We start from the raw sequence: 144,179 nt of genomic DNA on the forward strand, positions 1-144,179 counted from the left end.
GCTCAGATTATCTTTTCATAGGGATCAACTATCTCAACATTGGCATGGCAGCTGCTGGATGCTGTATAATTTCCATGTGTTTTATTTCTCCAGTAACCTTCATATTCTTCGGGAGATGGATTCCAATACTCTCAGAAGAGCAAGGAAGACACACAAAAGTGACTGTCAGTGGCTAAATAAGTAGACTGAATAGCAAGCCAAACAATTGATGTGCACATTATGTGTCCAAGACTATGAAATCCTACATGAAGCTCATAGCTGGAATTCTGAGGGTATTAGTTTTGCATTAATAAATAACCAGCATTTCAACAGGTGAGTAAACTCAGTATTGTGGAGCATGGTGTTGGTTTTTCACTGAAGGTAATATGCAGCCCTAAAATAGACACAGTTCCTAATTCAGACTACCTGCTTCCTGGTGATCAAGTTCAAGTTTCCACAGAACGTGTCTGGTGCCCAGCCCCAGCCCTGCTGAGGTGGGCCACATGCTCACCGAGCCCTTTCTCTAAAAGGAGACTAACAGGCAAACCACTGCCCTCTTTCACAGCCAGGAAGGAGTGACTTCTAAGGGAAAGAAGGGCTTTGCATCCTAGCCGAAAAGCAGTAATGATAAAATGCAAGAAGCAGAGGGCAAGTTTGGGTGACTGCATCATTAGATGGGCCTTGTCTCCAAAGCAGTCATGCGGCCACACTCCCTCTGCTCCCTCATCTATGAGGGGTGTTTTGGAAACAGTCAGACCATGTGAAACAGGTTGAAGATGTTCCAGTGTCCCACACTCAGAAGATGCAAGCCTCTAGCCAGAATGTGCTGTTTTAGGCTATAAACTTCCACAGGGCAGAGCCTATATTTGACTTATGATACATCTTAAGATGAGGAAAGGATGGGGAACAGGTGACCCTATTTCATCCCACCACCATCACCCCATTTACATAGAGTCCTCTCTGTGGAATATGAAGAGGTTTTTCTCTCTCTTAACGGTCTCCTTGGCAGTACATCCTTCAAACTTATCCAATATGCCCACTTCAGGGCCCTTCTAGGCTCATGGGAAGAGAAAAAGTTTTCTCTAAGTGGAAAGGAGAGTTGAGTCTAAGTGAGAAAGTTCAGCACAGAGGTCTCAGAGACTCACTCACTCGGACCGTGGACCAGACTCTTAGGAGACCCCAATCCCAGAGTTATTCCCAAGAGGTCTTTTGAGAGTGGAGCTGATGACATAGGAGTCCAGGCAAGGACCTGGTGAGATGTGGCCTCCAGCCGTCCTCAGGGCAAGCAGGCGGGCTGTGGGGAAGGCATCTGCCAGCAGATATTCTTCCCTCTTGATGCTGAATCAGAAGTGGCAAAATTGAGGGTTCTTTCCTGGACCCACATCAGTCTTCTTGTCTTAAAAAAGTGTCCTTGGAAATTTTGTTTGAGTCTATTATTACTTAGAGATAGCTTTCTACGCTGCCCTTCTTCCCCACGTGAGGGCAAGGCCAATACAGCATTGAACAAATTAGACAGACTTGCTTCAGTTCCCAGCTCTGCTGCATTGAAACTTAAATTTCAGTCCATAAAACAGGTAGAGTAGCACTTGATCCAAAAAGTCAATTTAAGATTTAAAGGAGATGATGTGTACAAAATGCTTGGTGCAGTGCCTGACAGAAAACAAACGGTATTTGTTGCTTATTAATGGTAGTTATTGTTATGATGCTGATGATGATGCCAATCAAGGATCCAGAATGATCCAGGAAGTGGTGGCCCTTGGCAGGCCTAGGAGGACAGCCATCAGTAAAGGGGAGAAGAGAGAATAGTAAAGGAGGTCAAAGTGCCAACTTTGACCGGCTGCCAGGTTTGCTTGAGGGCAACCCTGCTCTCCATCCTGCTACCTGAATCCCCCTTTCCTCTTTTACAGCCCTGCCCCCTCACCCCATCTCCGATTGTGTGCCCTGTGCTCTCAGGTGGCCAGCGCCTCTGCACCGCGCATTCCTTGGTGACATCCCCTACTCTAATCTACCCCTCCACCGGCAGCACAACTTCTCGGGCCCAGCTCTCATTCTTTCACTAGGCACCCCTCTGCTAGAAATCAGATAACTAATATAAAGAGGGTATTAATGATTAATGGAGGCTTCATGGTAGTCTCCCAATAATATCATATTCGTGGTTAATATCCCAAAGGCTCCTGGTAGAGATTTCTTAATCTATTATGGGTCTGAAAGGGAGATAGTTTTAATCAGAGCTGTTCTCAGGATTCTTTAAATCAAGCCCTCAAGCACTTACCTTCTTTACCTATGTATAGAGTCAACCCTCAAAGCAAGTTGAGAGTACCCCATATATTAGGGAAGTCTCAAACTCTGTGGATTTGTTCATGACTAAGCTACTGTTATATTGAGTTATATATTTTGGCTCAGTTTTCTCCACCTGAAAAATGGGTATATAACACAAATCCATTCTATCTTTTAGGCATCTCTTATCCTAAATGAGTGGACATATGATTAACTAGAACGTAGGGAGGACAGAGAATGTAGCTGTGTTGACTGGAGATGGGAGAGGGGTACAGGTAGATTTAATATTATCGTTACTCATGACTTGAGCCAAACTTAGCAGTTTTAGAACCATATTTAACAATCCTGCCTGCATATTAGAATTAACTGGGAAGTTTTTTTGAGAAAAAAATTCTTAGGCTCCATCTCCCAAGATTCTGATTCAATTGATATGGGGGGGATCTGAGCATCCAAACTTTTTTAAATACTCTTTAAGGTGATCCTATTGTGCAGACTAAGAACCACTGTCTTGGAACAGCATCGGTAAGACAAAGTAGGTGGAAAACGGCATCCTATTGAGTGGATCTTGGTTGCAACCAAAAGCTGAGCCCAGCTCTACATTCTGGAAGCACTCAGCAACTAATGTTCAGTGGGTTTCACATCATGGTTGTGGTCTGGGGGAAAGAACTCTTGGATAGAAGCCAAGAATCACAAGAATTGGAACAGTGGGGTAAAGGATCCCTTAAAAATCACCTGACTTGAATCCTCTTCCTCATCGCCGTGCGAGCACTGGCGGTTCAGCTTACGTCTGTCTCTGGGCTTCCGCTTCTCTAGCCAGTGAATGAACAGGTAAGAGCAGATAAGCTTAGGGTGTCTTTCAGTGCTCTTATCCTAGGACCTAAGATACTTTTCAAGCATCAGAGGAAAGAGAAGCTGACATTGCTCCTCTGTGTTGGTATTCTCTGCTCATTCTTTGTCTGAAATCACCCTGGGAAGCCTTCTGAGCCATAGGCCCTGTAGCTCCAGCTCTCTCTGCTGCCAGCCTGGGCTCCTCGAGCGGCAGCTGATCTCCATCCTCGGGGCCTCCCTCCACCCAGCCTTCTCCGGCAGGATGAAAGCTGTTGTGCAATTCCTGTAAGGCAGCCCATTTGAATGGCAGGAGCGGCCTCTAAGTGATCTTTCTGCTCCCCAGCAAGCACATGATGACCACTGATGGTATCTGCAGAGGAAGTGGTGGAATGTGGAAGTTTACACCATGTCAGTGCACGCACATCCTCCTGTCTTGAGCTGGGGAGCACAGCCAACGGCTGTGTGCTGTGATGCTCCTTGTCCTCCCATTCTCTGCAGCTTTGGGCTGCCTCAGAGTCTCCTGCTTCACGTTTTTCTGAGAGGATGGGCCTCTGAGCAAGGTTTAAAGAATTGGCCAGAACAACAACAAAAACGTTTATTGCTTACATCCTCTGCAGCAGGCACTGTACCAGTGATGTCACACTCCATCTCTCCAGGCCTCAGATTCTGACCAAAATCCACTGGAAGGAAATTGCCATAGTCTGAGTCTTTGTGCTCCCTCCCCAAATTCATATGTAGAAATCCTAATTCCCAAAGATGATGGTATTAGGAGGTGGGGCCTTTGGGAGGTGCATAATCATAAGGGTGGAGCCCTCATGAATGGGATTAATGACTTATAAGAGACCCCACAGAGATCCCTAGCCCCTTCTGCCATGTGAAGATACAATGAGACGCCTTCAGCCTGGAAGAGGGCCCTCACCCAGCCCTGATCTCAGACTTCCAGCCTCCAGAACTGTGAAAAATAAATACCACCCAGTCCGTGGTATTTTGTCAGAGCAGCAAGAAGGGACGAAGATGGGAATCATCCCAGGCAATCCCCTAATACAAAGTATCCCATCCAGTGCACAAACTTACTGGAAAACCATCAGATCTGCTTCAAACTCAAGAGAAAATTGCCCTGTTATGTGCCACGCTTGAGGCTATAAGTGAAATGAAGAATTTTGGTATGGAAGAGGGCAAGGAGTTTTAAAGTGCATATTGCAGAACTTTTTAGGTTCTCAGTATCTGTGTAGGTAGAAGAGGGGTAAGGTGAAGGATGGCTGGAAAAAGGCAGATTTAGCAGATTCTGCCCATGGAAGGGCTTTAAAAGTAAAGGTGGGAGCTCCAGGGTCCAACCGAGCACCGATGACATAGGTTGTTCTCTGGGTTCTGCCTTCCAGAAACTGGCTCCTAGGTCCAGTTGAGGTCTGGAGCTACTCTGTCACACACCTCATGTGTAGCCTTTTGGGACATGGAGGACAGTGGCATCAGACCCCAGATCTTCTTCCCTCGCCCTTTTTTGGATTCATGAGGACCTAGGGTTCTGGAAAAACTCACTGTCGTGTTCTCCTTATATGTAGGGTGGCACAGGAGTGAATAGTGGCAACTTAAGCAAGCCAGGTTCCCCTCTTGATTGTGGAGGGGAATTGGCACTCCAGCTTTGAAGCTGGGATGGCCATTCTGTCACCTCATAGTACTGGTGGAAGGAAGAACGAGAGGCATCGCCTGACCAGGAGGGCTTGGGTTTCAAACGTGGGCCTTCCATTCAGCCTGAGCCCTCACTCCCACACCCAGCAAAGTCCTATAACACAGACCTCCAAACAGACTTTGGGGCACCCTCTTTGCACCTTCAAACAAATGCTCCCTCTGGAATTGTGAAGCTGGCTACTTCCATACTCAAGTCCACATTAGCACCTAAATAGCGAGTGTGAGGAAGCTACAGGAGAACCCGGGGACATGCTCCTGGTGGAGCTGCAGACACTTATCAATGTAAATTAGGTGTTCAATAAGTGTTTCCATGTCTGTTACCCTCCAATTAAAAAAACAAGTAAACCCCAGGAAATCAAGCATTTTATTGCTCTACTTAACCATGTTCCAAATCACTTCCCCTCACTCCCTAATCATCTGCAAGCAGGCCTCTGAGAGAATGCTCTAGGTATTGTCCCTACCTTCCATCAGTCTGGTCCTTAGGTGCCAGGGTCAAGGGAGTAGGGCCTGAGGAGTAGGACTGAGAAACACTGACCCTCCCTCTGTACCTTTCACTCTGCAAGTAATACGTCATGGCCACAGGCAGGGGAAAAATAACCAGGGAAGAAAATAGAGAGAGGAGAAAAAGTGAGAGAATGAAGGAAGAAAAAGGAATAACGGAGGAGACACACGTGCTGGGGAAGGCTAAACTCTCACCATGGTAACCATATCTGTCAAACCACTGCTTAAGCCATGTGGCTTCAAGAGTTCAAGTAAATTTATGGGAGCATTGGGATGACATCTGTAAAACGCGTGCAGGAATGAATCCCTGCTGGGAAATTGGGCCAGTGGCCTCCAGAGCTGAAAGCACATTTGAGAACATCTATTTATATTTGTTTTTATCTTATCAGTATTCAATTTCTGTCCTGTGCATGTTTGATAATATACATAATATAGCAATACAGTAGTTTTGTTGTTAGTGCCGTGGAGTCTATTCTGACTCCTAGTGACCCTGTGGACAGCAGAGCGGAACCCTGCCCAATCTTTTTGCGCCATCCTCTCACCTTCTGGCGCTGTATCAGACAATGCTCCACTGCTATTCATAGGGTTTTCATGGCCAACTTTTTTGGAAGTGGGTGGCCAGGTCTTTCTTCCTAGTCTGTCTTAGTCTAGAAACTCTGCTGAAACCTATCCACCATGGGTGACCCTGCTGGTATTTGAAATACCAGTGGCATAGCTTTCAGCATCACAGCAAACACGCAGCTGCCACAGTGTGACAACTGATAGACGGGTGGTGTGGTTTCCTGACCTGGAAATGAAGCCGGGCCACAGCGGTGAGCACACCAAATCTTAACCACTAGACCACCAGGGCTGGCTAATACAGTAGTACATATAATTTATAAATAAATAAATATACTTATATTAGGGCGTATATACTCATATTTTCTACTGTTGGGGTACACAGTCAAAAGAGCGTGGAGATCACCTAACTAGAACAATGACAAAAACCATGAAAGACTCCATTAAAGCCTGGGGCCTCACCAGTGGCCTCTGCCAGGCTGGCTTAATATAGAAGGTGAAGTCAGCTGTCTGCTGGGAAAACTCCCCTCCCAGCTCATCTCTAGTGCCTCATGTCCCTTTAAAGGGTGAAATCACTTGCATTTTGGTCAAACAGAAAAAATATTATTATCATGACTGTTATATCTAAACCCCCAATCAGCCTCTAAGGAAGTCACATCATAGTGGGAAACCTTTGCTCCCAGGCCCACCGTACACAACTGCGGCCCCTGAAAGGCAAGCGGGGACTGGAGTCCAGCCCATGGCCTGCTCACCACACCATGTGCCCAGAGAGGGGTGCATCTGCCCCAAGGAAGGGTGTCTCACTAACTCTCACATTGTATGCATTACCAACAGCCCTGCCTTTTTTTTCCGCTTTATTTGAATATAATTTTCTCATTGATTTTGCTGTCATAAATACAGTTTATTGCTTGTTTTGTCTTAGTCTAATAATAATTTTGAGTTTCCAACCCCTGGAGAGTATGCATTGTGGTGGGGGTGGCAGAATGGGGCTCTGGCTTCAGCAGGTGCAGCCCCCCCCCCCAAAACACAGCATGCCACGGACGAACATTCAAAAGCTGCATATCATTTTCCGCCCCTGTGTCTCAGAGACGCCTTGAGGCCATCTGATGAAGCGAGTTGTTCCACCCAGCAAACAAAGAACTAACACTCAGTCCAGCCTTGGTTGGGAGCAGCCTGTTGCCTGGGTCCTGGGAGGTGGCCTGCCTCAAATGTCTCCACTGGATATAGGGATTCAGCCATGGAAGGTTCCATTTCACTGGGCCTGAGACCACAGTGGAATAATGCAATCCTTTTGAATATAGCCACAGGGGGTCTCAGATGTCCACACGTCTCTGCTCACTGTTATCTTCCTGAAAACTCCACTGACTTGTTTACTAGGAAATGTGATGTTTCCCCCAAAATGTTTTCTCCCTCTTCGGGAGTAATTTTGCTTCCCGCACATCAGGTAGCAGCAAGAAAGGGAGCAGCGTTGGGTCTCTGGGGGCTGGCTCTGCAGTACTCCTGGGACCCTCACGCATCAGTCTTGGGCTCCTTCATCAATCTGACAAATTCCTTGACTTCTTCTTCCAAGACCTTGTTCCTCTTCTCAACATCCTCCCGGGAGCGCTCCACATTGCGAAGGCTGATTTCCAAGGCTGCAAACTTCTTCTTCTCCTTTTCCAGTTCTTCATTGAGCCTTACCACCTTAGCCCAGACGTCGTAATTTTCCTTCTCAAGGCTATGAGGAAGGAAAGAACAGAATGAGAGAATAGAGTATGACCTCTAAACTCTCCCTTCACCCTTGCCCACAACCTTCTCTGTCCATTTTTCTTTCCACATCACGAGATTCACATCGAACCTGTATCTCTTATTTATGTCCCGCCCCCCAATGTGAGGACTTCCCAGGAAACTTGTTTTCCCAGAGCATGTTGAGCCCCTTTTGTCATTTAGCACCGTCTTGTGACATTTCTCGTGTTGGTGTTCATGTCGTTTTACGCTTTTTATCTTCCATCAGATAATAAAGTCTTTTTTTTTTTTTTGGTGAGGAAGATTGGCCCTGAGCTACCATCTGTGCCAATCTTCCTCTATTTTGTATGTGGGATGCCACCACAGCGTGGTTTGATGTGTGGTGTGTAGGTCTGCGCCTGGGATCCGAACCTATGAACCCCGGGCTGCTGAAGCAGAGTGCGCGAACTTAACCACTACGCCACCGGGCTGGCCCCAGTAAAGTCTTTGAAAGAGGAGACCACCTGTAATATATGCATATGTTCACCCCCACAGCACCTTGCATCTGTCCTGCTCAATAGAAATCTTGATTGACTGCTGAAGCCCCATCCAGATTCCCAACACCTTTGTACACGAGAGTGCCTTCTTATCCTGCTTTAATGGAGAGGACAGACCAGTGCCTTCTCTTATTAAGGCCTCCTGGGGATCAAGATTTGGAAAAGTACAGGGAACTGCTCATTGAGGGGCAGTGTTCCTGGCAGTCCCACCCTCATTTCTGGATCGTGCTCCAGGTAAAGGATTTGTTGGATTCCTGAATTCCCAGGATTTTCATGGTTACTGGCCAAAATCTTAGTCTAGTTGCAGGTGCCCCTCTGCCAGGCTGTGCTGAAGTAACTCTTAGGAGTTACTTCATATGCCATTTTTAAGCCAAAAGAGGGAATTTCAGGCCTGTGGGAGATTATGTGATTGGAAATTTGCTTCAGAATTTCATCCTGTGAGGTGCTGCCTCCCTGCTCCCCCAACAGCCTGCCCATTTTCATATGGAGACTTGAGCTCCATTTGAGCCCATGCCTGGCTTCTGTCTCCAAGGGCCTTGGAGAGGCCATTCTGCATGTAACAGCACCACTTCAGAGCTTTGCCTACCGTAGCTTACCTCTTCTTTTTTGTGTGTGTGTGTGAGGACCAGCCCTGAGCTAACATCCAATGCCAATCCTCCTCTTTTTTGCTGAGGAAGACTGGCCCTGGGCTAACATCCATGCCCACCTTCCTCCACTTTACATGGGACGCCGCCACAGCATGGCTTAACAAGTGGTGCATCGGTGAGCGCCTGTGATCCGAACCGGCGAACCCGGGGCCGCCGCAGCGGAGCACACATACTTTACTGGGCCGGCTCCCGCCTATCTCTTCTTAAAGCTAAATTAGTTTCATTTCTTTTGGCACTCCCATTACAAATCTAGTGTTCTTCTCCAAATTCTCCATCTCCCCCTTGCTCTGGAGGGAATCTCAAATGAGATACTGTGCTAGATCTTAATGTCCACTGATTCCAGTGGAGAGGCAGGATCTGAGTGGGCTCAGGAGCCTGGCTGACAGAGGTTCAAATCCCAGCCCCACCAAGGACTAGTTGTACAACCTTCAGAAATCTGTTTATACTTGCTGGGCCCCCATCTCTTCTGTAAAATGGGGATATTACCTATTTCACAGGATTGCTGTGGGGATTACATGAGAAGGTGTGTCTGAAGCATGAAGCTTAGATGCTGCAGACTGTTAATTCTCCTCCCCCTGCTGAGGATGAGAGGTCCCCCTGATGGTGGATTCAGAGGACTTGGTTCCCTTCAGGAGGAGAGGTTGCCTCTGTGGCAGCCAGTTCTTTCCCTACTTTGTCAGCAACACTCATGTTAGAGTGCAGGGGGAGCCTCCTCTGGGGCTGTTTTGGTTACTGTCAAGATGTCACCCAAGTCTTGTACTTCTACAGATGATTGATTTCAGGTTCTTAGACAAAGGAGTGATACTTTGCTTCCGGATGGGCTGCCCTCTTTATAGAACAAAGGATGATGTCTCACAAAAGTCTTCCTTTCGTGTACCTGAGTCTTCATGTACCTTCCTTTCATGTACCTTCAGTCTTAAGATTGAACAGTATCCGTAATTTGAAAAACGCACTAGTTCACATTTCACTACCTCATGATTAGTGTTAATATGGGCTAAGCTGGATTGACGCTTCCTCTCATGAAAAATCAGTGGTGTGAAAAAGATTTCAAGAAAATAGTTTTTCCACCAAAGAGAGCAAATTATGTCCAAGTGACTTAGGGATTTGCATGAACCTGTGGCAACAGCCGCCTCACTGGCCTCCTGCTTCCATCTGTCCTCCGCAGCCAGAGCCCAGTGGGAATCACTGATCCAGGGAAGCTTCAGTCAGCTAGAGCCTTCCGGAAGCTCTGCCTCACTCAGACTTTAAGGTGGTTGGCAAGGCCTCCTGTGCTCTGCCTCCTGCACTTCTCCGCCTTCTCTCCTATCAGTTACTCCCCATGCCCCAGCCTACCACCGCTCTTCCTGCGCAGAACACACCAGACCTACTCCCTTCCCACGGCCTCTGCACCTTTGGTTCTCTCCACCAGGCATGCTCTTCCCCACTACATGGACCTGACTTGTTTCCTCATCTCCTTCAGGCCTTTACTTAAGTGACACCTTCTCAATGAGGCCTTCGTGACCACCCTATTTCACACTAGAACCCCCTTCTTGAATTCTCTATCCTCCTGCCCCACTTTATTTCTCTCCATAGCGTTTTCCACCATCTGACAGAGCATAATAGCATACAAATTACTTATCTGTATTGTCTGTCTGTTCCTGCTAGAAGGAAAGTTCTATAAGCGCAGGGACTTTGGTCTGTTTTGTTCAGTGCTATTCCCCCCAGCTCGGATGGTGCCTGGCATGCAGTAGGTGCTCAATAACTATTTTCAGAATGGATGAATCACATTAATATGAAAAAATTTTTAGTTCTTCTTAATTCATTAAAACACATTGATCCTTCAAGAACCACTATTTGGAAATAGTTAATTAAGCTACTTAAGCTACATACTTAACTTTTCATGAATTTAATCTAAAGCTTAGAGTTTTCGCTAATTTAGTCATCTCACCACTCCCTTTCCCCTTTTTCTTATTAGGCCCAACTACTCTTGATCACTGTATTCTCTAAATCGAAGGTTTACAATGTCACTTCTTTGGCAGACAATAACAATCCGTCTTGCTTCTAAAGATGGAAGCCAAGCGGCTGCCCAGGGCCCCTCTGCATGTGACTTACTTCTTAATCTGTTCCTCATACATTTGCTTCTGTGTTTCTATTTCTTTTCGCAGCTCATGGACCACGCTCTGCAAAGATTCAAGTTCCTCTTCTCCAGAGTTCTTTTTTCCAGGCCCGGTTGCAGAGGTTGGGCTGGCAAGAGTGTCTCTCCTGGGGTCACAGGCATGGGAAGAGAGCACATCTGCTTCGTCCCTGGGGGACCCGGGCAGGGCAGGGACGTTATCGTAGGTGGAAGTCCGCTGGGAGTCAGAAAATTGCGGCACACCTTGAGACATCGTTCTCCTGTGCCCTTCCCCTGCCTTCCCCTCTGAAGATGACCAGAACTCATTTTTAAAGATCTCCACTTTGCTGCTATTGGCACCTTGAAAAGCTGATGTCAAGAAGCATTTCCGGTTAGGGAGTGTCTGAGTCCTTTTTCGAGATTGCAACTTCCAATCTCCTGGCTTTTCCCTGGGGTCTCTGCTGCTGTCTTCTAGACACTCATCACTCGGCCGTTGTCCAGTGGGGCTGGTTGTGTCTGAGTCGCTGGTCTAGAAAAAAATGGCCATGAATGTTACATGGGTCTTTCTCACATAGGTGATGCTCCCAAGGTAAGGATTAGAGACTTGAAAGAGAGTATATCCCAGCTGCACCTCTATGAAACTCTTAATTAGAAGACTATCTCTTAATTTGTCACATTAGTTGATTATCTGTGTGGAATTTTTTCAAAAGGATATTGCACTTGAAGGAACTCATGCTCTAGAGGGAAGTCATGACTAAAATCAATTGTTTGTTTCCGGTAAAAGAGTCCTAAATGATGATTCTTATATAATCTTAGAATGGAGAGGCCTTTCTAACTATGATTCAAAATCCAGAAGTTATAAAATGAAAGTTTGATAAATCCAACCTACATAGGTTTCCATGACCCACCAAAATGAAAAAAGAACAAAAATAAAACAAAGAAATCACCACATGCTAAATCAAAAAAGAAATGACAAACTGGCAGAAAAATTTGCAATATCACAAACAACAGGCTACTCTCCCTAATACATAAAGTTCATAAAAATTGAGAAGAAAAAGACCAACAACCAATATAAATATGGGAAAAAGACAAGATAAGACAGTTCAGAGAGGAACAATGTAACTGGCTCTTACATCTAAGAAAAGATGTGCAGCCTCTCTCATAAAATGAGAAACTCAAATTAATATTAAAATTACTGAAATATGGGCTGGCCCAGTGGCTAAGTGGTTAAGTGTGCGCGCTCTGCTTTGGCAGCCCAGGGTGTGTAGGTTTGGATCCCGGGCGCAGACAGACACACAGCTTGTCAAGCTGTGCTGTGGAGGCATCCCATATAAAGTAGAGGAAGACAGGCACAGATGTTAGCCCAGGGCCAACCTTCCTCAGTAAAAAGAGGAGGATTGGCAAAGGATGTTAGCTCAGGGCTAATCTTCCTCACACACACACACAAAAAGCTTACTGAAATATCAGTTCTCACCTGTCAGATGAGCAACCTCCCCCAAATTTGACAACACACTCCACTGGTAAAACTGTAGGGAAACAGGTTCTTTCATGCATTGCTGGTGGAAGTACAAAATGGCACAATCTCTATTTAACTATTTTAATCAAAATTACACATTACAAATCTATTTACCCTGTGACTCAGGAATCCCACTGCTGGGAATTTATCCCCGAAATACATCTGCCTGAATACAAAATGAAGCATGGTCAAGGTTATTCATTGCAGTCTTGTTTATAACACAAAGGACTGAAAATAACCTGCTCATCTATAGGGGCTGATTAAGGGGCTGATTAAGTAGATTACATGCACAGAATGGGACACTATACATCTGCCAAAAATATGACGCCATAGGAGATAGCTGTCTATGTACCAATGTGAAAAAGTCTCCAGGACATACTGTTAAGTAGAAAAATGCAAGATACAGGGTATTGTGTGTGTGTGTGTATGTGTGTGTGTGTGTGTGTGTAGAGAGAGAGAGAGAGAATCAGAGATTATGTTACATTTTGTGTAAAAAGGGAGGTGAATAACAATGTACAATCATATCTGCTTATATTTGCATAATGGAACACTGGAAGGATAAATAAGAAACTAATAAAGGCAGGGAAGGATGGGGGGCGGGGAGATAGCAGAGGGAGCAGGACTTCTCATGTATATCTTTTTCTATCTTTTTGAACCATGTGTATATATTATATATTTTTAAATCAAATTAAAAAGAAAAAGAATGAGCCCTAAACATAAACTTAGAAAATCAGGGCTTAAGGTCTCCTTCTAACCCTTCTAGCTAATCCCCTGCTTCTGCAACCCCATCCGGGTTGGTTGTCAGAAGTTCCTGGGCCTTGAGGTGAGAACCAGATCTAAATCTCATTCCTTCTAGGGCTGCCACCTTGGGCCAGCTCGTCAACCCCTCTGAGACTCAGCTCCTCAGCCATAAAATGTGGATGACGAATTCTGCCCTACAGAGTTAGAGTGAGGACTCCAAAGGTGATCCATTTAAATTTCACAACACAGGGCCTGTCATAGCTGCCCATACTGTTACAATAAATAGCAGAAACCTCTCACCTGAGCATAGCAATGGCTCCTGTCAAGGACTGCGAGGGTTATTTCATTATATGAAGTACAAGCATTTCTAAATATTAATTTAATTTTAGAGTGTTAGTAAGATGCATTGTGTCCAGACAGACATCGCCTAAGAAGAATCACAATCACTACCAGTATCTATCTTTTTCTCAGTACTTTCTTGATCATCCTCAGGATTAACAGTGCTATAGGCAACTTACGTTATTTGGTCAGCCAGAAATTTTAAATCTATTTCTTGGTCACACATAAAGAATCAAGCTGCTATATAAAGTTCACATGTTCTCTTAAAAAAATATTTGTCTCTATAAATATGTAAAAATATTTGAGCTTTGTAAATTATTGTCCTCAAAGAGTCTAAATTTCAGATTCTGCAGAGTTTTTTGACTTTGAGAACGTGAACCCCAATCCTTCAGGACAAATGAGGGGGTTGACATTGCTCAGACTGCTTATCAGGGAATGAGAAATATAACACGAACACATCACATACTCTGAGAAAGGAATCACGTTTCATGGGTTAGCAGTAAACCAGTTCCCTTCGGACTTTCACCCAGAATTTTCAACAACACTCACTAAAACATTTACAACATGGTATATAATTTCCCCATTGAACTGTGTTCGAAAGGGTTTCCCTTTTAGAGTGGGCTTCAGTGAGGACTCCCATTGCTCAGTCATTGGGCGACTGGCACACACGTCACTAACCCCACCCCCAGGATGCCAACAGAGACTAGATTTTGAAACAGGGCAGGCTTTCAAGATGCATTCAAATGGCTCTGTATCAGCTGTGCCCACAGCCACAGCATCCTCCAAAACTCCCCAATTGCCACCCCAGAGCAGCTCCTACATGGAATGACCTAGACTGAAGCAAGAGTTGGAGGGAAGGAGGAAGTCTCTCTGCACCTTACCGTGTTACTGAAGCTGTCTGTCCTAGAAATTGAGGGGTCTTCAGTGGCATCCCAGCCCACAGAGCTTCGAGCCACTGGAGGTTTTCTGGGGTCATTTTTCTGGGCAGGTGGTGACAGGGGTGCATCTTTGGACTTGGGGAAGAGGACTTCATGGTCTCTGATCATCATGGTCATTACTCTTTGGATTTGAGGAGCCCCTGGAAGAAAGAAGAAAGAGATCTGTTATGCTGGACCACGGGGCAGGAGGCAGGTAGTCCTCAAGAATCTCCACCCGTGCGATGTCTCTAAACTTGGCTCTAAAACCACAGGGCCCAAAAGGACCAAATTTTGCTCCTCACAGGACCCTTCTTATTGCTTGGGGTAGGGGATTGTGGTGAAAGGGATGGGATAGAAGAAGGATATAGGAGTGGGGTGAAAGAGAGTTATTTTCAGTCTACACCCCACTGGCTCAGTCTTTTTTTTTTTTTTTTTAAATCTAAGGTTTTTTTTTTTTTTTAAGATTTTACTTATTTATTTATTTTCCCCCCAAAGCCCCAGTAGACAGTTGTATGTCATAGCTGCACATCCTTCTAGTTGCTCTATGTGGGACGCGGCCTCAGCATGGCCGGAGAAGCAGTGTGTCGGTGCGCGCCCGGGATCCGAAGCCGGGCTGCCAGTAGCGGAGCACACGCACTTAACCGCTAAGCCACGGGGCCGGCCCTGGATCAGCCTTTGATCAGGAAAATAGGCAATACAACAGGAGAGAAAATGAAGACATCTTTCTCTCCCGATGTGGTCCTCGATATATCTGATTTCTTACGGCACATAGTGAAAACATGCCAGGCATACTGTCTCCCCAAATCCATGGCAGACATCAGTACTTTATGCCAGGACTTCTGCTCACCGAACTAAGACACAGCCTCAGAAGTCTTTTCAACACAGCTTTCAAGTAGCCTTTTTGAGAGGCGGCTTATAAAATGAAAACTATTTGTTTTCTCCTGCTAAGGATATTTCAAAGTAATACAAGACTAAGAAACACTAGCTAACTGTTTTCATGCTAGCCTATTGTACTGTGTGACCATTGGGTAAATCCTTAACCTCTCTGCTCTGCTGTGATCTGGAAAATGGACATAATTCTTGCCCTGCCTACTTCACAGGGCTACTTTGCAACTCAGACAAGATAATCAGCTGAAAATGCTTGGCAACTTGCAGAGCAATGCACAAACATAAGGGGTAGTGTTGTAATTGTTACTTCCTCCGCACCTGCCTTCACCATAGGACCAGCCATACCTCGCATGATCACAGCAGGGTCTTCCACCTTCGACCTGATGAGATTCACACCAATCACAGTAGCCAGATTGTCCACGCTCATCTTGTTAACACTACAGTTCAGCTGGATTTCATGTAGGAACCTGCGGGCAGCCAGGAAATCCCAGAGTAGGAAATAGGAAGTTGCCAGAAGGAAGCACATCCAGGTACCAGTGAGATCTCAGAGATGGATCCCAACTCTTTCCTCCTGCTCTCAAGAATGGAATCAGCCTGCTTTGCCCACAAGAGTTAAGCTTTTCCCTGAAGGATTCAAGACTAAGGAAGAAGAGAAACCAGAAGGGGCCTGCTTGGCAGCTGGTGGTGGCACTGGGCCGGGGTGGGGGAGTCACACTAGCGGGAGGCAGGATCCAGTTCAGGGAGCTAAGAGGAGCTTAGAAGGACTAAAATGGCTACCTGACTGCCGCCTTGTCCTGACTTGATAGGCTTATCTCCCAGGCTCTCAGCACCCATCTGACCCAAATCTCCAGAGAAGAAAATTTTATCATGAGACGATCTCAGAGACTGGAATCTCTGATGCCTCCTTGCTCTCATCCTCCGATTACAGGATCAAGCATCTCGAAGTCTCAGCCGGTGCTCAATAACTAACAATGAATTTTTACTATAATTCCACCCATTTGAGGCATGAAGCTCTCAGATTCACTCAAAAAAACCTGAACAGATCAGCAAGGGAATTTCTAAATACTCTCTCTAAAAACTTTTTTAAAATGGCTAGACTGAAGCAACATAAAATTCCAAATACAGAGAAATGATGAAATAAATGTTGGTGTGTTCAAATGAGGAAACATTCTGGAATATTATGGAGTCATTTATAATCCTATTGTGTGACATAGGGAAATGCTCACAGTATAACATTAAGCCAAAAGAAGCAGACATAAATATATATATATATAAAATTCAAATTTCATATAAAAAATTGTTCCCCTATATTTATATTGATGTGTGTAAAGATCTATCATAGAGAAAAAAATCCAGAAGGAAACACATGCAAGTGTTAATAGTGATTTTGCTGGGTGGGGGAATTGTGGGTAATTTTTATTTCTTATTTACAGTACGTTGTATTTTCCTGGTTTCCAAATTAAGCATGTATCTATTTTTTTTTTTTTTTTTTGGTGAGGAAGATTAGCCCTGAGCTAACATCCATTGCCAATCCTCCTCTTTTTGCTGAGGAAGATTGGCCCTGAGCTAATATCTGTGCCCATCTCTCTCTATTTTGTATATGGGATACCACCACAGCATGGCTTAATGAGCAGTACATAGGTCCGTGCCCAGGATCCGAACCTGTGAACCCTGGGCCGCCGAAGCGGAGCACATGAACTTAACCACTATGCCACCAGGCTGGCCCTGCATGTATCGTTTTTAGAATCTGGAAACCACAACAATTTTTTTTTTTTTTTTTTTTTTGGCTGAGTAAGATTCACCCTGAGCCAACATCTGTGCCAGTCTTCCTCCACTTTCTATGTGGGTCGCCATGGCCGCTGACAAGTGGTGTAGGTACGTGTCTGGGAACCGAACCCAGGCCAACAAAGCAGAGAGTGCCAAACTTAACCACTAGGCAACAGCACTGGCCCAACAAATTATTTTTTAAAAAATAAAGATAAATTTCAGCTCTGTCTGACATGGAGATCCAGGCTCCCAACTCAGCTAGATCTGGGTCAATCCACATGCTACATGTTTCCACAGAGATGGCACACAGCAGGTCCTCAGAAAGGGAGATAAAAAGGGTGGCTTGGAATGAATGTCTCTAGGGTGCTAAGCTATGGCCCAGAATCAGGAAGATGGGAGATAATTCTAGAAACATTATAAGGATTCTGGGTTCCGTTGCATGTCCCGGGACTCTAGGCCGCGTTGCAGCAGGCTTGAAGGAGGAAACGTTCATTTTTCGTGCCGATCAGATTTTCAGGGGATCCTTTCCATTATCTTGTGAACACAGGAAACTACTTCAGTGCTATGTGAATGGAGTTGACCTTTCAAAGGTCTGAATCAGCATCTCTGAGTTCACAGAGACACTCTCTCCTCCCCAACCAGGGGCTTCTTTCTGATGTGCCTGAAAACTGCAGAGTGACACCGGGGACTCTCACCTGCACATGTAGCTCAGGAGGCTATAATTGTCTCGAGGAAGGATGGAGAGCTGCTTCATCAACTCCTGCTGAGCCTGGGGAGAGATTTTTAACACCAGTAAATGAGCCAGCTCACTGGCCAGCAATGAGACCCTGGAACATAAGCGGTGTAACTGTGCAGAAGCCACACTGTGGCAGTCACTCCTGTTCCCATCGTTTTGTGGATTTTTAGAAAACTTTTTATTTTGAAATAATTATAAATTCACAGAAACTTGCAAAAAATAATAGAGACAGGCTCCTAGTTTTTTGTCCAGTGCATTTTTTTTTTGTGTCTACAATTATGTCCCCTCCCCTCCCTACTCTAAGCAAGGACTATTAACAACTCGTATTCACAATAATTGTTTGCTTAATGAATGCTTGAGATGTAACACTCCAATAAAGAAGTGGATCATAACCAAATGATGTCAGGTCACTTGAAGAGTATTGAGAGAAGGATGATGCTTCTGAGGAGGGTTTCAAGCAATGTTGCCTTTCCGAGACCTGCTGGGGCACAAGGACAGGCTGACCAATCTGGAGGGTAGGTGAGAGGTCAGAATGTTCTAGCTCCGTGATGACCATGAGGGTCAGAGACAGTTATCCAAGGAACGCATGTGCCAGGGAAAGGAAGGACAGGGAGCTTTTTTTTGCATGTGAGAAAGATCAGCCCTGAGCTAACATCCATGCCAATCCTCCTCTTTTTGCCGAGGAAGACCAGCTCTGAGCTAACATCTATTGCCAATCCTCCTCTTTTTTTTCCCTTTCTCCCCAAAGCCCCAGTAGATAGTTGTATGTCATAGTTGCACATCCTTCTAGTTGCTGTATGTGGGACGTGGCCTCAGCATGGCCGGACAAGCGGTGTGTCACTGAGTGCCCGGGATCTGAACCTGGGCTGCCAGTAGCAGAGCCCACGCACTTAACAACAGGGAGCTTTTCTGTGTTCCTTTCACCCGCAGCCGCCGTAGGGTCTGTAGTCACCGTCTGTAACATCATGATTGGAAAGTGCACCAGTTCACGTGAGGCAGGCAGGCTCTCCTCAAACCCGAGCAGCTCCTCCTGGAGAAAACGCGCCCTATGGCCTGTCAGCCTGCATGTAGTAACTTGGCACAGACCCTGTGTATCCAGAGGACCCGCTTCACACTGAGATTCCCTCCTCTTCAGTTTAGTCAAGTGAATTCTTTGCAAAGGTTGCTATAGACTCATCCCTCCCAGCTACCGCCACTGTCACATTTTCACCAGTGAGGGAGGCTGCTGTCCCTCTGCCCTGTCCAGATGTGCGTGACTGTAGATTAGAAACTCTCAGATCTGCTGAGACTGAGAAAAGTCAGGAGAAGCAGGTCTAGAGGGAGGAAGTCAGGGGTGGGAGCCTTACTATTAGAACTGCATCTATGCACCTCCTTCGCTCGCCCTGGAGCTGCGGGGTGAGATGCCACCGGAAACGTATCTTTTTAGCCCACTTTTAAACCTTATTCCATAAAATATTATTACCTTCACAAAGGTGAGCTGATATACCTGTATAAATTAAGGCTTTCCATAGCCTCTTCTCCCCACAAAAAAATTCATAAATCATGCACAAAATACTCTAAATCAGATCATGCAACCTAATTTTTGTGTTGGGAAATCGCTACAATCGCTATGGCATGTGAGTTGCAGCAGTCATTCTCTTCCTTCCCTAATGTTGAAATAGACAATTGCCTTTTTTCACGGGCCAGGGTCTACTTAAATTGTGAGGCTCCTCCCTCTCAGTCAGGATGGAAGTTCTCACAGCTGTGCTTTCTTCCAGGGCTAGAGCACTATCCACTGATTTCCGCCCCGCCCCGCCTCAAAGCCCCAGTAGATAGTTGTATGTCACAGCTGCACATCCTTCTAGTTGCTGTATGTGGGACGCAGCCTCAGCATGGCGGGATAAGCGGTGCTTCGGTGCGCGCCCGGGATCGAACCCGGGCTGCCAGCAACAGAGCGCGCGCACTTAACCGCTAAGCCATGGGGCCGGCCCTCCATTGATTTTTAAAATATGTATATATACATACTTTTCTGAAAGCATACTGTATAACAAATTGTGAAGTAGAGAATAAACCTCCCCTTAAACTAATAATTTAAAAATGTCACTCACCTGTATCATATCCCTTGGTCCTCAAAACAATCCTGAGGAGAGCAGATATTATTATGAAATTTGCCTAAGTTTGTGCTGTTCAATATAATAGCTACTTGCCACATGCGACTATTTAAATTTAAATAAAATTAAATTAAATTAGGAATTTTGTGCCTCAGTTGCACTAGCCACATTTCAAGTGCCCAATGGCCATGTGTGGCTGCTGGTTACCATACTGGACAGTGAAGCTATATAACAGTTCTATCATTGTAGAAAGTTCTATTGGACTAAAGTAAATAAACTAAGTCTCATAGAAGATGCATGATTTGCCTAATGGCAAAATCAGAGTTAAATCCAGGTCTTCATTGCAGGTTTTTCTGTGCGCCACTTTGCCAGAGAGAGCTTTTAACATAGTAGTGCTAAAACCCAAACTCCCAAAAGTGGGCAGTTAGACCCCTGTATTAGCAGTGTAACACAAATGCATCATGGACCCTTGGGTTTTGCAAATCTTGGTTGAAAACAATAAAGGTTTTGTTGTTGTTAGCTCGGTTTTATTGATTTCTTTTGTTGATTGGTTAGTTTGTTTAATTACTATGACTCCAGTGTGCTGAGTGTTGACTATGAGGCCTTTCAGGAAACAATTTACAGAGGATTAAAAATCCTGCTGGTGACCTCGCACTCTAACAAGCATGATGTCACAGGAGGTGACTACACACCGTATAGGCAGCTGCAGGTGAAAGGAACAAAGAAAAGCTCCCTGTCCTTCCTCTCCCTGGCACATGCATTCCTTGTATGCCCACGCCTGACACTCATGGTCATTATGCAGCCAGAACATTCTGACCTCTCACCTGTCCGAGAGGTTGGCCAGCCTGTCCTTGTGTCCCAGTGGGTCTCAGCAAGGCCATATTGCTTGAAACCCTTCTCAGAAGCATCCTCCTTCTCTTACTAATTTTAAAGTGACTTGGGGGTATTTGATTATGGTCCAATTCTTATTGGATTGTTATACCCCATGAAGACTATCACCTTGCTTCGCTTCCTTTGCCTTTTGTTGCTGAGGAAGTTCCAGTTTGACTAAGTGTCTCACCAAAAGATATGGCACCCCCTGACCCACTGTTGCCTGCCTACCAGAATAGTGTTCAGTAACTATCACTTTCTTCTGAAGCAGGACAACTAACTCTAATGAGATACAAACCTTTGTCTCATCTGCATTCATGAGCTGCCCACATAGCAAGAACCCCTCATACTGGCTCCAGGGAACCACCGGCTCCGGGAGATCTCGGAGGTAGAGCTTTAACAGGGAGGCCACCGTGTGCACATCTGTATCTCTGGAAGAAAATAAGCAATGCTTTTTGAAACTCCAGAACTCTCTTCACCTCCCCTCGGTGATCCACTGAACAAAATCCCAGGTTCCAAAGGTAAGTTTTACAGAGGAGTAGAGTCCAATAAAGATGTATCCAACCAAAACATTTTTGCTAATCTCTCTTCTAGATTAATAACCCTCAATACTTTTTCTTTATCTCTTCTACCTGACTACCTCAAAGATAAGTTCAAGGTCTACTTTTTCTAAAGCAGAAACTATTTTAGTCTTCAATGCTTTCTTTTTTCTCCAAGTCACTTAATACCTCACAATTTAGCATTCTCTACTTAGTCTTTAATTTTTCATGTGGTAACTCCTTTATATCCATGGTCCACTGATCTCTTTCATCCCTCAGAGAGTTTCAGATATTTCTGAGATTCATTCATATATTTATGTAATCATTCATTCAATCAATAAGCATTGAGAGAACCTACTAGTTGCAAGATACTATGTCAGGCACTGGAATTTCAGCAGTGAACCTGAAGAACACACAGGGCACCTGGCCTCATTGAGCCACAGAGCTGCACAGAGGCAAACGTTACCAAGTCTTTACAATACTATGCGGTTAGTGTGACAACAGGGGAAGTCCAGGACCTGGGACCATATGGAAACGTGGAAAAGGGACACCCAATGCAGAGTTGTGGAGCCACAGGAGACTCTTCAGACAGGATCTGAAGAATGATGAGGAGTCCAGCATGGCACAGGCAGCATATGCATGAGCCTGGAGGGTGGACAGAGGAGGCCCTGCTGCAGGAACTGAGACAACATTCATACAATTGCCTGATTAGCCGGAAGAGGCACAGGCTTTTCAGTCCAGCTTCTCTGGTTTACAGCAGGGGTCAACATACCCTGGCCAGGAGTCAAATCTGGCCCACCACCTATATTTGTACAGCCTGTGAGCTAAGAATGGGTTTTATATTTTTAAATGGCTGGGGAAAAAACTCAAAAGAAGAATATTTCATGGCATGTGAAAATTATATGAAATTCGAATTTCAGCCTCCATAAATAAAGTGCTACAGGAACACAGCCACGCTCATTCGTTTCTGTATCATCTTGGGCAGATTTTGTGCTGTAAGACCAGAGTTGAGCAGTTGTGGCCGAGACCAGCTGACCCGCAAAGCCTAAATATTTCATACGTGGCCCTTTAAGAAAAGTCTGCTGACCCCTGGTTTACAGAGCTATTGTATTTATTCTGCAACTCTACAAGAGGAAATGTCTGAATCTGTCATATACTGGAAGCTCATTAGTGAAGAAGTATTTCTTTATTTCATATAAGGAGAAACTGATATTCTTAAGAGGCAGTCCTGGTAGTGTTTTGAAAGCTGTGATGTGGTAAGAGGTTCAGACAATCTGTGTCTCCTCGGTTTCAGCAATGGGGAATACAGAATCGCTGGGTGGAAATGCCTCGTGGAGGAGAGAGTGGGGAGGCGTGGATTTGGGCAGAAAGAGGAGCAGGGAGGCATTTGAGGCAGCGGAAACAAGAACACCAGGACTTGACGGTAAAGCTCTGTCTTGGCGTTTGGTATAAATTTTTATTTTTTGTTTTTTGACAACCAGTGGTTAAAGCTGTCTTCTGAAAAGGCTCCCCATCTGCAGCCTGTGAACTCTCTACCTCCAAGGAGAACTCGAGCTGGCACAGAGCCCGGTCCATGCTCCACGGCTGCCCTCAGGAAATCGAGGGCGGGAACCTTCACTTAACCTGGGGATTCTGGAGAAGCCTTCCCTGCTGAGTCACTGCCTAAAAAACGCCCCTGGGCAAAGCCCTCTTGTCAAAATACAGGAGAAGCTCCCAAGAAAATGGCAGAACAACAATCAGCTGACAGTTTGTAGGCACAGCCTTCTGCTAAAGGCCTAAAGCGGCCTCTCCTAATGTCCCTGCATCGCAGTCCACTCAGTGGTCTTAATCAGAATCCAGGCTCTCTTGCTTGACTGGGGGCTCTCTCTCACCCCACATCCAATTAGTCTTCCAAAGCCCCTCAATTCTACTATCTAAACGTCACGTGAATCCCTTGAAGCCCCTCCCCTCCTTTCACTGCCCTATTTCAGAAGGCCATCGTCTTTTGCCAGGATTCTGCCCCAGCCTCCTCTCCGGCCTCCTGCCTCCAGGGTTCCATTCGCTGATGCACTGTCCATTGCCTAGCACAGCCCCCAACACTCAAAACACACCCACAGAATGAATGTAAAAACCAAAAAATTTGAAATGAGAAAAACAATATAGATGTCAAAAAATGGAATCTTTTGAAGAGAAAGAACAATAAAAAAGACAAACTAGGGGCCGGCCTGGTGGCATAGCAGTTAAGTGTGCGTGCTCTGCTTTGGCGGCCCGGGGTTCACAGGTTCGGATCCCGGGCGCGCATTGAGGCACCACCTATCAAGCCATGCTGTGGCGGCGTCCCATATAAGGTAGAGGAAGATGGGCATGGATGTTAGCTCAGGGCCAATGTTCCTCAGCAAAAAAGAGGAGGATTGCCATCGGATGTTAGCTCAGAGCTAATCTTCCTCACAAAAAACAAAAAAAGACAAACTACTAGATAGTTTAACTGAGAGAAACTAAGACAGCAAAAATATCCAACATTAGAAAAGAGAAACATGTTATAACCACAGATATAGTGTAGATACTTCAAAGCTATAATCAAAGAACACAGTTGGCTGTATAAACCATCTTAGAACACTGAAACCCCCAGCAAGCTTCCGGATCCATTTCACCAGGGGAGGATAATGCTGCTTGGACTGGTTAACCCTCATGCTTCTTTATTGTCTCAGCTTAAATGTCATTTTCTTGGGGACCTCCCTAAATCCACGAGAACATATCAAAAGCCCCCTGTTCTAAGTTCTCATAGTACCACCTAGTTTTCATTTTTAGCACTCAACACAATGGAAATTATACAGTTATTTCTGCAGATTTTTGGTTTAATGTCTGTGCCCCCATTGTAACAGGGCTGACTCAGATGTCACAGTTATAGTCTAAATTTCCAGCATGATGTTTCCTGAGTTTGCTATTCCTCCAACATCCTTAAATGATTTTTTTTAATCAAGTGTTAAGAGCAAGTCAGGAGCCAGGTGGCCTCTGAGTTCCACACCTGATCCACCAGAGATTAGCCAAGGCCCCTCAGATGGCTCTGCCCACCCTCCCCTTGTAGCACTGATCTTATAACGCAGCGTGTCTCTATGTCTGTTTCTCACAGAATTGTAGGTATTGGAAGTGCACCAGCTGTGTGGCCAGGCCATATCCAGCCCAGTAGAAACTCAACAAGAAGACTTTTAAATTCTTATTCATATGTTTAATGAGAACCAGATATACCCTCACTAGAATCTACCAAATAAGAGCTCCTTTGTTTTTGTTTATTCTAGTGAGGCTATTTGGGGGATCTTATGGTGGAACCAAGCATATGACCATTGTCGAGGTTCAGATGAATACCCACAAGGGTCATGTGGACCCAAGAGTTAGCCCTGGGAGGACCCTGAGGAGCCCCAGCTGGCCCTTTCTATTTCTGGATGTGTAGACTCTACCCCTCTGTTCTGGGGATGGAGATGTCATGACAAGGTGTGGTAATTTTCCTCCTTCCAGCCTCAAATACTTCACAGGAATCAAAGACTCTGACTCCACCACCCAGGCTGACTTTATAGGCGCTTAAGCTCAAGCCTAGGATGGGCATTTGGCACCCCCACAGTCACCTCTATCCCTCCTGGCTGACTGTTCCCATTGCTTTAGCAATCACCCACCTGTATCTTTTGATCAACTCAAAGCTAATTAAAAACATAAAAAGAAAAGTGAATATAAAGGTAGTGCGCTTTGAACTATATTGAACAGGTGCCTGATAATGAAGTGCGATTTACGGTGCTGCTGAAAGGTCCTTAAATTTGATGGCATAACCTGCTACAGTTCTAGTGACAACTCCACCCTCACTTTCCTGTTAAAATACAGCACCCCTGGTAAATTAACCTATTACATTTCAAGGGCAGCAAAGACAGACAATATGATGGGGCAAACTGAGACAGTGGCTGTGAGAATGGAAAGAAACAGGTGGGTCTCAGAGATACTTCGGAGGGAGAATGGACAGCGTTGGTGACTGGAGTGGGAGGTGAAGGAGAGGGCACAATCAGACTGTCCACACAGCAAGACACTTAGCTCGTCATGATTTTCCCAGGATCAGCCCTACTCTTTGGTCGTCAATAAGCTCTTGGGGAATTTCAACCTTTGGAAACTGGGTAGAGTTCAGGCCTGTCTTAATAAACCTTGGTCTATGCGCTGCTGATTTGGAAAGAACAATGACTCTTTCTTGCCAGACAAGCGCATGCAGGCATCCAAGGCGAATATTGCACAATAGCAGAGTGTACAATGTCAGGGCAGGGTTATACTAGCTGGGCATGGCAGAGAAGGAAATCTCGGCTGGCTGGCTGGATGAGGTGGGGCGGGAGGGGGATGGTGGGCAGAAACGTCACTACACCTGGTATGTCCCAAACAAGGCCAGGCAACCTCCACACAGGAGACTTCGGAGAATGCCAGGCTGCCAAAAGGTCAGTATGTACTCCCTCCAAAAGGGCTCAGAACTAAGTTCAGAATTGCACAGTACTGTGACCTCTCAACCTACATGAAGTCCTAGTTCTGGTCATTTCTGGAAAGCTGAGGAAGACCACTGGAGCCCTTGGATATAGATATGGTGCGTCCTCCACCACACCAAGTCTGTTTGTACAGCCAGCTTTCTCATCTGCCCTGGTGGGTGGGCCTGGAGCTAGGTCCCATCTTTTTCCCCTACTCTGCACTTCTCTCGCCCTGATATCCTAAACATTTCTTGACTGCCCAGCAAGGCTCTAGTCTGAGTTCACATCATCTGTCACATAAATGATCAACATACGCTCCTCACTGTGCTCCAGGCTCCCAAATTCTGACTATGAGCGAAACAAAAGGCTCCTCCTGGGGCAAGCCAGGGCTCTTGGAAGTGTCTGTGCAAGTCCTGTAGCTCAACTAGAATAGAGAGGTCCTCTCACCAGAGCAAGGCAGAGGGGAGGGCAAGGTGAGCACAGCGTACCTGTCAAAGGAGGGCCGCTCCCCGGCGTCAAAAGCATCTCTCAGCTGCTTCACCAGGTTGTCCTGCCCAGGCAGTCGGAAGATGCCCTCTTCATTCAGGCCATGCTCGAGAATGAACTCTGCACACTTCTCCACCAGGATGGGCACCAGATGGGGGCCAAATTTCTGCTCATAAGCCACAGTCTCATCCAAGCGCTGACCAAACACCGCTGAGAAGACAAAAAACAGGACCTGCCCATCACCCTTGGGCTTCCATTGGATGAACTGATAGGTCAAAGTGCTTTGCTTCTTTCTTGATTTCCCATGTTGCTTACAATCTCAAAGGTTTTAGGTACTAAACAAACGACATTAAACAAAATATAGTAGACAAATCACCCATAATATTTCCTGGGGCTATAAATTTGCAGCAGTCTCTGTCAGTCTTTTTCTATTCACCCACATTTTTACATAGTTAAAATAACTCGTTTTTATTATTTGTTGTGTGCTAGAAATTGTGCTAAGCCCTTGCACACCTTTTTTCAATTACTCTTGACAGCAACCCCATGAAGTGGTAGTATCGTCATACCCGCCTTACGAGTAAAACACTGAGCCTTAGAGGCACTGACGAACTTGCCAAGGTCAGGTGCCAGCGTCTGGCACAGTCAGAATTCAAGTCCAGGCAACAAACTCAAGAGAATGTGCTCTTAACCACAGCAGCAAGCAGGCCGTTTTGAATTCTGCTTGTGTCACATAGCCTTAAAGCATGATTGTCTATCACATGGATATCCCACTGTATTAAACCACTGAGGCATTTTTGATAATTTAGGTTGCTTACTATGTTTTCCTATTGTCAACATTGCCACAGCGAACATGTTCATTCGCCTAGCAGAGTTCCTGGAATGTATGTAGTGCAATGTGTAATTTCTAATTAATTGCTTAATTAATTAACATTTGGATGGATGAACATAGGCTTTTCATTCTTTTGAACTATTTCCTCAGGGCTAATTCTCACATGTAGAATTACTAGGTCAAGTGGTTTGAACGTTTTTACCACCTGATAGTATGCAAATTGCTTTCCGAAAATATTTTTCCAAATTATACTGCCTCTAGCAAAGCATGTGTGGACCAGCTCCACCCCAGCCCTGTTAGCACTTGGCTGTCTAATTTCCGCACCCCAGTGGAGCTACCCAGTGGTGTAGCAAGTTAGCTTATAAATCAGGACAATCGCTGGCTACCCATTCTCCCACCAGCCTCCCATGCCCTTCATGTCCTGGAGGTTCAAAACACAGGTCATGGCTTCAGCTCTGTCTTGCCTGATTCTCCCTCTGTCATAAGCAGGGTTCTGCCACACCGACCGCTTCAATCCCTAGGACATCAGTTCCCAAAGTTCTTTGGTTTTCCCCATGATTCTCTCTCTCTCTGGTTGGTCTCCTATATGCAGTCTCTAATTAATATGGATTCCACCTTAATGTGGCGAGCTCTGGAATCCACCATGTCCTCTCCACTCCCCCACACTGCCCTCCACTAGGCTGGACTCCTCTCTCATCTACGACTGCTGTGGTCTCTTCTAATATGTTCAAAACTCTCCTGCTCCTTACCTTTCTACACCACAGATCTACCCGAGCACATCTCCCGTTTTTAACAGTCATCCACTTCTTCCCCAATTGCCACAGCAGCATTTTTCAAATTATCCCTCAAAATTCCAGGGGTTCCTCTGAGGCAGGCCCCTCCCTCATTATATCAGGTGCCAAGAGGTGAGGGCATCAGATCTCGGAGGAGCTGAGCAGGTGGGCCTCTGTACTCCCTACTCCCACCCAGATCTGCTGGGCTATTGTCTGTTGTAGTCATAGCATTCCAGTGAGACTTTGTATGGTTAAATATTTCTGGGCTGAAGTTTTAAACAAGGGCTGGCACTCCTTAGGATGGCATTTGGCCTGGCCCTCACCTACCTTTCTGGCCTGATTTCCTGCCACACTCCCAAAGGCACCTCAGCCTGAGGTTCCCAAAGCCCACAGCACTCTCCAGTCTTCATGCCCTTGGACGGTCTCTTCTCGCTGCCCAGTCTGTTCATCTCTCCATTCCCTGTTTGCTGGAATTCTACTTGTCTTCCTTGGCCCAACTCAAATATCATCACCTCTGCCACTCCTTCCCTGACCCCAGCCTGAGACACTCCATCTGTACTCTGTATACTCACAACCCTTCTTGAATGACCCAATGTCTTTCCACACTGTGCTGTAATTATCTGTAGGTACCTGTGCCCTCTGCACAACTCTAAGTTCCCTGATGCTGCGAATATGGGGAGGGTCTCTTTTCATCCCCACTGTTTAGCATGGGGCCTGGCCCAAGGAAGATAGTCAATCAATTCTGCTAAATTACTTAACGAATCATTTCATCTTTAAGCAAATGCTCTCCCTGATTAATGGTAATTTTGACATTTCTTTAGTTTAAACACTAGTAGGGATCTCCTCAGTAAATAAATTCAGCTACATGCTAACAATTATCGAGTGTCCTGCCATGTGCCAGCTTGTGTCATATAGCCACGTGTCCATAGGCCACATGGAATGGTCTATGCAGACAAGGGAATGTAAGACATGGTTCTTGTTTTCAATGAATGTACCATTGAGTTATGAAAATGAAATGACTACATATAAAATAATGAGAAACAATTAGAGAATATCAATAATTGTATAGAATTAGGTTCCTCTTTGTGAAAGGAGCTGGACAGATATTTTCACCAAATTGGAAGAAAATGATTGAGATGATCTGACTTAAAACATAGACCACATGGCATTTGTAAAATTCCCTTTGCAGGGTCCAGGTAGGGGCACCACCAAGGGAGAGGCAGATGTGTTTCAGAGCAGCTGAAACTTGGGCTCAAGGAGCCTGGTGGACCCCGAGAGGGAAAGATGGCCCAAACAGTATGGAAGGGTATGCACAGAGATGTCAAAGCTGTCAAGTGTGAGCTCCATTTCTGAGGCCCCGAGGCCGCCGCTCCACTGGGCAGTGATCTGGAATCAAGCTGCTTCTTACACCCCTCTGTGTAGCCAGGCCTCTAACTTCTCTCCTCGTCGGAGTCTATCAGACTTGTCTTGTGTTTATCTTCTATTCCTCCTACACCCCACAGGCAGTCATTTCAATGTCACCCTCACCAGTTCTCTCATTTCCCAACACTCCTTTTCCCTCCAACATCTCTACCCTGCCGATTCCTGATACTCTCTCCACGCCTTTGTCAGGCCACTGGAGCTACAAGAGAACACAGCATAGCATATCGTGGAAATTTCTATTTCCAATCTCGGTGAGACCTTGCTTCCAAACCGTCCCCACTCCCCTTGAGCTCACCACCCATTCCCTCCCCTCTGTCTCAGCAGGTGGCCTTGTCTCCTCTTTCCCTTATCTCCCCAAATGGAGGACATCGTAAGCGAACTCCTTGATCCCCATATCTTTCCTCCTCTGTCTGTCTGCCTGTCCTCTCCCGGAGGAAGAAAAGGACCCTGTGCTTTCCTCTAAGGTGAAGCTTTCTTCAATGTGGGTTCCACCCCTTTCTACCTTTACCAGGACTTCATTCCTTCCCTTTCCTGTCTTAAATTTTTCTCTTTCTATTGCAAGAGCCTACATGAGTCTAAGTCTTTGCCAATTTATTAAAGAATAATCTCCCATCCCAGCTTTCATGCAAACAACAAATACTTGCCTGTCTTCTCTTCACCAACACACTCATAGAAAAACATGCCTACTTCTGGAAAGTTGTCCACCCTCACAGCCTCTACTTCTTCCCTTGTTACTCACTTCTCAACCTCTCGAGCCGTCTCCGTCTGCTTCACCAGCCTGCATCTTGCTATTCAACCCGCTCACTGAGACTTCTAGTGCCCTCCTAATGGCCAAACTTGGCTTATGTTCATTCCACACTCTACTGGTCTTCTCTGAAGACTCTGATGGTGCTGATTCTCCTTCCTCCTCAAGACTTTCTCCCTATGTGGCTACAAAACCATCCACTCCCACTCTATTCCCATCTCCCTGCTGGCTCCTGTGCTGTCTCCTTCAATGTCTCCTTTCCTCCACCTGCTCCTTTAGTGTGTCATTTCCTGGCATTCCAACTCAGATGTCTTCTCACTCTAAACATTCTCCTTGGGAAAGGTCATATGCTTCCATACATTTGGATATCATCCACAAACTGATAACTTATAAATCTGCATACTCGGTCTAGATCTCTCTCTATGTCTCCATCATCTCCATCTCCATTTCTCTCTTCTCTTGCCCCCTCTCTTCCCTTAAGTCCAACATTGAATGGCAGTTCTCTTAGAGTGTTCTCCGGTGTCACTCTCTTCCTACCGCAACACTCCCAAATCACTACTTCTCCTGTAGCCTTCCTTGCAGGCAGTAGCATTCAGTCAATCAAGCACCAGGCACTTTTCTAAGCACTGAGAATACAAGTCCATTAACACAAGGTACCTGCACTCAGCTAACCCAATTAGCAAAGGAATTATCTGCACACCCCTGTTTCCTTCCAAACAGATCAGTACATTCTAAATATGCCTTAAACCATCATTCTTCTCTATCCTCACTGCTACTGTCAAAATTATTGTAATTTTTGGGGCCAGCCCGCTGGCGTAGTGGGGTTAAGTACGCACGCTCCGCTTTGGCGGCCCGGGGTTCCCACGTTCGGAACCCGGGCACAGGCCGTCACACTGCTTGTCAAGTCATGCTGTGGTGGTGTCCCATATAAAGTAGAGGAAGATGGGCACGGATGTTAGCCCAGGGCCAGTGTTCCTCAGCAAAAAGAGGAGGATTGGAATTGGATGTTAGCTCAGGGCTGATCTTCCTCACACACACAAAAAAAATTATCGTAATTTTCTGCAAATTTCTTCCACTGGAATTCACAAAACCATTCAGCAAATATTGACTGAACATCTGCTGTGGGCCACCCTCTTTGGTAGCTGGAGATTATGATAGAAGGAATGAAAAGTGGTCTTTGCTCTTGAAAACTCTGGAGCTGATGCCCTTCCTCCTTCTCCCCACCTGGAAATCTGATCTTGCAGCAAGCCTGAGTTCAGATGCCTTCTCCTCAGAGGCCATCAGTCACTCCCTCCTCTAACTAACCTTTCCCTAGTTCACTAGGATCTAGCTACACAGACATCTTTTCTCCCCTCCAAGGAGTAAAACTTACTCCTGCCTCCAAGCCTTTGCTCCTGTTGTTCCTCAGCTTGAAACGCTCTTTACCCAGCTCTTCAGGGTGCTGGCTCCTACTCATCACTATGCTTTCAGCTCAAATGTCCTCTCCCCAGAAAGGCCTTTCTTACCTATCATCTCTAAAGTAGTGTCTCCCACCCTCCATCCCTCAGTCAAAATCTATCTCATAACTCAGTCTCATTTCCTTCTTGACCCTCATCATCATCAGAAATTATCTTTATTTATGATTTACTTGTATACTATTTATTTCATACTACTGGAATGTAACCTTCAGAAATCTGCCTGTATCTCCAAATATTCATTTTTCTGGAGATAGATTCTATAACTTTCACTTGAATCTTAAGGTGGTCTGTGTTCCTAATATAACACAGAAATCGCTGATTTAAATCCTGATAATTCAGAGAGCTCCCTGTTTATGCCTCTGTTTGCTCACTTCTCATGTAGTTTTATGATGATTTATTTAAACACCTCTCTCTTCCACTGGACTACGGGCTCCTCAAAGGCAGACAGCCTGTCTGGCTCACCGTCTATTTTTATTTCCTGGCACAGAGCCTGGCATATGATGGACCAGTCCTCAAAGAGCTGTGACTACCCGCCGTCTCCCATTCCTCCCAATCTCGCCCCTTTTCTCTCGAATGCACTCTGATCAGCACTTCTCCAAACTTGCACTTGTCTAAGAGATCAATGGCCTTTACATTTTTAAAATCCAGGGGTCAAATTCTGTCTTCATCTTAACTGCTCTGTCAGGAACATGTGACACAGCAAATCACTCCCTCCTTCTTGAGACACTTTTTTACATGGCTTTTAGTACACTCTCTTAGTTCTCCATTTATCTCATTAGCTGCTCCTTCTCAGCCTCCTCCGATGATTCCTCCCTTTTACCCTGTCCTCTAAACATTGGAGTGTCCCAGACCTTCCTCTCCTCTTCTGCACATACTTCATTATCTCACGGCATTAAATGTCACCCAAAGGTTGAAGACTCCGAACTTTACATCTCCAGCCTAGAAATCAGTCAAAGCTATTTCCTCCAACAAGAAATGACCACTGCGTGCTCTAGAGGCACCAGGACTGACAGGGTCCCTTCTCACACGAGAGAAAGAGCATCCTGGCTTTCTTTAGTTTGTCCAGGTCAGGCTTTGCCATTCTTCATCTCAGATCACATATGGGGAGTTTAGAATCCAAAACATCCCTGGAACTCCAGAGACCCGATCCTGAGTTCTACTTACCTCTGCCTTCTAGGTGCTGATCAGCACCCATTGATCCTGGGGGAACATGAAATAGCCTAGATACAGGGAAACAGGTGACCCGAGAAATCCCAAGAAAACTAGGGAAGGGGCCAGTGAAGGAGGAGGGGAGCAGACAGTGGGGTGGGAGGGAGTCAAAGACCATTCTCCACCCCAGCACACCACGGGGCAAAACCCAGGCTCCTGCCCTGCACCATGCCCTCCTCAGTGCACCCAGTCCTTCAGCGACCCAGTGCCCCACTGCTCTTTCCACCCTCACCCAGCCACTCATTCCCTCAGAACTGCTTATCACTTTGCACCAGACACCATCAGTGGAGGCATTTCCAATTTAACAGGTACAAATCTTAAGTAATTAATTATAATATGTAATTAAGTGAATTTATGACGGAACTGCCCTAGAAGCTTTCACATGTGCTCTCATTTAATCCTCATATGAAACCCTACAAAGTCGATATTCTCGTTCCATTTTACAGATGAGAAAACTGAGACTCAGATTAGGAATTTGTCCAAGGTCATACTTGCCCTGTGATTCTAAATTCAGTGCTTTAATCTCTTTTGTTTAAAGTCAGTGGAATAACATTATCTAGGTGACATTTCAGACATCATCAAGTCTTCAGGGGAGAGGGAGACAGGTGGGAAGCTGCCCAGTCTCTGCTCACAGGCCATCCTCCACCCTTTACTTCTCGAGTCCCCTCTCCAGATTTGCTAGAAAACCTCAGGACACTGGGTTGGTTTGGGGAAGTGACAACGGAGGGATTAGCGGTCACCTCCTTTCTAACCTCTTCCCTCCTTCATCATCGCTCAGACACTCCTGGGTTCAGGAGGACCAGAGCCCCTCTCCACCCCGCCTCCAGTCCGGCCCAGGCCACCAGGAGCCCCGCCCCGCCCCCTCCTCCCCTCTTCCCGCTGGCCCCATCCGCCCAGCACTGGTACCTGCTTCCCAGGGTCTCGGTTGCAGGAGCATCCCCATTCCCGACAGGAGAGGGAAGGAGAGCTGGGCAAAGTGTCTTTTAGTGGAAGAATAGAACCACAAAATAGGGAGGAAATACCTTTCTTTCGGAGCTTGGGGGTTTTCCTCCTGAAGTTCCAGCAAAAGAGCAATGCCAAAGCAGGAAAGCCACAGCCCAGTTCCCACTGCGGCATCCTGGGAATATGAGGCATGGCGGGGGCCGCGGAGTCGCAGCCTCTGCCGGGCCAGCCTCAGGCCTTTCCTTCTCCCCAAGCTGGAAGAACCATCCTCTCTCGCTTCCAGATCAGCACATGGTTGTAAATACTGCTCATGTCCTGACTCTGGCACGGAAACCATGGGATCTGTCGGCACCTGCCCCTGGCCCTCCCTTCCTCCTTCCCACACCACTTCCCCTCCCCACTCACCTTTACACACAGGACTCTTGGCTTTTAAAGAGTGAACATAAAGCTGTCAGGGCCCGCAATAAAAATAAGTGCCTCCTTTTACTTAGCAGCTAATTGTCAACTGCCATTCAAGGGATACCATGGAGGTGGATTAAAAAAATAAAAAATAAATCCCACACACAAGCCCTTACCAGCACTGCTCCATATATCAAAGCGTCTGGCAGGAACACAGGATTTCACTTAGCGTTGATGAAGCCAGCCCACCCTTCCCTGGAAATGCTTTCAGAGTTGCACGTGGCTCAGTGAAGCCTTCAGAGAGAATGATCTTGGAGGTGGGTAGTTGGATAAAACAAGATGATATCCCTCTCCCATTGAGAAGACTTAGCAAATAGTGCAGCAACCGTACTGGACATACCCAGGAGACTTGAAATGGACTCTCAGCATCACGGGGGATAGTCAGAAGCAGGGAAGGATTGCCAGGAAGGGCCCTGGGCAGTGTGATGCTGCCAACCAAGTGTCCATCCGTCCATTCTTTCATAGGCCAGGAATCAAGGACTCATCTTTGACACCAGATTCTCCTTCCATGTTGAATTCCCTGTCCTGGCATGTTACCTCCCAAACATTGCACAAACCTGTTTACTTCTCTCCACCTCCACCACCCTGTTCAAGCCACCTTAGGATGAAAACTGACATCTTTAACAAGGCTGACTTCACTGTTATCACCTTCCTCTCACTGCAGAGCCTGTTCTCCTTTCTGTCACAGGACCTTTGCACATGCTATTCCTCTGATTGAGACACTGTTCCTCTTCTCCCTTCTCTGCCTAGTTAGCCTCTACTGGCCCTTCAGATTTAAGCTTAATCATCACTAATTCAGGGAAGTCTTCCCTGAACTTCCTGACAAAGACTTTTTTTTCCCCTACATGGCATCATGTGTTTTTTCTTCACGGTACTTTTCACAGTTGTAATTTTATGGTTCTCCTTGGGAATTTTTATTAATTTTTGTGTCTTCTACTAGAATGTGAGCTCCTTGAGAGGAAGGACTTTGTCTTTTTTTTCTCTTCTCTCTCTCTCTTTCTCACTATTGTACTCCCAGTGCTAGCACAGTGCTTGGCACATGGCACATGCTCAAGAAATATTTGCTGTGTAAATGAATAAATAAGTATCTGTCTGGCATTAGGATCTTGGGGAAGGAAAGATGAAGGAATTAATGGAAATAAGTAAAAATTATCCTCTTAATGTCCAGTTTAGCAAGCAAGAAAGAGCTAGACACATGGAATAACAATGAATCACAGAGACAGCACACTCCCACAGGCTAACCCATACTGTGGATTGTGAAATCATGCTCTGAAGGATGCAGAGAACTTAAGAAATGAGAGGAAGAAAAGAAACCCAAGGCATATAACAATTCAATATTTATACACTCTATGCCTAGTATTGGCAAACACACAAAGATGTTTAAAACATGGGACGTGCCCCAGGGCCTTACACTCTGGTTGGGCCAAGAAGAGCTATGCACAATGTAGTGCAGTATCTACGGCCTGAGAAAAATCTCAGATGGCCAGCCTCCAGAAGAAGAGGGCAAGGCAGGAACTGACTGAGCAACAATTTGCAATGTGAACTGTCTGCTTCCTGGGCATGGTACAGAGATCAGGCTTCAATGTGGGGCTCCAGGGAAGGCAGAGCCTCTTACTAAAAGGAGGGGGTGGTTTGGAGAAAATGGGCAGCTGTGAGCCTGGGAACAAGTCACCAGAATTCAAGATGTGATCGCCTCTCTTCTCTTTCTCCCACTTAAATTGGGAAAACCTGGGATTGCATCCAGACCTTCTGGCGAAAAGTTAATCTAACCTTTCCAGCCAGGCCCTTAGGAGAGGGTAGTGAAAAAAAAGATAAATTGGCTGGCTAGGAAGGAAAAGGCTGAAATACCAAGTTGTACCAAGGTACTGCTCTCCAAGGTGTGATATTGTGATTTATGATAAGAAATATATATTTGGCCTTCCACTCATTTCCTCGCACAGCGCTCCTAAAACTGTTGGAATTTCCTGGGATGAGAGCGATAAAGGTGTCTTCTGTTATGTTAAAGAGGTGACTTTTGGAAAGCACCTAAGGAAGGGGGCTGGTTGCCAGTGGAACTAACCATGTGATTATCGGGTTGGAACTTTCAGTCCCACCCCCGACCTCCAGGGAGGAGAGAGGGGCTAGAGATTGAGTTCAATCACCAATGGCCAATGATTTAATCAGTCATATCTACACGATGAAGCCTCCGTAAAAACTCAAAAGGACGGAGTTCAGAGAGCTTCTGGGTTGGTGCACATGTAGAAACGCCAGGAGAGTGGTGCCTGGAGAGGGCCTGGAAGCTCTGCACCCTTTCCCCATACCTTGCCCTATGTATCTCTTCCATCTGGTTCTTCCTGAGTTATATCCTTTTATAATAACCAGTAATCTAGTATGTAAACTGGTTTCCTCAGTTCTGTGAGCCGCTCTAGCAAATTATTCGAACCCAGAGAGGTGGTCATTGGAACCTCCAATCTATAGCCAGCCCGTCAAAAGCACAGGTGATAATCTGGACTTGAGACTGGCATCTGAAGTGTGTGTGTGGTTGGGAGCAGTCTTGTAGGACTTAGGCTTTAACCTGTGGAATCTGATGCTGTCTCTGGGTAGATAGTGTCAGAATTGAGTTAAATTGTAGGACACCGAGTTGATGTCTGAAAATCTCCCCCCACACACACACACTTTGGAATTGGTCCCAGAATCAGACAAGGAGAGAGAAATGTTCAGAGCCAGCTACGAGGCAGGAGGAGCCAAGGGGAAGAAGTTGGGTGTGCTGTGGGAACCACGTGGGTCATCTCTCCCGTCAAGGGAGAAAAGGAGGTGGAAAGGGGACTGGGGCAGGAAGAGGACTTAGCGTTACAGAATTGTCACTAGAGTGACTTCTAAAACTTAAAGTTGGGATTTATTACCTGGGGCGTACAGATGGACTGCAGGGGTCTGAAAAGATTTTGCAGTTGAATGTGAAATAGTTTCACTTAGACACTTTTCTGGGCAGAGTTTCCATAGCTTTTATCAGATTCTCTAAGTGATCTGTGATCCATAAAGAGCTTCATCAAAGATCACCATTAACACACTTGGAGGGAGATCATTCTAGAAGGAGCAACCCACTTATTGAATAATTTCTCACATAAGTTGATCATCATTTAATAAAGAAGAAAGTGTAGGGGAGTAGAACACAGTTCTTCCATGGGGAGAGGAGGCCATTCCTTATCCTACTCATTTAATAAATATTTATTGAGCACCTACTATGTCAGGCATGGTTTGGATGCTGGGATACAGCACTGAACAAAATAGAAAAAAAATTCCTGCCAAGTAGATTTCACTCTAGTATGAGGAGCTTTTACTCTAATAAGGGGAGACCAACTATGAACAAATGAGTAAAATGTTTAGCATGTTAGAAGGGAGTAAGTGCTAAGGAAAAAAATGAATCAGGAAAGAGCGATGGAGGGCTGGGTGGGGAAAGAGTTCACTGTTAAATGAGATGATCAGGGGAAGGCTCACTGAGGAGCTGTTTGAGAAAAGTCCTAAAGAAAGCAGCGGACCAAGCCTTGCAGCTTCCCAGGGAAACAGGATTGCAGGTGGAGGAAACAGTAAGTGCAAGGGCCCTGAGGCAGAAATGTGCCCAGGATGTTTGGGGAAGAGCAAGGAGTGAAAAGAGCATGGGAGAGGGTTCTGGAAAACAAAGTCAGAGAGGTAATGGGGGGGGCAGATTCTGCACTGTAAGCCATTATACGGCTTTCGACTTTTCCTCTGAGAGAGAAAGGAAGCTCTTGGACAGTGTTGAGCAGAGAAGAGTCTTGATACGACAGGTTTAATGGGCTCACTCTGGCTGCTCTGTTGAAAACAGACTGTGAGAAGGCAAGGGTGAAAGCCTGGAGATGAGTTTGGAGACCACTGCTGTAATCCAGACAAGACGGCACCTCAGCCAGGATGGCAGAAGTGAAGGTGGTGAGAAGGGAGTAGGTTCTGGGTGGGAAAAGCCATAGTTTCACGAAGGGCTGGAAAGAGGCAGCAGCAACATATCTCAGTGACTTCACAATGTTTGAGGGGGCCTGCCCTGCCCATCCAGCAGGCCCCAGGAGAGGCACTTGACAGCGGGATCACGCTGCAGCGAGAGAGAGCCGCCCGCAGAGGCAGGAGCCCTGGGCCCCTCAGACTAATCGTTTACTTCCTCAGGACCAAAGCTTACTGACCCACAAACAGGAAGAACAAATGTCTGTCCTGCCCCGCAGCCTCAGACTGGACTCTCTGCCATCTTCAAATGCCTTCTTATCCTGAGATATACGATTCTGGTTCAATAAGAGGCTTTAAAAACAACTGAAATGCCACAGCAGAGCCAAGCCCTGTTACTCGAGTAAATAGTGCTGCACTCTCATTTCTCCTCCCTTGGACTTTCCCCTGACCACAGGACTTATGCTCGACTTGCTTCTCAGGGTGGTGGCCTTGAGGTGGGGCGAAGGAGAAATCCCCGTATGGATTATGACAGAGTGCAGCAGCTCACCACGGCAAAGCTGAGCCAAGCACCCCACGGGGCACAGATGCTGGTCACAGCGCGTCGACAGCATTTTGACTCAGAGCAGGTGCCTAATTAGGCAACATCCACTACCCTTTTCAGAGCAGACAGCCCGAAGCGCTGGGCCGGGGAAACAGAACATGTCAACGTGGCTCACAACCTCCTAATCCAGGGCAATAGGGGAGGTTGCAGCTAAGATTATCCAGGTTGAACAGCATCTAATAGGGCTTTGATAAATAAAAACCTCATCTCAGCCTGATTAGCATCGTAAAAAAAAAAAAAAACTGTGTTTAGGAATTGGGAAGTAGTTAGTGAAACCGTGCTACTCTTTTTTCTAACAGAATGCAGCTGTTCAAGATGACTGTAGCAGTCGCTCTTGAGTTTGGATGTTCCATCCAGGTCACTTCTTTTCTTGAAACCCCCACTAGGTAGGTCATAGGCCACAGGACTGCCTCCGTGCCCCAGATCCTGGGTCCGCAGGTGGACTCCTGACCCGGCTGAGCCGGGTGGACCCTCATTCTCAGGAGTGTGGAATGAGCGCAGCCTCCGCTGGCGCTTGAGAGAGAAGTATAGGAAAGCTGGGGCTGGCACAGCAGTATTGGGACAGGCGTGTGTACGAGAGGGCTGCTGACTGGAAGAAAACAGGCCGGCACGTAGAGAGAAGCAGAACAAGAAGCCACGTGGCCCCAGAGAAACCAACGGGATAAGCTCAATGCTGATGGTCCATTCTTGGCCCCAATATCTTGAGTCTTCTTGGTGGCTGTGCCCTTCGTTTCTTTGAGTAGCTGCTGTCCCTACCCAGTAAATCCCTCCTTGTTGCTTAACATCTTTGGATGCAGTTTCTATTTCTTGTCACCAAAAAATCCCTGAAATGTATCAATTAAGATTACATAGCAATTAAATTATACAGAGGTTAAGATATTTTATAGCTTAAGCTAAAACATAAAATGCATTAAATTGTATGTATCCTATGCTTGTCATTCTGAGAAAAAAAGGAATGTATATATGAACACTAGCTGGAAGGAAAACATAAAAATATCTCTGGTGGTTTTAGGGGTCATTATTTTCCTATATTTTTTCAAATTTCCACAAAATTGCTTTCATAATTCTTGAAAGAAACTGTTGGGCAATCAAAAAAATATTTAATATTTGATCTACAAAGCCCCTCCTAAATGATTTCCAAAATAACAGGCAGCATAGTTGATAAATAATTGTCTATTATACAGTTATCCTGGGGTTGACACAAACAAGTGTGTTCCTAAAACGTTGGAGGAAAATGGCCACTTGAGATCTCATCCATGTCAGTTCTTCCATATTTTTATGAAAGGAAAACACACATACTGGATTCACATGTTTGTTAATTTCAGACTTTTTTTCACATCAGTTTTTCCCAGGCAGGGCCCTCCTCTACTCTGGACACAGCCCCAGAGTTCCCAGAGAGCTCAAACGCTTGATCATGTAACCTAGAAAAGTGTTCACCCCGAATTCACCAAGAACCTGCGAGACTTCAGACACAATTCCTGAACCCTGCCCCAGTCTGACCACCCAACTCTGGACAGCAGCTTTACCTTCCTGTGCTGATCAGCCTAACCCAGCTCTCAGCATAGCTCTGGCCATTAACCGTCTCAGGTCCCACAACCCCCATAACTGGACCAACTCATGCTGCTGCAGAACGTTAGTACTGCCAGGGACTGGGGTCAGCTGGTCCCACCCATTCATTTTACAGAGGAGAGCACTGCGGCCCAAAGAGGGGAAGACTGCTTCAGAGCATCACACACATTTGCTTTGAGTGCCAAGGGCTTTCAGTCCTTCCAGCTAATCTAGAATTAACTCTTTGAGATGACCGAGGGAGGGAAGCTAGAGGCTTTGCAATGAGCATGGCTTCACAGGTGTCCTCTGGTCTCCCTTGAACACTGTTCAAGGAGGGATCATATCTGGAGCTACTTCCTCCCCGTCCCTGAGATGTCACAGACACCTGTCCAGGAAAGCCTGCAGAGGTCCTTACCTCCAGAGGGCGCTCCAGCGACTCTCCTAAGGAATTTAACCCACTCCTCCATCTCCGCCTGGGAGCTGGCCATGAGGACATAGGAGTCCTGTCCCGCACGACTCTGGTCCCATGAAGCTGGAGGAAGAAGTAACACTAATGAAGGTCTTAAAGTGGTAAGGGGCTGGAGCAAGGGAAGGTGAAGGGAAGCCGAACCTGAATTGCTTCCTTGGTTCAGTTAAACAACCAGTCAAACAACACAAAAGCATTGTCTACTTATCCTCAGTGGAAGTGAATATCTATGCCCCCTTATGGTTTTTGCCGAAGCTCTAAATCTATAGAAAAACCACGGACCACCGTGGTTTACAATTGGGATGACTTGGGCTGAGATCTGCTCCCATGGAGGACAGAAGCCATTTCCTACCAAAAAGGAAGAGGAAGTTCAAGGGCCAGTGTCAGTATTAGAGAAGACAGGATCAGCCCATACAAGTTTGAGACTTCAGTCCATCATGGCGATCACAGATACTTTCCTAAGCCACCCCTGAGCTGTGGCGTGGGAAAGGGAACCACAACTCAGGAGGGAGGGACAATGAGCACATGTGTGCCTTTCTCAGAAAACTGGTGCTTCCTGTTCAGGATTACTGCTCTCCTGCCTGCACAAGACATTGCAAATGATAGGTTCTCAATACATAGTTGATGGGCAAATGAAGTTTGTTGGGACTTCTTTACCATTTTCACTTTAAACCCAAGATTACAGATAGACGTGTGTAGTGTCTCCTGGGCTGGTGTTACCAAATGGACAAAAGGGTGGAGGAAATGACAAGGGGACAGAGGAGATTGAGAGAAAGGATGAGAGAAAGTGACAAAAAGAGAAAAATAGGGAGAGAGAAGAGAGGGAGAAAGAGAGCACCAAGCATGGGTCTTAGAAAGGACGAGAAATTAATAGCAAACTCTTTCAAATACAGGATACTATTAAATTTCAAAGTGTCTTTATAGACATCAACCAATTCTTCTCACAATGTCAGGGCATTTCCCTCAAAAAGAGCCTGTTCTAACACCCAGGTCGTGCCCAAACCTGTATTTTCTTGCAGGACAACAAAAGACTTTCAAATTCCCTTTGGTTCTGGTCCCTTGAACTTATCTTAATATCGCTGAGCCTCACCTTCTTTTACACTTTGGGATGAGCTGATTCTGAATCCATCTTATCATTGGGTCACTAGCTCTTCTGGCCAGAAAGGTCAGTCCATGGAAGCCCTGGCCAGTCAGGAACATCCTGAGAGCTGGGTATTTCCAGAAGTGAAATGGGAAGTAAAAAGTGCTCAGGGCAGAACTAAAGAATCCCATAGGAGTCGCAATATCTCTTTACATGGAATAGGGCTCTAGTATCATTTCCACTCTACAGATAATGGAACTGAAGCCCAGAAAGGCAAAGGGACCTGCCCATTGATACCAAGTAAGTTACCGCCAAACTCAGGGCAAGGCCACTGGTCGTACTCCCAGTAGTTTCCACTAGCCCATACTGCTTTAAATTTGACCTTGGCCAAAATGTATCTGGCATCCTCCCCCACCATGCCTATACTTCAGTGTACCGTGTTATTAAGAACATGCCTTTTCAGTTTACCCTGATTCCTGGGAAATCCTTTAGTTCCATCATGGCAACTCCATTGAGAAACATCCAGCTCTCCGGATGTTCCTGAATGGCCCGGGCTTCCATGGACTGACGCTTCTCGTCAGAGGAGCTGATGAGCTGCTGACAAGATGAATTCAAAATCAGGTCATCCCAAAGGGTAAAGATGATGAGGCTCAGTGATATTAAGATAGGTTCAAGAAACCAGAACCAAAAGGAATTTGAAAATCTTTTGTTGCCCTACCGAAAAAAAAAAAAAAAATTGTTGCCCTAATGTTTGGGCCCTTGGGGTGCTAGGACAGGCTGTCTTGGAGGGAAACTGCCTGACTAATACAAAGCCCATGAATAGCAACTCTGCCCTCAGGCACATACTTTCTCTGACTTAAACAGTCTATTCAACATGGGTCACCTATTGGGCTGTTTCCCTTATCAGAAAGGAACCTCCTTCTTTTCTTCCGCTGCCTAAGGAACTCCTATCCATTCTCTAAAACCTCGCTCAAATGTCATCTTCTCTAAGGACCCTTTCTTAACATCTCTTCCTCCCACTCTAAATTGAGTGAGGAGTCCTATTCTAAATCCCTTAACATCCTATCCTTACCTCTATCACAGAAGTAGCTAAGTTATCCTGAACATTGGTTTCCTTATCATTAAAACTGAGGTAATTGCTTAATATGTCCAAAACTGAAGCCCTGATCTTCCACCCAAAACTTGCTACCTGCAGAAATCTCAGCAAATCCATCTTTCCCATTGTTTAGGTGAGAACCTTGACTTTTCTTTCCAATCCATCAGCAAATGAAGTCCTCTCTACCTTCAAACTGTGTCCATAAATTGAATGTTTCTCACTCCCTTCATTGTTGATGATCTCTCACTCGGATTACTGCATCGCCTCTTCACGGGTCTCCCTGCTCTGCCCTTGCTCCTTTATATTCTCAACTCAAAAGTGTTTTCAAACATAAGTCAGATCATGTTACTTCTTTGTTCAAAACCTCCCAATGGCTTCCCATCATTCTAGCATAAAAACTAAACTTTTTCAATTGCCTACAAGTGCCCATAAAATCTGTGCCCACCCCAACCAAATCTCTTACTTTTCCCCCTGTCATCACTCCTCTGTAACCACAGTGGCCTCCTTGATATTTCCTGAACAGGTGAAGTAGGCTCAGAGACTCAGAGACTTTGCTTTTCCCCTTCCTGGAATATTCCTCCTCCAGATGTACATGCGGCTCACTCCTTCAGATCTTTGCTCAAAGGTCACCTTCTCACGATGCCTACTCTGCCCCCTCTATTTAAAATGACAAAGCAACCATGGCCATCCCCACCTCAACCAGTGCTTTCTCTCTTTCTTTGCTTTAATTTTTTCCACAGTACTTATCCCAACATAAAAACTATACAATTTCCCCATTTACTTGGTTTGTTTTCAGTCTCCCCAGCATTAGACTGTAACCTGCATGCAGGCTGTTTTGTTCTTTGCTGAATTCCCAGTTCCTAAAATAGCACCCAGCTCACAGTAGGTGCTCAGTAAATTTGTTGTGACCTCTCATAAGGCAGTATGAGAATTAAATGCAACATATGCCACAGAAGGACTAACCCCCCATCTCCGATGACTCCCTTTGGGTGAGAGGAGAACAGAGAGTTATTCTGCTGGAAGTAAGTAGGGAGGAGGAAGCTCATCCTACATTTTTGCCTGCCCCAAATAAAGAAAAACATAGCATAACTACAATGAAAGTCTTCTCTGTGGCCTTTGTGCAACTAACACTGGAGATCATGGAGAGAGGGCCCTGATTAGGATGGCCGTTTTTAAGCTAGCATTGGCCCCTGAGAACGAGAACCATCTTGCACAGAAGGCTGACCAAAAAAGGAACTGAAAATTCTCTACATCATAACACAAAGGGTGTCTCACTTTAGGTTGAGTAGAGCCTTGGGAATGGTGGTGCCTTCAAGAAAATGGTTCCTACCTTACCGTTGCTTTAGAGTTGTTGTTTGTCCTTGTGTGTGTGTGTGTGTGTGTGTGTGTGTGTGTGCGCGCAACTGTCCAAGAATTCCCTCAGCAGCCAGCAGACCGCTGCAAGTACGAGTGATAATGAGATAACAAACCTTCATCCGCCCCAGCACAGCAATCTTCAAGGGCCCCGGACTTTCAGTGCAAAGCCCACAGTGAATTTGCAGCTGGAGCTCTCAATAGGGTTCCCTCAGACTGAAAATTCAGGCTTTGGGACGTGTCTTACCATGTATGGTTGCGCCCCATGAACTGTGCTGGGAAAGGGGTCCTAAGACTAGAAGAAACCTTGTGGGCAAGTGGTGGGGTCCTCCCAGCGAAAGGAAGCTCTCTCTCTTGAGCAGGAGAGAGGTGGAGAGACTTTCAGATAAAAAAGCAAAGGAGTGCCCACAAAGGCGGCCACCTGGGTAGAGCTGAACTTTAAAACAAAGTTTTCCTTTGTTTTCTATAAATAGTCATAGCCAGTTTTATAATTAGTTTCTACATTATAATTTCCTGTAGTTATCCCCAAAATATCAAACCCTTACATGGCACTAACTATACATGAGGCAGGGTAGCAAGTGTGTCATATATATTTCTTTATTTAACCCTCACTGTCATCATCATCGTCCTCATTTCACGGGGAGAAATTAAGTAACTTGATCACAGTTACGCAAAGCGTAAGTGGCAGGGTCAGGATTCGGCCCCGGGCAGGCTGGATCCAGACCGGGCACGCATAACCTCTCTGCTATGCTGCCTTCTCCAGTAAGTTTCTCACACACATAGCTGCCTTGCGTGAGTCATAAGGATGGAGTTAGGGAAAGGGGCACTCAGGGTACCTGTGGCCTCCCCTGCTGTGTCAGCATGGCAGCGGCAGCCTGGCTGCACAGCCGGACCAGCAGTCCTGGGGTGTCGGGCAGGGCTGGGGCTGGTAAAGGAGCAAGAGACAAGGAGAAGCAGCCTCAGCGTGAGAGCCTCGCACAGACGCAAACTCCCCGGAGACAGAGCCAGACAAACTCCCCTTGCTCCAAGTGCGTTAGAGGAAGGTAACTCTTGACGGGGAAGAGGCACCCTCCAGTGTGCTGCTCGCATGCGCAAGAGGCGACTTACAGCAACCGACACGTGCTAAGTGCTCAGTAAATTGGAGCTGTCATTTCTCATTGGGTCACCCCGAACCATATGAGACTGTTGACTTTCCACCATTTTCGAGCTACCAAAATGGCAATTTCACATGGTTCCATTTATATTTTCACTGTTAATTTTAATGCCCCACTTACCTTCAAAACTGAGCTCCTTTTAGTGAGCAGGGAAGGTACACTTTCCAGATAAATGTCCCCAGTGCCTAGTGGAATACCTGGCACTAAGCCTGCACTCATGAAGGGCTTATGGAGTTGAACCAAATGTACACCCACTTAGTTCACTTGATGCTGGTTAATGAACTAGGATAGGCTCATCAACTATATGCAGAACTACTATGCATGCTTACTAGGTTGGTTGGTTAGCTGATCGACAGACTCACTGAATTTAGCTTTGAATTCTAGGATCCAGAAGTAAGATGGGAATGTAATACACCTCTGTCCCACCCTTTGTCACCTACCTGGAATGACTTCAAAGACAAACTTCCCTGCTTCTTCTGGGTTTGTGGCGATCTCCTTGATTGTACTTCCTGGTAGATACATGCAACCCTGAAAGAGCAAAAGTCAGGCCTTTAAGATAAGCAGCAATTCTGTCATCTGTGAACTAAAATGAAGTTGGAGGACAGATAGGATAATGATGGATGGGGCAGGGCATGGCAAGGAACATGGAAAGCTGGCATCTCAGTTTTGAATGGGGCTCTTCTGCTATTCAGGCCTCAGTCAAATTAAGTGGTAGCCATCTGAGAGCAGGCTAGGTGCCTAGAGAGAACAGGACAAGGTCCTGAGAGGAGAATGAGCTGAGAGGGGGCCATCACCAACACTTGCCTCTTCCCACTTTTCCAAGGAGGTGATTTCCTGGCCAAACCAGACACCTGATTTTTGTGACAGCAATGCTGAGACTGGGTGGAACATACTACCTGCCGGGCTGCCAGAGGGGGCATTGAGGACTGAACCACAGGTAGCCAAGGAAATGGGGTACTTAGTCGCAGTAAGAGCTACTGAGCAGCACATTGCAGGTGTCTGCCCATTTGCTAAGCACCTTGAACATATTTTCATTTAGTCCTTCCAGCAACCCTCCACGCAAGGTACCACTACACACATTTACAAGTGAGGAAACTGGGCCTCAGAAGGACTCTGTCATTTGCCCAATGTCACAGAGCCAATAAGTGGCAGAATGGTAATTCATCTCAGAAGTGGGTTCAAAACCTGTGCTTGTCACCACCACAGCTGAGGTGGCGAGGACCCGTCAGCTTAACGTGCCCTGGAAGTAGGGAGGAGGATCATGGATCCATGGTGCAGAGTGAGGGTACAGGAGGATGTGGGACCTCTTATACACGAATATGTTATCAGAAAAACAAGTCACTTCCACCATGTGTGTGCACAGCGCTTTACCATTTGTGGTGCACTGTCGCATGCAGTATCTCATCAGATCCCCACAACGGCTCCATATCAAGAGCATGAGAAGGTCTGCCACTTCTACTTTGCAGATGAGAAAACCTACACTTTGAAAGTCTAAGTGACTGCACAAAGGAACATGGTCAATGAGTACTAGGGTTCGTTACTCATAATTTACATCCCACTGGCTGTTGGAGGTAGTTTCTCTGATTCTGAGCTGAGTCAACAGATGTGTCTTTATTCTAGAACACAACATGGGTGGAGAGGATTGGCAGCAGAGAGGCTACAAAGGCAAGAATCTTAAGGAACTTTCAGATCAGCTCAGGAGCCTGAAAGAATAAATGTTTCTTGAGGATCTAGAAATAAAAATGTCTAAGACTGAGAACAGTGTAGGAGAAAAAGAAGAAGACAAGGAGGAGGAAGAAGAAGAAGAAAGGGGAGGAAGCGGAAGAGGAGAAGAAAGGGGAAGAGAAGAAGGAAGGTGAGGAGGAGGAGGCGGGGGAGGGCGAAGAAGGAAAAGAACAAGAAAAAAGATGTCTATAAAAGGGAATTCTGTATTTTATCACCTAAAAATAATCTCCACCTACATAGTCCTCGCCGTCTTTAAATAACATCAACGGCCTCAAAAATCACGGCCCTGAGATTGTGTTGCTGGGCTGCTTTGCATGAGTTATGGCACCAGAATAAAAGGCCAGGTTATCTTTACACCAGAGGGAGTACTGCCTGGCAGGAAGAAAAAGAAAGTGTAATTTCACAGGTACCTACCTGCCTCTCCTAAGTACCTCTCTAAACTATTATTTGATACTCCAAATCATTTCATCTGAAAATAGTAAAAATAAAATACAAATATATAAATATCATTTATTGAGCAGTTACTAGGTGCCAGGCTCTGTGCAAAATGCCCTGAATATACTATTACATCCAACCTTCATAAGAACACTACGGGGGATGGACTGTTATCTTTCCCATTGTAGAGATGAGGAAGTAAGGCTCAGAGAGGTTAATTAGCTGGTCCAAGATCACAAAGCTAATTAATAGGAAAGCTATGATTCAACCTCGGTCAGTGGGATTCCAGAATTACAAGTAAGGCTTTACTTACAAGTCCCACTTACTTGCCGGAAGAAGTAATGATTGGAGTTAAACTTAATCACACCAAGGCTGAAATGACAAATTGCAAGCTGTTTCCTCATATTGAGCACGAGAGCCCAACGTCTTAAGTGAATAGAGGAGAGTGCAGGAGAAGAAGAGTGGGAAGTGGGAAAAGAAACATTGGTGGGGGTGGGGTGGGAACACTGATGGGGAAGGAGGAATTGTCCCAGACAGGGAAGGGCCCAAGTTGCCCATGGCCACTTTCACCTAATTCACAAGTTGATTAAGGTGGACTCTGAACAAAGATGGAAGGAGGGGGAGGTTTATGCTAGAGGCCACAAGTCCTACAGGAGTGAAACAGGGGAGAGACTATGGCGTGGTGGGCTACAGCATGCTTATATTAGCTCACGAGAACTAACTGTTAACATTTTCAGGAACTCTGTGAGCCGGCGGTTAAACGTAGCCATTATTAAACGTTAAATTACGTAAATGTACAAAGAAATATTTTATACTAAAAATAAAGGTAATAATACTCAGAATTCAGCACTTCCTAATTGTCTAGTATATTTTACTATTATTTCTAGTCCTGTGGTTATTTACATCTAATCTATCTGTGTGGTGGAAATACTGTAACTGTGCTACTGCACATCCCTTCTCAACTCTGCATTCAGCGATGGCAGGTCGGCCGCTTCAATCAGCCACATGGGGAGGATTTACACTACGAAACTGGCAAATGCATTCAAATCAGCTCCCCCACCAAAGAATCATTTATTAAACTTTTACCAACACACCACTGATAGACAACTGCCTGTGGTGACTTCACAGAAAGCAAGAGATGAGACAATGGGACCACCAAGCTAGGATTGTCTAAAACCATTATGGTAGCAGAGACTTGAGGGCAATTTGTTGAGATTCTGTTTTAAACAACTTCCCCAACAAAGAACCCTTTGGAATGAGTTATATAAAGCTAGGTCACAGACTTACAGAGCATTATGTTGTTAGAGCCAGACAGATCTTTCTGAGAACTTACAGCAAAAAATGCACAGACTCTCCACTACCGAGCCCCAAGGTTCCCAGAAAGCACATACACCCACGTCCATCATATAGGCTTCCATAATTTAGTTAATCATTCTCCTTTGTTGGACATTAGGTCCAGTGTTTCTCATTATAAATAGCACTGTATATATCTTATTATTTCTTGTGGATAGCTTCTCAAAACTAGAATGACTGGATGTAAGGCTATGCCTTTTTTTGGCTCTTAGAAATCTGGCTACATGACTTTCTAGAAAGGTTGCACCAACTTACACACACATCATCAGCATACGTTGGGGCCTTTTTCATCTGATTGCACCAAGATTATCAGGGCGTTTCTGTTTTTTGGGTTTTTTAGGGATAGGATGTGTGTGTTCTTTTTAAATTTATATTTTAGTTACAGAAAAATTAGAGAGTAAACAAAAAAGGGGAAATTAAAAATTGTGTGTAACTCCAGTAGTCAGAGATAACCACTGTTAACACCTCTGTGTATTTCTTTCCCAGCCTTTCTCCATACATATAGATTCATGATTTTTTTCCCTCAACAATGGGATTAGTATATACACCATCCTCTGTTCTAGACTGCCCTTTTCAAAACAATAATATTATGGATATCTTTCCATTTCAAAAAGTATTAATTTAGGGCGTCAACAGCTGAATTGCATTCTATTGTATAGATATATAAAAGTTCCCCACTATAACTTAGCCCCTTCCACTGGTCATTGTTTTCTCCTCATTCTTATAAACAACACTGTAGTGAAACCTGTAAAAGTAAATTTAATTATCTACATCAGTCTTAAGCATCCACTTAGGTTAAATTCCTAGAATTAGAAACGCAGGGTCAAAGAGTTTGCATTTTTTTAAAGGCATATATCACCCTCTGGAAAGGTTGTATAGATTTTCATTTCCACCAGCTGTGCATGATAATTCCTGTTCCCTAGTCTTTACCAACACTGAAATTCCTAGAAAGTCTTTGCTAATTTGATAAGGGGACAGTGGTATCTCATTAGCTTGCATTGCATGTTTTTAATTATTACTGAGATTGAACTTTTCTATATATGCTTATCAGCCATTACCTTTCTTTGGTAAATTGTCCATTTCTGTCGTTTGCCCATTTTTCTATTGAGCTGTTTGAACTTTTCTTATAGATTTTAAAGAATACTTTAAATATTAATAATATTTATTTACTATATGCCTATATATAATTTTTTCCTGTCTATTATTTGCCTGCTTTATTATGTTGGTTTTTGAAGTATAGACATTTTTATTATGCAATTACATTAGTCTTTCCCTTGTGTTGTCTTTATTGTTATGCTTAAAAAACACCTGCCTCCCAAAGATTATGCAGATAACTTCATTTTTCCTAGGATTTTTACTAACTCATTTTTTACATTTAGTCTTGAATCCATCCAGAATCACAAATGATATGAAACATAGCATGGAAATATATCCTTACTTTTTCCCAAGAATTTAGCTCGTGTCTGTAACTTTCGTTTCATTTCTAGATATTTGCAATGTCTAGGAATCCCAAAACAATGTTAAAAGATAGCATAATAAAAGTACTTTACCTTGATTAGGTTTTTTTATCTTAACGAAATATTTATGGATATATGAAAAGTCTACAGTGATATCCACTTAATTCTTGTTTGTAATAATAATATAGAAACCTCCTCCCAAATTTTCAACTGATTTCCAGCAGGAAATTAATTAAATATATTATAGAATGTCCATACAATAGATTATTTTGCCACCATTAAGCATTACATTGTAGAAGAACATTTAATAATAAGGGATAATATTCACGACATATTATTAGTTTTTTAAAGAATACGATTATACTAATTTTGCATTTAGAATAGAAGAGTTTCTAAATGTACATAGAAAAAACTGGAAGAAGCAAGGATTTAGGTGGCTATTTCTTGCTGATCGGATAATTTTTGTTTTCTATTTTGTGCTTTTCTGCATCTTCCAAATTTCCTACCATGCATACATATAGCTTTTGTAATCAAAATATACTTATACCTATAAAGTAAAATATTTTTTCTAAGAAATTATCATTTTGTTCCTAAAAGCTTTTTTAAAAACTTCTTATATCTGAAATGAGTATTTTTGGCTTCTATCAAATACCTTTTTCAGCCATCCATTTAGGGGTTGTGTGGTTTTTCTCATTTGACTTATTGATCTCGACCTATTGATCTGATGTATTATATTAATAGATTTCCTAAAAAATAAACCCTGCTTGTCATCCTAGAAAAAGCTTTACCTAATTCTCCCAGGCTAAAGTAATCCTGAGAGGACTTTGAGTTTCCTCCTCCAGAAGGAAGGGAGAGAAGCTAGGACCTTCGATAATTTATTTTACCCTTTGACATCAGTTTATGCTCACACAAAACAGTTTTTTACACATGCTTCATGTCGTTTGATCCTGTGACAAACGCAGGCCAGGTATGACTGTCTCATTTTTATAAAAGAAGAAAGAGGAGTCCAGAAAAAATTAAATAGTTACATAGCCAGACAGTAGTAGAGCGGGGAACAGAACACAAGCGTGAACATAACGCACCTCTCACCCTCTCCCCCTCTCGGAAGTAAACCCCACCAAGCTGTCCTTTCCACGATTCGCTAAGGCCAATGCCTTATTGCATCCCCCTCACTCTCTGCAGTTGGGAAGAGTTCCTGCACTGGCTATTAAAGCGCAGTCACTGCCGTCTTAGCCTGTAATTGCTTGGCTCTGAGATGGTCTGGGTTGCTCATAAAGTGAAGGAAGTCTGGTTACCACGCACAGGACACTGGGCAAGAACTCAGTCTGTGCTGGGGTCTCTGGCCCTTCTCCAGCCTCTGCAGGGACAGGCACTCACAGTCCTCAAGTGGCAGGCCTGGTTAACCACGGGCTGCTGATGCGTCCCAGATCCTCAAGCCTGCCCTTAAAGGAACTGTCTTCTTCCAAAATGACCATTTCATTTCTTTACATACTGCTATCCACTCCCATATCCTCGCTTTTCTTGGGGCTTTTTTCTGGCTCCAGAAGGTTCTAGAGTCTGTCTATCCTAATGAGTTCCTTCTGGCCAAGCCCACTCTTCCACTTCCGCAGACATGAGCCCTAGATAGGGTGACTAGTCATCCTGGTTGCCCTGAAACATGCAGTCTACACCTGGGCTAATCCTTAATAGCACCCTCTTTCACTCTCAAGCACCACGACGGCCACAAGGAATCAACGAGGCAGGAAAAAGAAACACAGGCCCAACATTTAGGGTCAAAGCCCTCTCTAGCCCCATGCACTCCATCAGGAAATCCTGTTTGCTGTACTTCCAAAGTATATCAGGAATCAGATCATTTTCCTCCAGCCCCCAATTCCCACTGAGATTCTAAACATCATAACCTCTTACCTAGATTACCCTGCGCCTCCTCCTATTTTGTCCTATTTCTGGAAACAGTAGCCAGAGACATTTTTTTACAACATAAGCCAGAGAATGGCCCCTTTCTGCTGGGAACCTTGCAATGCCTTCCCATCACCCTCAGTGTAAACACTCAAGTCCTTACAGTGACCTACAAGGCCCTTTGCAATCTGTGCCCTGACCCTCGACCCCCACGCTCGCCTCTCTGACCTCATTCCCTCTGATTCTTTCATTCCCTAGCTCTGCTGCCCCCACACTGACATCTTTGCTATTCCCCCGACACGTCAGACATGCTCCACCTCAGGGCCTTTGCACTGCCTGTTCCCTCTGCCTGGAATGCTTTTCCCCCAGAGAGCCGCCTGGGTAATTGCCTCTCCTCCCTCTTCACGAGGTCATTCTGACCACTCTTTTTAAAATTGTAACTCCTCCCCCAAATGCTTGCTCTCCCTCAACCGATTTTATTTTTTCCTCATTGAACTCGCCATTTTCTAACAAACCACATACTCTCCTTATTTATTAGATATATTTTCTGTCTTTCCCCCCATCTTCTAAGTTCCACATGGCAGCGACTTTTATCTGTTTTACTCATAGGTTTATTGCAAGTACCCAGAACAGTGTCTGGCACATAATAGACACTCAATAAATATTGAGTGAACGAACAAATAAAGGAAAGCCCCAAATCAGTTTTCCTGAACCCAAATCCTCTCTGAGCCCTTGTACTCAGCAGCACCATCAAGACTATGTTGCCAGCCTCGACATACAGCTGCCTTTAGTAACTCCACAGTGGTCACCTTGGGACTTCATGGAGAAGGATCACTCTGTCACCTTTGCAGCTCAGTTTATGTACCTAGAAAGCGGTGAAAAAGAGAGAGGGAACTCCTCTCAAATGGGTGTGTGTCTAGTCCTAGTAACAAGGCCCCTGTGAGTTCAAACATGATCTGCGGGGGCTCCACGCCCGCCTTCTGCCGTGCCTGGAGTAGAGAGCCCTGGGCACGGGGACAAAAGGGCTGGCTGGTACCTGTGCCTTCACGTCCTCTTCTTCCTTGTAGTAGTAGAGCTTCTGCGCCTTCAACACGAAGTACCTCTGCTGCCAGTTCTTCACGATGGACCTCTGCTTCTTCAGCCAGCCCATCTTGATGGGCCTTTCCAGAGGGTTGGGGGTGGACGACAGGTGGAAGGCCGCCATCTGCTCGCCGGTCATCACGCCGGTCATCACACTCCGTGACCGAGCTGTGGAGAGGAACAGACAGGCAGGCTGACGGAGGGGCGAGCAGCAGTGCGCAAGGAGTGGGCGGAGGCAGAGAGGAACCACCAAGGGACCTGAGGAGCGGGTGGGGCCCCAGCCAGGTCGGCTCAAGGGTCTAGATCTGTGTCAGAGAAAATCCCCCGTGACCCGGAAGGGCAGCCGCGGGGCCTGCTCCCCGCGAGGGCCGGGCCGGGACCGCAAACCGGGACGAAAGCCGGCGGCCCAACGCACACGCAGTCCGGCCGCCGATGTCGGCCCCCTCATGCTGCAAAGCGAAAGACTGGCTGGAGCCTTCTGAAGAGGAAGTGGCCACGGCATCTGACAAAAGGTGCTTCCTTTTTCCTGCGTGGGAGTCAGTATCTGACAAGAGAGAGGAGAAAATAATGCCTCGCTCTGAGGGTTCGGGGTGAGTCCCACGCAGCTGCAGAGGCAGCCGGAAGCTGCCCGGGCATTCTTCCACAGAGGAGGAGCTGGGTGCTTGCTCAGACCTCGCTGTGGAATGGAGGCCTTCCCCAGCAGACCCCCGAAAACCCTGGGCGCCTGGCCAGGCGGCCAGCATGCGGGAAGTTGGCACCTCCTGAGTGATCCTGCCGAATGACATCGAGTGCCATTCTGTCCCCTGCCCAGTGAGCGTGTTTACAACCCTTCACCCTGGACCAAGGGCCTCCCTGTAGCTACCTTCTTACTACCTTTCCAGTCAGGCTGTTGTTCCATGTGGCTGACAGCACAGCATTTGAAAGCAAAATGGATCTACCAACAGAACGCAGAAGCAGAATACCAATCCAGACCCCTCAACCCAGTGCATCATGTAGCTGGCTTTTGTTTTCACATAAGAGCTCTGCCTGTCATTGGATCAGGTCCAGGTGTCCACGGCTTGTCTCCACGGTAACTCCCACCCAGGACAACTCTCTCCTTTCGTTCCCTCTACAGCGGTCTATCAGCCGGCCTATGGTCCCCATTCAGCATGTCCTCTGAGCCCCACCTTCCTTCTTTCCTAGCCAGTTCAACAGTGCCTTTAACACCACGTGGAGCTCCTTGTCTCCTTGACCTTGTGCTGCACTCCACACTTGCCAGTCCCCAGGGCCTGCATTCCCCTCCTCATTGGGGGAAGTCTCCATCTTATAACCCCTTTATTCAGCTTTTGTCAGTCCCTAGAAAGTTCACAACATAGCCCAACTCAGCCAACTCCACTCTCACCCAGTTCATCTCACCTGGTTAGAGACAGCCCTTCCTTTCCTGGCTCTTTGACCATGGGAACCTTAGGAAACTTCTCTGAGCCTCAGTCTCCTCACTTGTTAAACTAGGATAATAATAGTCTGGACTCTGTGGAATTGTGGACAATAAACAAGCTAACATATATAAACCACTTAGCACAGCCCCTGGTCCAAGGCAAGCAAATGTTACTCATTATTTTTATCAACAGATGACTTTACTTCCTACTCTAAGGATGGAAATTGTATTTGGGAGCTTCCTAAACTCGCCTCTTCATTTCAAAATGTCACTCCATCATCAAGCATTCTCTCTTCCTTCATTCCTATCTTTAATGCATTGAATCGATAGCTTCTTCCATTGCTTTTGATTCTTTTCTTTCTATCTCCCTCTAGGCCTGTGATTTGATTTATGTTCATGGCGTTCTTTCAAATACCAGAATTTTATGCAGTATTATAGAGTCTCTCTTCCACTGACTCTAGTTGTGTCCAGAGCTATCACTCTATTTACATGCTTTGCCCTTCAGTCCTGTATTGCTCTCCAAAGAAGGCTTTGCCCTCATTGGCTTCCCTTGACCCTCACGAGGGGTCTGTGTTCCTGTCACATGCCCTCATTCTTGGGTGCCAGCTTGCAGTCAACCTTCACCTCCCACCAGGGATTGGAAAGGTCATACTATGTTGTACACCAGGAGGCGAGACATACTTGATTCAACCCCCTGTTGGATAGGCATCATCACAGGAGTGCACAGACTCAGTTGTAGGAAAAAGTAGCTTGACGTTTTGAGGATAATTTGGCACCATGCTTGCAAAGGGTTTGCTTTATATCAGTATGTCCTGGCACCCCAGTTAAGAATTTTATCTTAGATCTTGCTCCTCAGTTAACACTGTCTTCAAGATCTTCCAACTGTAACTCAAAGAACAGACACTCTGGGGCTGATCACTTCCTCTAAGACTGTGTAAATGATCTGAAGGAACCATAGCAGGGTTTTGGCAGGAAAACAATGGGGAAGGGGGAAGTCGAAGAACTGTATACAGCTCTGTGTCTCTCTAGGTCATAGACTATAACTTACGAAGACTCATATCTGTCCTAGAAAGAGGGCAGATAGGAAGCAGAAATGCAAAGGATGATTCACACACACAATTTTTGGAGAAGATGGAAACATGAGGCATTCTGGCAAATGCATGGGCATTTTCCCCCACCTCAACAGTCTCAGCATAGCCCAGCCCAGTGTGACTTTTGTGATCATTCACCTGAAGCAGCATCAGACTTGGGAAGGAGGACCAACCTCCTAGCAGGGGCATACTTAGGAGCCTTCACTTGACTTCTGGGTTGATGCCACCAAATGGAGCTGGCACAGGAGAGGAGGAAAACAGGCAGGTGCCATATGGTGGTTATGAGGACTCAGGCCTCCTGGGCTATCCCCCAGAGACCCACAGAAATTGTTAGAACCACTATGAGAGAAAGTGAAGGTCTCCAGCAGCATTGAAGAAGTGGGGTCGGGCGAGCAGGAACCAAAAAAGACACTGTAGATTAAAGAGAATAAACTCAGCACAGAAGAACTCAGTTCCTGCGATATTATTCTGTGATTAGTTCCGGGAAGTATTTTCTGTTCTGTTGTGCAAAAATAATAACAACAAAACCAACACAGAAAAACAAAAAGCTTCCCCAGAAGCATCTGTGCATTGTAGAATGGCCCGGCAAAGGCAGGAGTAAGCGTGAGGATCTTACATTCTCAGACGTGGCCAAGAGGGGCTTTGATGCCCCTGTGACAGGTAGGCAACCACCTTGTCTGCCTGCATATGGGCAAGGCCCTGACTGACCATCTTTGTATTCCAGAAATGATACCATTCACCCATACACTCACCCCGTGTTCCTCGAGTGCTGTTATCATCCCACCTTAGGTGGTGTGACTATGGGCACTGGGCCGTGCATTACAGGTTAGAGTCGGGGTGGCTCAGGACAAACCTCTGCACTGCTTGAACTGCTGGAATTAAGCCCACACATTGGGGAGGTGACAGCTGGGCTCTGATGACTAAGCAGGGGAGCTTTCGGTCCCGTGTCAGAGCCATCTCCCACCTTGGCCCTCAGCATTGCTCATCAGCCAGGCCTATCATGAGATGATTCAAATACCAGGGAAGAAAGCCTGGTGGGCCTTGAGTTCAAGTTGGTTTTGACTAACTTTCCTTGTTAGTCCCTTTGAACAGTCTGTCTTCTTTGTGGGCGTGATTTGTTCCCGGATAAAGTAAACAAAGAAATCTGTTACTATTAATGGAGCTGTTTCTCATAAAGAAAATAACAACCGTGATAAGCTTTGCTTGTGAGCCAGTCATTGCACACTGAGTGCACGCTCCCAGCCCTTCGGGAAGGAGGTCTGAACCAGGCTGTGGGCTGGAGAGGGAGCTACAGGCAGAGCAGGGAGGCAGGAAGGTAGAAGGCAGTTGCTGAGCGTTTACAGAACACTCTGGTGAAGTGGGAAATGAGGGACTCAGTAAAGTCAGAAACCCGCCCTTACACTACAGAGATAGAAAGAACAAGCCCCCAGCCCTGCACTGTCCAATACAGGGGCCACGTACCATGGGTGGCTGTGTACTTGAAAATTAATTAAAATAAATTAAATTCAGTTCCTCAGTCACACTAGCCACATTTCAAGTGTTCAGTAGCCCCATGTGGCTCATGGCTACAGGACTGGACAACACAGGTAGAGAACATTTCCGTTATCACAGAGAGTTCTATTGGTCAGTACTTCCTGGAATCTGAGTGTTATCATCACTAAGCATGGGACAAAATGGGCCAGAAAGGTGGAGCAGCATTTCTTCAAATCGAGAAATCAAGCTGCAGGGCCCAGAGAAGAAGTGGCTTCAGCTGGCAGAGTGAGAAGTTCAATCTTGATCTGAGGGGTACTAGGGAGCCATTGCATGCACCTTAGCAAGGGAGGCCAATAATAAAATATAGACAACTTATATACTTGTGCTGCATATACTGAATTCTAGTCTGCAGGTGAGGGAGCGTACCAAAGGAAAGAAGAGAAATGGAAGAAGTGCCACATTCCCAAGGATGCTGTTTTTGCAGTAGAAGTTAGCTGTGTCTTGCCCCATGCTGGAATAAGAGAAAATTAAAGAAGGAAGTATAAACAGAGAAGTCAGCCTGGGAAGCATTATCACTTCCTTTCTTCATCTTCCCATCTTCTGACCCCTAACCTCAAAAATAATCAATCACAAAATCTCATAGGGTCTACTTTTGAGATATTTCTTCTGTCTGCACTTAACTCTGCCTCAGTTAGGATTCTATTTTAGCTGGCTCTGAATGTGTGGGTTAGACGGGAGTAATTCATTCAAAGCTGGGAGAACTATTGAAGATATTTTTTCAATATGTTGATATGAGCGGTGCATTCACCTGGGAACCATGTTTAAATGAATTTGAAAAGGGAGCAGAATTTACACGGCTCCACCCCAGACCCCTCCCCCGAGCTACAGACCCAGCTGTCCAGATGCCTCCATGTACCTCGGTGGGACTCTCAAGGTCACCGTGTTGCTAATTGAACTTACCATCTCCCTGCTCCTCGCCTCTCACCTTCCCTCCGTCCTGCACCCAGAAACACAACCAAGCCTGCTTTACCTCCACTGGCCTCTACGATGTGCTGTGAGTGACATCCCCCCAACCAACCAACCAAACCAGAAAGATGCCGCATTCCTATAGTCATCACAATCAACAACTCTCTCTCTCTATGATCCAGCCTTCCTCTTTACCCCAACCTGGTTTTTTGGACCCTTCTGTCCTCTCCCTGGATTTCCACAACAGTTCCCTGACCTATCTCTCTCCTGCCAGTCTCACCTCCAGTCCATTGATGACATTGTTTATAACACAGTCCTTTGAAAACAAAAATCTGATCGTGTTACTCTCCTGCATGAAAGCCTCCAATGACTCCCCAACACCTTTGTCCTAAAAGATGAAGTCTAAATTCCTTACCATGGGGCTCAGAGTCCTTTGTGGTTTTCCTACTGCATTCCTTGCTCTTTGTCCATACCCATTCTGCACTTCACTCATGACAATATGCTATTCCCTCTGCTAGAACATTCTCCCTGCCCATCCCCACCCACCCCTAATTCGACCTCTTGGAAAGCTCTTGTTCATCCTTCAAGACTTACTTCCAGCCACATCTCCCATGAGAAGCCTTCTCAGCCCAGCCAGAGTCAGTCGCTCCCTGGGCTCTGTTTTCTCTTAACTGGGGACATATGTCCATCAAACCGCTCATCCTGCCTGGTCTTTTTTCTTACTGTCTTCCTTTTCCACTTGTGCTCTAAGAAGAGAGGGGCTCTGCCTTGATGTTTTGACCTTGCTCATCCCTCTACTCCCAGCACCTAACACCTAAAGAGAAGTCAGAGTGGAGTAGCAGAGGGCACAGGCTTCTACATATGCAGCCTTGGGTGAGTCATGTTCTATCTCTGAGGGTCAGTTTCCTCCTCTGTGAAATGGTGATAATAGATGTACCTTGTGGGGTGGCTAGTCTATAAGGATTAATAATCATAAGTGGATGGGCCCCAGCCAATGTCTGCTTCTTAAAACATGGGCATTAAATGGTGGCTATTATTATTATTATAGTATGGACTCAATTTTATGTTAAATGAGAGAAAAGAAAGAAGAGATGAAAGAGGGAAGGGATGAAAAGAGGGAAAGAGAGGGAGAAAGGGAAAAAGAGAAGGCTAGCTGGCCATTGTATAATATTCCAGGCACAAATCCAGAGGCCTGCATTAGGATGGTGGAGTGGAAAAGGAAAGAGTAGGAGAGGCAGTCGTGGGGCAGACCGCCAGACCTCAGCAACTGGCTGAACAAAGAGGAGTGGGAAGAAAAGACTTTTGTGAGGTTTGGGGTTTGCATGGCTCAGGTAAGGTAGCCTTCTCCATCTGTTCATTCAATGCACATTGGCTTGGCACTTGGCAAGCACCAGGAACCATGCCGGGTTCTGGGATATAAGACCAGCCAGACACAACCCTGCCCCAAAGTAGCTCACAGACCTGGGAGAGCTATTTATGGAAGCAGAGAAGGAAGTCAGAGAACAAGATGGGTTTGAACAAGCAGGGGAGTGCAGTTCTAGGCGTGATGAAATATAAGGGTGGACTGAGACCTTCAGACCACCCCTGAGTTCTGGTTTTGACAGGTAAGCCCTGTGGATTAAGAAAGAGGTTACTGGGGAAAAGAGGTGCAAGAGAAAGCCAGGAGATTTGAGTGACATGAAAATCTCAGACCTGAAAAGTAATACAATAGATGTAATACAAAGTAAAAGTAATACAAAGAAAAGGCTGAGCACGGAGAAAACTAGCATTTTTAACTTGAGGTGATGAAGATAAACTTAGATACAAGACAGAAAAAGGTATTGTTTTTCGTGGGACTTTATAGAGAGCTTGCACTAGGTCTAAGTATGGAAGAAAGGAAGTGCAGCTACAAAACCCATTGTCCCCAAGGGTTCGGGGATGGAGCAGGGGGCTGCTGCCTGGAAGGGAAATGAAAGGAGAGAGGCTGTCCTCCTGCACCAAGCAAAGATCCAGGGTCACTTCTCACTCATTTCACACCCGGGGACAGGAGCTGTCCTTTGGTGACTTTGGATGGAGAAATAGGCTCCTTTGTCTCTGGGTGGATGGATGTAGCCACACACCAGGGTGATAGCCTGATGAGAGGAGCACCCGCTGTATTTCAGCCCTACTCATCCTTTCTGCCAAGACCCTTGTACAAAATGCACACTTACACACCTTACATGTCCTGCAAGAGGTCATTTAAGGATGTAAAGTACCATTCAAAAGCAAGAGGTCTTTTTTAAAGAATTGCTCAAGTTTCTGATCTCAGTTTTCTCTCTCAGAAAGGTATATTTGACTCCAAAGGGGAGCTGAAGGCCCCGTGGTCTCAGGAATAAACATCTTTGTGCTTTTTTGCATGTCTGCCGGTTATAAGTGCTAAAACTATAAAGAGATTCTTGAGGGCAAGGACCATGTCTTATTTATTTTAGCATCCCAAGGACACTCACATTTTCTGGCTCAGAAAAGCTAATTGGAAGAACCAAAGAGAGGAAGGTTATGTGTTTGTGTGTGTGTGTGTGTGTGTGTGTGTTATATGGAGAGAAAATAATGTTGAATAATGTTCAAATAAAAGATTCATAGGATGGGTTCTCTTTAACAAAGAAACTCATCTTTCTTATCCCTTTATTATCTTACCCCTTTAATTAACCAAACAGAACAACTTCTTGGGCATTTCTTACGTGCAGGGCATGGTGCTAGGTAACGAGATGGGTTTAAAAAATAGAGGAAACCTGCTAAATTAGTAAACTGAAGACTTGCGGGATTTCAAATAGTTACTGCGCACCCTGGCACACAAAAATACATTCCCCCGCACCCTGTGGCCAATGGCCGCCTCAATCCCAGCCCTAGTTCTTGATGGGCCCGAGCCCTGTCACATTCCCCTTGTATGGAAAAGGGGGATTAGTAATCAATCATGAACCACAACATGTTAAGGAGAGATTAGCATCTAGTTGAGGCTTTCTTTCTGGTAAAATCAGAATGATAAAAGAGTACCACTGATGGAGAATATAAAATGGAAGCTCAACCATCAGAAAGCAGGTTCCCCAGGGCAGGGACTTTTACCAGTTTTCTTCACCGATCTAACCACTCCTCCTAGAAGAGCATCTGGCCAATTGAAGGTTCTCAATAAATATTTGCTGAGTGAATAAACATTTTAGAATGAAATGCAAGCCACCCTCAGGCATTTTATATTCACAACAAATATTGGCCAATTTACCTATTTGTGGGATTTCTAGATCTGTTCACTGTGCCCACTCAAGCAGAGTGGCCAGTAGAAGATATAATCCTGGATCTAATAATGACCCACACTAAATTAGTGATATATTTATTGTGATATATTTATTGAGTCCTCACCATGTGTCAGCTGCAGTGCAAACACTTCATATGTCTGGTCTCATTCAATGCTCTTGCTAACTCTTTATGGTGAGCACCATGTTGTCATCCCCATCTTACAGGCCAGGAACTGAAGCTCAGAGAAGTGAAATGATTTGTCCCAGTTACAGGGCTAGAAATCTGATTTCAAAGCCCAATATCCATACTGAGGCCACACCGCCCCCAGAGAAGCCCATATTCTAGTGGTAAAGAGAGGCATCTAAATTGGGAACCAATGAGTGATAATTCACAGGGTTAGCCAGTAAGAGGAAAGTGAAGGAGAGACAGCACCACCCTTCCTCTGGGCAGGGAACAAAGCCGCTATTCCTAACCCATCACATGAGACACCTGCCTCAGCCTCCACCCATTTTGCCTCGATATTATGTGTAAACAACTTTGCGCTACTTTTTCCGTCCAAAGACATACACTCTGCAAGGCTCAGCAGGCCTTGAAAACACAGTAACAGAGAAATGGTACTGAAACCTCCACTGAGGCTGAGCTGACACCCCATGGGAAAATGGACATATTAGGCAGTCCTGCCATGTCTTACAAGCTATCTGTCCAAGCTCATTCGGAGACACCTAAGGATTCTGACCAAAGCCCAGAGCGGCCAAGGTGTGGGAGGGAGGAACACAGAGCTGGCCCCATGTGGGCTCAGCGCTCAGGCCCACACCGCAGCTCGCAGGCGGCACCCCGCCCCGGCTGAGAAGGGTGCTGCTGGGGAGGCCTGTGAAACAGCAGGCCCAGCATCGCTGCCTCCCTGATCAACAGGGATTCATACACCCTTGCCCACACCCTTCACACATACACACACACACACACACACACACGCACTGTCGCCCACACACCCACCCACACGTGCAGACCCTCAGCCTGTCCTGTTATCAGACCGTGGGAACTTGGCCCTCCTAGAAGAAAATTAGGTCTTTTAACCTCCAGGCTCGCTTTCTTTATCCCTTTTCCTTCTTCCCTCTCCAAGGCAAACTGCCCTCCATTTTAAAGCACCTACCATTCAGGGGAGTGGGGAACTTTAAAAATCTTTCAACTTTCAAAACCTGGCATTTAGATTTTAGGATAAATGTATCCCGTGATTTACTCTCCTGGATTTCTTTTTTAATTCTAAGTTTCATTTTTAACTTTGGCATGACAACTTTTGCTCCCTGCAGAAGGAAACAAGCTGTGAGACTGAGGACAGGAAAGGGGCTTGCTCTGTGCACCTGACATCAAATCACAGGGGCGTTCCCAGGATGCTGGCCTGTGAGACAAATTTACACAACCTAATTCAAAGAAATATCCGAAAGTTATTCCCTGCATGCTGGCCTCCATACCCAGGAATTGAACAGGTTTAATTTTCCCATGTTCTATAGTTTGTAGAAATGGACTTCGTTGTTTGACAAGTGAGCATTTCAACCGAAAAGAGCAAATTCTGCTTTGAAAAGGGACTTAGTACACACAGTTATGTCTTTTGCAGGAAGAGATAAAAATGTGGTCTCAGTAGCAATATGAAGGAGAGAGAGAGAAGCCGGGGGGGGGGGGGGGGGGGGAGATAGGGAGGGAGGGAGGGAGAGAGAGAATTGGCTGTCTTTTTCCTCCTAAGCTTGCAAGATCTTCTACACTCTGCCAATTCTCTCGACCTAGGGTGCCTCTCCAGGTCCACCCCTTTGGTATCCACGTTTTGGAGCTTCCGTGTTTCTTAGGAATTGAGAGTACAGTTGTCTCTTGTGGGTGTGTGTCTCCAACAGTTGCAACACTTCACCGGCCCCCTCTGCCTTTCTTTGCATAACAGGAAGCCAAGTGTAATAACAAGAAGCTTGCAGAATTGTGAATGCTTCCTACTGAACACTGCCTGGGGCTGCCTCTTCCTCAGTACAAGGTGAAGTGGAGATTTGGCAATGGGGTGGTAAATGTACCCTGGGTTGACAGTGTGGCTGCTTAACTGTGTATCAAAGCTAATTGCCATCCCAGACATAAATGTAAGGAAGGACTTTCCCTCATTAGGACTGTGGGACATTAGCACAGTAAACTACTCAGGGCTCACATGGTGTGCTAAAGCAAGAAGGGCATTAGGAGAATTGACCCTTCCATTGTCGAAGCGAGTCACTTGTTCTAATTAAGAGGTTTTGCTTAGTCACTAGCATTCATAAATAAATGGCGCGTTAGAATGCTTGAAGTATTTGTGTTTTATAAGCCCAAATGAACTCTGCAGCCCCAGTATTTCACAGCAACGATCCAACCAGGGCGATGCTCAAGGACTGGCACCGATGACCAAGCACTGGGCCTTGAGGAGGCCACCAGCCATTACCCACCCTACAGATGTCACTCCAAGATGTTCCTACGGCCTTCACTGGTCTTCGGGAAAAGTGATTTTTAACCTTATAATTCTACTAAGAGTGTGAACAATCAACAATTCTTGCAGTGGGATGGGTCTGGCATACAAGTCATAATATGTTTCTCTTATTCTACAACCTGATAAAAAGATTCTGTTAAAAATTGATGCAATTAGATTGTGGATAGATGATAGATGATCCAATAAATTATTAAGTAGTTTTATTAGGTGTGATCAAGCAATGTCGTTATGAAATGAAATGTCCATATCTTTAAAGATGCTTAAGCATGAGGAATAAAATTACATAGTGTATGGGATTTGCTTTAAAATAACTTAGCAAAGAAAAAGAAAGAGCTAGATAAAACAAATGTGACAAAATCTTGATAATTGTTGGATTTCAGTAATGGATATACGTATATGGGGTTCATTATACTTGTTTTCTATTTGGGTTTTGAAATGTATGTATAATAAAAGATTTTTTCAAGATTCTATTAGGCTTTAAAAGATAGATTCTATTAGGCTTAATTTTTTTTTTTTAACATCAGCTATCACCCTGAGCTTCAACTCACTTGTTTTCCCAGGCCTGTGTTTCCAGACCTGTTAGTTACTCCTCCAAGCACAGCGGAATGATACTACACAGATGTTACACCACACACGTACGCATTGCCTCCCGGATGGATCCTGCCCCTCCATTTCCCCTGCACTGTCGTTTTATCAGTTAATGAAGGGGAAGAACTGAGGGACTCCTGATGCTTCCAGTTATGGATAGTATTTCCTGTAAAGTCAACTTTTACTGAAATTGTTAGTGGTGGTGATAGTGTGTGTGTGTATGTACTTAATTCCCCCAGCCCCACCTTGAAAAACAGCTGTTGCAAGGAAAGCAAAGAGGCTCTGTCTTATAGGAGAATTCCTTGTGATGGGGAGTAATGTCTGGGACATCCGGGGCCTAGTACAGGCTCAATGGAAAGAATGGAGTGACTGATTTTCAGTATTAGCAATGACAAAAGTTGGAGGAAGTGACAGTCCACGGGCTACCACTGCAGCTTGGTAGATGGCCAACACCTGATGATGGCTCCCCTAGCCCCGTGGTAGAGAGGCAGGCAGCAGAGTGCAGTGGAAGGTGTATCTGCTTGGGCCCAGGTTCAAGTTCTAGCTCAGACACAAACCAGCTGTGTAATTCTCTGGACCTTTCTGAGCCTTAATTTTCTCACTAGTGAAATAAAAGGATGGAAATGAAGCATCTTAAATGCATTTCCGACTCTAAATATTTTTGGTTGATATAAAATATACAAAAAATTGATATAAAACATTTTTCAGCCAACTATTTTGTGTTGTAATCCTCTTTTAGGTGTGACGTATTTAACTTAATTTGCCAACTCAGGCAGGAGTCCAGTTCTATACCAAGAAGACAGGATTCTAATGATGCATTTATTTAATTGACTAAGAAAAATAGACTTGGCAAAAGACATAATCTGGGTGATTTTAATCACTCACAGATGGCTTGGCACACTCCTGGTTAGAGTGAATTTCAATATTAGGCTAAAGATTTCCTGAGAAGTCTCACAAATAATACAGTGTAGGAGGTACAAAGACAAAAGGCACTGCAACTATTACTCAAGGATTGACGGCTTAACAGGCTGCATGGTCGATTTATTTTGGGATAATACCTTAGCTCCCAAATATTATGGACCCATCATCTTCTGGATGTATCTCTCTGACTCTAAACCAGACTTTATATATCAAAAACTGAAAACACATTCATGCCTTTTCAAACAAGGAAGTCTTCTAGCAATTTAGTTAAGAAGATAATAATGTATGTGTATATTAAGTTTATTTATAAGGATATTCACTGCAGTACTACTGTTTAAAAAATATAAACAACTAAATGTCCAACAATGTGGAATTGGTTGAATGAGGTGTGATATGCCCATAAAGTAAAATATTATGTAGCCTTAAAGATGCTGCTTTATTGGATTATAATGAGATGGGAAAATGTTGAATTTATGTGGTTAGGTTAAAAACTGCTGATTCCAAAATGGTATATAGAGGGCGACTCCATTTTGTTAAAATACACACACACACGTGTATGCACATATTGTAGCATGGAAAAAGCATAAACGCATGTGTGGTGTAGCACAGAAAAACTTAATGGCAAGATTCACACCAGACTGGTGTAGGGTTAGAAGTTACTTTCCAGAGAGGTGACATTGTGGGTAATTTTTATGTCTTCTATTTGCTGTCATTTTTTATAAAGAAAACAAAAGTTATTTGTAAATGCTCTATGTCAGCTTTCTCTTAATGACCTGTAGGCTGAGTCTCCCAATTTAAAAATTTTAAGACTTAAACTAAGTGAGTCAAGAAAGAGAAATGACCGAGGGGAATCTGTCCCAATGTTAGGAGGAATTTACATAACCTAAACCAAAGCAAATTCCAAAAGTTTTGAAATAGAGCATTTCAGGAACTAGCTATGTCATCTTGGGCAAATCACCTACCCTGCCTGATGGGATTATTTGCCAGCAGGATACAATATATAAAAGTCCTTTATAAAATATAAAGTAGGTACAATTAGCTAGTTATTATTATTGTCATTAACAAGATAACTTCTGCAGAACTTAGTTTTTACATATATAAAATGAGGTGGTTGAACAAGATGCTTGCTAAGGTCCTTCTCAAGCCCCCAAATTCTCCTATTCTCTGTATCCTGGCAGTTTCTACTAATACCATAATGTATGCAGAGTGTACAATTAGAGAAAAGGGCAGCAGAATTGAAGGATTCATTATCTGGGAAAGAAAATAAAACAGAAAGTGCTCAGGGAAGGAGAGGGATCCGTATAGCTTGGAGCTCTCAGCCAAGACATCACAGAAACCGTGGAACCTGAACACATTCTTGGCGCTGAGGAGGGGCAGGCCTTGGGGAGACAGAAAAGGCAACAGGAATGCCAGAGGGAGCACGAGGGGGTGCTCTGAGGGAGCTCAGGAAGGAAGGATCATCTGGAATTCCAGGCTGTTTGACCTCATGGTGTAACAGACCCATTTCCAAATTTCCATTGAAATGACCAACCAATTACCTCGGTAATAATAAAGGGTAATGTGAACTGAAAGTAAAAGTAAAGAAGGATGCTCTCTGCATGCTATTTGGGGGAGGAGGATTTCTGTAAGATGTAGGAAAGGTAGGGCTGAACTGAGACAAGAGCTGACCAACCCACAATGCAGTGTATATGGAGGAACAGCTGCCCTAGAGCAGAGCAGGGGAAAGGTCCCAAGAAGACTCTGCCCCAACTCCTAGAAAGGAGAAGTGGGGGAGGCGGGGAACAGATGGAAACCCCAGAGCCACTTCTGGAAGTGCTCACAGAACAGAGGCCTGGCTGGGGCAAGTTATTTCCAGTTGACTCCAGGTGCTAAAATTCCGCTCAGAGAAAAAATGGTGGCCCTGTCTTGCTGGCCCCTGAACTGGATCGCTGTACCAGTGAGAGTAGGGGACACTTTTCCAACTAACCTGGGGCTACCACGAGGAGAGAAAAAGAAACTCTGCACGAACAGAGGAGGAGCTACTCCGTCTAAACTGGATGCTTCTTAAAAAGTTACAGGTAAGCTTGCCATACCACCCAGCAATTCCGCTTTTAGGAACCCACTCATTAGAAGTGAAAACGTATGTCCACAAAATTTCCTGTATGCAAATGTTCCCAGCAGCGTTATTCATAATGGTCAAACTGGAAACCATCCAGAGTCCAACAACTGGTGGATGGATAAACACAACGTGGTATAGCTATACAATGCAATACAACTCAAAAATAAAAAGGAATGAAGTACTGATACATGCTACGACATGATGAACCTCGAAAACCTATGCTAAGCGAAGGAAGCTAAATACAAAAGACAGCATGTTATGATTCCACATATAAGAAATACCCAGAAATGGCAATGCTGTAGAGACAGAAAGCAGATCAGTGGTTGCCTGGGGCTGAGGATGAGAGCAGGGATTGACTGCAAATAGGCAGGAGAGAACTTTCTGGGGTGATGAAAATGTTCTAAAACTGGATTGTGGTGATGGCTGTACAACGCAATAAATTCACTAAAAATCATTGAATGTAACACTTACATGAAAGAATTTTATGGTATACAAATTGTTCCTCAATAAAGCTGTAAAAAGATAGATCAAGAACCACATACATTTAGTTGCCACTCACACACAAAAGAAACCCACAATGGAAGCGTGAAGAGCGAGAGAGTCTCTGCATAGAAAAATAAGAAATAATTCCTAACTCATCGTATGAAGACCATTTTAAATGGACCATAAACTCCACAAAGTTAGAGATTTGCCTGTTTTGTCACTCATGTATCCCAAATTCCAGGAATGCAAGGATACTTCAATATTAGGAAAACTATTAAATGGCTTATTACATCAATAGGCACAAGAATTTAAAAAACATATGTTTTCAAAAGATTGTCAATTTACATTTGATGAAGCTCAATATTAATATATAATAGAAATTCATTATCAAGAATAGAAAAATATTTTGTTAGGTGGTAAAGAATGTCTGTCTCAAACCAATAGGAGGGAATTGAGAGAATATGTTCCTGAAAATTCAACTTCTGAAAATTGGAAGAATCGTTAAGTTCTTAGGAATCAGGCCAAATGTTTGGGGTTTTAGCTGTATAATGAAGAATGGTGAAGTACAGGTGAGCTACCCCAAAGAAACAGAAAATGACACAGCAGAAAACGTCTGACACTTCTACTGTGTCATATAACTGAGGGCCGTGGAATGTGTGAAAATTTGCATTGCTGGGACATTTTGCAATGCTGTTAAAAATATTTCAGGGTTTGACAGAAGAAATCTTTCTAAAATTCATGAAACATAATCAAATAGAAAAAAATCAGTGTCTTGCTTAGAACTACTGACTTGTGGGAAATTATTGAGATTGTACTTTTTCATAAAAGTACATCATTTACCAGTGTCTCCATGCATTTCAGGCTATGCTTCACGGTATTTGAGCAAAGCTTTGCAGAATGCAGAATTTCCCCTGTGATTCTGCCACTGACATCTTGCAGCTCTGTTTCCTCTTTGAAACTGTCAAACTTTATCAGCTGTCTGAAAAGAGAATGGTTTGGGGGTTTCCCTTTTATGGCCCAAGGTCCTTGCAAAAATGTTAGGATTTATTTTGTATGTGTCTGTGAGCAACCATAGCACCTCTGTCCGCCCTGGGCGTTCTTGGTGGTTAGACACAGACTTTTGCCCTCATAAGTCTCTTTGTGGCTGGCCACCCCTCGACGGTGCTCACAGCCTCTACACCAAGTCTCTTGTTGCCCTTGGAAGAACTAGAAGAACACCAATCTTCTTTCTTTTTTCTTTATCCATTTGTTGGCTTTTAGCGGATGGTCCCTGAAGGACGAACTAAGCATGGAAGTCCTGGGGGCAGAAGCTGAAGAAGCAGGAAGCACAGATGGACAAGCAGGAAGTGGAGGAACGAGAACCACGAATGGGGGACTCGGCGACTGACACCATGACACACGGGGCTCGCCCCCAATTACGAGTCCCTCTAGCCTGGCACATCCTATAGCACAGGAGACTTTTCAAGGTGACAAACAACTTGTGATGTTTAGGTTGGGATTTATTTTAAGGGAATAATTTCACTAAACCGAATGTATGCACTAAATGGAGATTCATCCAACATAAAATAACTGACGTCTTATAATCAACTGGCAAGGGGCACAGTTAGAAAAGAAATAGCAAATATTTTAACGTGGAATAGAAACAGAGAGGAAAAGATCTACTTCATGTGCTCAAGAATGAATCACATTTTTTTCTCCTTCCATTCTTTAACTCCACCCTTTCCCTCTCTCCTTCTATTTCCTGGCATTTCCTTATTGTATCAACTGTGAAATGGTGACCTCAAATCAGACCTACGTGAAGCGAGAAGGAGCTGTAACCAGACTGAAGAGCAGCCCCTGAAAACATCTGTTCCTTTTAATATGTGGAAAGATGTTTCCAAATACAAATAGATGAACATAGCTAATTAATTGACTTGAATACTACATTTCATTGATATGTATAGTGCATGAGTTTTGCTATACCACGGACAGATGTATTTTTGGGAGGATGAGTTTCCAGAATGCCATTTCTACTTCCATAATTTTCAGAAAGAGGATCCAGAATGACATTCTGGAGTGTTTGGCCAAAAAAATAGCACTGACTATTCCAATCTTCCAGCAGTTTCCCCTGCATGATTAAAAAAATACTTTGGAAAATGTGACTTCTGTGATCTTTGGGAGGAGGCCTGGAAAGGGAGGGCTGAGGGTTCAGAGTGACACAGGAAATCTATGTTTGTAATGCTTAAGTGTGTGGGTGTGTTCCTGTGAACAGTGCTGGAAAGGAAAAATGAGAGAAAATGTTTGCAAACCATTGCAGGCAGGAGCTGAATGAGAGACTCAAAGAGTCTATAACATTTATGAAACATATTTGATATTCACAGAATATCTTGGGTTGGGATTATCAAAAACAACTCGACCTCAAAAGCACAATCTGTAAAAGAAAAATTTGATATTAGACTTCATCAAAATTAAAAACTTTTGCTCTATGAAAGGCACTAATGGGAATGAAAAGCAGACTGTGAGAAAATATTTGCAAATTACATATCTGACAAAGGAATTATATCCAGAATATATAAAGGACTCTCAAAAACTTTGGAAAACAATTTGGCAGTTTCTTACAAAGTTAAACATACACTTACCATGTGACCCAGCAGTCCCACTACTCAAAATTTACCCAAGGGAAATGAGACATTATGTTCACACCAAAACCTGTAAGCACACATTTATAGCAGCTTATTCATAATCTCCAAAAGTTAGAATCAATCCCAATATCTTTCAACCAACAAATGGCTACACCCATGCAATGGAATACTACTCAACAATAGAAAAGACAAAGCTATTGATACAAACAGTAACATGGATGAATCTCGAATGCATTCTGCTGAGCAAAAGAAATCAGACTCCAAAGGCTACATTCTATATGATTCCATTTATATTACATTTTGGAAAAAACAAAACTCTGGAGACGGAGAACAGAAGAGTGGTTGCCCAAGGTAAGAGTTGGCGAAGAAGGGTTGACAAAAAAAGAGTAGGAGGAAAATCTTTATGGTGATGGAACTGTTCTATATCTTGATTGTGGTGGTTGTCACATGATTCTATGCATTTGATAAACTCATATAACTGCAGACTAAAATGAATAAATTTTACTAGATGTCAAGTTCGAAAAATTTTTTTCATCTGCTCACATTGGTGGCATGTTTGTTACACAGTACCATCTGACATTCTCACCTCCTCCTGACCTTCAAAAGTTTCCATAGCTAAAGCAAGTTATGAACGGAAAAAAAAAAGTGACTTCTACCATCCCAGTGACGTGGGTGAAGTGAGTTGCCTCAAAAAACATGGGAATGTGGGAAAGACAAACAAATCAAGCTAAATACCACCAGATTGTTAAGGGAGAAGGATCCCAGAGTCGGCAGATGGTGCTCCTTCATTTAGTTTTTCCTTTCCATAGGGGCTAGGGAAGGCCATGGCATGCCATCCCCAGCAACAAGTCCACACTCCCGTGAAGAAAGTCCAATCGTGATCCTCACCCAGATTATTCATTTTAGTGTCCCAAACAAATACGAGAATGTAGCCGGGGGTGTTTGCTTCCATAAACCCAATCTCCTAATTCCAGTCGTACTGGGTTTTAGTACATGGGATAGCACAATGGTAGGCAAGTTGGTGGAGTTAGAGACCCTGCAAAAGATTCTCTTGTGGAAAGTAGTAGAAAGACCACTGAGTAGTGTTCAGGAGACCTAATATCCAGTCCTGGTTCTGCTGCTAACTTGCTATGTTCATATTTGGGCAGTTCACATAATTTCTCCCTGTTTTCTCACTTAGTCAATAATTTTTTGACTGCAAGAAACAGATTCTGAATTAAGCTGGTTTAATATAGATATATAAAAGATAGAAAGATGATAGATAGATAGATAGATAGATAGATAGATAGATAGATAGATAGATAGATAGATGATAGATTCCACCCAGTAGTTCTCAGCTGGGGACAGTTTTTACCTCCGAGGGATACTTGGCAATGTCTAGGGATGTTTTCGGTTGTCACAAGTGGGAGGGCTGCTACTGACATCAAGTGGATGGAGTCCAGGGATGCTGCTAAATACCCTACAATGCCCAGGACAGCCCCCACAACAAAGAATTGTCTGACCCCAAATGGCAATAGTGCTGATGCTGAAAGCTTTGTTTTAAATATAGACACACACATACATATATACAAATAATGTGGCGTATACATGTGTGTATAATTTCTTTAAGGATAACATATTATTTCAAAAAATCTAAGCAAATTTTGAAAAAAAAGTCATGGCTCAAGATGAGTAGAGATCAAGGCAAACTTTGCGAGTTTTAAGCTCTTAACAGAGTTCCAGGGCCTTCTTCTTAGTGCCCTACAATTTGCAGGGCTCAGTTCCAAATGCCCATTCTCTGGGAACCTCAGACTGAAGGAAAACAAGACAGACACAGCTTGAGTCAACTGTTCACCCTGCTCGAGTCAGCTCTGTCCAAGGCGGCAGGGGTACAAAGGCTAAGCCTGTGGCCACCCATGGAGACTGGGTTGGAAGCCCTCTGAGACAGGGAGCTGAGAAAACAGCCCCAAAGAGGCATATTCCATTTATCTGTAAAACAATAATAATGCCAACCATATTCTAGAAGCCTACCATTAAATAAATGACTGTGGACCTCAGGTCACTTGAGGCAGAAATGGCAGGTCTCTCCTTGACATAGAATTCATAATCTTTCTTTTATTTTTTTCCTTTCTATCTTGAAGAACAGTTTGCAATTTTTATACTGCTACAGGACAAATGGAACCATAACTTATGTTCCACAGTTTGCATAGGTGATTTCATGAACTTTAATAAGCTTTGCTTATTTATGGCAGTCCCAAGTGTTACCCCCTTAGAGCTGTCAGGACGTGGAGGGTAATTTTGCTACTTGCCATTTATGATATAAGGACCAAATGAGATAATTGAAAGTACAGTACATCCCCGCCCCAACACAATCAATGGGGTCCAAAATTCAATCATCTACTACACACGGTCACGGTATTTTGAAGCTAATGAAATGGCCGCCAGGAGCCTGCTCAGTCAGCCAGCGGCAGCTCCAGAGGTCTGGCTGCCCCAACCCATCCATCCCAGCCCTGGCTGCGTGTGCTGCCATCTGGTGGCCACGGTTGGCTTCAGTTTACACATCAACCAACAGGCTGCTGTCCTGTGGCTGGCCACAACCAGAAGCAAGTCTAGGAATTTGCCAGTTAGTTGTCACCTCTTATGGGCCCAGGCCAGGAAGACTGGGTCAGGAAAAGACTGTGGACTAGGGAACCCACGTGACGTTTCCCACCCAGCCTTATCTTTTCCGCCACATCTCTGTATGCACAACACCCAGAAAATACCTTTGGGCAGGAGGGGCAAGACAGAGGATGGAGCCTTTGGCCATCACATTATGTCTAATTAGCACAGGGTTCCTTATTGAGGGGTTTTCTGTGCTTGGAAATATAAAGCAGTGGTTTTAACCTTCGTAAGATGACGGACGCCTTTGAGAATCTGTACATGCACATATAATTTTACATAGAATTTCAGAAAGGTCATGGGCTTAATGAAGCCAATCCACGACACAAAGGGAAGGACACTGATATATAGGCCTGATATAGGTGTTAGTTGGGTATTATATGTATAGTCATAAGCCACTCTGAAGTCGTTTGGAACAGAAAGGAAAAATGGCAGAGGTAGACATGAGGGAAGGAAGAGGACAGCTATCCTAATTGGAGGGTAATAAGCCCCCTACTGTCCTCTAGCATGTGCCAAATGCCCATAGGGCTCTTTACCCATAAGGAGTCACGCTGTGTATCTTTCACCTTCTCTCTTCACCCTAAACACTGGGACCCTGTATTACACACCTGAGTTTCCTGGCCCTACCCATTCCCTCTGGTTTCTGTCCAGAGTCCCTGGCAGACCAGCAATGAGGCTTGAGTTGGGAGTGAGAAGACTGGCTGGGTTTGGCCCAACTCACCTGAGTGACCGTGAGCAAGTCCTACATCCTCTCTGTGCTCTGAATGAAGACAAGCATTCCTTAATCCCTTTGGGGATGTAATGAGACACTGTGCACAGGTGAAAATCATGGGAAGAGAGGTCGTCTACGACTTTTGGAGCTTGCAATGTTATTCTAAAAACAAGTCCTTCTAGGATACCCCACAGGTAATTCATGTTTAGAGCAGGTGAAATATGTCAGCTGGTCCTGTGTTTTGGCAGCACTCACAGCAGCAGATCCCAACCTTTGCTGCATCACTGGTCACTTGGGAGCTTATAAAAGTACAAATACCTAGACTACACCTCTGCCACTTAAATCAATATCTCTGGAGTGGAATTTAGGCAGCAGAATCTTTTAAAACCTCCCCAGGCAATTCCAATGGGCAGCCAAGTTTGAGAACCAATGATTTAGAGAAGGGTATGGGAGGTTCATCTCAAGAGCCTGATGCCACTTTCACATGATTTCCTTGAGCCCTGGTGATTTCTCTGATCAATGAAATTATCAACATGTGCAGGCATTGGGGAGCTCTCAGAGAATAAGTTAGAGACCGTGAAAACTGGAGGCTGGACCGTGGTTAGGAGGCTTGCAGTGTAATCTGGGCCTGAAACAGAGGTGAGACAAGTGGGCGGATTTGAGATAAAGGTAGGAGATAGAATTAACAGGACTGATATGTATTGTTTGGGGGAGGAAGATGTCCTGAGGTCAAGGTCTGGCTCAACGATGACCCAGTTCCTTGGATACAAGGTAAAAGAACATCAGCCTTGGCTATACAGTTTGTGGCCACCAGTACAAAATGAAAATGTGGGGTCCCTTGTTCAAAGACTATTAAGAATTTCAAGATGGCAACAGCAGAGCATTGAACCAAGCAGAGGACCCTTCTGAGCTTGGGGCCCTGGGTGACTGTGTGTTGCACACCCATGCAGCTAGCCGTGAGAAGAGAATCTTGGCCACCTGATAGAGCAAGGAGGAGTGGACAATACAGGGGTGAATGGAGAGAGACAACTAGCATGGAAGGCCACCAGACTGATGAATCTGTCTCTTTGAAGGACTCAAAGAAGTGCTAGCAGGGGTTATTGTAGGAGATTTTCCTACTGGTTGGTGAACTTCCTGTAGAATATTTTAATGGCAGGAGTGTGTCCTGAGGCCTGTAGTTTGCTCAGGCACTAACTGGCTGCTGGGGTGTCAATGGCACCAGAGACTCTGGAGACGTATTTGGTGGAGGAGTCTAGGGAATGGGCTATTCTGGGAGAAGATGATAGAGTTGTGTGCAAACTTTGCAATGGTGACATAAGCCAATATATTGATCAGAGTTCAGTGCAGGATGTAGGAATTGCCTTATAAGGATTTAGGTGCTTATAGAATATTTGGAGGAGCTGAAGGAGCAGGCTCTAGGCCTCCCAGAGCAAAACAGACCTGATTCCCTCGGGGAGTTGCCACCTTTGGGGAAATTCCGCAGGTAAGGTCCCTCCGTAGTGGCGCTGCCACTGCCTCTCGTACCCAAGACGCTGGAGAGTGGACGCCGGAGCTCTGCTGCCCGGAAGGCTCGCGGGCTCCGATCTTGCTCGCCAGCAGCAAAGCCAGAAGAAGCCACAGGAAGAGAGACGCCCGCGCTTTACTTCCCCCTTCCAGATCTCATCTGAGTGAGTCTAATCAGCAGAATGTAATCTACTTCTAGAATCCGAGCTACAAGAGAGTCTGAGAACTCTTGGTTATAGCTTTCAATCTCTCCAAAGAGAGGGAGGGTAGAATGAAGTTTCAGTGAAGCAGTCACAGCCTGTTTGCCATCAGCGATTGCCCAACAGCATAATTACTTTCTGCGAGTGTGGCGCATACGCTCAGTTTGGCTGCTGGTTGGTGGCTGGTGAAAGTCAAATTGCGGGGCTTTGAAGAGTGTTGTCCCAAACTGCAAAACCGTATGGAGGCTCCCCGCTTGCCCACCTCACGTTCTCCACTTTTCCCTCCCCTTCTTTCTGCCCCTCCATGCGCTAAGCCCCTCTCTCCTACTCTGTCTTCCTTTCCTCCTCTCCCTTGCTCGTCCTCGCCCCTTATCTCAGCTGTCTACCTCTACTGCTGACCATACGACAAAACTGGTGCATAGCTTTAGTATCTGTGTTTCCTGAGTGAAGCTGCTTTGCGCCTGAGTTAGGAGGTCCCTGGATGCTCAGGATGAGAACTAATGTCCAGTTAAAGAGAAGAGGCGGAGGGAAAGCAGGGCTGGTGAACACGGCTCCCCCAGGCCCCTGAGTCTGAAGTAGAGGAATTCTTTGGCCACACTTTAGTCATCAAGAAGACTTTGATTATAGGAGCACAAAGTAACCCTTCTGACCCTATTCAGCAGTCCAAGCCCTGTGACTTAGGCCCTGACCTCTCTCGAGAATAGCTGAGTGCTCAGTCACCCACACGCTGTTTCAAATTAGCTTCTGAAACCAAAAGTCCTACTTCCTTCTCCACAAAAAAGTCAGACTCGCCTCTCTGGACCAAACCATTGCTCAACACTAATAAGGGCAGCAGAAAATATGCATTGGTCTTATTTCAACTTATTTCATGTCATGGGGAGGGAGGAAAGTTAGCAGGCCACAGGCCAGTCCCCAACTATGCCACAAAAATCTCCTTGACCACCTACTGTGGATTAGGTGTAGGGCAGGGGAGAAAAAGATGAAGGGGAGACAACTGTAGGTTTTTAGCCTGAGCAACTCGGTGAATGGTAGTCTTTTATTAAGGCCAGGTAAACCGGATGAGAGGAGTGGGAAGAGAGGTCATTCCGAATTCCGTGTTGGATATGCTAGGAAAGAGAAGCCCACGAGACATCCCAGTGGAGGTGTTGAGCAGTCCAGAGCCCAGCAGAGAGGTTGGGGCTAAGGTATAAAAGTGCAGATGGAATTTAAAGCCACGGGAAGGGATGAGACCACCCAGTGAGTAAGGACGCATGAAGAGAAGAGGACAAGGGAACTGAGCCTGGGACCAGGGCTGGCATCATAGACATGCAACCTGTGCAGTCACATTGGGCTCCACCCTTAGACCATCCCTGCACTTGGTTTAATGCTCTACTGTCACCTTCTTGAAATTCTTAATAATTTGGAACATGGGGCTCCACATTTTCATTTTGCACCAAGTCCCACTATGATGTGGCCAGTTCTGCCTGGGACACTTCAAAGTTAAGAGGTCTGGTGGAGAAGGACACTCCAGCAGAGAAGACTCAGACAAGGTGGCTCCTGAGGCAAGGGGAAGCCAGGAAGTGTGGTGTCAAGGAAGCTTTGAAATTATTTCAAGGAGAAAACGACTGATTATGTCAAATGTTGCAGAGTAGTGGAGTGAGAGGAGGACAAAGGACTCACCCTTGGCTTGCCAAGGTATGGATTATTCGTGACTTTGATGAGAACCTTCTTGGTGGAGTAGCGTGCACCAATGTTTAATTAGGCTGACTGCAGAATGAGAAGTGACCAGGTCTACCACTGCCATTTGAGAGCGTGTGACAAGAATACAAATGGGGGCCCCATCCTGCAGCCTACACTCCTTCTCTTCCCACCCCCAGCTCCACTTCCCCGTGAGGGTCCTCACATATGTCAGCCCAGACATCCGGGCTCTGTTCTGGGGCTCCCTGCAATCAACCGTCCTCAGGACAACCACTGGGGGACCCAGGAAAACATTAGTGCAGGCCCTGGAAACAGCTCTGGCCATCTGTGTGGGGAATTTCACTGTCCCAAGTGGTGTAGACAGCAAGCAGGGCACAGGCTGCAGACGGGCATGTCCCCTCAGCTAGCCGCCTTGCCCTGTGAGGAGGAATACAGCTGGAGCCAGGACCCTCTAAAATCCAGGCCTTCGGCTGATCTGAGGGTAGTACTAGAGGTGAAGACGTGGGTAGACAGAAGCACTTGGTGGTAGGAAAATGAGGTGGTTCTCATTCGGTTTGTATTTTCAGCACATATTTTCTCGATGAAACATAAAAGTGAGAGTGAAGGCGAGAGGAGGTGTTAAGGCCTTGAGGAGAGAAAAAAAAGTTTTGGGGAAAAGGAAAGTAAATTTACTAGGTAGGCATAGTAGGCTTGCCTGGCCCTGTTGATGGTCTCCCTAATACAATTGGTTACAAATTTTAAGTGAATCCAGGCTGCTCAGTGGTCTGATTTTCTCCAGCGATGTTCAGCTGCCCAGGTACAGGCACCAAGAAGGTGCGTGGTTGGGTTTAAGCAGGGTCAGGGGTTTCTCCAGTGGTTATGACTGAGGGGGGTGGGGCAGCGGCGGGGCAGAGGACTTCAGGGGTTAGTTCAGCAGTACTACACCGCCAGAATGAGGAATCTACGGTAGGGAGGTGTAATGGATGATTGATAATGAAAAAGTGGTGGAACCGATGGAATGATTGCTCATTGAGCTGAGAGGATGGCTGGAGTATGAGAGCAGGGCACGTAGGATGTGGTGGTCACAGCGGGGGAAGCCTGAAATTGAGATTTCAGAGATGGTACAATTACAGGGGATGATATGGTTTACTTATGACTCTGAGCAGCCGAGCTGGTTGGAGGAAGTGTTATTGGAGATGAGGCCATCAAAAGAGAGATACTACCGGTAATAGAAACAAGATCATTGCCAGGCACTCTGCTAAGTGACTTGTACACTCGATGTTTGATTCTTATAACAAGTCTATAAATCAGGCAGGACTCCTGCCCCAATTCCTCAGACGAGAAGACGGAGGCACAGAGAGATTAAAGCTACTTGCCCAAAGTCAAAGAGGTGATAAAAGGCTGAGCTGGAAATCGAATCCAGGCTTGACTGACGTCAAGGGCTGTGTTCTTAAAGATCCTGCCGCCACACTCAGGTCTGGCTTCTTAGTTAAGTCAAGTTGGTTTGTTTCTCTTTTAAATTTTTTCTTTCAAGAAACACCTTTTGTCTGGAACCTCACTTTTTATCTGTAGAGACACAAAGGTGACTCAATCATCAATCGTTTTCACTATAAAGCTGGGCATTTCAGGCCACAGAAGGATGAGATATGGGGCATGGGGCAGACTTTGCGCTGACCAGAGACTGGTTAAATCCAGGGCTTTGTGGAGAGAAGAAACGGAAACAGATCAAGTTTATCAGCAGAAATGAAACGACGTCCATTGTCTGCGGGCGCCCTCTACTGGCCGTTAGTCAGAATAGCAATCTGGGGCTGGAAACTTGATCTGTGTTTTTTGGAAGCAGAGTACAGATTTGAAGTAACAAGAACTTGCCCATTGTAGATATTTAGGGGCTATGGCTCAAGCGGGGCAAGGAAAGTTTTGTGACAGAACAAACCCCGTACCAGCTTTTTAAATGCCACAATCGCAGTTACGTCATGAACTTCTGATTCTCTTTAGTGGGAGATCCCTGCTTCCCTCCGAGTGTCTTTCCAATGACTATGCACTACTTGAGGTAAGATATTAAGCTTTTTTATCTCCTTACATCCCGAGACTAGTACAGTTCCCAGCACACAGCAGGCGTCCAACAAATATGTGTCAACCAGAATAGAAGGAAAATGAGCAAAGTGGTACAATTTCACAGAAGCAGAAGGGACAAATCCTACTTGGGCAATCCAGGAAGGCTTCCAGGAGGAGATAGGTGGTGGCCATGGTGATGGGGAGGAAGGAGTAGAGTTGAAAAAACATCCAGAAAGTGAAATGGCAATCCTAAAGGCCAGACACATATTCCACAGGGCAGGAAGTTTTGTGTGACTCTGGGCGGAAGTACCCTGCCATATGACTAACAGGTGTGGTTCCCAATCCTTCCAGAGAAGGTATGAGCAAAAATAAAAAACGTCATCAAAACAGATGGAGGAAGCTAGAGTGGCAGATTCAGGTAGGCTGAAGAAAGAATTTGGAAGAATTTCTGACCGGGGAATACTTGAAAAAAAAACACCAGTCAAGGTTTAAAGAAGTTTTCCCATAATTTCATTTTTACTCTAAACTGTGTGATCTCACCAGAAATCCAATTCAATAGATATGCAGAGCACCTACAGACGTAGAGCGCTGGGGCCATGGTGACTTTCCTGGTTTTCATGCTGAGAGTCTCACATCTCAGGAACCCCCTGAGTCTCAGGAAGTTAGGATGGCTGGTCACTCTAGCTGAGCGGGAAAACTTGGAATGGCTCAGAGGAGATCAGTGCCGGATGAAGAGAAGGCAGGCTGGTCCCAAAACAGAGCACAAACGTCCTGGGCTGAGAATGAGCTGGAGGTGACAACTATACTCTGTACTGTCATCACCCTAACTCTGGTTGTAGGCATGATGAGATACCTCACCACCAGCAAAACAGGTTTCTGAGTTCCAAATGACCAAGTGCACGGAAGAAAATGCAGAAAGACAGAGAGGAAGAATGCGCTTACAAGAACCCTCGGGTAGCAACAGCCAACTTGAGGCCAAGGAAGACGGCAGTCGCATTTCAAAGGCCCTGCTGTTTCCTTACCGTTATATCTGAAAATAATGATCTGAAAATGAATGGTAGGCCACGTGCAGGATTCTTACAGTAAACCAGAAAGCTAGTCCGCCACCGCTGTAACCCACATGTGAGTGATCACACTGACCCCAACGAAGCTCGCACAAACAACTTTCAACCTCACTTTGGTGGCTATAGGTACATGTGACAGTGGGGACGTCAGCGGCTCTGGAGGAGGTGGCTGCTCAGGGAAGGGTCTTCCAGGCGGTGCCCAGCACAGAGTCACTCTTTTCCTACCCCAAGTAAGGGGAGTTTGGGGAACTGCTTCCATCCCAACAGCACGAAGACGGTGACATTTCCATAGCAGGCACTCTGCAGGGAACGTCCCAGAAGCTCCTCATTATCATTATTGGAAAGTCACAACTCAGGCACTTCACTGATTTAGGAAAGAAATGACAAAAAACAAACAAGACAAAAAAAGAAAAGCAAGAAGAAAGAAAAAGGAAAAAAGAAAACAAGGATAGCTATGAAAACATAACTGATAAAGTTTGTGGGCATTAAGGAAGGACTGCACAGGCAAAGATTGGAGGAAAAAGGAGTGACAAACAAGACAAGACCAGTCAACTCCAGACCAGCATGGCTATTGTGGGCCAGGGACCGACATTGGGCAGGAAAGTGGATCAGAAGATGTTGTGAAGACCATTTGTCTAAAGAAGAACTAAACTGGACGAAAACAAACAAAACCCTAGCCCTGCCGCTGTGGCTTTCACCAGTGACTTGGTAGAAGGAGCTGACATCATGTCTATATTGTAGTGATACCCATGGTGGTGGTGATGACCACTGATGTTCATGAAGCACACACCAATGTCCACTATACTATACCAGTGCTAAGGGTTTTACGAAGATCATCTCCTTTAATCCTCACAATAATCATATGGGTTAGCACTATGATTATGCCCATTTTACAGATGAAGAAACTGAGGGCCACGGTCACATAGCTAGCAATTAGTGATGGTGGGATTCAAATGTAGGCAGTCTGACTCCAAAGCTAACTCTCTGACTACCCTACTATATGTAGCTGGCTCATTTCATTGTAGCTAGTTCAGACTTTGTCAGAAAATTCTTTTTGCAAACTTTATTAAGTTCTTTTAAAATATTATAAAATATTCTATGTCGGTATCAGAAACTTTATACCGTAGCACTTCCTCTTTCATTTTGAAGCTCCCAAACCAACAAGGAAGCATATAAATGGTTCAGAAGCCACAGGCCAGGGTTCCAGCAGTAGGGTATCACCAGCTCCATCTGAACTAAGATCCGTGTGTGCACATTTGTGGGGGTGGGGGGCGTCACACAGGGAGGAAGGGAGGAAGTGAAGCAGCTGTCACCTGAGTCAGCCACAGTCCTGGGGACAGACACCTCACAGCTTATGGAGAATATGTGGTGGCACCAAGGTGAAAAACACTTTTCTTAGGAAGATGGAGGTGTAGGTGAGGGAGCACTAGCAGCATGAGAAGCACAGTACCGAGGATGCTCCTTGAATAGGACTGATCATCCAGAGGCCAGCAAGGAAATGTTATATCAACAAACGAATGAATGAAGGAAGGAAGGAAATGACTGGCCTCAGTGTACTAATGATACTATCATTTTATGCAACTCCAGGGAAAGAATACGAGTGGTCACAGAGTTCTGTTTTCCTTTATGAACTAAAAGAACTGATTCTCAGCACTAACAATTTTGAACACCATTCTTAGAGAAACTGTAATGTCCAGTTGCTACTCGTAAGTATGAAATCTACTCACAGGTTATCTGAGGAGTTGTGTACTAATATATTGCATATATGCTTACACTCTCTTCTCAAAAGAAAAGACTTTATGAGACTTTCATATTCCAATAAAAAACTCATTTGCAATGAACATATAAATTTATATCAAAAACAAAGGAAAATACAAATATGCTATTGAATGGGTGAAAGTTGCTGTGATTGACCTTCAAATTTAGCTCTGACTTTCCCGGCAGCCAAGATAAAAAGAGAAACACAATAAGGTTGCACAACTGCCTTACCCAACAGGAGGAAACACTTCAGTCCCTCGAAGAAGACAAAGTGTTCCTGAGCACTGAATTCTCCACTAATTCTCTCACAGAGTTATACATGGGAATCACTAGCATTGTTCACTCCTTGTCCTCAGCTTTTTTTTCAGTCATTCAACAGCATTTATTGAGCAACTATTGTATAAACAGTACCTTGCTAGGTACTGTGTAACAATGGGCTCACATCACATATAGAAAACAAACATAGAAATAAAGAATTACAGTACAGGGCCGGCCCCGTGGCTTAGCAGTTAAGTGCTCGCGCTCCGCTACTGGCAGCCCGGGTTCGGATCCTGGGCGTGCACCGATGCACGGCTTCTCCGGCCATGCTGAGGCCGCGTCCCACATACAGCAAGTAGAAGGATGTGCAGCTATGACATACAACTATCTACTGGGGCTTTGAGGAAAAAAAAGGAGGAGGATTTGCAATAGATGTTAGCTCAGAGCCGGTCTTCCTCAGCAAAAAGAGGAGGATTAGCACGGATGTTAGCTCAGGGCTGATCTTCCTCACACACACACAAAAAAAAGAATTACTGTACAATGAGACACATTTAGGATATTTAGACTTGAGGCACTCTGGGTGGAGCGCTTCACCTGGGAGAGGTCAGCGAGGTTTCACAGAGAAGGTCACGTTTTTTTAATTTTGTTTTGTTTTTTATTGAGATATAATTGATAGATAAGATTGTATTAGTTTTAGGAGGACAACATAATGATTTGACATACGTTACATTGTGAAATGATTACCACAATAAAGTTAGTTAACATCCGTCACCACACGTAGTTACAATTTTCTTTTCTTATGGTGAGACATTTTAAGATCTATTCTTTTAGCAACTTTCAAATATACAATATAGTATTGTTAGCTATAGTCACTGTGCTGTACATTACATCCCCAGGACTTGTTTATCTTAACTGGAAGTTCACACCTTTTGACTACCTTGTTCTCATTTTTACAACACAAACAGGAGCAGATTTCATGAAATCATTACTTGCATAATGACACAAACTGTGGGTGTGACATTAAAGCACAACTCATTGAGCTCATTCTGTGAGTGCATATGCCAAGGTCATATACAGCCTCTGGTTTGATCTGAGGTTGGAAATGAGATTATCTATAAAGAAAGGAAACAGGTGCTTGTTGAGCACCTAACGTGTTCTGCACATGAAATAGTTGCTTCCTCTCAACAGACGTGTTATTAGCCTTATTTGTTAAGCCACTTGCCGTGGGATTCACTGCTAATTAGCAGGAGGGTCCCAAGTCCATGCACTCCTTTCTGGTTTCTTTACCAAACACCCTCCTGCACTCTATCAAGAAGAGTCAATGGGCAAGTCATCCCTTAGACAATCTTCTGTCAATGCCACTTTTTATAGGCAATTCGAGTTCATTCTCTCCAGGGAGGGCCTAGAGGATTGTTGTTGCACATTATTGATTAAGGATAAATTTCTTTGTTCAAATACCTAGCGATCAGTTGGTAGGGTTGACTCACATCATGCCAGTCCAGGAGCGTTCACTGAGCTCACCACAAAGGAAGTCCACAGCTTCTAGAGCTAGAAGCCTCTCTCTAAACGGCTGGGAAAGGATTATTATACTCTCCTTCCCGTGATTTGCAGACTGAGGGACTCCCAGAGAACAAGATGTCTACACTGTGACCAAAGTAGGGATAGGAACTGGGTAGTAGAAAGGGGGCCCAGAGTAAAGAGGCCTCCAGGCAGATGAGAAAGAGCAGGAACTGGGAAGGGTGAGATGTGGCTGAGCTCTACAGTGAGAGTGTGTGCCTGGGGAAGGAAGTGGGTGTGGCAAGAGACAAGCAGCAGGTGAGCAGGGCCAGGTCACAAGGACTTTCAGTTTAATCCCTTCACAAGCAGAAGCTATACAAAATTATAAAGCTTTTTTCTTCTCCGAAGAAACAGAGACCATGTACAGGAAAACCAGTGTGAGAAAGATGGCGAGTCTGGGACTCGCTGAAGAACATACACTCCGTATCTTAAAGAAAAGGAATGGCAGTGATGGAGAGAGAGGGGACAGGACCAGAATTCCCACTCATAGGCGCCCTGCCATGGCTCCCACGGCTGTTCTCATCACAGGACTTGTCTCGATGTCTTGTAATTGTTTCCTTGTCTGTGCCCCACTAGCCTGTAGGCCCTGCACGAGCAGAAAGCAGGACTGTCTTTATATTCGGCTGCTAGACCTATGGGTATAGTTGTTTTTTTGTAAAGTGATTTTTGGTTTTTTAGAAAGCTTTCAAAGAGAAATAAAAAAACTTTCAAGGAGAAAAATGATGGTGAGTAAAAATAAGATAAGAAATGCAAATTATTTTCTCTCTTTGTAACTTCCATATCTCAGTTCCCGTCTGGAAACTCTGCAAACTTTACATACCACCCCCTGGGTGGAATCCCTCCCCTTGGCCTGTGCCTCACCATGGCTCTCGCCCACGTTATCCCTGGCTCTCCACGCGTGCCCCATGGTCTCAATTGCCGTGGCCACAGCTGGGGCTTCCCTTCAGCTCCTCACACACTCCCGTCTCTTGTACCCGATTAGCCAACCACAGAGCCACCTCATGACAGGTTACATTTCTCATCTCTCAAGCCATCTTGTGTGTGACAGGACCATCGTTACCAACTTATCTTCTCAATCGGTCTCAGAATCTTTCCAACATTCCCATAATGGGCGTTGTCTTTTTTTTTAATGTGTAAATAGATGATTTACTTTTGCTTTCTTTAAAATACTATTACAACTGTATATATTAATACTGGTAGAAGAACCACAAGTTTTGGAGGTTAAAATGTATCACAGGGAGACATGATTTGGCCAGGAGAGTAAGTTTAATGAGTAAGTCTCAACTTACTCTAAGAGTAAGTTGATAATTTATCTATGACTTTATATACCATAAAGGACATTCTCACTCACTACCAGCTCAGTGCTTTATACTCAGTATGTAATTGTATACACAAATCCCAGGTCCTCTCTAATGTCATTTTATTTTCTGTTCCAACAATGGAATGTTCAGAGAATGGGTAAATGTCTACACTTTGTTTCTTTTTGAAACCTTTGTAGGTCAGCTCTTCTAATTTTGAGAGTTTAAGTGAAAACCCAAATTCTCACACACTATATTATATAGAGTCAACCTGCTTTAAATATTAGTTTCCATATTTTTGTTTCTATAAAAATAGTAATGTTCTCTATGCGTATTTTACCTTATCCGTGCATTACATATTTCAAGTAAATAAAAATGGTTTCAACTGAGATTTCGAACCCAACAGATATACAGTTAAGCACTTAAGAAGTAATTTCAACTACCAGGAAATGTTAATGAGTCACCTCACATTTGTTCCTGTTTCATTGGATGACAAAACCTACAGGACATCCTGCAGAGAGGAAATCTAACTCAAATTAATCTATCTATATCTAGAATTATTATATTCAGAAGCTTCTGGCAATTAAAGCCTTACCATGAGGCACCGTTCTGGTGTTTTCGTATTTCATCGTGGCAACCGTGCAGGAGCAAAGTTTAACAATTTTCTGAATATTTTAAATATTAGCCTATTTTGTCAAACCACTTATTTAAAAAGAATGCTTTTGTTAAAATCTCAGGGCCGGCCCGTGGCTTAGCAGTTAAATGCGCGCGCTCCGCTGTTGGCAGCCCGGGGTTCAGATCCCGGGTGCGCCCTGACACACTGCTTCTCCCACGGCCACGTCCCAAATACAACAACTAGAAGGATGTGCAGCTGTGACATAGAACTATCTACTGGGGCTTTGGGTGGAAAATAAATAAATAAAATTATTTAAAAAAAAAGAAAACCAACACAAGACTCAACATGTGAACTTTCCCTATTAATTCTGAAACTTAAAACTAACACTATTAGTTTGCTTAAAGTTTGGGATTTTTAAAAAAAAACGATCAGATACTGCACTATACATATCCTAGATATTTTCGAGGATCAAAGTCGACTGTTGAGTATGGTTGGGTCGGCAGGGAAGCCCTTTGGTCAACTCTGAGCGCCCCTCGGTGAGGAGCATCTTGGCTGAAATGACCAGGGACCAGGCTCCAGCGGGGCAGCAGCTCGAGGCTGCACTTCATGGGGCGCCCCCACCCTCGGCCGCCGCGTAGTCCCCAGCGCGCCCCGTCTCTGCGTCCTAGCCTCCGGGCCGCCCCTCCGCCCAGGCCCGCCACCCCCGCCACCGCGCTGCCCGCCCCGCTCCAGGAACCTGGCACACACAGAAGGCCCAACCCGGCAGGAGGAGCGACTCCTCTAGAAAAACAGGCGGCAAGTTCTCAGGAAGCGGGGAGGCGCAGTTCCTAGGCCCATTGGGGCACCCTGCCTCTCAGGAATCTCATCCTCTGTCCTTGGACAGGCCTCCCTGAAGCCCCAAGCTCCGAGGGGAGCAACTCTTGACTCGATCTCCACTGGGTCCCTCCGTGACGGCCCCTTGCCAGTTGCATCGGGTGAGCCTGCCTGCCTCAAAGGACCACGCGCCAGCTCTGACGCAGACTGGCGGAGAATCCAGAGTTCTCGCACCGGGCCCTGCGCAGATGCGTTACAAGCTGTGACGCGTGGGTCGGAGAGACAGCAGCACTACCCCCACTGGAGGTCTTTATGGCTAGGTATCCCACACCAGGGCCACGGGGCATCGCACTCTCCACCCTTTTTCAGAGACACAAGGACGGAGAGCCACTGAGCTCGCCTCTGCCAATCCCAGCGCAGTTTGGCTCCCAGTCTAACACAAAGTCCAGAATCCAGGTCAGCCTTGCCCAGCGTCTGCAGAGGGCAGTTTGTGCATGAGGAAGTAGAAGATAAGATTTTGACTCCCCTTCACCATTCAGGTTGGTCCTTACTCTTCTGCTGTGGAGGAGGCTCAGAGATGACATCGGTCCCTTTCCCCAAGTGGCCAGGAGGCTCTCAGCCTGGGCAGCAGGAGGCATGCATCTTGTGGAAAGCATTTAATTTATGCCTATAGGTAGGTCAACAACAACATAGGGACAGACATTTTTACTCGAACGAAGTAAAGATAGGTGTGGGCCTGGGAGGAGCACCCCACTATGTCAGTGTTCCCCGTGGAGGAAGGCGTGATGTTCTCCTTAACTCTGCCTGCAGGTGTGGGAACCCTTATCATCCGGGACCCAGAACTGCTCAGGGAGTGCAAAGGCTTCAGCCACAGCAAATAGACTAAATTTGGTCCGGAACCCAGGCTGGTCTGGATTAGCACATTGTAAGTCTGGCAATGAATTGTAGGGAAAGTGTTCACCAAAGCTGAACACCGAACAAGCAAAGACAAGTTCACCATGGCCCACATGGTCTCAGGGTTCCCAGCCTGGGGAACCAGCGTTTCAGTCTTCAGGTAAGGCAAGAAATATGCTCGAGCAGGCTGGCCTGGTCACTGTGGGGCCATGGAGCTCTTGCTAGAAAGCCCTGTACCCTAGGACTAGAGGTCCAGAGAGTCCATAGAGGACCAGGTATGGGTCCTAGCTTGTTTGAATGTCTGCAGTCAGCTGAAGGCTTTGCGGCTGGCTGCTGATCACCAAAGGGCATGTGTCTGTAAGACCCTGGACCGACAGGCCTGGACAAGAACTTGGAGACTTGGAATTTGGAATCTGGAATTTGTTTTACTTTGGGTATTTTTAATAACACAGTTAATACTTGTTCATTATAGAAATCTTGGAAAATACTTTAAAAATCATAATATATATGTGTGTATGTCTCACCCATAAATCCCTCACCCATAGTTAACTAGTATTGACAAATGGTGTACATCCTTCCAGATTTATGAGGGTTTATTTACATGTTCATTTCTTTATTCATTTTATGTACAATAATAAAATAAACTCTTGTGTACCTACCACTGAGGTACCTTGGAAGTTTCCCAACTGCCTTCTCCGTCCTTTTCCCTTCAGAAGTAACAATCACCTTGAATTTTATATTAGTCAGTTCCTTGCTTTTCTTTGTAGTTTGCCATATACATATATAGTTTTTAACCTTAATATAAACGAATCCCATTCTGCTCTTCTATGACTTCTCTTTTTTGCCCAATGTTAAGTTTTTGCTATTCAATCTCATTTAAATGTATTAATTAAGTACTTTTGCTCTTGCATAGCATTGCATTGTATAAAGATACTATGGTTTATTTTCCTGTTCTATTATTGATGGGCATTTGGGTTGTTTCTTGTTGTCACAAACAATACTACTATGGAACTCCTGTACATCTCTTCTGGGTCACATGCACAAAAGCTTCACTAGGGGACAGTCTTTGGAGTGAAATGGCTGCCTCGAGGGGCTTGTGCATCACTGACTTCACTAAGTGATGCCAACTTGTTTCCCACAATGGTTGTGTCCTCAGCGTGTGCGAGTTCCTATTACTCCACGTCCTCGACAACATTTGGTATTGTCAGACTTTTTCATTTTAGCCAATTTGGTGGCTGAAAACCAGTATGTCATTTTGCTTTTAATTTACATTTCCTGATTATTGTGATTAAGCGTATTTTCATATGTTTATTGGCAGTATTATTTCTATTCTGTAAAATGCCTATTCATGTTGTTTGTTCATTTTTTTAATCGTTTTTTATTGATTCACAGGACTTCTTTATATATTCAATTCTCTCTGTCTCTGTGTATCTATGTATTTATCTATGCTTTTATCTATCTAAAACTATACTTTCAAGTCTGGCTTCTTTTAACAAGAATAATAACCTACATTGCATAAAGCCTTACAGTTTTATAAATTAGTCTAGTTATGAAGATCCTAAGTAACAAATATTTTCATTCCCTTTACTCTGATTTTCTAAAGGACAAAAGTAGACCCCATATCAGACAAATAAGGATTTATCAAATAGAAAAAAAATCAATTAAAAAAAAAACTCCACTATTGTCTCACTTTACTACTTGGGAGACTAGAATAATGAATTTCTGAATAATTTTTTTTCAACATTAAATTTCGGAGAGGAAAAAAAAAGATGAAAACAGCCACCCTTCCATATGTATCTCAGAGTCAGATGCTCTCTAGGGCCTGTTCTCCCCTATTTTGGCTTGGAGGAACTGAGAAAAAAATAAGATGTGCCTGCGACTGGATACAGCATGGGCAATTCCTGAAATTCAGCCACCAATCTTCCAACTAAAAGCTCCCAACCGCAGGGCAGAAGAGGGCTTTCCCTGGATGATCCATACCCTCTCGTTGGAGTGCCTCCATGCAAGGAACTGGATGTGCCAGACCCCGACAGTGTGCAAGAAGGGATGCAGCAGCCTAGAACCCGCCCTCCAGGGCTTACAATTCAATTAGAAAGACAGTGATGTAAATAAGAGCAAAAGATCTGAGAACCCGTGCATGAAAGCCGTGGAAGGCTGTCGCAGTTTTAATTGCTGGACTGAAATTGAAGAGGATAAAGGATCAAAAGAAGAACTGTGTGCTCTTGGCTCCACCTCAAGTCGAGTCTGTTTGCTCTGCATTTCCTTTTCTTCCAACCCTTGTTCCCTACCAGGATCAATAGGTCATATACAAGGTGGCCTTGGTCCCGTTCTCCCACCACTGCCAGGCCCAGGTCGTGGTCTCCGGGTCAGCCCTGCCCTCCGGTGGGGCCCTCCCCAGCTCTCTGAGGTGGACATACAGTGGCGAGTCCCTTCCCCACTCTCAGGGACTTTCACTTTCACTCCAGCCTGGCTCAGCACGCAAAGGATTTAGGGGAATCTGGAAGTGCAGCCCACCAAACAAAAGCTGGGGCCCCTTCCTGGGCCACTGTCTTGCTATTTCTTGAAACAGGTGCTGAACCTGGTCTCCTCCCTATGCTTCTGCCCATCCCCCTTAAGTTATATCTTTTTCTTTTATTTTGAGGAAGATCAGCCCTGAGCTAACATCTGTTGCCAATCCTCCTCTTTTTGCTGAGGAATGTTGGCCCTGGGCTAACATCCGTGCCCATCTTCCTCTACTTTATATGGGACACCGCCACAGCATGGCTTGATAAACAGTGCGTAGCTCCATGCCCTGGATCTGAACCTGCAAACCCCAGGCCGCCAAAGTGGAATGTGCGAACTTAACCGCCACACCACCGGGCCAGCCCCTTAACTTGTATCTTAATAAGAGGCTCTTGAAAATTGACCTGGACAGTGAATCATGAGATACTACTTGGGTCCCAGTCCAAGTGGTCTTATAATCACACCCTTTTGGTGATCATCTACTCCAGTGATTCTCAACTATGGGCAGGATGTCTCTCCCCAGACATCTGATAATGTCTGGAGACATTTTTGGTTGTCACAAATGGTGGTAGAGGGGTGCTATCATCATCTAGGAGATAAAGGCCAAGGATACTGCTAACATCCTGTAATGAGCAGGATAGCCCCCATTGCGAAGAATTATCCAGCCCCAAATATCAACAGCGTCCAGGTTGAGAAACCCTGATCACTCCTCACTAGCTCAGGCTGGAAAACCACAGGTCATTGGCTTCCCTGACATGACCCCTAGTTCCACACATCTTCTTAATAGAGGGGAGCTTCTTTGATATACTGTTAAGCCAGTTCCTACAGTTGCACCTGGACACAGGATGCTGGAGAGAGGACCAGAGATCCTGTGGCTGAGTCAGTGACTCTCTCCCTTCGGAGGACTCAGTTTGTGATCTGAATTCTCCATCAATGTGACACTCATGGAAGGTATTCTGGCTGCAGTCCAATCTCTTAGGGTGACAAACTGGTAAATAGCATGGATAACGACAAAGGCCCCTCTATATTTCATTAGGTAATTACTATTTTTTCAATAAATAATATTAACTAATATCATCTGCTTGTAGTCAATCATTCATTCAGTCAACAAATATTTATAGTGTGCCCACTAAGACCAGGCACCATGCTCTAGGCTAGATGAATGGTAACTCTCCGAGGCTGCTAACTTAGACCACAGCCCCTACAGCAGGCCTTCTTCATCAGGTGGGATAGAGGGGTGGGTGCTTGTTAAATTACAGATTCTTGGGCCTCCCTCCAGAGATTCTGATTTCATAAGTCAGGATGGTGTCTAGGAATCTGCATTTTTAGCAAGAACTTGAGGTTACTGATACAGGCCATCCATGGGACTATGATTTAGGAAACATTGGTAGAAATCATGAAATCCACCCAACCTACTCCCAGCTCTGAGAAAATTCGGACCTGAGCTCTAAGGTGGTAACTTCCTATATGCCTGAAAAAAAAAATCATTTAACCATTAATTGCCTCAAGTTTCCCATTTTTAAACAGAAGGAGAGTCAGACCTGTTCAAACACAGATGGTAAGAGGATAGAATGATCCCACGTAAATAGAAGCAGGACACTTTCAAAGGAACAGAATCATAGAAGTTTTCCTTCTAAAAACAGATTTTTATGACATATGACAAAATGAACATTAGCCAAGTACACTGGTATCAACAGCAGATAGGAGAAAAATCTCTTGCTTATGTGAGAGGTATGCACACTATCTGTTCTCTGGACTGACCTCAGCATGCAGTGATTCCTAGCTTCATTAGGGACCTCCCTAGTTACTAAGATAAATGGCTTCTCTGATTACTCTCAATTTTCTTTCAAATTCTTTCTCAGACCTACATCATTAGCCCTCCATTATGTGACTTTGCAATGGACCACTTATTTGAGTAGCACATTAACCACCATTAGAGGCCCAAGTCTAAACTTTATTCCCAGCAAAACTTTTCCAAGTCGTTAGAAACACCTTAACACTTATCTATGTCTTATATCAAGGAAATTACCCCACTTGTATGAGTATAAGTATAAAACACAGAGAATCACTTTCAGCCCAATTGCTCTACCCTAAAGTACTGTGATCAATTTAATAGAAGAAACCCATATAAAGAAACTCATGATAACAAGTATGTACCAGACTGAAATCAATGTGTCACCATCATGAGAAGAGGTATGGATGAAAGGCCAGGATATCTCAGAAAACGTGCCACTGTCCCTTAAGATAATTAACCTCAAATGCATCTCTCTTTTTCAGCTCCTCTAGCTAAGAATTCCCTTCCATTCTGTTCCTTTAACAAAAATTGTCTTTATTATACCTTCAAATGTCTCTATGTTCCTGTCTTGTCCTCATTGCTTACTTGTTGCTACAAGTAACCCCCCTCAGCCCCCCGAGTCCACAGAGAGGGCCTGGAGACCCAATGGGCTCACAACGCAGGACACCTTGAGTTGACTCACAGATCAAGCTCTTCACAAGACTACTCTCTGTGCTCCCATCAAAAACCACTCAAAATATGGATGAGTTTCCAAACACGAGAGAAATTATCCTTCCATGATAAATAGAGAAAAACTCACAGTTTTGTGTACGATCTGTAGCCTTAGCCCATCCGAAGTACCCCAGATCCCACACACCGAGGAGCTCCATTCCACCGCCGCCTCCAAAAGAAAGAGAACCCCCTCCCAGCGCTTGGGAACTTTGAGCCAACATACCAATTTGAATGCAAATGTTTCCCCAAACCCGGATTAGTGAGAAACCCATTTTTAAGTAGACCCTGCTCCCTGCAGACCAACATGCAAATGGTGGGTACTCAAGTATAAGAACCACAAAGGCAACAAAAAGACATCGACTCTACCTATTTTCGCAGCCTCCATTTTCAGGTTGAAATCCCAGTTTCTTGGCAGCTTCAGGGACATTGTGCTTCTGGTTCGGGTGAGTAGCTGCCCCAGCGGGGAGTCTGTCACGATTCGCGCCCTTCTTGTCTTTTCAATCCTTCCCTCTAGCTGGTGTGTGTGTGTTTCCCCCTTTCTGATCGCTTCACCAGCAACCTTGGGTTTGAGGTCGACTTGCCAACGTGTCTCCTCCTTTCTCTCAGAGGAAAGGTCCATCCATCTGTCACTGGGAGATGGCACCCAAATGCCCCGAACCCCACCCACAGTCCCACGGGGGCTGGTACCTTGTGAAGCGTGCACCCCGCTTTTCTTGCTTTCAGTTTTACCAGAAATATCCCAGTTGACACTTCGCTCTGCGTCATGGGAGGCAAAGCTCCTGTTCGAAAGAATCTCAGGCCTCACTGAGGCGAGATGGTGATAAACAACTGCGGCCTCTTGGCTTTTTTTTTTTTTTAACTGTCTGCTTCCTTGCATTTGAGGAAGTGGGCGGCTGTTCAGTGTAGATGATGCATGATGAGCACTCTTTCTCGAGAAAATGGTTTTTGGAAATGCTTGTATAAGTACAATGAGTGCCCTTGTGATAGAAGGCTATCGTTTTGATTAAAAGAAAAAGAAAATTCCGGGATTCCTGCCATATGCCTCTAAGCCTTCCTCCTCCTCACTGAATGGATCAAGCATCTGAAAACGGTCAGTAAGACAACCAGCATTCCCCCAAAGTCACCTTCTTTTGAATTCTTGCTGCTACGAGGACCACACAGTAAGTTCTCCACTTGTTCAGGATAAAGGTTCCAAGTGATCCCAACCTGCTGTAGGGCGGGTTCTGGTGTATTCAGATCATAAGTTAGCTTTAGCTGGGTGGACCCCTCACATGCTAGAGTGGTCTTCTGGCATTGTGCACAGGGGTTGAGTTTTGGAATCAGACCAACATGGGTTCAACACCCAGTTCCTCCACTTCCCAGCTCTACAGCTTTTAACAAGCACCTGAATCTCTCTGGGCCTCAGTGCCCTCATCAGTAAAACGGGGTTGATAATAACCGTGACTGCACAAAGTTGTGAAGGCATCTAGTACAGAGCTTGACACACAGTGGTTGTACCACAACATTAATTCAACCCTTATTCCATTTAGTTCAGTTCTGCGACAGGCTTTCGTATGTTTAACTGGGTCAGCCTAACCTAGTGATTAAATATTTGGGCCCGGAACCAACTGCCTGTGTTCAAATTCTGGCTCTCCCACTTCCTTGCTGTGTGACTTTGGACAAATTTCTTGACCACTCTGTGCTTCAATGTCCTCATCTGTAAATGGGGCAAATAATAAGGCCTACCTGATAAGGCTGCCATGAGGCTTTATGAATTAGTAGGTACAAAGTGCTCACACAGTCACTGCCTGCCAGCATGCAAGCTACATATCCTCGGTCCGTTCATTCTTCAGCTCTCCTGGACGACTCTGTCATACTCTCTTCTTCGCCTCCCACCTGCTCACTCTCTGTTGATGACCTGGTTTCCTGTTTCATCGAGAGAGTTGATGCAACTGGAAAAGAACGTCTGCAAGCTCCCACTGCTGTACCTGCCACCTCCGTGCACGTAAGCCCACACTCAGCCTTCTCCGCTCACAGTGGGAGAACCCATTGTCGTCACTCCCCCACCTCTACTGCGTCGTCAGTTTCTTCTGTCTCCTGGATCATTCCCATCAGTATTCAAACTTATTACTTTTTAACCCACCTTTTCAAAAAATCTCTTTTGATGCCACTTACCCCTTCAGCTACAGCCTCGTTTTTCTCCTTCATTTCTAAGCAAAGCTTGCATAAGAATAATCCTTACCTGCAAACGCCTCTGCTATTATTCTCTCCTCAATCCCTTCTGTTGATGTTTTTGCTCCCACAACTCCACAGAATATATTCTTATCAAGGACACTGATGACATCCTTATCACTAAACCCCCTGGTCACTTCTGCTTGTCATCTCACTGACCTCTCAGCAGCTTTGGACACATCTGACCACTTTCTGCAACTTGGGGCCCCTCTCCACTTGGCTCCCTGGACCCCTCACTGGCCTGGTTGCCTGCCTGCCTTTCTGGCTGCTCTATCTCCACTGCCACTGATTCCTCCTCATCTCTCTGAGCTCTAAATAGTGGAGGAAACCAAGACTCACTCAGTGGACTTCTTTTCCAGCCAGACTCACATCTTGGTGAGCTCATCTGACTCAAGGCTTTAAATGCCTTGTCTCTGCTGATAATTTCAACATATATTTCCAGCCCAGACCAGCCCCCTGAACCCCAATCATCCACGTCTCTGCTTAGATATCTAATAGCCATCTCAAACTAAAATGTCCAAAACTTATATTCAGGGGACCAGGCTGAAGGAGAAGTGATGACCTGAGGCATATTCTTCTCATTGTGATGGAAAGGAATGTAAGAAGGAAGAATCACACAAGAACCTCTGCTTGCATCACGTCTGCTCATATTCCAGTGGCCGACACACATCACACAGCCAAGGCCAAAGCCAGTGAGGCAGGAACTACACACGCCCCGAGAGGGAGCGGGGAGGGGGGAGGGAGAAGGGAGTAAATATCTGCGGTCAAGACTCCAATCCATCAGACCAACCCAGTTTACCCAGCTGCCCTCCAACCTCCCCGGGGGTGCTGATTCCTCTGAACTTGACTCAGCCAGTTGGAGACTTTGGAGCCCCCACTCTGCCTTACTGCATCCCCGACCCAAACATTGCTGCTCATTTTCCTATCCTGATGTGGGGTGGGGTCGGGCAGTCACCATCCACAGGGAACTTGACACGATGGAGAGTTTCAGTCCTGGGACATTTAACTCAGGAACTCTGAAAATATTTTGGGGGTAGTATTTAGAAACACACAGAGAACTTCCTTTACTCTTTAGGGTAGGTTCCTGTGAGTCTTGGAAAAACTCATGACTGATGGGGAAGTTGGTTGTGAACACTTGGGAAGGCAATCAGAGGAAAAGCACCCCTGGAAAGGCCCAGCACAGCAGCCTTCCCTCTGAAGAGCCCTCTCCGGGTCAGGCAGCTGCCTGGGTAGGGGGAGAGGACAGCTGTCTGCTGCCGTACTGCTCCCCACTTCCCAAGTTCTAGTTCTTCAGTTCTTCAGAACTTCTAGTTCTTCAGAAAATGAAGAACTAGATGTCTTGTCTGGTCCGGAAGTTTGAATCAGTGTCTCCAACAGCGAAAGCAAAAATTCATTCACCTATCTGCTTATTGAATGCTAACCATTTGTTAAGTAAGGACTTAATTTTTGCTGGACATTGAAGGAAAGTTCATGATGAAGCAGATTTGGTTTCTGCCCCCATTCAGCTTACAGTGTGTTGATGGAGAAGAAAGATTAAGTAAACAACTAAATACAATGTAAGAAGAGTTATGTGGGAAGGAGGGTAGGGAGCTCTGGGAGTTTATATTGGAGGAGCCTAACTGGGACCTGGGGAGTGACGGAAGGCTTCCTGGAGGAAGCGTCTTTTATATTAAAGCTTGATGAACAAGGTAGGGAATCAAGAGGGTTGGAAAAGACTTCCAGACAAAACAAACAGCATACAAGTGGCAGAGAGGCCAGAAAGAATGCATCATGTTGCTCCCAAGAAGGAAGAAAGGCATGGGATGGAGGAGAGATGAAGCTGCAGAGAGAGACAGGGCTGGAGTAGGGCTGGGTCCCTGGTGAGCCTTGGGAAAGAGTTTCGACTTTACCTTGGAGGAAATAGAAGCCATTGCAGAGTTTATATTGGGATCGCTGTGGCAGATATCCAGGTGAGAATGAGTGTGACAGTGTGCAGCAGTGTGCAGGGCAGGAAGGGAAAGCAACACAAGGGTGTTTTAGGTGGAAGGACTGATAGCCGCGGGGCAGTTTCTCTGGGAGGAAAAGAGACCCCATAGTCTGTCCACAGTCCCTGCAGAAAGGGCAGCTCCAATCACAGACATGGGGAGTGCACAAAAAGAGCAAGGATTGCTAATGAGGAGTGCAAAGTTGAGGTTCCCCAGGGAGAAGATGCAAAGCTCAGACAGGGGGATGTTGCATTTAAAGACCTACAGGCACTTGAGTGCAGATGTCCTGCAAATTTGTGAGCCTAGAGCTCAGGAGAAAGATTCATTCATTCTTTCACTGGTTCACTCCATAAACATTTATCCAGGACTGTGCTGGATGCTGAGTAAAACAAGGATGATTAAGAACCTGGCCTAATCATCAACTGACTCATGAGATAGAAGTGTAAACATAATGGCAGCACTATTCGCAGTCCAAAAATAGTGCACACACAGGGAAGGGTGAGACCAGGAAACGGTGACCTCTGCTTGGGTGGCCAGGGAGGGCTTCCCGGGAAAGGTGACCCAGGAGAGAGCAGTCAGGCAGGAAGCAAGGTGGGGGAGAGGGGGGAGGGCATTCAGGGCAAATGAAACAGCGGATGGCTGCTAAAACACGAAACCCATTTAGGGAAGTATCAGGGATGTGCGCAGCTGCGGCGTAAGGCTGGAGGAGGAGCTGGGTGAGGTGGCAGGGGCCGCTGGGCCAGACCCTGACCCACTGCTGAGGGGTTGGACTCCACCTGAGGTGAACAGTCATTGGAGGACTCTTTAAACATTCCTTTTATTGTTCTTTTCACCATTATAGAAGTCTATGCAAGTTTTAAATGAGCATAAAATAAAAATCACTGTTACCATTTAATGTGTCCTGAAAATTTTTCCCATTCTCAGTCTCCACCTCTCTCGCTCTAAGTGTATAAGTAGTGTATGTATATTTGTATTTTTTAACTTTATTAAGGAATAATTGACAGATATAATTGTATGGATTTAAAGTGTACAACATGATGATTTGATATATATATGCACTGTAGATGTATGATTACCAAGATTGAGATGATTAACACAGCCATGCCTCACATTATTAACATAGTTACTCTTTTGTGTGTGTGGTGAAAGTGCTTAAGATCTACTCTCAGCAACTTTCAAATATATAGTGTATTATTAACGATAATCATCATGCTGTATATTAGATCCTGTATATATATTTTAAAAATTAAAAAAATTAGTTTGTATGCTTTTATAAGCTATCTTCCTTTGACAAAAAAACATGAAGAGTAATCTATCATTAAGCATTTTTCTGAAACATCATTATTAACGGCCTCATAGTTCTGAATTATATGGTGAGAGCAACATTTATTGAACAAATCCCTATATCATTGAATACTTGAGATGTGTACAAATTTTCATAATATTTTTGTAGCTAAATATCTGGGTAACTCCATTCTCCTCTCCTCCCATCCCCAGGTAAATTCTTAGAGGTAGAAATGCCAGGAAAGTGGATAATAAAATGTTAAGACTTGATAGGTATTTCCAAACTGTCCTCCAGAAGGTTCTACCAATTTATGTTCCCACCAATGATATATGAGGGGCCCACTTCCCTCATGGCCTCACTAACAGTTGTCATTGTTATTTTTTTTTAAAAAAAAAAAGCATTGGCGGGGCCAGCCCCATGGCCTAGAAGTTAAGTTCGGCACTCTCTGCTTCGGCAGCCGGGGTTCGGTTCCCAGGTGCCCACCTACACCACTCGTGAGCAGCCATGTTGTGGTGGCGACCCACATATGAAAAATAGAAGAAGACTGGCACAGATGTTAGCTCAGGGAAAATCTTTCTAAAGCATTGCCAGTTATTCAAGCAAACAATTCTTTATTAAACAGTGAAACTCAAGTTAGTTTTTACCGTGCTTATTGGCCATTTGTAGAAGTCAGAGATGTCGAGGTGTCTATGTGTCTGAGTGATTTTGCAAGGAATCAGCAAAGAGGGTTTTCTTATACATTTATTTGTGACTTTCATCCCACTAGTTCTGGAGTCTGCTTCAGAAACCCCAGTATCTGCATGGTGGCTCTCCACTCTGTTGCCTCTTTGTCTTTCAGTTCATCACCTCTGTTACTGTCCTCTGCATTTTGAGCCGATTTCTCATGTTTGTCTTTCATCTCACTGCTTTTGTTTCTTTTAACAGCTTTATTGAAATATAATTTACGTACCATACAATTCACCCACCTAAAGTGTACAATTCAATGATTTTTAGTATATTCACAGTGTTGTGCAGCCATCACCACAATCAACTTTAGAACATTTCATCACCCCCAAAAGGAACCCCATACTCATTAGCAGTCACTTCCCATTCCCCCCTACCAGCCCTAGGCAACCACTAATCTACTCTCTATCTTTGCCTATTCTGGACATTTCATATAAACAGGATCATATAATATATGGTCTTCTGTGACTGGCTTCTTCCACTTAGCATAATGTTTTCAAGGTTCATCCATGTTGTAGCATATATCAGACCTTTATTTATTTTTATGGCCAAATAATATTTCATTGTATGGATATAGCACATTTTGTTTATCTGTTCATTACTTGAATAGTTGATGGACATTTGGATTATTTCTACTTTTTGGCTATTATGAATAATGCTGCTATGGTCATTCATGTACAAGTTTTTGTGTGGACATATGATTTTGTTTCTCTTGGGTATGTACCTAGCAGCAGAACTTCTGGGTCGTATGGTGACTCATGTTTAAACTTTTGAGGAACTGCCAGAATGTTTTCCAAAGTGGCTGCACCATTTTACATTCCCACTAGCAATGGAGGAGGGTTCCATTTTTCCCACATCCTCCCCAACACTTGTCATCTGTCTTTTTTATTTTAGCCATCCTCGTGGGTGTATAATGATATTTCATGTGGTTTTGATTTGCGTTTTGCTGATGGCTAATGATGTTGAGCATCTTTCCATGTACTTATGGCTGGTTTGGTTTTCCAAAGCATAAATTCTGCTTCTTGAAACATCCAAAGATGTAGTCACAGGGAACCTGCATTTCTAAGCCACCAATTTTGACTGAAATTCTACCATTTTGTTTTTGTTCCCTTAAATCCTTCCTTAGGGGTAGCTAATGAGCACTGTGCTGAATAGCACACCCAATTTCCGGCAGCCTTTTTTCTATATGCTTCTGCTTTACTAAAGTGCCATCTTCCCCTGCCCCCTACCTGGTTCTCTAGAATTTGTAAGTGATGCTGTGCATGAAAAAGCAGTCACACCTTACCGATAGTGATTAGATCTGCTGGAGAGAGATCTGCCACCAGATCTCTCCCTCTCTTTCCCCACTGCATGCTCGAGGTTGTGGTTGTCACCGTCATCCTCGTCATCATTACTGTTGTAGCTGTTGTTTTCTGCAGGGATTTATAACAATGCCTGGGGAGAGGATAGAAGGATAATACACTAGCTACCTCGCTGATGAGCATCAGAGAAATGGATGGCGGAGAAGGGGAGTTCAGTTTTCTGGATTTTGCACGGTTTGAGTGCTGAATGAAGAACAGATTCCAGGAGAGTCAGAATGTGAATATCTACCTTTGTCAGGAGGTCTCTGCTCATGAGGCAAACCCAGGTAGGTTTCTCTGAACCCAGGTCCTTATGCAGTAGGAGTTGATCAGTAAGTTTCTCCTTATGAGGAACAAAGAGGAGCTTTGTTGTGAGTGCTAGCCAAATGGTTTTGTTGTTGTTTTCAACAGAATTATTGTACATTTGGGGTGGGGGCATAAACAAAGATAAATCTTGAGCATTTATCAAGAAGCTTTCCATTTCACTATGTAACCAAAAAAAAAAAAAAAAAAAACTTGGAATATAGAGAGGTGACTGAGGATTGGCCTCCATCCCATCTCCTCCTCCCACAGTCCTTGAGAAGTTGATTGGTGAAAGTTTAAGGCCCTGCCTATGGTGGCAGATCCCTGAATCTGATGTCTTTCTTTCCTAGTAGTGAGTATGGGGCAGGAGAGGAAAGAAAGGCAACGGGAGGGGCTGCCCTAAGCATGCAAAAGAGTGCATTGTCTGTAGACAATTTACAAAGTATAACAAAACTAAAAGCCACCTGCTTTTTGTAAATTATTGTCACCACACATGGTAATTCTAAATAATGTCTGTGTGAAAATATTCCTCCCCCTTAGTTGAACCACTTCCAACCCCCCACCTTGGTAGACCCCACAACCCTTGCTCATCCACATGAGAATTCTCTCCCTGCTGTGGAAACTACCCAGGTGTTGTGTATTTTGATTGATTACACCACCCACCTGCAAATATCAACACCATCCCCACCCCAGCTCCCTGAAGATTTGAATCCCTATTCTAGCCCCTACCCCACTTTCCGCAGCGGTGGTCCATAAGAAACCCCCTCACCTTGGGAGCTTTCCAGTGAGCCTAGAATTTGAATCAGGTGACTTGGTTCAGAAAACCTGCAGGATGCCATTCTGAAATGTCTTGAAAGACTGCATCTTAATGAGCTTATCCTGACAATTTGGGTAGAGTTCCCACTTTTTTTTTAATTTACAGATTTTATTTTTTTAAGCAGTTTTAGGTTTATAGAAAAATTGAATGGAAGTAGAGTTCCCATGTACTACCCACCCCCAGGCACTACCCAGGCAGTTCCACATTTCCCCCTTGTTAGGATCTTGCGTTAGTGTGGTACATTTGTTAGACCTGATGAGCCACTGTTAATACATTATTATTAACTAAAGTCCATAGTTTCCATTAGGATTCACTCTTTGTGTTGTACATCCTGTGGGTTTGGCAAATGTGTACACATGTGTCCATCATCGTGATAATATACAGAATAGTTTTGCTGCCCTAAAAGTCCCCTGTGTAGAGCACTCACTTTTTGACACTTCTCTGTGTTTTCTCACACAGTCTTTTTTCTTTATTAGAATTAATTGCTATGATTTTAAAATCAAGAGATTCATATAGGAATCTGGGTTTCCGTCCTCTTGAAACAGCCAGCGATGCAGCCACACGTACCTGCATGTCCACGAGACCACGGTCCGCAGAAGCTCAGCAGAGGCTGACCCTCTTCAGACAGGTCAATGTGCCAAAACCCTTCCACTCCCAAGAGGCGGTGCCAGGTGCCATTACAAATGGTCACACTTGTACTGTTGTTTTCCTTATAATAGATTTAAGAAGAAAAGTATAATATTTTATACCCGTGTCTCATGCAAAATCAGGGAGACAAAGGGTGGTCTGAGAAGGTCAAGACGGTTGAGAGAAAACACAGTTCTTCGTGGACATGAGCCAGCTAGTTTCATGTGCTTATGTCATGTCCCCAGGACCCCCAAGGCCTGGCTCCTACAGGCATTAAAATGTGGGCCCCACTTTGGGGGTGCACTTGACTAGCAACTGCACTTTTAGCTACTACTAAAGTGTAGGGCTGATGGCCGCATCTTGTAGATATGACCAGTTCCCAGGATGTGTGTCCTGGAGTGTGGCATTTGGAGACACCAAAAGAAAAATCCTTTTCAAATGGATTTTTTTTTTTTTATAATTTTATTTATTTATTTTTCCCCCAAAGCCCCGGCAGATAGTTGTATGTCATAGCTGCACATCCTTCTAGTTGCTGTATGTGGGACGTGGCCTCAGCATGGCCGGAGAAGCCGTGCGTCGGTGAGCGCCCGGGATCCGAACCCAGGCCACCAGCAGCAGAGCATGCGCACTTAACCGCTAAGCCACGGGGCCAGCCCTCAAATGGATTTTAAAAGTCTCTCTCTTTAAGAAAGCTGGATTTAGAAAACACAAGTTCAACGTTTTATTCTCTTTCCCTAGGCTATATGGCGAAAACAGGGGTAAAAAAAACCAGCCTGGCAGAGGAAGAGACTTCTGTCCTCCGAACACTCTGTGTGAGCTAATGGGACAGGGGAGAGGCCTCAGGGCTCAGAGCCTGGTTCCTCCAGGGCCTGAGCAGTGAGGTGGACATGCCCTCCTCATTACTGATCTCGCCTCTGCCAAGGTCTCTGATGTTGGTTCTGATGGCTGGTCACAGTTTGGTAGTCTACTAACCTTTACTTTTTTCCAACTATCCCATGGCCAAAAAGCAATGTATCTAAAGTTCCGAAGGCCAAGACTGGCATTGTTGCTGCCAAGGCTCTACCTGGAGGAAGACTGTTCCTTGGATCATGGGATTAGGGAGAGAAATGTCTATTTAAATGGGAAATTTATTACCAAGTAATTATAAACAGAACCTGAAGTTTTTGAACCAAAGCATACAGAGCAAATCAGGGGGAAATGTCCCCCACATAACACCTTCTTTGGGCCACTGTTATCGGTTACATTATATTAGGTTGAACCACATGAAATTACTGATACTTGGCTACTGTTGACCTGCAAAAACAACAATTTCATATGGTTCAATGTAAGAGGCCCACTCTGCTTCCTGCCACTCATTCACTTAACAAATATCAAATGAATCGTTCACCTGTGATGTGCCAGACACTGTTCTCAGTGCTGGGATTACAGCCAAAAGCAAGACAGACAAAAATTCCTACTTTTGTGAAGCTTATGCTGGTGAGAAGAGACACACATAAACAGAACAAGTAAGTACAAGGCATATGCTGTGTTAGATGGGGGTGGGTGCTGTGGAGAAAGGAAGAGAGCTGTGAGAAGTGAGAAGAAGTGCTGTTTTCAGGAGCAGGTGGCTGCAGTTTTAAATAGTTGGACAGTGTGACATTTGAGTAAAGACCTAGAGAGAGTGAGGAAGGAGCCAGGTAAATATCCGTGAAGAACTTTCCAGCAGAAGGGAGAGTGAGTGCAAGAGCTCCACCTGAGGTGGGAGCAAGCCAAGTCCAACCCAGAGGCAGCAGGGGGGCCATGTGCCTGGAGCAGATGGAGCAGGAGGATCGCTGGGGACAAGGTTGGTGAGACTACAGGGGTCAGATTGTACAGGGCTTTCGAGGACCTGCCCAGGACTTCGGCTTTTACTTAGAGTGAGGTTTTGAGCAGAGGAGTGACTTGACTTGATTTGTACTTTTAAAAGATCACTATGGCTTCCATGTTGAGGGCCAGAGACAATGAGATGAGAAGTCCCACGTCATGGAGGCAGGCAGGAAGCAAAAAGGGGCGAATAGTCTGAAGGGTGGGGAGGGCAAGGGCAGAAGCAGAGACATTGGAGGCTGATTGCAACAGTGCAGGTGAGAGAGGATGGTGGGTCTAGATCAGTGTGGACCAGCCAGCACAGTGCACATGGTTGTGCAGTTGATCCACTGCACAAGTTCTGGTCTCGTAGGTGAGTGGGGCTGGAGTCCAGCCAGGGTCCAGAGCCTAAGCGTGGAGCTGCATCCATCCAGAAGAAGGGGCACCTTTCTCTGCGCAAAGGCTCTGTCTACCCATTAAGTCGTGGGGGTGATGTTTTTCTAAATTTTACAAAAGCAATGCCATCTGGACCAGCACAGGCTCTGGTGGTAGCCAGGGAGCTGGTGAGAAGTGCTGAGATTCTAAATATATCCTGGATCAACCCTGTCCGCTCTACTAACAGATTAGGTAGGGGCGTGAGAGAAAGAGAGGAATCGGGAGAAACCAGAAGACTCATGGCCTTAGAAACCGGAACAATGGAGTTCCCATTTGCTGAGATGGGAAAGATAGGGAAGGAGCAGGCTGGGGAGAGGGAGTGGAAGTCACGTAGTGAGCTAACGTGCTCGGTAACCATCCAAGTGGAGATGAGCCAGTGGGCAGTTGGATATGAGTCTGGTGTTTGGGGCTGAGGTCCATTAGATGGATATTTTAGATGATACAAGAAGATATTTCCTTGACCTTACACTTTTTTGGTCCCCTAAAGTGGCTCAGGAAGAACCTTAGTAAAAGCAATCAGTAATAACCCGCAGGGTCCACAGGTGCCCATGGCCCCCATCCTCGCAGCATCCTGCAGAGAGGTTACGCACTGTGGGGCTTGCCCCAGCTGGGTGGCTGCCCACGGTTGTTCTCCTTTTTTAGGGGGCTAGTGTGAGAGAGGTTTTGCTCAGGAGAAATAAACGTTGGAGGCTCAAATGTCAAGTGGTCTAAATTAGAGGCCAGGTGTTTAGGGGACTTGGGGGAAATGTCAGCTCCCTAACGCCTGGAGAACTTGGGGGCCCCAATCCAGCTGGAAGTTGAGTTCAGGAGGGACTCAGCCTTTCCCACTGGAAGAAGGGAGGCTGCACTTCCTGGCCACGCAGAGAGCTCCTCAGGTCACTCCCCAGACAGTCCTGCTCAGCTCACAGTTCTGCTCTCTGACCCCAGCAGCTCATCAAGCAGGGGCATAGCTCTGTTGTATCTGGATTAAGAAGAGGGAGATTATTTACCCCATTCCACCCACTTCCCAGTGTTGGACATGTCCATGCCCAGCCAATTGGGGTCTTTCACCCCTTCCAAAGTGAGCCAGATCATTCATCTCTTTGGAGCAATAAGCTCTGTGGGAATCTGGGAGTCTCCACCTTGCCACCCTAAGTGCCTCCAGGAAGTGTTAGTAAAATCACCCAAGGCACATCTGTATGTCCAATTTGTGTCCATCCCAGATTGACTAGCTATAGTCAGTGGCAGGGCCTGTCTCCTCACTGAGCCCGGAGCCATGGACACTAACCCTCAGCACAGGAGGTCAGAGCAACTTGCAGGACAACCTGACCAAGCAGGCCAGGTGCGCAAAGGGAGGAGGAGTAGCTTCTCCCATCTCCCACCCCTCATGCCTCCATCTCAAGGTCCAGGAGTCTCTCCATGGCAGAGGAGCCTGGGCCTTGCAACTGACCCCAGGAAGCCCCTGATAGGGATATCAGTATTTCCCAAGTGCTCAGCTCACACCTGACCCCAAAGACGGATTGAAACGGTCAAGAGGCCAAGATTCAGTGCCCGTTTTTCCCCTCCAAGTCCTCAGAACTATGAGGAGTGGGGGCTTGCTCGCTGATCCCTAGAGGGATCCCGAGGGCAAGAAGGGAGTCCTTGTTGTCTGTCCTCCTTGACCAGGTTCTGGATGGTCACCCTCCTTCTCACAACTGCTCTTGGTTTTTATCTGCCCCTTCATGCTCTGTCACAAATGTTACAAATCGCCACAAGGAAGTTCCCAATAAATGTAGCCCGTTCCTAGAATTTTCCAAAGGCCCCTCTAGGATTTGGAGTAGCCCACTGGCTTTCTATTCTGCAGCTGGTCCCGGAGTAGGTACAGGCCTGAGCAGGCTGCCCAGGGAGCCCAGGGGGGGTAAGTCCACCAGAACGCGTCTTGCTCTGAATGACCGCCCCCTTCCCTCACCTTGGCTCCACTGAGCCTCTTTTTGCTATTAACCAGCAGCCGCAGTGCCGGCACCTGGGTGGCTGCCCGCCAGCTCTCTCAAGCCCACATTTGCCTTCCTGGCCTTGAACACGAGCCCAGGGCCCTGTGCAGGCCGACCAGGCCAAGTGCCGAGGCGGACAGCACTCGCGCTCTTGCCCGCGTTCTCCTGAGACTCTGCTGAGCCTGGCTTTCCCCTTCAGGCTCTCCCCCATGGTTTAAGAGTCAGAAACTCCTCCATTTCTCTTCTAACAAAGATGCTGTTAGCCGTCTTGCTTCCGGGGAGGGGATCTCACAGCAGATTTGGCTGACCCACTTTTCCCTCTCTGGGCTTCCCCTGCCCTTTCTCTCCTAACTCTGCTAGGTGGAGGGAGACCTGGGAGCTGCACCCATCCCACCTGGGATCTTACAGTCCACACTGACAGGGCAGGCTGATCATAGGTGGTGCCTGTGGTCTTAGCAGGGGTGTTCAACTTTGCCTTGGGGGTCTCTGGGAAGTTACATACCCCGCACAGGTATGTAAACGTACTCACTCTGAGTCCAGTTCAAGACTAGGGCAGGTGTGTCTGCCCGCTCTGGATCAGCCAGGCTAGACACCTCATTCTTCGATGAAGAGCTCTGCATTAACCCTCTACTGCCTGTCATTTGTCCTCACGCAACTGCATAGAGACTCCACCTAGAGATTCTTGTGGCCTGGGCCTTCGGGACCCCAGCTCTCTTTCCTAAGAAGGTCCCAGAGTGTAACTACAGTAACTGCTCCATCCGGGGGAAGCGTCTTTGGTCCCATTCTTCCCCTAGTCCTTCAGCTCTTCGGGAGGAGCCAAAGGATTGAATGCAGCAGCCCCATGGCTCCAGTTCCCTGTATATGGGTAATCCACCACACAGGGTTTCTGAGGGACCCTCTTTCTAGGGCTTTCTTGGCCCACAACTGATTACCTGACCACCAGACCACCAACCTTCCTTAGGGCCAGTGACCCGCCCTCTCAAGGGTTTTGCTGGTCCACAGACATTGTGGTCACCCTGGTTACTGCTTTCCCCTGACCTGCCATCATCCTTGGGGTGAGGGAGATATCTTCCACCCTGGCGGACCCCATCGACCCCTTCTGCACATGTAGTTGGGCAGTATTCATTCCAGCTCAGCACACTCTGCCAGAGAAAGCACTGGTGCCATCATTTTTGCAGGCTGGGACCACGGGTGGAAGGGTCAGCAGGTACTCGTGGTCTCCCTCCTCTTGGCTACAAGCGTCAGGTTGTGCTCCACAGGAAGGACCACATCTGAAAAAAGCATTTGAAATGAAAAACCCCTAGGAGCGTTTGGATGCAGCAGCCATTATAGTGTACCCACAGCAGACCACAAAGGCCTGCAGGATCCCTGCTCAGCCCCTGCACAGTGACGAAGTAGCCACCAAGGACCGGAAAGGCCAACAAGGAATCTATTCGACATAGAGATGCCCTGCCTGCCAGCTGCGTGAGCAGGGCTCATTCTCCCCAGGGTCCAGCCTGGCCCACAACGAGTGGACTAACTTTACAGGCTCCCTGCTCCTGAATAGGGAGCTTCACTTTCTTGAACATGTTCTCAGGGCATGAAGTTGTCCACCTCTCCCAAGTGGAGGGCCACAGACTGTTAGCTTATAAATGGCCTCCTTTGTCATGTGCTGGGAATCGCTGACTACAGGAACTCCATTTATGACCACTGCCTCCCAGTGGGCCCAGCACCATGGAATTTGCCAGCTATTCCACACTCTTACCAACCACAGCCAATGTGTCTAAATGGGCACTCGAATGGCCAGCTCAAGAAGCAAACCAGCCACAGTCACATTTGCTGCATAAGAAGAGAGAGCAAAGAGGCAGTGGTGCCCCTCTGCTGGAGCACAGAATGGTGTGCATCCAGCTGAACCCAGGCCAAGCTCACCTCCCTCCAGTGTGGACAGTGGGGAAACGCCCTGCCCGAGGGCGTCTGCACCTAGTGACACTTGCTCGTGCTTGCCCTGAGTCCTTTGCACTATGCTTTACAAAGCTGTCCTGGAGCGCCCATGTGCCCATAGTGACGCGGAAAGGTCGGGGAGTCCAGGAGCCTGAGCTGGGGTGAGAAGCATCGTAGGGAGCAGAGGCCCCAGAGCCAGACTCCTTAGGTTTGAATCCTCCTTCCTCAGCTAACTACCTGCATGACCATGGGCAGGTTGATTAACCTCTCTAAGCTTTACTTTCCTCATATACAAAAGGAAGGTACTTAGTATATCTATCTCATAATGCTGATGAGACGATCAGATGAGCTAACGCATCAAAAACGCTCAATACAGTCTCTGGCATGTAGCAAATTCTTAGTAAATGTTAGAGAAGAAAATAAACCATTGGTGAAATTATGTGTCCTGAAAAGGCGTTGAAGCTCCATTTCATGTGACTTAATAAGAAAGTAAGCTGATAGCTAACCAGTGAAAATGTGCTATATCGGCTCCAACTTGGGGAACAGGAAGGACCTGCCATTCCTTGTTGAAAAGGCCCACCAGCCTGCAAGGCCAGCTTGGGCCAGCTCGGGAGGGGCATGGAAAGGAGTGAGGAAGGGCGCTGTCTATCCACAAAGCACTGCAGTGCTGACACGCTGAGGATGGTGACTAATTCTGGACCACAAACCAGTGGTGTGGTTTAATGAGCCTCTTCTGGCCCACCCAGAGGCCCAGCACGTGTGCAAACAATGACACACCCAGTTTTATCAGATTGGACATACTAGGGGGAAGGAAGTGGTGCTGTGGGGAGGGGTTGAATCCTAACCCTGACACCCGGAGAAGAGAAAGGGATGCAAGTTGCAGAAAGGCAAACTAGTCGCCTTCTGTCCACCTGGGGTTTTGCTGAGAGGCAATCTAACCCAGCAGTCCGAGAGCTCTATTTTTTTTTTTTGTGAGGAAGATCGGCTCTGAGCTAACATCTGCCAATCCTCCTCTTCCGAGAGCTCTATTTTTAAGCCAAACCTGGACTGCTCCGTCCGTCAGCTTCTACTCTCCTGAGATCACAAGAGGCTCAGCAGGGCACTGCCAGAACAGGAAGTGACAAAGGCAGCTGATTTTGCCAGTGATATGAAACCCACGGTTCACATTGAGTAATTACACACAGAACAGCCAGACCCTGCTGGAGGAAGGGATGAGTTAGTGTGAACGGGTAACTTCACCTGAAACTAACTCCTCACATTGGCAAAGAGAACACTCGACTTTCATACCCGTTGCAAAGCCATTTTCCCCTCATGATTTTCATTATGACCTTGTATTGCTCATCTCATTTTACAGATAAGAAAACTGAGGCATGGACTGGAGAGGTAATTTGCTTAGGGGTCAGGTCAGAAATCTGTATTTTGTCCATGAGTTGTTGCAAACCTTAATGGTCAGAAAAATATACAATATAATCCTTAAAATAAAGTATGAAATTCAAAATAAAGCCAGGACTTAATTTCTGATTGTTAGCTCTGATGATAAAAAGAAGAAATGAGTTTCAGCCAGTTTCATAAAAGGAGTCGCCACACGTTATCTGTTATTCAGAAAAAGTTTTGTTTATGGAATTTTAAGTAGCCAGTGTAATTAAAACTTGTGCACACTTTCATCTGAAACTTTCCAGTGTCGATGTAGAGTTGGTGTTAGTTCAAGTTGCCACCAAGAAGTTTTCTGTGTGGTTCCAGACATGTGGGGCAGGAAAAAAGAAGGAGGATGTTAATCCACACTAAGGCTTTAGAGTCTGGGGATGTCTTGTGTTTCTGCATTCAGTCACATCTGTGAGCACAGCTGGATTTCTAGAAAAACTTATTTCAGTTTTTAAAGATAATATTACTCAAGCAGAGGAGTCTATTAGGATCACTTTCAAATATTCCGAAATATCTGGCAGGGGTTTGTGGGAGAGTGTGTCAGAAAATAGCCTACATGTTTTAAAACCACATAGATTTTGCCCACCTTGCTAAAGGATGTTTGTCTCCAGGAGGCGGAGAAATGCTGAAAGCAGACTGTGGTCCTTGTGCACCAAGAATGTACCCTTTTGGGTTATTCCAATAACAGAGTGAATATGGATACATAATTGAGGGGAATTTGATCTCTGCCCATAGCAAAGCTTCCAGGGCAAGTATAAGCTACGTGTATTTTTAAAAAAACTGTTTGAAATGTTTCCATATCTGCAATCTCTGTTCTGTCTCAGCTTCATTCCTCCGCCCCACCAAAAGTTTGAGCCACAGTTTATCATGAAAGCTCATCAGAGTGGCATCTCACAAGCCACCTCCTGCCAAGGGACAGCATTTCTGTCTGAATCCCGTGATTTTAAAGGTAGGGACCTTCTCTAACTGGGTGTGTGATTTCTAGAAATCAGCTCTGATCAGTTAGCTGATAGTGCACAGGATGTTGCTAGGGTTTTTCACCAAAACCATCACTTTGGTCTTTGCATAACATTTAGTTTCCTTCTCAAAGTAAGCACGGCTTTAGATCAGTGGACATAGGTAACTGGACAACACTGGACTGTTCAACATCACTCATGCTGAGTTTGGGAATAAATCAGGTGATTATGTTGGTAACATGAGCCAGGTACCAAGAGGTAGGCCTGGACTCCTGAGGGTCTGGTGCCAGTCCCTGCTCTGTCCACTGTGATTTCTTTACCCTAGGCTTCTCATGTACAAGGACGAGGTGGTTAATATTTACTGTGGGCTATTCTTGTGAGGAGTAGGCAATGTGTATATAAAGTGCCTGGGACATAGCAGGAATTGTTAAATAGTAATGATAATAATGCTAAATTTCCTTAAAACAATATCTGACAACAAGGCTGTGGAAGGCTGAATAACGGCCCCCCAACGATGTCCACATCCTAATCCTTGGAACCTGAGAATACATAAAGGGACTTTGCAGATATGATTAAGTCAAAGATCTTGACATGGGGACACTATCCTGGATTATCCAGGTGGGTCCAGTGTAATCACAGGAGCTTTATAAGAAGGAGGCAGAGGGAGATTGACATGAGTATGGAAGCAAAGGTCCAAAAGATGTGGGAAAGGGCCCATGAGCTGAGGAATGCAGATGCTCTCTGGACGCTGGAAAAAGTAAGGAGACAGATTCTCCCCTCAGGGCCTTCACAGGGAAGGAGCCCTGCTGACACCTTGACTTTGGCCCAGTGAGACCAGTTTTGGAGTTTGACCTCTAGTACTATCAGATAAATCTGTGTGGTTTTAAGCCACTGGGTTTGTGGTAATTTATTACAGTGGGAAGCAGAAACTCATACAAAGAAACTCATGAAACTGATTTTCTTGGATGGCCCATAAGCTGGCTCAGGAGGCAATTTCCAACAAAACAATATTTTGCATTTTTTTAGAAGAAGATTATCACATATTTATGACACACCTCTTTCAGTGTTTAGAGTGGGAAGAACACGAGGCCCTAATGCAGACCCTAGAGTAATGATTCTCAGACTTTCCTGTGATTTTTGAATCATCTGGGTTCTTGTTAAAATGATTCTGATTCAGGTGGTCTGGGGTGAGGCCCAAGACTGTATTCCTAACACCTTCCAGATGACGTGACGCTGCAGGGCCACAGATCACACTTTGAGTAGCCAGGTTCTAGAGGACCAACTGGGAAAGGAACACATTTGATTGGCACACAAGAGACTCCTGCAATGGATCTGCCCTTAACTAACTTCCCAACTCTGCCCAGTCCTTTGTAACACTCCTTGATGGGTCCCAGGTTCTGCTGAGTGCTCGCGACTGGTAGTACGTCATTCACTTCCGCTCCCACCAAGTGAATTATATGTATTAACTCAGTTGCATCTGTTCCCAAACTAATGCATCCCAAGATAATGCAAGCTGTACTTACTATTCTAATTATATGATAAAGTCGATCACTTACACCAATGAAATACGAGTGCAAAGAAAAAAAACGGAGCTCTTTCTATGAAAATTAATTTAATGGATTTGGAAAGAGAGAATAAATGCATATCACTATAAAATACATCAAATCACATGTGGGTAAGTGGAAGCGGGAATCATAAAAATCTCTACACTTAGAATGCCTTAAAATATGCCTTTAAATTTTCACTCTGATTTTAAAGAAACATAAACTTTCCTGCCAGTGCATTATAAATAAGATTTAGACAAGAAAAGCTATAGGGATATGCATCTGCTTTTTAAAAGAAAATTTAAAAGATTGAATGACTGTTGCCACTCTCAGTGGCAGTGACAGAGTGCTTGCTTACACTTCAGACCTTTGGCTTTACTTACACAACATCGCAGTTGTTACCTACCACCCCTGTCAAGCCTCAGCACCACAAACCTGTCAGAGGCTGTGATTAATCTCTGTCTTTTGCAGAGAGAGAATCTGAAGCTGTAAAAGAAAGGAGTGAATTGACTCGGTTCTAAAGCCAGTAAAAGCCTCAACATCTCGGGCCATCCTCAGTGACCCAGGGCCAGATCATGGTGCCTCTGCCACGCCTTGTCCTTTAAAAGGGGGTTCCTGATCAGATACAGCATGAGACCAAGGGTTTAACATGTATTTAACTATAAGAGAAACATTAAGGAATACACAGAAAACAAATACTTCTAGATAAACAGAATGTCACATTCTGACATTTAAAGAGGAGAGAATCGCATGTATTGTTCAACTAGGATCAAAAGGTACAGAGAAATATCAGCTGTGGCAAAACCATATCAGGCTGAAGGAAGTTCTGGTCAGAAAACTTTATATAGTAGAATATAGATGCCTATCTGAGATGGCCTAGAGACTCCATGGTGGTTTCTCACCAATGAAGTGCTACCTCAAGATTAGATCATGTGGTTGAGGGGTTGAATAAAACTATATACACATTCTCCATCCATTTGTGCTGGACAATTGAAAACAACAGTTTCATAAAATTATGAAGGTAAAAGGAGTCATAATCCACATCTCATGTGTTACCTTCTGGGAGGGAAAGATGTTGGCCCAAGCTCCAGGAGAGGGTAGAAGCGATCTAAGGCAGGTTCAGGAGCCCTGCTGGCTTTCTCCATGGCCACGGTGGCCACTGCAGTATCCCTGTCTATCTCGAAGGATCTACATTTTGGGAGAAGCCACAGCATGTAAGAGTGAAGAATAATTTCCATAGCATCAGAATGTGTCCCACAAATGTCACATGGATGTTCCAGAGGGGACCTCACTGAACAGCTCTCCTTCTTCCCTAGGCACATCATCTTTCCTTCTGCTTCTGAAGCGGGTTACAACGGACAATGAGTGCCAAGACTCAATAAGAGCAAACAAACTGGGGCTTCTGATTCAAGCTGGCAAAATGAGCATATTCCTTTCTCTCTCCACCTTCCCCAAATCCCACCTAAATGACAGTAAAGAAGGACAAGGAAGAACAGAGAGCATGGAGAGGAGCAGCAGGCCAAGGGTTTTCATGAATCTCTGGAAGCCAGTCAATGAGTAGAATGACACTGAGGGATAAATGTTGGCAAAAGGGGCATCAGCCTAGAACATGCCCAAGAGAAGACTGCAACAGAGCAGCGGCTCTGGATTCAGGGATAGTCCATATGAAATGACTGACCAAATGCCTATGGAATAAATGGTGGAGTAGGTTCATTCCCCTATCCCCTCTCCTCACCCATTCACACAAGAAGCCCACAGTAGGATGATTTCAGGATGGTTAATTTCAGGGATCTAGGATATCATGAGGCATGCAGATTCTTTTCCACCTCTCAGCTCCGCCCTGCTCAGTGTGGCTGCTTACCTCACAACCACAAGATGCTGGCAGCAGTTCCATCCTCTCACCTAGATGTGACGACATCTGGCGGAAGGACTGAGGATGGCTCCCATTCTTCCATGCATCTCTTTTAAGAGTAAGAGCTTTTTTCCCGGAAGCCCTCCAAACAAACTTCCCATCACAGCTCATTAGCCAGAACAGGGTCACGTGTCCACCCCTAAATCAATCACTGGCAAGAGGAATGGGATTTCTGTGGTTGACTTAGAGCAGTGCTTCTCAAACTTGAATGCTCATGAGAACCATCCGGAGAAGTTGTTAAAACATTGATGGCTGGGCACCACCCGCATAGGTTCTGGTTCAGTAAGTCTCAGGGTGGGGCCAGATAATTTGCCATTCTGCCAGGTTCCCAGGTGATGCTGATGGTGCTGGGTTAAGAATTACTGGATTTGAGCAGGAAACCAACAGTGAAAGGGCCCATCATCTTTTGGCATTGTAAGTGGTTCTAACCTGACTTCCTGCCCACATGTTTCAAGTTAAGCCTTCTAGTGCACATGGCCCGCCCTCATGCTCAGAGCTTAGTCATCCCTCTCCTACAGGGAAGTTATGATTGTAACCATGAAAAGAACTCAAAGCAGAAATGGTCAAAAGTGGCTACCTCTGGGGAGCCAGTGGGAGAGGAGGGAAGGGGGAAGAAGTGATGAGATATTTTATTATGATTATGGGCCCATCTGAACTGATTGGATTTTTCTTTTCATCTGTATTATTTGCTGTAATAAGAATAGTTTTGTAGTGCACATTTTTCCTACTAAAGAATATTCTCAACTTTCTTCCTTTCTCCCACCAGCCATTTCTGTGTATCAAGATCAAGGTTGTAAATGGAGCTTAATATAGGTGGGAGTAGCTATTTTTTCAAGGATACCAGTAATTGAGTTAAAATCATCATAATGAGGTTGACAAAATATTAACCTATGGCTTGCACCAAAATTTGTCTTAGGAAGGGCACTGTTCCCCTTTGGAAAAATAATTTGAAAAGAACCTGGGAAAAAGTTCACTTCCACTTCTCCCTAGGCCACTTCACCACCACCAAGGACCTCTATGAAGGCCAGCACCAAGGCTCAAGAGAAAATGGCTGAAATGCTCTGCAAATAAAAAGAGAAGCCGTTGGACCTCCTCAGAAAAATCCACCAAAGAGCAGAGAGGAGAAGGCTAGAGAAACGAGTGCCATTGAGAGGGAGGGGCTGCAATTTGAACTGTAACCTCTCACCTGGACATCTTTCATCACTTCCCCAAGACCCTCTTCAGTTAAGTGTCTTATACATACTTGGGTGAGTGATTTTTCTAGTGGAAACTAAAGCAGCTGTTTCATATTTGACACGGGATGACCCAGATAACCCAGGAGGAAGCAGAAGGCCAAGGAGGCAGCAGAGACAGAGAGAACAAAATAGAGTTAGTCTGCCCTAGGGGGATATAGCAGAAATCTTGGTTTTCACTTTCTACAGGCCCAGTTATTAGAGAGTTGAAGGTAATTTCACCTACATCTCAAGGGGTAAGTCAGCCTCCAGTTGACACTCTGTTATATAAGAACTAGAAAAAGCCACCAAGTTCATCTCAGGGAGCAAATATTTCAATCCTGTGAAATTGCCAGATGACTGAGGGCTCTGACCTCCTGAGAAGGCATTCATCTGCTGCAGAGACATCTTCCTGGAAGGGGGGATGGTTCAGTAGTGTCTAGAGCCACCCGGGCTGGGAGCTATAGACCAAAGTTGAATGTGTTGTTCAGATGGAACAACTCTGAGAGCTCCTGGGCTGGTGTGCAGCTATGCAGAAACCAGAAAAGCCAAGTCTGATCCATTGCAGGGGCCTCTCTAAGTAAATAAGTAAGTAAATAATACAAAAAAAAAAGCCCTATAGCTATTTTTAGTCTGATTCGCTCTATAATCATTATTTCATTCACCATCTGAAGAATAGGGACTCTGATTCAAATAATACTTATGTTCCATTTGCTTCTGGCCACCATTCCCCACTAATACCCAGGAAATAATCTGAAGTTTCTGCCATTAGTACAAAATTATTGTTATTATTCCATTTGCTCAAGAACTTAATGGATTCTATTCATCAATACATTTCTTTCACAACTCGTTTGTATCTTTTTTTTAAAGCATTTCCATTTCTCTTCACAATTGCAAGACTATGTTGAATTATCATTTTTTCTCCCCTTTCCATGGCCGATTCTCCTTTTCATTTATTAATTACCTGTTTGACTCATTTGCAGACCTAGCATTAAATCAACCTCATGCTATCTGTCCTGAATAATTAGCTGTATCCTTTATGGATCAAATGCAAGGGCTTGTCATCAGATTCTTCAATAAGGCATCTCAAAAAGAATAACACTACTACCTTAAGGAAAATTGTTCTCTAACTTATTAGAAAAACAATCTGAAAAGAAATGTATTGGTCATTTTGTCCTGTAATCCAAAATCCAGTTTGATTCTGCTCTCTTTGTCCCCACCCTGAAGAAAATCCTAAGGCAGCACAGACGTCCGCGTTGGCTGGCGTGTGTTACATTTGTCCTCCTCTCTCTCAGGAACAAGGACCGCATGTCTGGCTTGGGGAGGCGAAGTGGGACGGAAATACCAAACACATTCACTTGCCAAATTCTGAGATATTAGGATCTTGGTTTAATCTGTTCCAAATTATAACCAAGTAGAGAAAAGTTTTCTGTTTTTCTATATCCGTAGCCATGGGAATATTTAGCAAGAGGAAAACTGTTGTTTCTCAGCCCCCTCTGCTGGCCTTTCAGAAAACCATTAGTCCCCTTACTTCCAGATCTCGTGCTTTGTATGCATAGCGGGCATCTTCCTGCCAAATGTGAGCTGATAGGGAAGTTAGGTCCGTGTCAACTGGGAAAAACTCCTCAAGAAGCCCAATGCTCCAAAAGAGGAAAATGGAAGAGAGGCCTTCCCAATGGCAAGTCCATACCCAATTTCAGATTCTCCAGCCCACTCAAGAGAGAAGTAAGCCTGAGATGGGGCCCAGACACGTTTACTCTGAAAAAAGACTCCCGGATGATTCTGCTGCACCTCCTGGTTAGGTACCAAAATTCCTAAAATTTATGTTTTATGTTGAATGCATATTCTAGTTACTACAGTTCAAATTTATATCTATTTTGCAGGCTTAGTATGTTGATGGGGGATGGCTAATCATTAACCTGACCCAATATGCTTGGTTATTTAAATGGCACCTGTAGCCTTGCTTTCTCAGGCTAAAAACCCCAATTCCATTTCTTCACAGTTCTTATCCTCCTAAAAGAGTCTCAGGAACCAATAATAGCAATTCAGAGAGGTATTCAGCACTGCACCCAATTTCTGGAGCCTTGCTGCTTTCTCATCCTTGGTTTTCTCATGTCTTCTCCTTAAGGGTTTTGCTAGTGTCAATGCATTTCCTCCAAATGACAGAAGGGTGGCACCTCCCAATCTGCTAGCTGCCATTCTTTGTGCATGACAGCAGGGAAGATGGGGTAGGTGCTGAATGACACACACCACATACTGAGCCCACAGTCCTGAGGTCTGTCTATACATCAAACCTATCCCTGGTAAGAGAAGAGGTCTCGGCATGTCAGCTCAGTGACTAAGAGATTGCTTCTCACTGGCCAGGGCACGATTTACACTCAAATTCTGTTTACCCCAGTCAGAGCTGCACCTAGGAAAATGGTTTCAAGGCTCTAAGCTATATCCATGACCTTGGCCAGACACCTTGTGTGGTCTTGGTTATTTACTACCAAGGGAAATAACTCAAAATTTGTCCAAATAACCATGGGTCAGTTAAAGTACTGAGAACAAAGAGAACAAAATCAAAGAGAATAAAATATTTACATAATTTGTTTTATCAAGGAAAATATTTACACACATAATATAATACCTTCCTATAACCCTTCATTCTTTACAGAGCATGTTAATATGTGTTTTACAATCAAATTTCACACCACAAATACCTGTTGATTTGTTACGATTTGATATCATTAATTTATGTGTGTGTGTATATATAAATAACACATTTTATATGTACTTACACATATACCTATAATCTTTAAATCAGAAAAATTTTTGAAAAATAGATTAGCATCTTTAAGATAAACTCCTTGATTATTAAAAACAATGTTTCAGTTTTGACAAATATTAACCCAAATTATCTGTAAGGACTCAATTAATGGCCTAACCCACAAGCACTCAAATTTAATCCCCTGTGAGTCGCCTTCTGAAAAATACCATTAGCAATACGTTGAAATGATGTAAATTCTATGAATGTGAGAAGGAGTCCTGAGATAAATATTACCCAGAGGTAAAGCTCTCTGGGTTTTTCAGAGACATGTCTTTAAAAAAAAATTTTTTTTGTTACAGATATAATATAGGTTTATCATGCACCAGAAATGGAGACTCTCATTTATGTTAATAACACTTTGCAAATTGTTTGTGACTCTCCAAGGGAAGACTGACACACACTTTCAAGCATCCATCAAGGAAGCTCCTTAGTTACTTGTTTGAATGTTCATTCTTCACATAAAGCTGCCAAATTAAAGTGAAACTACACTGGACACTAGGAAAAATTAAGGAGACTGATAATCTGGATCTTTTTTTTTTTGCCCATCTTATAGCACAGGAGTGGAGCCAGGAGGCAAGGGAAGGGGTCTAAATCCCCAAATGTTTAGGGTTTAATTGGCCCTCACTGCTAACTCATTTTCTAATCTTCTTCATAACCATTTCATCTGGAATTTCGCATGACCTTGCTTGGCTTTCTACATTCATTCACTCAACAAATATCTATTAAGTGTCTCTTGTGTTCTAGGCAACGTTTCCAGTGCTGGGATACAGCACTAAACAGTCACTGCCTTTGTGGAGTCACATTCCCTAGGGAAGACCACCAATCAACAAGTAAATATACAATATAATTCATATAACATCAGGTGGTAAGAAGAAAGATAAGGAAGGTTTAACTAAGGGAAAAGAGAGCGATGGTGGGTGTGGTGGGAAGGTTTATACGGTGGTCAGGGAAGGCCTCTTTTTGAGGAGTTGACTGGTGAGCAGAGCCCAGGGGCTGATGTGAAGGAGCAAGACTTGTAAAGATGGGGGAAGAGTCCTTCAGAACAGGAAACAACAGGCATGAAAGCCTGAAGGTCTTTTTTGAACACCTACGAGTTTCCAGGTACTGTACTAGATGCTACATATATAATGGTAGACAAAATGGGTGTGAACTTCCAGTGTCATGGCACTTATAAATTATGTGGGGAGGGGTCCGAGAGTGATATGAAAGGGGGGTGGCGAGGGTGGGAGTGAACTGACTTACTTAAAAGGGTCAGGAAATGCTTCTCGGAAGACCTGACACTTACCTGGAAGGTGATATTAGCAAGAAAGCAGTTGTGGTGGCCAAGAGAATGTTCCTCGCAAAGAGAATGGTATTCTCACAGTCCCTGGAAGTTCAGCTGGCATGTTCCGGGAGGAGAAAAAAAGGTCAATGATGCTAGAACAAGTGGGCCAGAGGGAGAGCATATTGAGATCAGTTTGAAGAGATGAGTAAATGTCAGATCATTAAGGACTTTGTAGATCATAACCAGGAATTTGAACTTTCTAAAAAGGCATTGTACAGCCATGTGGGGATTTAAGCAGAGAGTCTCATTATCAGATTTGTGTGTTCAAAAAATCACCCTGGCTGCTGTGAGGGAAATAGACTGGAAGCAGACAAGGAGGGATGTGAAAAGTCCACTGAGGAGGCTATTGCAGTAGCTCAGAGGAGAGATCGTGGTGGCTTGGACCATGGTGGCAGTGGGAAAGGAGAGACATATTCCAGATCTGTATTGGAAATAAGAGACACAGGCCTTGCTGTTGCATTAAAAGAGGGAGATGAGGAAGAAGGAGAAAGCAGGTTGGTGCCCTCTTTCTTACATTGGGCAATAGATGTTTACTAATGTCATTTACTGAGATGGTGAAGACTGGGAGGAGAAATGGATGGGGTTGTGGGGGATCTAAAGTGCCATTCTGGATATGTTAAGTTTGAAATGTCCATGAGGCTATTGATAGAACATAAAATGGGCAAATTTTACATACCATCCCTTTAAAAGGAAGTCTTTAAAAACGAAGTTTAGGTGTTTGGTAACTTCCAAAGCTTAGTCACTTAATATGACCATCCAGGATCATCTCTCAGGTCGATAAAGTGGTTAAGATTTGTCAGTGTGTGATTCTGCATGGCCAGTATCATGCAGGGACACTGATACTGAATTGATTGGCACACAGAGATGAGGCATAGCCCTCCAACAATTAAATCAGTTGCACTTGGTGTGAGAGATCCCTTAGGAGTAGAATCTGAAAGAGGAATAGTAACAAAATTAAACATCTGACAAAGTCTACTTCTGATAGATGCATGTAATCAGAGGCCAGATGAGAACGTCAGGGTGATTTTTGTGCCTATTCACAGCAACAAGCTAGTGTTTCATTGATTTTCATTGATTTTTTCTCTATTGTATTTTTGTTGTCTGTGCTTTTAACTTCAGCTCTCGTTATGATTTCCTATTATTACAGTTACTCTTCTTTTTCTAGTTTAAGATGGAGACTTAAGTTATTGATTTAAGACCTTTTGTTTCAGATCGCAGAAGTGGCCAGGTTTCTTGCCTGTCTCCCAGTGGCAGCTAATCACCACCTGGTATTCATACAGGGCCCAGAGCGTAGAGAAGCTTCTCTAGGAATTCTGCTCCACCCTCAAACCCTGACGAGCCACCTACGCCTACACCATCAAAAGGGGTGGTCTCACTGAGGTTGAACAAGGCCGTGCTCTGCCTTCTTGTCGCAGCTCTCAGACTGTTAACCAGTGTCATCTCCATGGTCTATTTAGTGCAACATATTCGTGCTTTGTATTGGTGATTTCACTGCTTAAAATGGTCCCCAAATGTATTGACATGTTGTCTACTCTTCCTAACTGTAAAAGGCCATGATGTGCCCTATGGAGAAAATATGTGTGTTAGCTAAGCTCTTTATTTAGGCTTGAGTTATAATGCTGTTGACCATGAGTTCACTGTTAGTGAATCAATAATATATATTAATAATGTGTCTTTAAACAGAAACATACATGAAACAAGGTTATGTATTGATCAGTTGACAAAAATGCTGTGGCCAGAGGCCCACAGGAAACTAACTCTGTATTTCCCTTAGGAGCAATGGTTCAGTATTCATGAATTCATTGTTTGCAGTGACTTTATAGAACATAATTACTGTGAATAATGAGAATCTACTGTATGTCTGCATGTGTGTGTGTGTATATGTGTCTATTTTATGTATGGGGTGTGTGTGTGTGTGTGCACACACTATATACATGACTGTATCTGCTGATGTATTCTTAAACTGTCTCTGGAAGTATCCCCAAGAAACTAAGAACATTGGTGATCTCTGGGAGGGAGTTGGGTGTCTGGGGAAAGCAGCGGAAGAGGGACTTTTCACTATACACTTTTGTATCTTGTAAATTTTGAGCCAAGTCAATGGGCTACCTAGCCAAAGATAAATACAAAATAAAAACAAAACCAATGATGTACATAGAATAATTGAATTCATTGAGACAGAAAATAGAATGGTGGTTTGCAGAGGTTGGTGCGGAGGAGGGAAGGGGGAGTTATTGTTTAATGGGTATAAAATTTCAGTTTGGGAAGATGAAAAATTCTGAAGGTGGATGGTGGTGATGGTTGCACAACAATGTGAATGAACTTAATGCTACTGAATTGTTTACTTAAAAATGGTTAAAATGGTAAATATTATCTTATGTGTACATCACCACAATTAAAAAAAGGGGAGGCTCTCTCAGGTCTCCTGCCCTGACCCAGTCTTTCTCCTGAGCCCCAGTGGAGGCTCATGGAAAAATGCTGGTGAATGTGTGCATACTCTCCTTGAGCCTAGGGCCCCCGGGATGCTAAATTGTCATGGTATCCCTTTTGGCCTTTAAGAATTCCTTAACAATCCACTTATTTTCTTCTCTGCCTTTATGGTTTCCGCCTCTCCCTTCCGTGCTCTGTCAAGGCTAAAACAATTTGTGTATCTTCACTCTCCTTGTGTTAGCCTTTGAAATTCACATCACCTAATTATCTTGAAATCTCAGCCCCCTGATAGGCTCAAGGATTCTGTAGATCATCTGATTTTCCTCACTGTTAGAGTGGGAGTGATGGTCTCTTCCTGCTTTCTATATCCTAAGCAGAAGCAGAACCACTTTGAAGTTTTACTGTTATTAGATCTTGAATTCCCTGAAGATCTCAATCAAGGTGACCTGCTACCTCAAAATGAACAGTAATCAACATTATAAAATATTCCAATTCTATTCCTATTTCTAATATCATGCATATTTCACATTTTAGCTTCAAGGTATTATAAGATTATTTTCAGTTAAGTTATATATAGACACCAAATACCTTGGCTCTAACCTGCCCACACAGTTACGCTAGTCCAAGTATTTCTGGTCTTCCCCATGGGTTGTGTACATAGGGAAATCTCACTCCCGTGGGATCTTCATGGTTCCATCTCTGCACCAGTGTTTCTCTTCACATCTCCATTGGAAAGAGCAGTTTCCCAACTTATGTCCACCATTACTCCACCAAGCAGATCCTGCCCCTCCTCCAGTGCAGCTCAGCCAGGGATGACCATCACTGCCATTCTCCTGGGCTACTGTGCTGCAAACAGTGAGCCCCAGGGCACCAGAACTATGCAATGTTCTATAGGGGAATGAAAGAAAATGGCTCCCTCCCTTTTGTATTATGCACTATATGAGAGATTCCGAAGCAGGATTGCTTGACCCTGATATATGACAGAATTTCCAGTTTTTCCTTCAATCCTTTTTCCCCCTAGACCAAGGTATACACGAGGACATCCAGGCTAAGGGCAGATTTATGTAATCGCAATTAGGTCCTCCGAATCTCTAACCCCTCTGGGAAGTACATCTTTTTACTGGTTCAAATGCTTCATGCTTGGCTCCTTCTTTCCTCAGGATACCACCTCCCACAGCAGGCTTCTTTCAGACCACCCCGCTAGTTCACCAGAAATACTCACCTATGTCTGAATCCCAGCAATATATGCAGCTTGAACCCCCCTCCACACACACACACACACACAACACTAATCAGAAGACTGCTTAGCACCAAATACAAGTAGCCATCTGTCAGATCTGTTCTCCAATTAACCAAAAGTGTCTGAACTCTTGGTAGTAGGCTGTGCCTCCATTTGCAGTGTCCATATTGAAAATATGTTTTTCCTTAACAAAGGTGCTTTTCCCCAAAGGAATTTAGAAAAATGCAAAGCAGCTTCCAATTTTCATAATGTGATCGGAATTGTGACATTTTAATCCTACTAACTGACATTTATAGGTTTTTACCCTAGGAAATGGTGAGATGGTAGAGGAACATATGTGTCCAATGTCAAGAACAGAAGAAGTCAAATAATCTAACCAAGAAGTCATTCCTTGGAAGTGATTTAGTGAAACTAAAGAGAACAAAAAAACATTTCACAACAAAAATATGTTCATTTTTAATGTGTATAATGTTAAAAATGAAGAATAAAGACACACAAAGAGTATTAACTTCAGAATGTACATACTATAATAGATCACAAAATTTCAAGTTCTCACAGTTGATTTTGTTAGATCATTAAAACAAAGATGTAGGAGAATGTATATTACTTTATGTCACTGAGATTTAGGAACATAACTTAAGACCCTTTTAAATTTTTTTCATTAAATTCACAATTTATCCAGCAATATAGAAAAATTAATACTTGTTAATCATTTGATGTATACCCCTTCCTCCCATCTACGTTGCAAATTTTCATTAGCACAGGCACAGATACGCCCTTCTTCTCTCCACCTCTCTTTCCACACTAGTGTCTCTTCTCTTTCACTCTTTTTCTACTTCGGATTCCTACTACCCTCCCACATGTGCTTTTGAATAAGTCCTTTCAAAAGGACATCAGTTCTTCATACCTTGGTGTGCATTTATGCCAATGAGTTGTCTCTGTCAGAGATGCTTGCGTTCTAAAGCTTTATCTCCAATTGTATATTGAAAAGCTTCTTTTTGGTGAAAATCCAGTATTAGCTGTCCAAGAGATCCAGGAAAACTTGATTCAAGACCCCCAATTCCACAGCCCTCTTTATGATTTTTGTGAATTCCCGAGTTATTTATTCCCTTGGTAGGCTATGCCAATGGATCCTGAGTCCGTGTGTACTGTCTCCATCATGCATCAACTTAGACTCAGAAGTCAGCACCCTTTTTGAGTTTAGTAGGATTTGCTGCAGATTGGGAGTTAGAACAGACAGCACACATCCCTCCACCATCTCACATGCTCCACTCCTCCATTCTTCCTCTTTCCTTCTTTCCTCTGAACACACTCCGTGAACCTCAATCTCTTCCCTTCCCATTATGCACAGCATTTCTTCTCTCTTATAGATTATGCCTTGCAACTTGCAGACAGAATCAGCATAACTGAGAGACTGCCATTCATCAGGAGCAACCTTCCTTGGAAGATCATTGGAATTAGAAAGAATGGGTTTTCTCCTTTTGCCTCCATATAAAGTGGTTCTGACAGTTGGGAAGGCTGCTGGAAGACAACCAACTATGGTAGTTTGGGTTGAGTGAAGACTATAGTTCCTGCTGTCTTTGGAGCACCAGCAGGAGAGAGGTTAGGTGAGAAGCAGCAAGAATGGCAATGGATGGAATTGGTTCTTAGCAAGGGACTGCACCTTTGCATACTCAGTAAAGTGTTGTCAACAGCAATTAAGCATAGTGTTACTGCACCAAGGAGAGCAACTAAAGTAGGCAATTTACACAGCTCCCAAAGGAGAGAGGCTTTGTGGGGATGAGGTGAGGTCAGCACGCACCGGCACTGGCCACACTTCTGACTGTCAATTGGAAAAAGTGCTTCTTCTCTCTTAAGGTAGGGTTTCTGCATTTGGTGCAAAGATAAGTTCACTAACATTTTTCTTTTTTGAAGAACATGAATATAATTGCCCCCATCCCATGGCCCAAACTTTAAACAATGCCTCTCAATTCAAAGAAAAACAGTCTGACAACTAAATAGTGATTAAAAACAATTCAAGGTAATTCAAATATTGTTCCTTCTCTTGAGGAACCATCTTTTTTTTTTTATAAAATTTTTTTAATTGTGAAATTTTTGTTGTACATTATTGTTTATCAGTCACCATATAAGTGCATCCCTCCATCCCTTGTGCCCACCCCCCACCCCCCACCCCCCTAGCCCCTGGTAACCACCAAACAGTTCTATCTGTCTGTGTGTTGGTTTATCTTTCACATATGAGTGAAATCATGCACTGCTTGTCTTTCTCTTTCTGGCTTATTTCACTTAACATAATACCCTCCAGGTCCATCCATGTTGTTGCAAATGGGACGATTTTGTCTTTTTCTATGGCTGAGTAGTATGCCATGGTATATATATACCACATCTTCTTTATCCATTCATCAGTCGAGGGACACTTGGGTTGCTTCCATGTCTTGGCTACGGTGAATAATGCTGCGATGAACATAAGGGTGCATAAGCCTCTTTGGATTGTTGATTTCAGGTTCGTTGGGTGGGATGGCTGGATCATAAGGTATTTTTATTTTTAATTTTTTGAGGAATCTCCTTACTGTTTTCCATAGAGGCTTCACCAGTTTGCGTTCCCACCAGCAGTGGATTAGGGTTCCCATTTCTCCACAGCCTCTCCAGCATTTGTTCCTTTTTGTCTTGGTGATTATAGCCATTCTAACGAGTGTAAGATGATATCTTAGTGTGGTTTTGATTTGCATTTCCCCGATGATTAGTGATGTTGAGCATCTTTTCCTGTGCCTATTGGTCATCTGTATATCTTCTTTGGAGAAGTGTCTGTTCATTTCCTCGGCCCATTTCTTGATCAGATTGTTTGTTTTTTTGTTATTCAGTTGTGTGTGTTCTTTATATATTATGGAGATTAATCCCTTGTCAGATATATGGTTTGCAAATGTTTTTCCCAGCTGGTGGGTTCCCTATTCATTTTGATCCTGGTTTCATTTGCCCTGTAGAAACTCTTTAACCTGATGAAGTCCCACTTGTTTATTTTTTCTTTTGTTTCCCTTGTCTGAGTAGACATGGAACTCAAAAAGATCCCTTTATGGTTGATGATGAGTAGTGTACTACCTATATTTTCCTCCAGGAGTTTCATAGTTTCAGGTCTCACCTTCAGGTCTTTGATCCATTTTGAGTTAATTTTTGTGTATGGCGAAAGCAGATGGTCTATTTTCATTCTTTTGCAAGTGGCTGTCCAGTTTTCCCAGCACCATTTATTGAAGAGACTTTCCTTTCTCCACTGTATGTCCTTAACTCCTTTGTCAAAGATTAGCTGCCCCTAGATATGAGGTTTTATTTCTGGACTTTCAATTCTGTTCCATTGATCTATGTGTCTGTTTTTGTACCAGTACCATGCTGTTTTAATTACTATCGCTTTGTAGTATGTTTTGAAGTCAGGGATTGTGATGCCTCCAGCCTTGTTCTTCTTTTTCAGGATTGCTTTAGCTATATGGGGTCTTTTGTTTCCCCATATGAATGTTAGTATTCTTTTGAGGTACCACCTTCTTAATCTACAGTCAAATGTCTTAGGCATCCTCTCTCTTCAGCTCTTCCATTCTCAATATCTTCATGGAGATGGAAGTTACTCCCGGGGAACATTTTCTCTCCCATCCTCAACTCCCAACTTGAAACTCTGAAACCTACCCTACTGGACTCTTCTAGCACTCCACCTCCTTCTTAGATTTATTGTTGCATTTTTTTTTATTATTATTATTTCTAGTATATGTTCTCTAGCTAGCACTTCTCCTGTTCTCTAATAAACTAGATCCTCATAATAAAAATGACAATTGGGGAGCTGGGTAGAGTGGAGAGAAGAAGAGTAGAGAGCAAATCATGGTCACATGGAAAGTGCCAAGCCAACAATGCTAGAAATTCCAGATTTTTCCTTATGAGCAAGGGGAGGGTGAGTGGGAGGGTCAGAGGTTATGAATGCTTATGCATTATTTTATTTCATCTCTATTGTACAAGGAAAATAGGATCTCTTGGAAAGGATCAGGTGTTTTTTGTTTGTTTGTTTCTGATAGGGAGGAAACACCCCTCCACTACTTTTATATCTGGATAAGGGGTTTTATTAAAAAATAAATAAATAAATAGCAGAAGCACAGAGTGGCACTTTCTGAGGCTGGCCCCTCTTCGCTAGAACTATTGGAGCAGGCCCTTTCTGCCTGAAGGGGCCACAGTGATGAAACCTTAACCTAGAGCATGAGATTCCTTGGAAACGTGAGGACTGATGTGAAATCACTGAGCAAGGGGTCTGTTAACCCAAAGATAAAGAGCCAAAATGAGAGGCTGAGAGGCATTTATTTGAGAATCAAAGAATTGCAATTCGGGGTACACGGATTCCAGTAGTAACCCAAATAGTGTCCCGCTAGAGAAAGAGTGGGGGCTTTTAGAGACAAAAGAGGGAGGTTTGCATTACAAAGAATGTTAATCAATTGTGGTGGCAGCAGAAAGCTAGTCTTGGCTAAACACAGTTGATTGCTAAACCTAGCTAGAGGGAGGCAAAAGTCCTTCACTGTAACAAGCTGTAGGTTCTTGCATCTTTACTCAGTTCAAAAGTTCATGTTCTGCCCAATGAGGATGTGCATAAGACCCATTGCCTTAATGGCTTCCTGGCTGCATTTTAAGGCCCTTAGACATAAGTGACCCCCTTTTGTTTCACATTGTACAGGTCCCAGAAACCTTGAGTGACCTGAGTCATCCATCCCGATGACCTGGAGATGGTCTGGGCTCTGTCATTTGCTCTTTGCCCCTCAAATTTCAGTAGCATATTTATGCAACTGTCCAGAACTGTCATCCCTACCTGGACAAGAATTTTCCAAGCCAAGTCCCCATGAGAAACAAGGTGAGACCCTCCTGCCCCAGCTATTGGCAGGGAGTCAGGCTCATTAATTTCCTCCAGCTGGTTAAAGCCTCTCTAAGGGCTCACAGGCCAGGCACGGAGAGAACATCCCCCTGAGCAGTGCACTAATTGAAAAGCTTTGTTCTCAGCTGAGCACTGACTCAATTGGAGGCCTTCCCCAAATCCAGCCACATTACAGAACTGTCTTCTCTCCCCAAATGCTCTACCCCGGGGGTTCTCAGTGCAGTGAACAAACATTTTCCTGCACAGCAGAGCCCAAGCCAGGTGTGTTGGAATCAACATAGGCCCCTAATTGTACCCCCATCTGAGGGCGAGAAGTGTGTCTTCCTGACCTTTGGGTAATAATCGCCGCGTGTTGGGATGCACGACCAAAGGGCCTTTCCATCTTAGATGCACCAATGTCGATTCCAGACAGGTTCTACCCCTTTAACACTCCTACAAATGATCAAATATCTGTTAGGAATTAATATGCAATATTCAAATTTTAAAACAAAAGTACAAGCTAAAACATTAATTCGTTAGATTGGTTAATAGTTATAAGGCCTTCTGACACCTTTGAACCAAAAGACACGCTGTATTGTGCTTCGTAACAATATTGCGCTGATACCACAAGCTGACAAACATTGACTACGTACTGTGTGTCAGGCACACGTCACGTGATTCCATTCAATCCATGGCCTGCTCCTGCCAATCACCTCCTCCTGCTCCCGCTCTGACTCTCAATACTGAGGATGGGTTCAGGCCCCCAGGGAATGGACACCGCGCAGAAGACACAAAGTAACCACAGGCTTTGTTCCAGTCCAGTTGGGAATACACTTCTTCATTATGAGACTTAATGCAAATGAGCACAATTTAAATGAAGCCTTGCTACATTACTCAAGGGGAAGGCAATGCAGGAAGATTTCAAAAGGAGCCTTGCTGGGAGCAACAGGAGAGCCACGGGTGGTAACAGTCATCTCATTTCCTGCCGGAATTTTCTCATCACAGCACACCACTTCTCTGCTTTTCTGCTTTATCAATCAGTAAAATGAGAGCCTCAAGACAATAAGGCCTATAGCTCAGAAATTATGATTCAATGCAATGTTCAAAATCAGCTCAACAGAACTAAGCTCTCACGAAGAGGAGGGTGAAGAAGGTTGCTTAACCTCTCTAGTTTCAGTTCCTCTTCTGTGAAATGAGCTGCTGAACTTCATTTTCTCCAGACCCCTTAGTACCCAGTCCCCCTTCCCACCTGCCTGACCTGAACCTGCACAAGAGACTGTGATTGGTGGCAGGCGGAAAGAAGACACATGGTTCGGCTTCTGAGGAACAAGGCTTCTGGAAACCTTCGTAATAAACCTACTCTCCCCACAGCTGACACTCTGTCTCCCCAGGGCCCTGAAAATAAGGGGTCCCCAGGATTTCTCTTCTTACCTGCTTGCAGTAAAAGAAAGAACAATGAACAGAGTTGCAAGACCCGATTCTTATCCCAAGTCTCAACTAGCTGTGTGATCTTTGCCTAAGTTATTGACCTCTGTGGAGTATTTCCTCAGTTGAAAAATGAGGGGATTGGACCAGGTGGTCTCTGAGGTCCCTTGCAACTCTGAAACTTGAAGTAATACAAGTCGCATGGAATAAAGGAATTTTCATGATCTAAGGTTCTCAAGCTTTGAACTCAGCAGTGCCCCAGGATGCAAGCCAAGTGGCCCCTTGGAAGGAAATGGCTTCCTAGAAGTGTTATTGATAAGCATTTAATTTTCATACCAGACTTACATTTCATACAAAAATTACTTAGTCCCTTATTTAGAATATGATGCCAATTTCAGCTACAGTTACAATGTTGATTTGAGTATAAAATTTCGCTTAAAACACATTTCTTCGATTTACTGATTTCTGCTCTGCCTGGTAGCTAAGAGATAATGGATATGTGGTTTTTCTTCCAACACCCCGAGGTTTTATTAAATTAATAAGCAGAAAATAATAGGTCAATAAATATTTTTGAATAAATGAATAATATGAACAGGTGACATTTTCTAATCGATTTATTTCCTACCATTTATGTGGGTTCCACACGAAAGTGACCGAACTCATAGTTATTGTGCCTCATTATAGTCCAGGAACTATACTAGGTTCTGGAGATTCAGAAATGAAGAGATCACAATCTAGTTTGAAAAGGGAGAACATAGATTAAATGGTGAAAGGCAATGCAGTCATAGTCAGCTTTACTTTAAATTGCTGCCATAAATTTGGTTATGTTTTAACTGAAATTTCACATTTTTCTAGCAAATACACAGTAACTGAGACATTCTTTCCTGTGTGTGCGGTGGGGTATGGGTGGGGGACCAATGCACAGCCATGTACCTATACATGCTTGGTGGTCTCGAATGGGACATTGGATATATTTGGGAGGATCATTTTATGGGAAACTATACAGAAGGACCACAGAAGTCAGCATCTTGTGGGAGGGGTTGTATCATTTTGCATTCCCACTAGCAATGTATGAGAGTTTCAACCTCTCCACATTCTTGCTAGTGTAGAGTATTGCCAATATTTTTATTTTAGCCATTCCAGTTGGTGGGAATTGTCATCTTGTGGTTTTATTTTGCATTTCCATAATATCTAGTGATATTTTACATGTGATTTTCATGTGCTTATTAGCCATTCATGTATTTTCTTTTGTCAAGTATCTGTTCAAGTCTTGCCACTTTGTATTGGATTGTTTGTCGTTTTATTGTTAACTTTTAGGAGTTCTTTACATATTTCATAATTCAAGTCCTTGTCAGATATATGTACTACAAATATTTTCTCCCATTCTGTGGCTTGTCTATTTCCTTAATTGTCCTTTCAAATGCACAGAAATGTTTTATTTTGATGAATTCAATTTATCAAGATTTTATTTTATGTTATGCTTTTCATGTCCTAATAAATCTGTTTCTGCCCCAAGATTTTGAGGATATTCTCCTATGTTTTCTTCTAGAGGCCCTATGGTTCTTGCTTATATTTTTAAGTCTTTGATCCATCTGAAATTAATTTTGGTGTATAGAGAGAGGTAAGAGTTGAGGTTCATTTTTTGCCACTCAGGCATTCTGTTGTTCCAAGCACCATTTGCTCAAAAAAATTTTTTTTGCTGCATTGAATTGTCTTGGTGCCGTTGTCAAAAATCAGTTGACACATAACATGTCATGTGTGGGTCTGTTTCTGTACCTATTCTTCTATTCCCTTGATCAATTTATCTGTTCTTATGTCAATACCACACGACCTTGATTACTACAGCTTTATAGTATGTTTTGAAATCAATTGTATATGTCCTCCAACATTATTTTTCTTTTTTAAAATTTCTAGATCCTTCATGTTTCATATAAATCTTGGAATCAATTGTCAGTTTCCACTGAACTTGAACCTGCTGGGATTTCACTGAATCTACAGAAGAATTTGGGAAGAATATATATCTTAACAAAATTGAGTCTTCTAAACTGTGAACATTGGAAGGATGATTGGATGGTCTTTAATGTCTCTCAACAGAGTTTTGTAGCTTCAGGTATAGAGGTCTTTCACCTCTTTCCTTCCTAGGTATCTGATGGGTTTTCATGCTATTGCAAATAGCATTGTTTTACAATTTTATTTTCCTATTGCTTGTTGCTGTTATGTAAAAATGTAATTGATTTTTGTATATCGACTCTTATCTTGCAAACTTGCTAAATTGACTTATTAGTTTTAATAGATTGTAGATTGATTGGGGTTTTCTAGAAACAAAATCATGTCTTCACAAAAAGATGATGGTTTATTTCTTTTCCAATCTTTATGCCACTTTTTACAATTGCTCCTGCCTTATTAAATTAGCAGGACTTCCAGCACAATGTTGAACAGAAGTGATAAGAGCAGACAGTGGTGTCATGATTCAGATTTTAAGAGAAGAACATTTAATATTTTCTTGTCAAGTATAATTAGCTGCAGTTTTTTCATAGATACCGTTTATCAGGTTACAGACGCTCCCTTCTATAAATAGTGTGTTGAACATTTTTTATCAAGTATTGATGTTGGATTTTGTTAAATGTTTTACCTGCATCTATTGAGATGACTTTTATTATTTATTCTGTTAATGTGGTGAATTACATTGGTTGATTTTCAAGTGTTTTGCCAACCTTGCACTCCTGGGAGAAACTTCATTGTTGTGATGTATTATATCTATTAGTACATATAAAGTGAATTTCTTATATTTTCTTATATTCAATTTTCTTATGTTTTATTAAGGAATTTTTCATCTAAATTAATGGAGATTTGGGGTTGTAATTTTCTTTTATTGTAATATCTTTGTTAGATTTTAGTGCAATGTTATGCCAGCCTTATAAAACTAGAACATGTTCCCTCCTCTATTTTCTGAGTTTGTGTAAGATTGGTACTATTTCTACCTTAAATGTCTGAAAGAATTCACACTGCAGCCATCTGGGCCCAGAGGTCTTGTTGCTGCTGTAACTGTGGCTGTTGTTGGGCCAGGGCGTTAGGTATTGCAAATTCAATTTTTAAAATAGATATAAAGTTAAGATTTTCCATTTCTTTTGTGTCAGTCTTGCTAAGTTGTCTTTCTAGATATTTGTCCACTCTATCTGAATTTCAAATTTTAGTACCATAAAATTTTTTATATTATTCTCTCATTATCTTTTTAATAGATGTAGAATCTTTACTGATGTCCCATATTTCAATTCTGATATTGGTAACTTGTGTTTTTCCTCCTTTTTTTGGCTTGATTGGTCTTAGCAGGGATATATCGATTTTATTAACCTTTCCAAGGAAAAAAATTTAATTTATCAATTTTTCTCAAATTTTTGTCTATTTTCTATTTTTAAATTTCTGTTCTCATCGCTTCTCGGCCTTTTGGCGAAGATCAAGTGTAGTAAATTTCTGTTCTTATCTTTATTATTTCCTTTGTTCTGCTTCTTTTGGGTTTAATTTACTCTTTTATTTCTAATAACTTCATGTTTAAGCTGAGGTCATTAACTTTAAACCTTTTTATTTTCAAATATAAGCTTTTAAAGCTATAAATTTCCCCCTAAGAACTCTAGCTGCATTCCACAAACACTGATCTGCTCTGCTTCATTATCATTCAGTTTGAAATATTTTTGAATTTCTCTAATAGTTTATTCTTTGAATCATTGGGTCCTTTAGAATGTGCTGCTTAATTTCCAAATTTGGACGGATGTTTTTAGCTGTATTATTGATACTGATTTAGAATTTAATAACATTGTCAGAGAACATACTCTGTATAACGTCAATATTTTGAAATGTATTGAGGCTTGTTTTACAGCCAAACATCTAGTCTATCTTGGTGAATTACCTGAATGTGTATTTTGCAGTTGGTAGGCATTTAAGTTTTTAAAATACATTGCCATAAAGTTATTCATAATAATATCTTATGACTGTTAAAATATCTACTCTATTTGTAGTTAGATCCTATTTTCTTAATATTATTTATTTCCACCTTGTCTTTTTTTTTTAATTTTTTGTTTATTGCAGTAACATTCGTTTATAACATTGTATAAATTTCAGTTGTACATCATTATACTTCTATTTCTGCATAGATTACATCATGTCTTCTTGTGTCCTTTATCAATTTGCCAGAGATTGGTCTCTCTTACTAGTCTTTTTAAAGAGCAGACTTTATTGGTTTTATTGATCATCTACATTTCATTGTTGTTGTTTTCCATGTTAGTAGTTTCTGATTATCTTAATTTTGATTTGCTAGGTTATTCCCTGCTTTCCCCCATAATAACCAAAGTCCTATATGGGAAGGGAGGGGAACTTATCTCTCTAAATAAATATTTGAATAAATGAATGAATGAACGTGTACAGCTTCCAGAGTAACTGAACAAGCTGGTGTATGTTAGTACACCAGACCCACCTGTTTAATTCCTACTTCCTCCCTATCAGTAACGTTTAGTGGATCCTCTTCTTTCACTCAGTCCGTCTTTGCTAGAGTGTTTCAGACCTTAATCATTGGACCTCTGTGCTTCCTACACTTACCTTCTAGGCAATCTCATGCAATCCAGTTGCCTTAAATATTGTCTAGACGTTGATGACTCAAATATTTATATCTCCAGCCCTAGCCTTTCTTGTGGTCTCGAGTTGTATATCCAAATAACTTCTCAACTTCTTCATTCTAACTTAACACTTAAACTTAATATTACCAGATACTTAATTTACTACTCTCTCAAAACTTGATCATCCCCAGTGATTCCATCACATGAAATGTCATGGTTTGCCCCCTGGAGGCATCCTTGACTCCTACCTCCTTCTATACCACATCCAATGCTGATAAAGTTCTATCAGCTTTTTATTCGAAATGTAATATGAGTCCATCCACTTCTCCCCATCTCCACTATTACCACTATTACCTATGACACATTTGTACCTCACCTGGACTATTGCTTCCCAACTGGGCCCCCTGCTCCCACCTCTCTCTACCATAGTCTAGGCTACACAGAGCAGCGGGAGTGATCATTTTAAAAGGCAATTCATGTTAGCTACTCTCTTGCTCAAAACTCCCCAATGGCTTCCCACACACTTAGAATAAAATCCAAAGTCCTTCCACGGTCCTGTGTAATTTGGTCTCTGGTTCCCCAGTTCCTATCACCTGTTTTCCCCATTCTGTTCGCTCTGTACCACCCACCCTGGCCTTCTTGCTGTTCCTTAAACACTCCAGTCTTTTTCCCATTTCAGGGCTTTTGCACTTGCTGTTCCTTCAACCTGGACTGTTCTGTCCCGGATATTCCCACAGCTTGTTCCTTTCACTTGATTGAGATGCCTGGTCATGTGCCACCTCCTCAAAGAAAACATCCTTGATCATGGATCCAAAACAGCCATTACCCCTGCTCAGTCAGCCTTTCTTACCTTTTTCATGTTCTACATCACATATTCATTTGTTTCCTTGTTTATTCCCTGTCAATCCCCATCAGAATATGAGCTCCATGAAGTTGAAGCTTTGTCCGATTGTTCACCTCTGGATCCCTAATGTCTAGAGCACTGCCCACCATACAGTAGGCCTGTAATGAATATTTGTTGACTGAATTAAAGACTTTTAACCTCCACTGCAACCCTGTCTGAAGCAGAATACAATTTTTCTAAAAGTTTACTACCAGTTAGTTATACAACCTTAAGCAAATTCCTATGACAAAATTTCCTTTTCTATAAAACATAAAGTTCAGATTAAGTAACTGCTACGGTCTCTTCTAGTTGAAATATGGTTTGATTATAAGCCTCAAAAATTCTGTAAAGACTCTCTTCAGTTGAGGTGTTTTGTTTTGTTTTGTTTTGTTTTGCGAGGAAGATCAGCCCTGTGCTAACATCTGCCAATCCTCCTCTTTTTTTCCTGAGGAAGACTGGCCCTGAGCTAACATCCATGCCCATCTTCCTCCACTTTATATGGGACGCCCCCACAGCATGGTTCGACAAGCAGTGCATTGGTTCGCACAGGGGATCTGAACCAGTGAACCCTGGGCCGCCGCAGCAGAGCGCGCGCACTTAACCTCTTGCGCCACCAGGCCGGCCCCCCAGTTGAGGTGTTTTTAAATGGGAGCGGCCATAGCAAGGGTAGCAAGAGTGGAACCCAGGTTTGGGGAGACTCAGCGATGACCGCTGAAATGAGGCCCAGGTCCGCTGGAGAGCTAGTGTCTTGCAGTTCATCATGACCCAGGAGTGGTCCCGGCCAGGGCCATGCCCAGGTGTTCTTGGGCCGGCAGGTAGACACTGATAAGATGCCAAGCTTTGTAGTTGTCTATTGTTCTGAATTACAGAAGAATCAAGAGTTAAGCCTTCTGATACATAATATTGCAAGGTCTTCTCTTTCGCAGTTAGGATATTCACAACCCCAACCTATAAAATCTTCAGCAGATAAAGCTTTCCAAACTATTTCTCCCCCTCCACCCCACCCCTGACGCCTCCTTCTAACACTCATCTTCTCCTCTTAATTTGCTTTATTTGATCTCGGCCCTGATTGGGTTACCACTGACGCCATTTCCCCCAGCTCATCCTCTGTGTTTCATCACGTTGCTTTGTCTTATACAAATAGTCTCATAGCCTGGTTGTCTTTTTTCCTGAGAGGAAATATCTATCATGATGCTCCAAAATTCAGGATAATTTTACCCTCTTTACGAAAACTAATTTATTAGAGCAAGGGACCTCCCTCAGGTATTAGCCTACTGTGAGGGAAAATAAGAAACTCTAGTCGCTCTTCAAAGTACAGATGACAGCTTCATGGGTAAGAAGATGGGGAAGATGAAGAATTACAACTTTCCAAGCTCTCTCAGACTTTAATGACAAGTGGAGGCCAGAGTGGGCTCTTTGCTCTTGGCCATTGAGATCACAAAGAAAATCTGCCCAATTTTATCAAATCAGGTCTCCTGAGGCTGCTTAGAGTCAGGGTGAAAAAGTGGTTCTATATTCTGAATGTTTGTATCCCCCCACCCCACCCCCAATTCATATGTTGAAACCTAGTGCCCACTGTAATGGTATTAGGAGGTGGGGCCTTTGGGAGGTGCTTAGGACATGAGACAGGAGCCCTCATGTTGGGATTAGTGCTCTTATAAGAGATCCCAGCGATATCCCCTACCTCCTCTGCCAGGTGAGGACACAGCGAGAAGATGCTGTCTATGAACCAGGAATCAGGCTCTCACCAGACATTGAATCTGCCAGCACCTTGATCTTAGACTTCCCAGCCTCCAGAGCCGTGAGAAATAAATTTCTGTTATTTATAAGCCACCCAGTCTACGGTATTCTGTTATAACAGCCCATGGGCTGTTATAAAACAAGTGGGAAGAATATTTGGCCACAATCAAAGAACCCAATCCTATCTCCATGTTGTTTCCAACCAGCTGTGCAGCCTCCCTGGACCTCAGGCTTCAAATCTCTAAACTAAGGGGCTGAATCTCTAGTTACCAATGACAGATTAGGTACTCACATGTATCTCTTGATCCTTCCTAGTGTCCATGAAAACAACTATAAAGGGATTTTTAACAAAAAAAAAGAAAACAGCAGAGAGAAATGGCAATAGAATTTTTAAGGTGGAGAGCAGATGGACTTAGCTTTCTAAGAAATCAAAATCCCCCAGATCTGTGAGGACAGCTGAGAAATAGGCATGCTTGCACCACTGAACCTCCAAAAGGCTCAGGAGTTAGTAGGACTTGGCATCTTTGGAAGTGAAAGTAAAGATGATGAGACTGAAAACAAGGGGATGGAAAGTCTGTTGAACTAAAAATTGGACTCTGGATCTTCTCTCAACATTACAGAGTGGAATGTCTGTCCCAACTCACCCAGGAGAGGACTGGAAGGCTGCTCTTTGGAGACGATTAAACAGAGGGTCTCTGGATTTGTGGCATAAAGCACAGTTGGTGGATGAATGAATAACACTCATGGGGCACCACTGCAAAACAGGGATTACATGAAAGTTTATACCCTGCATGTTGAGAACTCCTGCCCTTTTTCATGAGGTGGTACAGCCGAGCTGATAATCTCCAGGCAGGATAATGGGAGATCCTTCTCTGGGAATCTGACCAGTCCAAGAGAAAAGAACAGAAGTTAGGTTTTGTTCCCAAAGGATAGAGCCTAGCCAGGGACCCTAGAGTCATGCCCATAATAGACAAGCCTTCCCCTTATGCCCAGAGCCAAGACAGCCTATTAGTGCCCCATTCTTAAGTTTGAACAGGGAGTCAAGAATCCCCAGACATTTGAGGAAAGCATCTAATATAACAGATAGACCAACGCAAACAGAAAAAATAAGAGCTGACCCTTATTGAGCACATATATAAGCTAGGCACTGTTCTGAGTACTTACATGTATTTACTCATTTAATCCTCACAATCGCCATTTGAGTTAACACTGTTATTATCTCTACTGAATAGATGAAGAGACTGAGGCATAAAGACATTAAGTAAACTTGCCCAAGGTCACACAGCTAGTAAGTGGGGAAGCTGTTATTTTAACCAGGCAGTCTGGCTGAATCTATGCTGTAACCACTAAGCCAAAATAATATTAATAAATAAATAAAATAAAACACACTTAATAGTAATAGAGACAATTCAAAGATAATGGAACTTCAAAAAGTATCAGTAATATCCTCTGAAATACAAAAGAAGAAATTTCATCTAAGAAATAAGATAAGAATGCTGTAAAAACAAAATATTAAGAGAACCAAAAGAGTCTTTTTAGCAATTAAAAATATGGAAACAGAGGTTGGCCCGGTAGCTCAGTGGTTAAGTTCACACGCTCCGCTTTGGCGGCCTGCGGTTTGTGAGTTCAGATCCTGGGTGCAGACTGGCACACCGCTCATCAGGCCCTGCTGTGGCAGCATCCCATATACAAAATGGAGGAAGACTGGGCACAGATGTTAGCTCATGGCTAATCTTCCTCAGCAAAAAGAGGAAGATTGACAGAGGTTAGCTCAGGGCCAGTCTTCCTCACACACACACACAAAAATATGGAAACATTAGTGAAAAACTCAATGGAATGGAGGTCTTCCAGAAAGTAGAGCAAGTCTTTGTAGCTGGTCACCCGGCTTCCAAACCTGGTCCACCCTCCCCCTACCACAGATTATTCTCAGTGCAACAGGCAAAGTGCTTAATTTTAAACCCTAATTTAGAGCCACATTAATTCTTTGCTTAAAACTCTCTAGCAAACTCCCCTCACATTTAGGATAAAATTCATACACTTACTATAGCCTGTGAGGTCCTGCATGATCTGGTGTACGGCCTCCCCACCAATGTCAACTCTGGCCATTTCCTCCTTACTCATTCCAGCCACCTCGCCTCTTGCTGTTCCTCTTCTCACCAAGCTTGCTCCCACCTCAGGGCCTTTGCACTGGCTGGTACCTCTGCTTGTAAAGCTCTTGCCCCAGATCTTTCTAGAGCTGGCTTCTTCATTCCAAGTCTCCAAGAAGCCAAGGTGTCCCTGACTTCCCAACCTAAACCACCTCCAATTCCTTTCTGCCTCATTCCATGAGTTGTCACTTGCTGGCCCTTTCCCCTGCTCTACTTGTTTCATAGCACTTATCACTGTCAGAAAATGTTTATGCATGTGCTCTTATTTCCTTCTTTGATTGATTGATCTAGACTATAAACTCCGGGGGCTGGAGCTTTGTCGCGGTCACTGCTGAATCCCCAGCACCTACATGGCACTGTACATGTTAAGCATTAAATAGATATTTGTTAAATCAATAGTGTTAGATGGTAAAAACAATGACACCACCTGCAATGACTATTTTATAGAATCCCTGGATTTTCAATCTGCAAAATAATAAAGTAAAAGTCTGTACAAAGCAAAGGAAATTGGTTTCATTTTTGTTATGCTCATAAGCCCTAAGGGGGTAGCTGCAAACATAATATCTGGGCTGAACAGCGTGCTCTGACATTTCTTCTGTGAGCCCCAGAGGTGTCTCCCTTCTGGCAGAGCCTCAGGCACGGAAGGGGAGCAACATAGCACTTCTATTAGCTAAGTATGTACACAAGCCAGCCAGCGGCTGCCTCTGCTTATTATCTACATGAATAAAATGCCTCCACTAGGACATGCCAAGGGAGAAGTGTTCTCAGTTCCAAAGGAGCTAAATTCTCCTGAAAAATGATTCTTGACCCATGGCTCAGAGAGAATTCTTTGGAAGAAGAAGAGGTCAGCAGTGTTAATCGCCCTTTTCATAGGTGGGCAGGTTTCTCTCAGCTCCAAGCCATGAGGACAATGCGGAGGGTGGACTTTCTTTAGACCATGAAGGAAACTTTTCTGAGAAGAGCATTTAGACTGTCAACTCCTATGCAACATCTCCATTGTAATAAGGGATGTAGAGAAAACAATGAAGAGAAATCCAGTGGTAATCCAAATATCTCATTTTACCACAAATAATCTCACTCCCCAAAAATGCCGTGTTCCCCAAGGAAGGACTTGGCAGTCGCCTTCAGCATGACAGTGCAGGGTTGGCAACTGGAGCCTGCAATTCCAAAGAAAGTCCAGAGTCGAGGGCCTGGAACTGAGAAGGCAGCAAGACCTACCCTGGAGCTCCCACAAGCTGATTCTAGAAGAAGATCTGAGGCGGGGTGGGGGCGGGGGGAGGTGTGGGGAGGGCAGAGTGGGCAGAAATCTAAAGTCTCCAGGGTGGACCCAAGGCAGCAATCCTAAGGAGAGTTTGGTGTCTTCTTATAACTATGGAGGTCAGAAGTCCAAAAATCAGTCTCACTGGACTAAAGTCAAAATGTCGACAGGACTGGTTCCCTCAGGAGGCTCTGAGGGTCCTGCCTTTTTCAGCTTCTAGTGACCTTGGTTTGTGACCCTTTCTCCATCTTCAGAGTGCATCACTACAATCTTGGCTTCGATGGTCACATCACCACCTTCTCTCTCTCTGCTTCTCACTTGCAAGGTCACTTGTGATTACATTTAGGGCCGCGTGGATAACCCAAGATCATCTCCTCCTCTCAAGATCCTTGACTTAATCACATCTGCAAAGTGCCTTTTGCTATATAAGGTAATATTCACAGGTTCCAGGGATTTGGACCTGGATATCTTTGGAGCCATTGTTCAGCCTAGCACAGTATATAAAGTAAATTATGTATATGTATATAATATATATGATAACATATATGTATATTATATATATGTGTATGTATGTAAATTATATATAATATATAAATTATATGTATGTGTTTATATGTATATAATATACACACATATGTGTGTATATATATATATATAGTATATATAATATCCACTCATTGTTCATTGTGCGTGGAGAAGACATCATTACCTGACTGAGATTAATTTGGTTTTCATAATGGAATTTGATATATCTTTGGTGAGACCATGTCCTTGCAGCCAGAAGGAATCCTCTCCCTCTACAACAGATACACCCAAAGTGTTGATTATGAACAATCCCTAAAAATAGGCGTTTGTTTTTAGTAGATATGTGTGTATATTTCTGCCCGAGATTTACTGACTGAAGATCACATTTTCAAGAGCACATACGTTAAGGCCAACTGCTCCTTACTTCTCACTGGATGAAAGAAGGAATTAGGCTTCCTGGGCACAAGTCTATCTGAAGTGGGCTACTGGTGCCCCACCTATTAAAGACTGGAAAAACTCAGACTTTGAGAAATATTAGTAAACTACTATGAATGGGTGAGAGATGAGGGAATTCTGCAGAGGAAATGCATGTAGCCTGGTCCTAAATCGAAAACGGGAGAATTTTCCTCTCTGTCTTATGTTGAGGGACTTGGGGAGAGGTAGACAAACCCCTACAACATGCAGGCTGGCTGGAGCCCCCTTGTGGAAGAGCAACAGTTGATGCAGCCTATAGGAGTGAGAGGCCTGGCTGAAGGGATGAGCAAAAGCCAAGAAGAAATTTGTGAAACTTAGACCTTCCTCAAGGAGCCTCAATGGTACTTGGAAAGAGGATCATGTGCGGAGACTTCCTGCTAAGTTATGGGCAGGTGACAATGAAATGAGAATTACATTAAGCAAATTGCTGCACTCTAACTGTGGGAGAGGGGGGATATTCTTACTTGGTTTGGTAATATGTTGCCATGGATACACTGATTGACCTCTGAGGATATTTTATCTGAAGACCTGACCTCCCCCTAGGGGTCAAAAAGTTTTTTCAAATGCCTGGGGGTATATCTAGAATGAGGTATGGTTTGTTTTGCAAACTGCCGTTTTAAGAGTCTTTAAACACTTTTTCTTTGTATATTCCAAAAATAATGACACTAAAATTCAAATGCCTATTCTGATTCAAGGATTCTATAAGTTTCTATTCATGTCCAGATGAAGATGATCTTCTTTGTACCATATTTTTTCAATGCTATTAAAAAGCAAAATGTACTCATTAAGTTGTTTACTATTTACTGATGCCCACACTCTTCTTCCTTGAAATTCATGGAAGATTTTGGTTGGCCCACTTCCTAAATAAAAAGGTCAAAGAGCTATAGGAAAACATTTTAATACTTCATACTGAGAACTGTTCTAACCCTGGGTTTCTGCAAGCTTACTCCCAACAAACCATCAATTAATTTTAGCTTTCTGGTGTAAACATTTGGGACAGCCCAATTTTGAAACAGAACCAAGGGTACTCACTTCTCTACTATCCACAGCCTCAGAACTCTCATCTTGGTGGCCAGTTTGGGGTCTTTTCTAGTTAGTGGTGTGTGGAAGCTGACAGCTCCATTTGATCCATCTGCCCTACCTGTTGCCTTTTAGCTTTAGGGACAAGGGCAAAAATCCAGAAACTTTGTGGGCTTAGATAGAATTCTCATTACAATAGATCTAGAAAGTGGAGTCCTTGTCCTCAAACACGCTTTGTACATTAGTACACGTAGAGAGGATAAAGGAAAGACCAGATAGGGAAGTTCCATCTCAATATCATCCAGAGGTACCTTTAAATACAAAGGTAAAAGAGACCCCAGAAGCTTACAAAATAGTGTAGCTTGGTGACCTCATGCTCAGAAATCAAACCAGCCTGGTTTTGAATAGTAGGTTGACTACTTACTAGACAAGAGACACTCAGGAACAATACTACCACCAATCTCATAGGGTTATGAGGATTAAATAAAATCATGCTTGTAAACTGCTTAATACAGCACACAGAGACACTTGACTAACTAGAATTAATAGTGTAGTATATTATTATTATATTCCATGTCACAATAGCCAAAAAGAACATTTAAGCAATTCTTATCCATAAAAAGAAGAACTTGCCTATGATAAAGACAATGTACTTTGAGGTCAGGTAAAAAAGAAAAATCCTCATAGATATGGTACAGATTAAACTAGAATTGCTCAGAATTGTTGAAAAGATGGGGATTATGTGGAAGACAAAATGTAGTCAGAGCTAGCTGATACTGAGCCATTCTGGATGCCCAGTTAGGTAGAGAAAGAACTTCAACAGTGATTTAAATCAGATAGAAGTTTATTTTTATCTTTCTTAAGAGAAGTGTAGAGATGGTCAATCCAGTGTTGGTACGGACACCCCAGAGTTATCATGAGCCCGTGATCCTTCCAGCTATCTGGTCCACCATCCCTACGGTGCAAGCCTTATTTTCATTGTCCAAGATGGGTGTTGGAACCATTACATCTGCATTCTAAACAACAGGATTTTGAATTAGAAAGAGAAAGGCACGTCCCCCCTTTCTAGGAAAGTAAGTTCTATACTTTCATAAGTTTCCTCTTAGGTTTTACTGGTAGCTACTTGGTCACATGATCATCCTTAGCAGCAAGGGAGCCTGTAAACTATAGTCTTTACTTTGAAATAATAATTTGCTTCTCTGACTAAGAAAAAAGAGGGTCCTGGAGAGTGGAAGGAAGCTAAACTTCCTAGCCACACTAAATTCATCCTTCTTCTCTGAATATTCTCCATCTCTCTCTCTCACTTTCCATTCCTGGTTCCTCCTTCTCCTGTTTCTCAATGAGCACTCTACTTTTCTCTACAGAGTCTATCCTTTCAATTTTTCATCAATTCCCAAGACCTCAATTGCCGAGTTTTTGTGAGGGGAAGAAGGGGTTAATCCAGCTGGTCTGTGATTTATTTCTCTCCCGATACCAGAGGGATGCTTCCAAGGTGAGAAGGCAGGGGGCCCAGTCTAATCTCCTTGTAAATCTGTTGATCACTGGATCTCCTGGAATCAACTAATGATTTTATATGAAAAGAGTCTTTATCTGTAAAATTCTCGTAACAGCATATTCTTGTTTCAGGATTAATTATGTTAAATAAAACTAGAATCTGTGGATTTATGAGTCATGACCTCTAAAAAATGTTACAAAATCCCTGTGATGATCTGTGTAAAAACAAAAAAATGGAGATGTTTCATAACATAAATGTTCTCCACACAGTGTGGTTATCTGCAAACCTCATTTAAAGACTCATCTTTTATTCTAGGGCCAAGACTATGTCCGACATGGGAAGGAAGGACCTGCGTAGCCACTGAGTGTCCTAGCCAACCCCTGCCTCACCTGAGCCTCTTGATTGCTTGAAACTTGAGGTTATTAGTAATGCTTGATACTGAATAAGAGCTCTAGACTGTGAGTCTAATTTGTTAATCTGATCCTTTGTGATAGTTCAGCGTGGGTGGTAGCCACATCTCTCTAACTTCCAATCTTCTCCTAAATCCTTCATTGATATTTCTAACTATTTGCTGGATATACCTAAACATTTTGTCTGTACCTCAAAATCAACATGTCTAGTAGTAAACTTCTTATCTGCCCCCTCAATCAGTTCCTGCTCCTGAGTTTCCATTCACCCGACCACAAACAGCAGCAGCGTCCCTTCCCATGCCTCCTTCCTTATCTCTCGTAACGCTCTAAAACCTTCGCTCCATCCGTCTCTTCCTTTCTGTTTTTACTCCCTCCTAATTGGTCTATCTGATTCCAGGCCTTCTGGTCACTGACCCATCCAACATATTAATCTTCCTGTAGCACTCTTCTATACGAACACAATGGACTTCTGGGGAAA

The 144,179-nt window shown here is 44.2% G+C and overlaps 1 protein-coding gene across 3 annotated transcripts; it reads right to left on the reverse strand.

The window, feature by feature from the left end:
* Positions 1-5,633: 5,633 nt before the first annotated feature.
* Positions 5,634-93,391, reverse strand: ARHGAP25 (Rho GTPase activating protein 25). 3 transcript variants are annotated; one of them, XM_058551053.1, is made up of 12 exons: positions 92,977-93,391; positions 92,699-92,779; positions 53,149-53,360; positions 45,687-45,774; positions 40,512-40,628; positions 26,187-26,394; positions 20,992-21,124; positions 17,693-17,766; positions 15,576-15,697; positions 14,307-14,503; positions 10,829-11,358; positions 5,634-7,546 (listed from the first exon to the last, which is right to left on the reverse strand). In XM_058551053.1, exons 1-12 carry the CDS (start codon positions 93,227-93,229, stop codon positions 7,339-7,341), a joined length of 2,223 nt encoding a protein of 740 aa, XP_058407036.1. In that variant the 5' UTR covers positions 93,230-93,391; the 3' UTR covers positions 5,634-7,338. The 3 variants fall into 3 exon arrangements, with proteins under 3 accessions (XP_058407036.1, XP_058407033.1, XP_058407034.1); XM_058551050.1 differs by lacking the exon at positions 92,699-92,779 and having other exon boundaries at positions 92,977-93,390; XM_058551051.1 differs by lacking the exon at positions 92,977-93,391 and having other exon boundaries at positions 92,699-92,782.
* Between the last annotated feature and the right edge of the window lie 50,788 nt (positions 93,392-144,179).

Source organism: Diceros bicornis, chromosome 12 (assembly GCF_020826845.1).
Source record: "Diceros bicornis minor isolate mBicDic1 chromosome 12, mDicBic1.mat.cur, whole genome shotgun sequence".
In the NCBI taxonomy this organism is placed as follows: Eukaryota; Metazoa; Chordata; class Mammalia; order Perissodactyla; family Rhinocerotidae; genus Diceros; species Diceros bicornis.

Excerpts from the sequence above, each read along its gene's own strand:
- ARHGAP25 (XM_058551053.1), bottom strand. The coding sequence starts at position 93,229 with ATGGACCTTTCCTCTGAGAGAAAGGAGGAGACACGTTGGCAAGTCGAC. Across the intron at positions 15,698-17,692 it reads CTCCTGAGCTACATGTGCAG|GTTCCTACATGAAATCCAGC; the intron begins GTGAGAGTCCCC and ends GGCTGCCCGCAG. Across the intron at positions 11,359-14,306 it reads CAGACAGCTTCAGTAACACG|ACCAGCGACTCAGACACAAC; the intron begins GTAAGGTGCAGA and ends ATTTTTTTCTAG.